Raw genomic sequence first — 141,938 nt, 5'->3', positions numbered from 1 at the left:
TTGATTTTTCTGGAAACAACATGGAAGAAGTTCCTTCCTAGCCTCAGGCCCCCTCTCAGTCAGCCCCCTGCTGTTTTTCCACAGGGCTTGTGGCCCAGCCCTCCCTCAGAGCCACCAACACAGAACCACACTCTGTGGCCATGACCTGCCTCTCAGGTGGCCCTGGACTCTCCATCACGTGGATCCTCAACAGCCAGACTCTGCAGCTCACAGACAGGATGCAGCTGTCCCCGGACCACAGGACCCTCCGCATAGACCCCGTCAGACAGGGGGATGCTGGGGAGTATCAGTGTGAGGCCTCCAACCCCGCCAGTTCCACCAGGAGTGACCGCTACAGACTGGCTGTGATCTCTGAGTGGCCCCGTCCCACCCAGTGCTTCCCTCACATATTCCACTGTCAAGGGCCATCATATGGCACCAGCCATGAGCTTGGGGTAGATGCCAGAGCTTGGAGAGAATGTGGTTGAGTACCCAGAAATTAGGTGCCTTGATGTCATCTTGGTTCTGATCTGACCCGAGGCTAGGCCTGGGCTACACAGTCTGTGAGGGCTGCCCGCTGACACTGTCCTGAGATGGAAGGAAGAAAAGAGGAAGAGGGGGTGGGGTGGGGCTCAGTGGTAGAGCACTTGCCCGGCCTGTGTGAGAACCTGGGTTCAATTCTCAGCTTCAAACAAACAAATGAATAAAATAAAGTTCCATCAACATCTAAAAAATATATTAACATAAAAGAGAAGAGGAAGAGGCCTTAACAGGAGCAGGAGCAGGATGTGGCCCAGCTCCATGTGGAGAGGGTCAGGCTAGAGCACATGCAGGTTTCACAACCAAACGTGAAGAAATCGCCAGAAGCAGAGTCGGGAGGACATGGTGACAACGTGACAAAGTGCACTGGGACATGATGCCATTACCTTCCACCCTCTGTGGCCCCCTGCAGGGCCCAGCTGGTTCCCCTGAAGACCTGACCTTCAGCCCCTTTGTCTTCTCTTTCAGCAGCAGAGAGGACCCCAGGCCTCCCTGTGGGGGCCGTCGCTGGCATCGTGACTGGGGTCCTGGTCGCGGTGGCTCTGGTGGCTGCTCTGGGGTGTTTCCTGCTCCACACAAGAACTGGAAGGTACCCAGGCTTCCCCCCCTGATCCCACCCAGGAGACCCCAGGCCTGAGGGAAGGAGGCCCATCCTCAGACTCTGCCCTGACTCCCACCTCCCCACTTCCCGAGGACCCTCCCCTCTCACCCAGCAGCCCCCGTCCCTCACCAGCTGCTGGCCCTGGGCTGATTGCTCACCAGCTGCCTCCTCTGCACATTGGTCACCAGGACCTGTCCCCACAGCACTGGTGTCCCTCCCTAGACGAGTGTTCAACACGGCACCTCCTGCAGTATTTGCCCCACACCAAGAGAGAGCTGCAGCTGTGTGTATGAGGGGTCCTGTCCCAGGTCACTCAGAGCAAGGGCTGGAGCCTGGAGAGGAAGGAAGGTCCACTCTGCACACCTCCTGTGTGACCCAAGGCCCCTGATGTGTGAGGAGGGATCCCAGGGCCCAGCCAGATAGTGTGTCCTGGAAAGTTCTTTGCCTCCTGGTCACATGGGTGGAGAGCACAAAAGGCCACTGTCACATTACCTCATCTCCTGGCCTGAGCAGAGGGTCCTCCACAGCAGGATCACCAATGGGGGTCGGGGATTGTCAAGATGCACGTGGTTCCCAAATGTCTTGCCTACGTGGTGACCCTGCTTCCCTGTCCCCAGGGCCTGGACCTTTTTACTCAGTCAAACTCTCCTGCTCTAATTCTTCCTCAATCCTCAGTCCCTTTTCTGGGTCCCTCAGCCAACGTTCTCCTGGGTCTGCACCTGGGAGGGTCCTTCACCTTGGCCCAGTGCAGCAGTGTCTTCTTAAGGCCTTTCCAGCCCTCCCCTCCCCTGGGCCCCCTGGTACACAGACCTGATGGGGAGAGGAGGGTTTCACACCCTCCTTGGAAAAGGGGTACCCTCCTCTTCCCCTATCTGACCCCAGTCCATGACCCTCATGAATAAGCCTGATTTTTCCTAGGGCCAGTGACCAGCATGGCCTCAGAGACCATCGCACCCCAGCATCAAGACCCGGTAAGTGCCCCTTCAGCCTGAGCGTGGCTGGAAGCCCTTAGGCCTGCCACACAGTGTCCACTCTTGCCCACAACCACACGTCCAGGGTTGAATGTTTACACTGGGGATTCAAGGATCCCTGTCATCAAACACAACAGGGGACCCACCTGGCCAAGCCAGCCCAGACTTGTAGCATCTGATCTCCTTCTCTTGTTCTATGGCTCCTTGGGCCACTACAAGGGCTACAGGGTCTCTTCCTGGACGTGCTGTCTCCCTGACACTCTGAGAGTTGAGGACCCCTAACCCCTCCTGCAGAAGGGGTCCAGCCCTCCTCATGTCTGCTAACTCTTGTCTCTGTCCCCAGGCCAAGGTCCCTCTGACAGCTCCACCTCCCTGGTAAGTCCCCCAGCTATCTCTACACAGGGGACTAGCTCTGCAGGCTCAGGGGCACTGTCAACCCCCACACAGCACAGACACCCCCACTCATGTTGGACCAGGACAAGGTTAGCCTGGCCCTGGCCAGAGACTTGGCCACTCTCAGGGACAGGTCCACCATCACTCTGTCCTCAGCCCACCCTACTTCCTGCCATCTCAAGGGAGTCCTGGTGCAGAATGGGTGCTGGGAGCTTCTATCAGTGGCCCTGGGTTAATGATGGGGACCATAGTCTGGACAGAAACTGGGGTGTCTGTCCTGAAGTGGAGGCTGGTGCTCAGGACCCAGAGCTGGTAACTCCTGAGAAGAAAGGGCTAAAGCAGACACAGGGAGTAAGCTCTGGCCTGTCAGAGACCAGAACCTTCCAGGCACCACCCAGCACCTGCTCACTGGAGTCTCAGCCTTGATGACACTCCCTTGCTGACCCTGATTTCCAATATCCCTCCCTGCCAGGCCCCATCCCCTGTCCACGGAGCTGATGTCCCCATCTACCAGGTGAGTGTGGTGATGACCCTTGCCCACAGTCCAGGGCGAACCAAGAGATGCCTCTCCCCACACCTTCCTGATCTTGCCAGGAAACAGCAGCCAAAATGGGATCAGGGGGTGGTGAGCAGGCGATGGGGGGGGCCTGGGAAAAGGAGCCTCTGAGCCCAGACAGACACAGGGACAGACAGTCCCAGGTGGGCCCGGGCCTAGGAGTTCATGGTCCCCTGGTTCAGAAGGGTCAGAGCCTCTTGGTTCTTTTTCAGGAATTACTAGACCCTGACCTGGACATCTACTGCTGGGCCGACGACAAGGCTGATGTGGATTTTTAGTTTCCACCACACGATGTTCCATGTGGGCTGAGGGAGGGTCCTGCTAGACCCCAGATGCTGGGTGATGGGACAGAGGTGGAACCTGACCCTATTGGACTCTGGAACCTAGAGGGGGAGGGGTCCCTGGGGATTCTAGAGACACAGGCTGCCCTGGGCTCTCAATGGCCAGAACCAGGCTGCCTGTGCCCAGGAGCAGGGGCTTCCAGGGAGAGGGAAGGGCCCCTGTGGGTCACCTGGAAAGGCGCTGAATAAAGACCCCCTTCCCTCCTTCGCTCTTGGTTCCTGTGGGAATGTCTCTTGGCAGACACTCCCCTCAGGTTCCAGGTCAGCTCTCTCCTGTGTCACGCAGGGGAATCATGGTCTCTAAGTGGTTCCCACAGGTTTCTCTTCCTGGGAGACAGGAGCTGGAGGTGGAGCCAGGGCAAAGGTTGGTCTGTCCACAGGGAAGGGTGAGGGTCCCAAGGCCCTGCAGCCAGCAGAGCACTCAGTGGCTCTCGTCCTCCAGGGACCCAGGGTGGCTGGCTCTGGCCAAGATTTCTTCTCCACCCAAAGCCCAGTACTCAGCACATCTTCACCTCTGCTAGGGCATGGGACTGTCAGAGTAATCAGGGGACAGGGCCAGATCCATACTCATGCCCTGAACAAGGGCCTCAGGCCCTGCCCGAGGATCCAGCCCTGCCCTCCCATCACCTTCCACTCTGCCCTGCCTGGTCTCTCTGGGACCAGCCTCCTCTGCACACTCCAGCACCCAGGGCAGAGGCTCAGGGCTCCCCACATGGGGCTCTGCAGGCTCCATGGTGATGGCACAGAGGGTCTCCTCCCTGAGCTGGGGCCCAGGATGTGCTCTACAGCCTCCTCCATCCACCTGGCCACTGCCCTGCCTCCTTCCCTGAAGGCTGGGCGGGGACATTCTCATGTAGGTTCATGTGGATCAGGCCTCTACTCTCCTGGAAATTAGAGGTGAATTTAGTAAAGATGAGGGACACTCTGCTGATGCCTGAGAGTTGTGTGTCCTGACATGAGAGGTAGGAGGCCATCCTCAGAGATTCCCTGTGACTCAGCTCTAGTGAGGCTCCTCCTGCGTGAACATAGCATCAGGTCACACACGGTGACTTCTCTTTTCTTGGTTTCCTGGTGCAGCTGCCACAGACTGGCTCCCACACAGTGGCTCCGAACAGCAGATACCAAGGTGTCCTGAGCTGCATTCTTCTGGAGGCTCTAGCAGGTGTGCACAGCAACATAAGTGCCCTGAGACTCAGGCCACTGCTGCATCCTAAAAGCTCGTGGAACCTTTTCCCCCAGGTCCTGTCCTGGGAACCACAGCAGCTGGAGCTCCCCCTGAGCACCTCATCCTGCTCCCTGAGCCACACACAAGCCCCTGGGAACTGTGTCAAGCCAAGCCCTCCAGGCAGTGTCATGCTCAGGCAGTGTCATGTCAGGTCCCACCCACCCCCAGGTTGCCCACTGGAAGGGTCACCTGTGCACTCAGGGGAGCCTCCCTGACGTGGATGGGGTGGATTCCGCTTCACCTTCTGCATCTGGGCAGTCCCCAGGGTGCTCTGTACCCTGTCCCTGTGCCCAGTGTTTCTCCCTGGACACAGCCTCAGACCCTGACAGGGGCAGATGAGGGGCTGACTCTCCAGCAGTCCTTCCCATTTTCCCCAGGTCAACCTGCTCAGCCCTGAGACCCTCCCTCTACAGGAGCCCTGTGCTCTGAGCTCCTGAACACCTGCCCCCACACATGCCAGCTTCAGGTCAGTGACAACCACCAGCTCTGACATCTGCCTGCAAGGCAGGTGTCTGAGCAGACTCACCAGGTGGGACACCTGAGGCTTCAGCATGCAGGGGCACCCTAGTCCCTCTCCTCCCTCCCTGAGGACAGCAGGCCCCACAGGGTGTCTGTGAAACCAGCCCTGGGTCCAAAACACAGCTTCAGGTCCCTCCTGACCCTCTACAGGGAGAGGCACTGGGGCAGTGGCAGCCACTAGGAAATTTGACTGTCAAGGAAACACTCGGCCCCATCCCTCCTCATACCTGTGAAAGGAACAGACACATACACTACAGATGGCCTCACCATATGCCCCAGAGGTCATTCCCAGGCAGCTGCAGCCAGAATAGCAATCTACTTGCTGCTCTCTCCCTGTGACAGCAGGTGCTGCTTTTGCATTGTGGCCGGGGGTGCCCTCCACTGCCACCCCCAGGGAACCCAAACCTGCCTGTGCCCCGCCTCAGCCACACTCCTCAGCCTCCTGCTCCCCTCCACCTCCCTGACCTGCACAGAGAGGGGACAGCCCTCCTAGCCCCTCCCTGCTCACTGCCAGCCTTAGGTGCTCATCACGGAGTCTGCAGGGGTCATTTGTGCTCAGGTTGGTCACTTGTGGGACCATGCAGACAGGAAAAGCCTCCCACATGCCTTCGACTCTCAGGGAAAATAAACAGAGAACAACTCCAACCAAACGTCAGAAGGCAACAGCTTGGGTTCCTAACAGTGCACCATCCTGGCTGTGATCTTCTTCAAGGGACACCTCCATGTCCTTCTTTTGAAACCTTAGGACAGTTGGCTCCTCCTGAGGCTGCCCATCCTTGTTTGCAAAGTTCTCCCGACTCTGAGCAGGAGTCCTCAGGACAACCCCGTCCTGTCCCTAGACTCACCCTGCACTGGGTGTCAGGCACCCTGGGGACCCAAGGTGAACGGGACCTCTGCTATAGCCTGTAGGTCAGAGCCACCTGAGCCCAGTGTCAGGGCCAACTGTCACCATTTGGACCCTAGGCAGCATCCCTGCTACAGTCCCTGACAATGGCCATGGGTCTCCTCATGACCTTCAGGGGCAACAATGGGCCTCACAGTCAAATTCAGCCTTGGGATTCTTTGAGACAGGAGTGTGGCTTTGGCTGGAGATGGAGGTGGAGATGTCGCCTGAGTTCCACCTGGGCACCAATGGCCCTGTGGGCTCCACCTCCATGCCTGCTGTCCCTGATGGAGACCAGCTCTAGTGCACATCCTGTTCAGGAAGGAGACCCTCTGTCCCATCACCATGGAGCCTGGAGAGTCCCCTGTGGGGAGCCCTGAGCCTCTGTGCCTGGGAGAACCCTGCTTGGCCATGAGTCCCTTGTAGTCACCTGCTACCTCCATCACTCATGGGGAAAAGCAGGGTGACCACAAGAGAACCATCCAGGCAGAGGACAGAGGCCACCCACAGAGGACATGTGCAGGCCTGATCCACAGCTGCACCAACAAATGGAGAGAAAAGCTCTCCCCGATCTCTTTCCCCAAGAGCAGCAGAGCCCAAGGTCACTGTCTCCCATTGCCAAACCTGTTCCTAGGATACAGGTCACCTGCCCTTGCACAGCCAGGCCTGAAGTTCCCTCTGAGACACTTGGATATGGGATCTGAGCTAGGCTGGAGACACGTAAGATAGAGGGCAGGTCCAGTCATACCAGTCATACCTCAGTGGGACCAATTCTAGCCTCCAGAGCCAAGGTGTCCCTTTACTGCTGGGAGGAAAGCCACCTTCCCAGAGCTTTGAGAACAGGGGCGAGATGCAGGGCCAACCTGGGATTCTCCATCATAAAGGAAATATGCCCAGTTTTGTGGCACCTCAGGGGTTCCCTGTGTGGAGCTGAAAGCCCTGAGGCCAGGACACAGCTGAGGCCAGTGGTGGGGTGAGACCGTTCTCTCAGGGGACGGTGACAAAGCTCTTGTTTACCATGAACAATGCCCTGAGTTCAGTCCTCAGCTCTGGTGGAAACTGAAGGGAATAAATAAAAGCAAGTAGTGGCAGGACAAGGGACCCTTAGGACAGAGGCATCCCAGTGTTCCCACCCAGGTGGGTGACTGGTGAATGAGCAGGCAGCCCCTCCAGCTGAGCTCTCACTGTGTCCCTCAGCCTCCCCCCACCCCAGCACCCAGGACTGACCACATCACCAGAGAAGGCCTGAGACAGAGAGCTTGGAGAGAAGTGGACACACGGAAGCCCTGGGCCCTGCTGCTTGCCTTCCAAGGACAAGTCCCTAGGTCATTGTCCAAGAGGGGGGGCCTCTGCCCAGCCTGGCTCTGTGGACAGTGCCTGTGTCCTCCTGCTCTGCCCTTCCCTGCCCAGCCCACTCCCTGGGTCCTTCTCCAGGTGCCTCTAGACAAACCTGGTGTGGCTGTGCCCCTGTGAGGTGTGTGGAGAGGCTGAGTCTCTGGGGCATGTGTCTCAGAGCCACATCACAAACATCTCTGGTGTCCAGGACTGAAGAGGAAGGACGGGGCTCCAGCTCCTCCAGGTGAGACAGGAAGTGCCAATCCTGGGTTTCTATAAGTGCTACATGGGTCCTTCTGGAGGGAGTCAGGCCTGGTCACCCTGCAGCAAGACCTGGGCCAGGCCTCCTGTGTCAGCGCATCCTGGAGTCTGTGTCTGGGTAGGCCGATGCTCTGTTTCTGGGACACCAGGCCCCGATGGGACATTTCCTGCCTGACCTTCAGGAGGCAGGCCCCTCAGGCCTCAGTTCTGCATGCACAGAAAGGGTCTTTCTGCCCATAAGTAAAGTGTGTCTTTGCCCTGCTCAGACCCCTCCTCCTCCTAGTCTCAATCACTGGATGAATGTCACACATCACAGTCACCACAGAAGCAAGGAGGCCCCATCTCCCCCTCCTCCTGTCTCACAGAGCTCTTCCAGATCCTTCTCTGAAAAGAATCACAGGGCCCTTGGGGGAGATTTTGGCCTGGCCACAGGCAGGGTCATGTCTGCTGGACCATCCAGGGATTTCCGACGGTGGCTACTGCCAGGATATAGAGAACTGGGGGTGCTGGGGGGAACCACATGTGACCAGGCATCTAGCTTCCCTGCTGGGAGGACAGCAGAGCTCCAGACACTGTGGTGACTTGGGGGGATGGACAGATTCCACTAATGAGACAACACCACTAGAGGACTCCTCCAAGCTGACCATGGGGGTCTGCCCCATCCTGCTTTCAGACCTGCCCTAGAGGGGGTTTGGCCCAGTCCAGTCAGGTGGAGTCACACTGAGGGCCACATGCAGCCCACGGTTCTGACCTTGCCAGCCAGCAGGACTGCAGCCTCAGATTGTCCTCAGTGTAAATCTCTAGGTCTAATTCCCAAAATCCCAGCACATTTGCCCTCCTCGGGGCATTTGCTGTCTCCCAGGGGATGCCAGGGCACCGGGATACCACATGTTCCTCACAGATCCATCCTTTTCCCCCCTGATCCACGTCAGGAGCCATAAACACACAGGGGAGAGCAAACCCTCAGCACCTGGTGTCTGGCACCGGAACTTTCCAAGGCTGAGCGCCCACACCTCTTCCTGAAGACCTCACTTTCCTTCCCACAAAGGCACCCTCCCCTTGTATTTGAGGGAGACTCTAAGTGCACTCTCTAGCTTCACTTTATTTTAGTTGACTTTAAACAGCACTAGTTTTGGAGTCACACCCTGGAGCAAGACACTGTTAGCCTCCCACTAGCTCAGCTCTAGAGGACAACGATGACCAATGCACCCTGGGGTTAAAACAGTTCTCCAGCAAAAGTTGCGGTTCTTTTTAAAATTGTTTTTGGCTTTTGCTCTTCTCCCTTGTTCTGATATTTTTTTTGAGGGGTGCTTTCAGGATCCAACCTAGAGGTGCATAACCACTGAACCACATCCTCAGCCCTTTTTATTTTGAGAAAGGATCTCACTATATTTTTGGAGCCTTGCTAAATTGCTGAGGCTGGCCTCCAACCTAGGCTCCTCCTGTCTCAGCCTCCAGAGTTGCTGGGATTACAGGTATGCACCACTCTGTGTAGCTCTTGTTCTGTTATCTTAAACAATGAGATCAGCTATTCCTGAAAAAAGACAATGGCTAATTAGTAGCTTTTCTCTAGAGTTACAGACCCCAGAACATTTGTGACTCTCAGATAACAGTAGCACATGCATCAGAGAAGCAGACCCCCACTGGGCCCAGTGGCAGGTTCCTGGAATCCCAGTGACTCAGGAGGCTGAGGCAGGAGGTCACAAGTTCAAGGTCAGCATCAGCAACTTAGGAAGACCCTGTTTCTAAAGAAAAAAGAAAAAAAGCTGGGGATGTAGTTTGGTGGTAAAGCACCCAGGGCTTCAGTCCCTAATTTAACATAAAAAGGAAGAAGAAACAGAGAGAGAGGAAGAAAACAGACCACACAGGATGTATGAGCCCCTAGCACCCAGACTGTCTGAGTCTAAGGAGATTGTTCACTAAAGTCCCCACCCAGGCCCTGTGCCTGTGTCCCCCTGGCAATGGAACTCCCCATCTCCTAATGGCAAGTTTGTCGTCAGAAATGCTCTCCCCATCACTCCGATGAGATTGGGTGCGCCATCTATATGAACAATGTTCCAAACAGAAAATGAACTGTGAAGAAGAGAGGCCAATCCACAACAGGAAACACCATTGATTATCAGTGTGGGTCCAGATTCTTGCATTTAAATAAATATTTGTTAAATGACTCTCAAAATCCCTTAGCCTGAGGTTGCACGACTATTCTGGTCTCTGTCTCTCTCTCCCTTCTCAGGGTACCTGCAGGATTTGGACAGCACCAGGAGACCTCAGGAGCACACACAGCCAGTGACCAGCACGATGCCCCTGGGCAGTCAGCTGTCTGACTCTAGGGGAAGGTTCCAGATCCTCCTCTGCCCTGCAAGGGGTGGTGGGAAGCCCCATTCCCTACAGAAAACCAACACACACGCCCAACCTCCTGGTCCCCACTCAGGGGTGACAGTGAAGCCCAGAGACCCCCCTGCTCCCTAGGACCCTGATGGGCATCTGTGCCTGGTGACTGTCACATCCCTCCTGATTCTTCCAAGTGAGGATACCTGGGAGGACCCATCTCCCACTGTAGAAGGTCCAGTCTGGAATGTTCCACAGCAGCCCTGCTGATACCTATTTACACAAATCCTAGGTGACACAGCCTTGAGGGACACAGGCTCAAAGCCATTTTCCCCAGTGGCCATAAGGCAGGGACATCAGGGCCCTGAGTGTCCATTCTCTGAGTCTGGGACCTTCTTCATCCCCACTGACGAGTGCCCTGGAGTTGGTTTCAGGTCACCAGTCCACGTGCCCCCGCCTCCTACGAGAGGTTCTTCCCTGGGGTCCCTGGTGCCTTCCCAGGGGCTTCCTCCTGGGCAAATCTGCAGCTCAGCCCAGGACTTGGGGATGGGACAGGAAAAGCAGCTGCACTGGTCTCAGAGGACAGCAAGGCTCCCCTGAACTTGGGGGAGAGCCTGCTTGCCCTCTGGTGGACATGCCAAGGGGCCCATAGAGGGCAGGTGAGGGCTGACCTGGGGCAAAGGGCACCTTTGGAGGATGGAACTGAAGATGCAAAGGGAGGAGGTGGAGATTGGGGAAGGGTGAGGAGGGGTGGGAAGGAGCAGGTGAGGGGAGGCTCTGGGGAGGTCAGAGAAGGGCGCAGAGCAGGGCTCCCCTCTCCTCTCCACTGACACTGGGGCTGGCCATCCTTGGGGGGCTGTGTGCTGTGGGGTGTTGAGCACCATATGGGATTCCACCTACTAAGTCCAGTAGGACCCCTCCCCCAGCTGTGTCAATCAGAAATGTCTCCAGACGCTGCCAGATGTCCCCTGGATGGCAACATGGCCCCCGGCTGAGACTCACTGGTGTACACCAACCTGCACTAAACAACTCCAAGATGAAATTCACCCCTCTTGTTAGGAGACCTGAGTGTAAGAGGGCAGAGACTGACTGGTGCTGGTCACTATCAATCACTTGAAGTCTCTGGAGAAGACATGTTTCTAGGTGATGGCCGCACAGCTGCCTGAACCTCCACAGCACTGTGGGCTTCCCAAGGGTCAGTAGCCACACATCAGTGACACCTGCTGGGTTTCATGACACCATGGATACGGGGAGCACTGGGAAGAGGAATCCCGTGATCTGAGCCCACACCCAGCACCTGGACAGTCCCTGGGCCACTCTCACCACCTCAGGAGGCCTCTGAGCAAAGACGGCAAAGTCGGCTCTAAGTTAGGAAGAAAGGTCTTAGTAAGAGGAGAGGACAGCACAGGAATTTCTCTTCATGTTCCACGTTGTAGACTGTGGATCATTCATTAAGTTGACTCAACCCCACACAGACCAAGTGGCTGGATGGAGCTGGGGTCTCACCAGCCCCTGGGCCTGCAGCACTCTGCTGCCCCAACCCTGGGCCCACTCGGAGCCACAGGGGCCTTGCTGCTTCTCTTCAGGGGGCAGGTGACAGGGAAACTGTTAAAGTCCTCACCATTCACCTGTCACCTCTCAGTCTCTGGGCTATTCTGTTGTCCACTCTTGGATTCAATGTCCTTGTCCCTGACCTCTGCTCCTCTCACTCATCTTGACATCATCACAGGCCCAAGTGCCCTCTGCATGTGATCTGCAGGGACACATTCTCAGGGACTGTTCCCTTCACACGACCCTGAACAGACCTCCACCTGGGGTCCCAACACTGTGACCAGCAGAATTTGGACCATTCTGGGTGGTGGGATGAAGGGGAACCAAGACACTTTCCAGCTCTTGGGGGAGTGTGAGCCTCCTCTCGCTGTGTGCAGGGGTGACCAGTGGACACGGACACAGAGCACCTCGTTGCTGTGCAGAGAGGGTGAGCCATACAAATGTATGACAGCACAGTCCACATTGTGTGGACAGCTCTCCATCTTCTTAAGAGACAATTGCCAAATGTGCATTCACAGGCTTCTAGAAGAGCAGAACATGCATCACAGTTACTGGCACTATTTTCCTTTCAAGTGCTTTCTGCTCATTTTTAAGGTGATGGAGGGAGGCCTTTCTGCTCACACATTATCTACAGCATTGTGTTCTGGTGGAAATGACTAGGCTCTTCCTCTTTGAATTTGTTACGGTACTAAAGGTGGCTCCTAACCCCCTCCAGGGCCATCAGCTGCTTCCTGCTGCAGTTGGTCATCTCCGAGGATGTCCATGAGTCTGGGATATTTCCGTCTCCCCAGGGGCCCTGACTGGTGGCTGAGGGGCTGGATGTGGAGAGTCTCACACTCTTTTTTTTTTTTTTTTTTAATTGCAATTCTCCCTGGGGTCCTGCCTTCTCTGCCACTGACTGTGCTCACAGGTACTGGAAACTTCTGGAAGCTGAACCTATGAAAGCAGGCACCTATGCTCAGGTCTGTTGGGCACTGCCTGGTCCCACCCAAGCACCGGGAGCTCTGTGGGACCAGAACCAGCTGTGGGAACAGCTGCCCCACTGCATCATGGGGGAGATGCAGCTGGTACCCCCACATGTGTGCCAGCAGAGAGACACTGGGAACGACTTTACAGAGCAAAACTGATGGCACAGGAAAACTAACTCTGACATTGTCCCCATTCCTAGAATGCCATGAGTGGATCAGAATGTCCTCTTTCATGTTTGGACAGGGCGATCCGCATCATGATTTTGTAGCAAAATGAGGTCAGAATCTGTCTTTGAAGGTAAAGAGAGTGGCTGGAGCTCATCTCAGGCTTAGTGCAGAACTCTAAAGGTTTTGCACAAACTCTACCAACACAACTACTTTGTGACCATGACCAGCTTGTCCATGTGCTTGAGGGACAGAGTGGCAGCAACTCCAAGAAGAGCAGGTTTAGTGGAAACTCTGCACAGAGAAGAACAACTGCAGGAAGATAAGCTGCCCCAGTCCTCTGAGCTGTTGGGAGAGAAAGAAAAATGCCCAGGACACAAAATCCTCTGCTTCTGGAAAGAGAGAGAGGGAGAGGCCGAGCAGGGGGAGAAGAATCCCGAACAGACCCACCTCAACAGCACCTCCCAGGAAGCAGGAGGCAGAGGGTCAATGGATCCTCACTTGTAAAGACTTTCAAATGTGACAATGAATTTATTTTTTAAAACCGTAAAGTATTTACCATAAAAGACTGAATTTGTTTTTGTAAATGAATATTGATCTAGGCTTTTAACAAAATTACTAATTAAATAATGAGTGAAGGAATTACAAAAAAAGAAAAAGAAATGGAAGTGACAGAATGGAAGAAAATATTTGCAAATCATATATGTGATATGGGTGTCATGCTAGAATATATAAAAAACAGGTACAAATGTGCAGCCAATGAATATCCTATGTTTAAAAGAGGCCAAGGAGCCGGGCACAGTCCTGGGTGTCTGTAACCCCAGGCATCTAAGACATGAGATTGGCAAGTTTGAAGCCAGTTTGGGCAACTGTCTCAAAGTGAAAATAAATAAATATATAAAGTGCTGGGGTGTAGTTCAGAGCTGCAGAACTCCTCAGATCAATCCCTTATTGAAAAGGATGGGGTGGTCAAAGGGCTTGGATAGCACATCTCCAGAGATGTTCCAGTGGCCAATAAACACATGACAAGATGCTCAGTGTCATGAGTCACTATAGAAACAAATCAATGACTCCACACCTTCCTACATTAGCTCAGGGACTCTGAAGTGCTGTGGAGAGCACTTGGGCACTTCCTGCCAGAGCCAGGCAGAAGCTCATCTACCCAGCACCCCCATGGCTGGGCACGTGCCAAGAGTGGAAACCACCCAAGTGTCCATCAACAGAGGAATACATAAATAAACATGACTTACAAATATATATGTTGGATTATTAATCATCCACAAAAAATACCACAACCTGATTAGACTGAAAACATGATTCAACAAGAAGCAAAATGGTATGTAGTTGTATAATTTCATTTATATGAACTATCTGGAATAGGCAAATTCATAGAGACAGGAAATAGATTTACGTTTACCTGGGGCTTGGGGGTCCTGTGACGTGATTGTATAATGGTTAGAGTTTTAGTGCAGCTGATGAGAAGATTCTGGAAATAGTAGCGGTCATTGTATACTTGACTGGAATCATGGCATGATTTGTACAGTTAAAAATGTTAATAGAGCACATTTTTGTTATAAATATTACACAATGAAAAGTCTTTAGGGAAGATGTGTAAAATATACCCACTCTGCTTACATTGTGTGTGTGTGTGTGTGTTTGTGAGAAAGAGAGAGAGAGAAAGAGAGAGAGAGAGAGAGAGAGAGAGAGAGAGAGAGAGAGATATGAGGGACTAGTGATTGGCCCCAGGGCACTCTATCACTGGACTACATTTCATTTTTTATTTTGAGACAAGGTCTCACTAAGTTGCCCTGGACTGGACTCAACTTGTGATCCTCCTGCCTTGGCCTCTTGAACAGCTGGGATGAGAGGCTGTGTCATGCATCTGGCCAGATAATCTCCATAATACTCATCCAACAACCCACAGGCCCTTTGGACTAAGATCCAAGGATTTAAAGACAAGAAACAAGCAGCCAACTTCAGACCCTGCTCACAAAGCCAGTGCTTACACCTAAAGCCTCAAGAGACACTTCCGGAGGCCCTTCCTTTGAAGCCTCAGGAACAAATGGCCCCTCCTGAGGCTGCCCTTCCCCTGGGTGCACAGTTCTCCCTACTCTGGAGCAGGAGTCCCCAGGACAGCTCCCGTCCTCTCACTAGACTCACCATGCCCTGGACAGAGTCAGGCAGCCTGGGGACCCTCAGTGAACAGAACCCACCCTGCAGCCTGTAGGTCAAGGCCACCTGGACCCAGGGTCAGGGCCAGCTCTCACCATTTGGACCCTGGACAGTATCCCTGCTAGAGTTCCTGATACTGGCCACAGGTCTCCTCATGACCTGCAGGGGGCGGCATGGGACTCACAGTCAACACTTGGCAAATTGATCCTGACACTTGGACTAGGTTTTCCAGGAGGTGGAAATGTGGCCTGATTTCCATCCCCAACACACAGTGAAGTGTCTCCCATGAACCTACTCGGCTCCCACCCCGACTCCTTCCTGGGCCTCGAGGACCCTGTGCTTCCAGGGGGTTCTGAGTTAGCCCTGTCTCCTGGCATCACCCCTGGAAAAAGGCACAGTGACCACAGGAGAATCACTAGGTAGAGGACAGAAGCCACCCAAGGAAGGCATGGGCAGGCCTGAGTCACAGCTCTGTCAAAAAAAAATGGAGAGGGAGGGTCTCCCTAAAATCTCTCCCTGAGGACCAAGGAGCCCACGGTCACCTACCTCCACTACCACAGTCCTCCCCTCCCAGGACACAAAAGGTCTGAAGTCCTGAGATAGCCACTCAGAGGCCACGCTGGAGACACCAGGACAGAGAGCAGGGCCCCTCACCTGCCATCTCTGTGGGCCCCTTTCTAGTACCCAGGGCTCTCTGTCCCCTTCCTGCTGGGAGGAAATCCTCCTTCCTAGAGCTTTGGAGAAAATACAGGGCTAAACTGGGACTCTCATCATAAAGGAAATATGCCCAGGGTGAGGGGACCCCAGGGGCTCCCTGGGTGGTGCTGAGAGCCCTGAGGCCAGGACACAGCTGAGGCCAGTGCTGGGTGAGCCACTTCTCTCAGGGGACAGCATCCCCACCTGCCTTGCTCCTCAGGGTGTGGCATGCAGTAGTGAAACCCAACAGGGAAAGCAGAAGGGACAGGAGGCAGGACTGAGAGGGAGGGGACAGAGAGGCTTCCTGGACAGAGACCCCGCCCCCAGCCCTGTGCCCCAGGAAAGTGCTCCTGCCCTGGGAGGAGGCTGAGCTCAGAGAGGAGCAGGGCAGCAGGGCTGACTGGCCTGGACCTCGGCTTCCCAGCGGGTCTGCAGTGAAGCTCCTTCCACAGAGGGGACAGAGCAGCAGGGACCATGCAGCCCCCCTCAGCCTGTCCCTGCAGAGGGGGCATCCCCTGGCAGGGGGTCCTGCTGGCAGGTAAGAGGGGACAGTTCCCTGCGGAGGGAGGGAAGTGGGAACATAGAGTCTTTCTGATGCCCCCTGGGGAGGACAGGACCCTCACAGGGGACACAGGGCTTCACTGGGAACCTGATGGGAACAGAACACAGAAGACAGAAGCTCACCAACAGGAAACTCTCAGTGACCTGGAGCTGATGAGGGGGATGGAAAGCTCAGGGGTTCTCTTTCCCAACTTACTCACCAGGGGCCTTTATATTTTGAAAATCGGTGTTATCAGCTCTGTCAGGGCCACCCTCCAAACAGAAAGAACAGTGGACACTGTCTGTAGCCACCAGCCTCAGACATTGGCACACAGTCATCTGGATGCTAAGGGCGGGGACCCTGCTCCACTCATCCACAGGAGGCTGAGCCTGGTCCAGGCCCTGGGCTACAACAGGGTCAGACTAGTCTCTGCCTCCTGGAGCTTCCTCTCTAGAGGGCAGGAGGCCAGGCCAGAGGGAGATCTGCAGGTGAGGCCAGGTGCTGTGTAGATCTAGGAGGGCAGAGAGCAGGGAAATGTCCACAGGGAAGACCTGGGTCTGTAAGGAGGTGGTCAGGGGAGGCGGGTGCCCAGGTGCCCTGGGTGTGAGCAGGGATCTGAGGGCACTGAGGGGCCAGCCTTGCAGACACCTGAGGAAAGGTGTTCCCAAGAGAGGATGACAGGTACAGGGGTCCTGAAGGAATGTAGATCAATCTGCTGGTCTTGACCCACAGACACACATGCACATACACCCCAAGGCTGAGGATGATGACTCCTGCTGAGGACCTGGTTCATCTTTCCACCCCATATGAAGGGCCCAGTATTGATGGATTCTCTCTCTTCCCTCCTAGTCTCACTGTTAACCTTCTGGAACCCGCACCCCACTGCCCAGCTCACTGTTGAACCAGTGCCTTTCAATGCTGCTGAAGGGACAGACGTTCTTCTACTTGTCCACAATGTGTCGGAGAATGCAATAGGCTACAACTGGTTCAAAGGAAAAACAGCAGATGGCAGACATGAAATTGTATCATACATAGTATCCATACAAGTAACTATCCTAGGGTCTGCATCCAGTGGAGGAGAGAAAATATACCCCAATGGGTCCCTGCTGTTACAGAAAGTGACACAGAACGACACAGGATTCTACACCATGCAAACTGTAACTGCCAATGCTAGGGTTGAATCAGCAACTGGAGAGTTCCATGTACACAGTGAGTGATGCCCCAGCCCTCTGGGTTTTGGGAGGGGTTAATTCCAGTGCACACAAGGACCCTGAGACCTACCTCTACCTACATCCTCCTGTGCATTACGTCCCCACAGTGGAGTTGGAGCATTTAGTGCAGGACACACGCAGGGCAGACAGACTTCAGAAGATCCGAGTCCTCTGCCTGAATCCAGGGGCAGAGAGCAGGTGGTCTGGTGGGAGACTCAACCCAGGCAGAGCAGTCTCAGCCCAGCCCCTGTGTCCTTCCCAGGAGCATGGCCCTGAGAAAGACCCTGCAGGACTGAGTCAGGCCTTGCCTGAGGGCCCTGGAGTCCTCACAGAGAAGGTCAGCCCAGGAAGCTCATGCCCCAGACCTCGGCCCAGGCTCCTGGCTCCAGGTGACCCTGAGGACATGTGGCCAGGGTTGGAGTTTGGCTTCCTGTTGAGGGCCGCTGGGGAGCAATGATTTACTGGCCACCTGATCTGGTAGCTCCTGGAGGTGGTTAGCAGCCAGGGCACAGTCCCAGGAGCCACATCTGGGCAAGGGCACCTGGGCATCTCCTTCTCCTGGGACTAGGTGTGGTGAGCACAGAGGGACAGGGACCCTGAGAACAGGCAGACGACTCTGAGGACAGACAGGGCCCCAGGCCTCAGGCCCACTCTCAGTCAGCCCCCTGCTGTTTTTCCACAGGGCTTGTGGCCCAGCCCTCCCTCAGAGCCACCAACACAGAACCACACTCTGTGGCCCTGACCTGCCTCTCAGGTGGCCCTGGAATCTCCATCACGTGGATCCTCAACAGCCAGACTCTGCAGCTCACAGACAGGATGCAGCTGTCCCCGGACCACAGGACCCTCCGCATAGACCCCGTCAGACAGGAGGATGCCGGGGAGTATCAGTGTGAGGCCTCCAACCCCGCCAGTTCCACCAGGAGTGACCGCTACAGACTGGCTGTGATCTGTGAGTGGCCCCATCCCACCCAGAGCTTCCGTCACATATTCCACTGTCAAGGGCCATCATACGGCACCAGCCATGAGCATGGGGTAGGTGCCAGAGCTTGGAGAGAATGTGGTTGACTACCCAGAAGTTAGGTGCCTTGATGGCACCTTGGTTCTGATCTGACCCGAGGCTAGGCCTGGGCTAGACAGTCTGTGAGGGCTGCCCGCTGACACTGTCCTGAGATGGGAAGGAAGAAAAGAGGAAGAGGACTTAAAAGGAACAAGAGCAGGGTGTGGCCCAGCTCCGTGTGGAGAGGGACAGGCTAGAGCACATGCAGGGTTTCAGCCCAAACCTGAGGAAATGGCCAGAAGCAGAGAGTCAGGAGGACATGGTGACGACATCACAAACTGCATTGGGACCTTGGTGCCATTTCCTTCCACCCTGTGTGGCCCCCTGCAGGGCCCAGCTGGTTCCCCTGAAGACCTGACCTTCAGCCCTTTCTCTTCTCTTTCAGCAGCAGAGAGGACCCCAGGCCTCCCTGTGGGGGCCGTCGCTGGCATCGTGACTGGGGTCCTGGTCGGGGTGGCTCTGGTGGCTGCTCTGGGGTGTTTCCTGCTCCACACAAGAACTGGAAGGTACCCAGGCTTCCCCCACCTGATCCCACCCAGGAGACCCCAGGCCTGAGGGAAGGAGGCCCGTCCTCAGACTCTGGCCTGACCCCGACCTCCCAATCTCACGAGGACTCTTCCCACTCATTCTGCCTCACCAGCTGCTGGCCCTGGGCTGCTGCCACAACAGCTTCCTCCTGTGCACATTGGTCACTAGGGATCTGTCCCCAGAGCACTGTCCTCCTTCCCTCACACAGAACACATCCTGAGACAGTTTAGTGTTCAAAAACAGCACCCTGCAGTTTATTTCACCCACACCAATTGTGGGGCGAAGCTCTGTAACTGAGCGGTGGTCCTGTCCCAGGTCACTCTGCATAAGCTGGTGGGGTCAGCTCCCTACATCTTCTTGGTTACCTGTGTCCCCTGATATGGAGGTGGGAGTTCTGGGGCCCAGCCAGGATAGTGTGTCCTAGAATATCCTTTGCTTCCTGGCCAGGTGAGTGGAGAGAGGTCAAGGCCACTGTCATATTTCAAAACCTCCTGGCCTGAGCAAATGGCCTGGCTGCAGCAGGATCACCAAGGTCAGAGAGGGTCAAGATACAAACTGCTCCCACAGTGTCCTACCCATTTGGTGACCCTGATTCTTGCCCAGGGCATGGACCCTTTCACTCAATCAAACCCTCCTGCTTTAATTGGTCCTGATTCTTTAGACCCTTTTCTGGGTCCCTTAGGCAATGTTCCCCTGGGTCTGCAACTCAGAGGGGCCTTCACCTCTGGCCCAGGGCAGAAGTGGCTTCTTAAGGCCTTTCCTCAGTTCCCCCTGTCCTGGGCCCCCTGGTACGTAAACCTGATGGAGAGAGGAAGTTTCACACCCTCCTTGGAAATGGGGTACCCTCCTCATCCCCTATCTGACCCCAGTCCATGACCTCTCTCTGCATCCTCATGAATAAGCCTGACCTTTCCTAGGGCTGGTGTCCAGCATGGCCTCAGAGACCCCGGCACCCCAGCAACATCACATGGTGAGTGCCCTCTCAGCCGGCGGGTGGCTGGGCCCCCTAGGCCTGTCCCACAGTGTCACTCTTGCAGTCAAACACCTCTCCAGGATAGGGATCTTTCCCTGGTGCTTCAAGGAGCCCTGTCAACAAACACTCAAGACAGCGGACCCATCTGGCCAGTTCAGCCCAGACCTGTGGCATCTGGTCACCTTCTCAGGTTCCTTGGCTCCCTGGGACTCTAAAAGGGCTACAGGGTCTCTCTCAGGACAGGTTGACTGCCTTGTCACTCTGTCAGCTGAGGACTCCCAGCTGAGAGGCTCCAGTTCCCAGGCCCCTCCCTCCCCTGTCACCACCCACTGATCCTGTTTTGGCTGCTGCTTTGAGCAGAGGAGGGAGGGGCCTGGGAACAGGAGCCTCTCAGCTCTAAAGGCAGGGGCCCAGTCCTCCTCACACCCTCCTGCTAACTCTTGTCTCTGTCCCCAGGCCAAGGTCCCTCTTACAGCTCCACCTCCCTGGTAAGTCCCCCCACCTTCCTCCACACAGGGGACCCAGCAAAGCAGGCTCAGGGCAGGGGCACTGTCAACCCCCACACAGCACAGACACCCCCTTTCATGTGGGACCAGGACAAGGTTAGCCTGGCTCTTGCCAGAGGCTTGGCCACTCTCAGGGACAAGATCACTGTCCCTCTGTCCTCAGTCCATCCTGCTTCCCTCCATTTGTCTCAGTGAGCCCTGGAGGCCAGAAAGTGCACAGAGGGTGCAGGGAGCTTCTATCAGTGGCCCTGTGTTAATGATGGGGGTCGAGAATCTGGGTGGAAACTGGGGTGTCTGTCCAGAAGTGGAGGCTGATGCCCAGGGCCCAGAGCTGGTACCTCCTGAGAGGAAAGGAATAAGGCAGACTCAGGGAAGTAAAAACTGGCCTGTCAGTGAGCACCGCCCAGCACCTGCTCACTGGATTCTCAGCCTTGTTGACCCTCCCTTGCTGACCCTGATGTCCACTCTCCTTCTCTTGTCCAGTCCCCTGTCCCTGGCCACAGGTCTGCGGTTCCCATCTACCAGGTGAGTGTGGGTGATGAACATCCTGGCCCACAGTCCAGGGGGGACCCAGGAGCTGCCCCTCCCCACAACTTCCTGAGCTTTCCAAAAGCAGCAGCCAAAACAGGATCCCGGTGGTGAGCAGGGGAGGGAGGGGCCTGGGAACAGGAGCCTCTCAGCTCAGGCAGGAGCAGGCACAGAGCAGTCCCAGGGGGGCCAGAGTCAAGGTGTCCCTGGTCCTTGTTCTAAGAAGGCCACAGAGTCAGAGTCCTCTTTGTGTTGTTTTTTTTTTTTCAGGAATTACGAAACCCTAACGTGGACATCTATTGTCGTATTGACCACAAAGCTCACGTGGCTTCATAGTTGCCACCAGACAATGCTCCATATGGGCTGAGGGAGGGTTCCACCTGGACCCTGGGAGATGGAGCAGAGGTGGAACCTGAACCCTGGGAGACTCTTACACATGGTATGTGTGTGTGTGTGGGGGGGTCCCTGAGTTCCTAGAGACCCAGACAGGCTGCCGTGGGCTCTGAATGGCCAGAACCAGGCTGCCTGTGCCCAGGAGCAGGGGCTTCAGGGAGAGGGAAGGGCCCTGTGGGTCACCTGGAAAGGCGCTGAATAAAGACCCCTTCCCTCCTTCGCTCTTGGTTCCTGTGGGAACGTCTCTTGGCAGACACTCCCCTCAGGGTCCAGGTCAGCTCTCTCCTGTGTCACGCAGGGGAATCGTGGTCTCTAAGTGGTTCCCACAGGTTTCTCTTCCTGGGAGACAGGAGCTGGGAGGTGGGACCAGGGCAAAGGTCGGGTCTGTCCACAGGGAAGGGTGAGGGTCCCAAGGCCCTGCAGCCAGCAGAGCACTCAGTGGCCCTCGTCCTCCAGGGACCCATGGTATCTAAATCTTGTCACTGATTATTTCTCTGCCCAAAGGCCAGTACTCAGGACGTCTTCACCTCTGCTGGGACACAGACTGAGGCTGTCAGAGTAATGAGGGGACAGGGCCAGACCCAGACTCAGGTCCTGAACAAGGGCCTCAGGCCCTGCCCGAGGCTCCAGCCCTGCCCTCCCATCACCTTCCACTCTGCCCTGCCTGGTCTCTCTGGGACCAGCCTCCTCTGCACACTCCAGCACCCAGGGCAGAGGCTCAGGGCTCCCCACATGGGGCTCTCCAGGCTCCATGGTGACGGGACAGAGGGTCTTCTCCTTGAACTTGGGCCCAGGATGTCCACTGCAGCCTCCTCCACACACCTGGCCACTGCTCTGACTCCTTCTCTGAGGGCTGGAAGGGTGATGTTCTCAGGTAGGCTCCCTTGGATCAGGCCACTATGCCGGGAAATAAGAGGTCCATGTTCTAAACTCAGGGGACACTCTGCTGATGCCTAGAGTGGTGGGCCCTCAGATGAGGAGTAGGAAGAAACCATTGGAATTTCCAATGTGACTCAGCTTTAGTGAGGCTCATCCTGCATGAACACAGCATCAGGTCCCATCAGCATGGTGACTCCTCTTGCCTTGGTTTCCTGGTGCAGCTGCAACACACTGGCTCCAACACAGTGGCTCCAACATAGGGCTCCAACACAGTGGCTCCAACATAGGGCTCCAACACAATGGCAGGGAACAGCAGACACCAAGGTGTCCTTGCAGCTGCTTTCTGGAGGCTCCAGGAAGTGTGTGCACATAAGCACAAGTCCCCTGACTCTCAGGTCGCTGTTGCAGCCTAAAACCCAATGGGTCCTGTCCTGGGAACCACTCCAGCCTGGGCACCTCCAGAGCATAGCACCCTGCTCCCGGAGCCACAGATTCACACTTGGGAATCTGTGTCAAGCTGAGCCCCTCCAAGCCAGGCATGTCATCTTATTGTCCTCATTCCCATCTCATCCCATCCACTGAGGCAACTCTGCTCATATAGAGCCAGCCCTGGCCCTATGAATGGACCAGACACAATCAACACACCTGACCTCACAATCTGTCCTGGAGGTCACTCCCAGTCTACTTTATACCCCAGGAGAGCTACTGTCAGAATAGCGACCTCCCTGCTTCTCTCCCTGTGACAGCAGGTGCTACTTTTGCATTGTGGCCTGGTAGCCACCCCTCCAGGGAATCCAAACCTGCGTGTTCCCCTGCCTCAAACAAAATCCTCAGCCTTCTTCTTCCATCCACCTTCCCTGACCCAGCACAGAGAGGGGACAGCCCTTCTAGCCCACTCCCTGCTCACTGCCAGCCTTGGGTGCTAGTCATGGGGTCTGCAGGGGTCACCTGTGCTCAGGTTGGCCATTTGTGGGGCCAGGTAGAAAGAAAAGCCTCCCACATGCCTGCAAATCTCACAGGGGAAAATAAAATGAAAACAACTCTAACCAAAAGTCAGAAGGCAAGAGAGTTCATGGATTCCTAAAGGTGCACCATCTTGGTTATGATCTTCTTCAAGAGACACCACCCATGTCCTTCCTTTGAATCCTTGGGACAGATGGCTCCTCCTGCGGCTGCCCATCCCCGGGTGCAAAGCTCTCCCAACTCTGAGCAGGAGGCCTCCAGACAATTCCCATCCCTTCCCAAACTCTCCCTGAACTCGGTTTGAGGCATCCTGGGGACGCTCTGAACAGAACACACTGTGCAGCCTGTAGGTTAGAGCCACCTGTGCCCAGCGGTCATAGGCCAGCTCTTGCCTTTGGACCCTGGGCAGCTTCCCTGCTAGAGACCCTGACAGTGGCCACAGGTCTCCTCATGACCACCAGGGGGCGATATTTGGCTTATAGTCAGCACCCAGCATATGATTCTTAGACAGGAGCTTGGCTTTGGCTGGATGTGGAGGTAGAGATGTTTGATGACCACCTCAGCACCAAGGGCCTGGTGGGTACCCTCCCACATGTCAGCTTTCCCCTGATTCCCTTCATATGCCAAGGAGAAGTCTGCTCGGCCATGGGCCCCTGTGTCATCCCCTCCTTCCTGGCATTACCCATGGGGAAACAAAGGATGACCACAAGAGAACCACCCACACAGAGGACAGAGGACACCCACAGAGGACATGGGCAGGCCTGAGCCACAGCTCCACCAACAAATGGAGAGCAAAGCTCTCCCTGAAATCTTTCTTCAAGGGCAGCAGAGCCCAGGGTCTCCTGCCTCCCACTGCCACATCCTCCCTTCCCAGGACCCAGGTCGCCCACCCCTCCACGCCCAGGCCCCAAAGTTTTCTTGAGTCACTTGGATGTGGGTTTCTGAGTCTAGGCTGGTGACACCAGAGACAGAGGACAGGTCCCTTCCAGCCTCCAGAGTCAAGTCTGTCTGCTCCCTGCTGGGAGGAAATCCACCTTCCCAGAGCATTTGAGAACTTGGGGAAGAAGCGGAGCCAATCTGGGGTTCTCTATCATAAAGGAAATATGCCCAGGGTGAGGGGACCCCAGGGGTTCCCTGGTGGTGCTGAGAGCCCTGAGGCCAGGAAACAGCTGAGGCCAGTGCTGGGTGAGCCACTTCTCTCAGGGGACAGCGTCCCCACCTGCCTTGCTCTCCAGGTGTGGCACAGGGGACTGAAAGGGAACAGGGGGAAAGTGGAAGAGGAACTAAAGGCAGGACTGAGAGGGAGGGGACAGAGAGGCTTCCTGGACAGAGACCACCTGACCTAGGAAAGTGCTCCTGCCCTGGGAGGAGGCTGAGCTCAGAGAGGAGCAGGGCAGCAGGGCTGACTGGCCTGGACCTCGGCCTCCCAGCGGGTCTGCAGTGAAGCTCCTTCTACAGGGGGACAGAGCAGGACCAGGGAACCCTCCATTGTAGTCACCAACACAAAACTGCCTCCCAGATGACACAGGATCTTCATCATGTCAATCTGTCAGAGTCTGCAGGTCACAGAGAGCACGCAGCTGTCCAGGACCACCGCACCCTCAGCATAGACCCCAGCACACAGGAGGATGCTGGGGTATATCAGTCTGAGGTCTCCAACCCCGTCTTTCTAGCAAGAGTGACACCCTAAGTTGGCAGTGAATTATGACCCACCTTTGGCCATAGCTATCAGTTATTCAACTCAGAGTTAAATATTTTTTTTTGCTGCAGAGTGGTAGTTATCAGGCACTTATGTTTATACAGCTGTGGAGAATCATTAATCAAGTGAAGGTGGACAGTCCTCAGAACTTGAACTGAGTCAGTAAATGCTCGGGACCCTAAATTGACAGGCCCATTATTCTTGCCCTAAGGTCCTGGGCAACACCAGGTCCCACCCTTTGCAGGTCTCACAGGCACCCTCTCCAAGGCAAGGTGGTGTTCTGTAGGGACAGGGGCACCTGAGCTGAGACCCAGTGAGAGATGACGCTGAGAGGACAAGAAACACACCATGTGGTCTCACCATCACCCTGAAAGATGCTCCCAGGCACACCTGCCCCAGGGGACTCAAGCCTAGACTGAATCTTGCTAAGGCTGAGCCCCAAAGTCCCGAGCACCCACCACCATGCCTGACTAACCCCTGCAGGCCTCACCCTCTCGGGCCAGCATACGCCAGCCCCTACCCTGGGAGTGACCTTCATCCACCATGTCGCAGAGGATTCCTGGACACATGTAATGGTGGAGTGAGGACAGCAGCTTCTCCATAACAGGCCTGGCCTCTGTCCTCCCCAAGGCCCAGGGCTCTCTCTCTCTGGGTTCTCCCCTCCCTAAGGGCTCTGGGTTCTCTGTACCTCTGAGTCCCAGGTTAAAGGAGGCTTCCCCAATGTACCCTTGACCCTGTGAGGGACAGCAGGGCACAGGTGGGCACCACCATAGACATCTCCCAAGGTCCCCCATGCCCTGGGGCTATAGAGGGTCCCTGGTGGAGCTGCTGGTAGGTGAGCCTTTCACACTCTAGGCTTCATATCCTCAACCACACCTGTCCCTAGGGAGCACATGGCCCTCAGGTCCCTTCCCTGAGTTTAGTGGTGGGTTCTGCCCTATAGAGCCTGCTTAGGGGGAGTTGGGGATCTAGCTCAGTGGCAGAGTACTTGCTGAGCATGAGCAACGCCCTGGGTTCAGCACTCAGCCCTGGGGGGGGAGGGGGAAGGAAAGAAAAGAAAAAAGCAGGAAGTGACAGGACAAGGGACACTCAGGACAGAGGCATCCCAGTGTTCCCACCCAGGTGGGTGAGTAATGAATGAGCTCTCACTCTGTTCCCCCACCCCAGCACCCAGGACTGACCACATCACCAGAGAAGGCCCTGAGACAGAGAGCTCAGAGAGAAGTGGACACACAGACGCCCTGGGCCCTGCTGCTTGCCTTCCAAGGGCATGTCCTTAGGTCACTGTCCAAGAGCAGGTGCCTCTGCCCAGCCTGGCTCTGTGGACAGTGCCTGTGCCCTCCTGCCCTGCCCAGCCCACTCCCTGGGTCCTTCTCCAGGTGCCTCTAGACAAACCTGGTGTGGCTGTGCCCCTGTGAGGTGTGTGGAGAGGCTGAGTCTCTGGGGCATGTGTCTCAGAGCCACGTCATGAACATCTCTGGTGTCCAGGACTGGAGAGGAGGGACGGGGCTCCAGCTCCTCCAGGTGAGACAGGAAGTGCCAATCCTGGGTTCCCATAAGTGCTGCATGGGTCCTTCTGCAGAGAGTCAGGCCTGGTCACCCTGCAGCAAGACCTGGGCCAGGCCTCCTGTGTCAGCGCATCCTGGAGTCTGTGTCTGGGGAGGCCGATGCTCTGTTCCTGGGACACCAGCCCCAATGGGACACTTCCTGCCTGACCTTCAGGACGAAGGCCACTCCTCCTCCTCCTAGTCTCAATCACTGGATGGATGTCACAAACCAGTCATCCCAGAAGTAAGGAGGCCCCATCTCCCCCTCCTCCTGTCTCACAGAGCCCTTCCAGATCCTTCTCTGACAGACTCAGAGGGCCCTTGGGGAGATCTGGGCCTGGCCACAGGCAGGGTCACGTCTGCTGGATCATTCAGGGAATGCAGACGGTGGCTACTCTCGGGATATGGAGAACTGGGGGTGCTGGGGGGAACCACTTGTGGCCAGGTATTGAGCTTCCTGCTGGGAGGACAGCAGAGCTCCCGAAACTGGGGGGATGGGCAGATTCCACTCACCAAGTCCCCACACAGAGGACACTTCCAAGCTGACTATGGGAATCTGCCCCACCCTGCCCTAAAGGGGATTTGGCACCAACAGTTGGAGTCACATTGAAGGCCACATGGGGCCCAAGGAACTGACTTCAACAGACAGCAGGACAGATACTTCAAATTGTCCCTTCAGTGCAAATCACAATGGCACAAATTCTAATTCCCAAAATTCCAGCACATTTGGCCTCTTCAGGGCCTGTGCCATCTCCCAGAGGATTCCAGGACACCGGGATGCCACTATGTACCTCACAGATCAACCCTTTTCCCACTGACCCACGTCATCAGCCAAAAACCATCAGCACCTGCTGCTCTGACACGGAAACTTTCTGAGGCTGTGCACCCACACCCCCTCTTGAAGACCTCACTCTCCTCCCCCAAAGGCACACTCTAGCTTCTCCTCCTTCTAGTTGACTTTGAGGTCACAGCATGGAGCAATATACTATTGGCCTCCCACTAGCTTTGCTATAGATGATAATGATGACCAGAGCGGCCCCCTGGGTAAAACTGTTCTCCAGCAAGAGTTGGGGTTCTTTTTTAGACTGTTTCCGGTTTTGCTGGAAGTTTTTTTTTTAAGCTCTTCCCCATTGTTCTGCCTTTTTTTTTGAAGAGGGCTTTTGGGATTCAGCCCAGGCATGCTTAACCACTGAACCTCATCTCCAGCCCTTATTTTTTGTGTAAGGATCTCACTAAGTTTTGGAGCCTTGCTACATTGCTGCAGCTGCCCTCAAACCTAGGTTCCTACTGTCTTGGCCGGCAGAGTTTCAGGGTTACAGGTGTCACCACTGTGCCCAGCTCTAGTTCTGCTATCTTAAACAATGAGGTCAGCTATTCCTGAGAAAAGACAGTATCTAATCAGTAACTTTTCTCTGGAGTTACAGACCCCAGAACACTTGGTGACTCTCAGATAACAGTAGCACATGCATCAGAGAAGCAGACCCCCACTGGGCCCAGTGGCAGGTTCCTGGAATCCCAGTGACTGAGGAGGCTGAGGCAGGAGGTCACAAGTTCTAGGTCAGCCTCAGCAACTTAGCATGAGGATAACTGCTTTAATCCCCAACATAAAAAAAAGAAGAAGAAAGAAAGGTGGGGGGGGGGAGAGAGAGAGAGAGAGAGAGAGAGAGAGAAACAGACAATGGAAAAATTTATGAGGTGCCTATCACGCACACCCGCTGACTACAGCTAAAGAGATTTTTCACTAAAGTCCCAACACAGGCTCTGTACATGGGACCCCTTGGCCTGGTGGCTTTCTCAGGATGGAAATCCCCATCTCCTAACTTGCCTCCTCATTATCAATAATGCTGTCTTCCCACATCACTCCCAAGAGCATGGGTGTGTCATCTAATGTATGGACAATGTTCCCTACAGGAAATAAAATGCAACAAGAGTGGCCTAGTCCACAACAGGGGACACTGTCTATTACAAGTCCTGCTCCTTGGATCCTTGCATTTCAATAAACATATGTTAAATGACCCAGGGTCTAAGCTGGGAGAGTGGCCGTGGCTAGGAGCTCAGGAAGGGAACTGAGGAGCACAGAGGTGGGGAGTTCATGAACACTTGCAGGGACAAGGCTGGATTCCCAGAGGACCACTCTGACCACTGTCAGCCACTGCACTCAAGCTGGGCACCTCCTGCTGCCCACCAACCAAGAGCTCCCACCTCCATGTCCTAACTCACCTGCTTCCTCCACTGTCTGACTCTAGGGGAAGGTTCCAGATCCTCCTCTGCCCTGTAAGGGGGTGGTGGGAAGCCCAGTCCCCTACAGACAACCAGCAATGGCCCCTGCTGAGGTGAGTGGGCAGGATGACACGCCCTGATCCCCACTCAGGGGTGACAATGAGGCCCAGATACCTCCTGCCCTCTCAGGCCCTGATGGACATCTGTGCCTGGTGACTGTCACATCCCTCCTGATTCTTCCAGTGAGGATACCTGGGAGGACCCGTCTCCCATTGTAGTAGGTCCAGTCTGGAATATTCCACAGCAGCCCTGCTGACACCTATTTACAAAAAGCCCAGGTGACACAGCCTTGAGGGACACAGGCTCACAGACTTTCCCCCAGTGGCCACACGGGCAGAGGCATCAGGTTCCTGAGTGTCCAGCCACTGAGTCTGACATTCCCCCTCCAAATGACCTAGGCTCTGGCATTGGTTCTGGGTCACCAGTCCAGGTGCACAAACCTCCTAAGTGAGGTTCTTCCCTGGGGTCCCTGTCCCAAGGGCCTGTCCCAGGAGCTCCCTCTAGAGCAAATCCTCAGCTCCACCCAGGACTGGGGCTGGGGCAGGAAGAGCAGCTGCACTGGTCCCAGAGGACATCAAGGCTCCCCTGAGCTCAGGGAAGGGTGCGCAGCCCTCTAGTGGACACTCCTGCCAGGCACGAACAGAGGCCCCCAGAGAGGGCAGGTGAGGGCTGACCTTGGGCAAAGGGCACCTTCAGAGAATGGAAGTGAATATGCAATGGGAGGGGGTTGGAGGGGAGTGAGGGGTGGAAAGAAGCAGGGGGAGGGGAGGCTCTGGGAAGGTCGGGGAAGGTCACAGAGCAGGGTTCCCTTCTCTCCACTGACACTGGGGCTGCTCATCCTGTGGGGCTGTGTGCTATGGGGTGTTGAGCACCATCTGGAATAGTACCTACTAAGTCCAGTGGGACCCCCTCCCCCAGCTGTGACAATCAGCACTGTCCACACCAACCTCCAGTAACAACTCGGCATTTAAAATCCTCCCCCTCTTGGCAGAAGAACTGAGTGTAAGAGGACAGAGACTGACTGGGGCTTGTCACTTCTAATCACTTGAAGTCCCTGGAGAAGACGTGTTTCAAGCTACGGCCACACGGCTGCCTGAACCCCCACAGCACTGTGGGCTTCCCAAGGGTCTGTAGCCACACATCAGTGACACCTGCTGGGTCCGTGACATTGTGAACACAGGGAGCTCTGTGCACACTGGGAAGAGGAAGCCTGTGTTCTGATCCTCAGCAGTACTTCCAACAAGCAGGATGCAGGAGAATGAATCCTTCCTTGTAAAGACGTTCAAATGTGAAAATGATTTGATTTTTTAAAACACTAGAAGTATTTACCATTAAAGATTGAACTTGTTTTTGTAAATGCGTATGGACCCATATGATCTTGTTAAAATTAATTATAAATAAAAAACTGGCATGAGTTTAAGAAAAAGTAAAATGACAGAATAGAAGAAAATATTTGCAGATATACTTTGTGATATGGATTTCATTTCTAGATTCTATAACCAATGGGTATAAATCTGCAACCAAAGAATAACCTAAATTTAGAATATGCCAAGGACCCTTGCACAGTCCTGGGCATCTAGGACAGGCGTCTAGGACACAAGATTCCCAAGTTTGATGCCAGCCTGGACACCGGTCCCAAAACAAAAATAAATACCTGTAAAGGCTGGGGGTGTAGCTCAGAGGTACAGCGCCCCTCAGATCAATCCCCAGGGGTGAAAGAGAAGTGGGAGGGCAAAGGCTTGCAAGACCTGTCTCCAGAGATGTTCCAGTGGCCAATAAGCACATGACAAGACGCCCAGTGTCATCAGTCACTAAGGAACCAAATCAAAATCACAATGACACCTCACCCCACACCTTCCTGCATTCCCCAGGGACTCTGAAGAGCTGCAGTCACAGTGGAGAACACCTGGGCACTTCCTGCCAGAGCCAGGCAGAAGCCCATCCACCCAGCACTCCCACAGCTGGGCACGTGCCCACGGGATGGGAAACAGGGACTCCAATAGCTCCCCACAGGCTAAGGCTTGCCACACCATTCTTCACAACAGGCAGGTGTGGAAACAACCCGGGTCCATCAACAGAGGAATACATAAATAAACATGGCTCACAAATATGTTGGATTATTAATTATCCATGAAAAATAAAGTCCTGATGCACACTACAACTTGGGTCAACCTGAAAACATGATTAAACAAGAAGCAAAATGGTATGTGGTTGTATAATTTCATTTATATGAAATATCTGGAATAGGGAAATTGATAGAGACAGGAAATAGATTCAAGATTACCCGAGGCTAGAGGGTCCTTCGAGGTGATAGCTTAATGGTCAGAGTTTTAGTGCAGGTGATGAAAAAATTCTGGAAATAGTAATGGTTGTTGTATATTTGAATGGACCCATGGCATGTTACAGTTAAAAGGGTTAACAGAGCACATTTTTGTAATAAATATTACACTATGAAAAGTTTTTAGGAAAGATGTGTAAAATACACCCACTCTGTTGAGTGTGTGTATGTGTGCATGTGCGTGTGCGTGTGTGTGTGTGTGTGTGTGTGTGTGTGAGAGAGAGAGAGAGAGAGAGAGAGAGAGAGAGAGAGGCAGAGAGTGACAGAGAGAGAGGTGTGAGGGACTAGGAATTGTCCCTAGGAGCACTCTAACACGGAACTACATTACATTTTTTATTTTGAGACAAAGTCAAACTAAGTTGCATGGGCTGGCCTCAAACTAGCCATCCTCCTGCCTCAGCCTCCTGAACATCTGGGATGAGAGGCTATGTTATGTATCTGGCCAGATAATCTCCATAATACTCACACGACACCCGCCAACCGCAGACACACCTCATAAAGTCAGTGCTTGCCCCCTAAAGCCTCAGGAGACACCTCCCCATGTCCTTCCTTTGAACCCTCAGGCACAGATGGCCCCTCCTGAGGCTGCCCATCCCCTGGGGGCACAGTCCTCCCTACTCTGGAGCAGGAGTCCCCAGGACAACTCCCCTCCTCTCCCTAGACTCACCCTGTACTGGACAGAGTCATGTATCCTGGGGACACTCAGTAAACACGACCCACTCTTCAACCAGTAGGTCTGGGCCACCTGTGCCCAGGGACAGGGACAGCTCTCACCATTTGGACCCTGAACAGCATCCCTGCTACAGTCCCTGACACTGGCCATAGTTCTCCTTATGACCACCAGGGGGCGACATGGGACTCACACTCAACACTTGGCAAATGGATTCTGAAACTTGGACTAGACTTTGGTTCAGGAGGTGGAAATGTGGCCTGATTTCCATCCTCAATAGACTGCAGGGTGCCTCCCACGAACCTGCTCGGCTCCCACCCCCACTCCTTCCTAGGCCTGTGAGGATCTTGCACTGCCAGGGGTCTCTGAGCAGGCCTTTGCCTCTGGGTATCACCCATGGAAAAAGTCAGGGTGACCACAGGAGAGTCACTAGGTAGAGGACAAGCCACCCAAGGAAGGCATGGGCAGGCCTCAGCCACAGCTGCACCAAAAAATGAAGAGGGAGGGTCTCCCTAAAATCTCTCCCTGAGGACCAAGGAGCCCATGGTCACCCACCTCCACTACCACAGTCCTCCCCTCCCAGGACACAAAGGGTGTGAATATCCTGAGATAGCCACTCAGGGGCCAAGCTGGAGACACCAGGACAGAGAGCAGGTCCCCTCACCAACCATCACTCACTGGGCCTCTTTCTAGATCCCAGAACTGTTTCTGTCCCCTTCCTGTAGGGAGGAAATCCACCTTCCTAGAGCATTTGAGAACGTGGGGAAGACACAGGACAAAACCGTAAAGGGGAAAATGCCCAGGGTGAGGGGACCCCAGGGGTTCCCTGGGTGGTGCTGAGAGCCCTGAGGCCAGGACACAGCTGAGGCCAGTGCTGGGTGAGCCACTTCTCTCAGGGGACAGCGTCCCTACCTGCCTTGCTCCTCAGGGTGTGGCATGCAGTAGTGAAACCCAACAGGGAAAGCAGAAGGGACAGGAGGCAGGACAGAGAGGGAGGGGACAGAGAGGTTCCTCCACAGAGACCCCGCCCCCAGCCCTGTGACCCAGGAAAGTGCTCCTGCCCTGGGAGGAGGCTGAGCTCAGAGAGGAGCAGGGCAGCAGGGCTGACTGGCCTGGACCTCGGCTTCCCAGCGGGTCTGCAGTGAAGCTCCTTCCACAGAGGGGACAGAGCAGCAGGGACCATGCAGCCCCCCTCAGCCTGTCCCTGCAGAGGGGGCATCCCCTGGCAGGGGGTCCTGCTGGCAGGTAAGAGGGGACAGTTCCCTGGAAGAGGGTGGGAGGTGGGAGCACAGTCTTGCTGGTGTCCCCGGGGAGGACACGACCCTCACAGGGGACAGAGGGCTTCACTCTGTCCATTGGGAACAGAACACAGAAGACAGAAGCTCACCAACAGGAACAGATGAAGGGGGATGGAAAGCTCAGGGGTTCTCTTTTCCAAGTTACTCACCAGAGGCCTTTATATTTTCAAAAATTGACATTAACAGCTCTGTCAGGGCCACTATCCAAATAGAAAGGCAACTTGAGCAGTAGACACTGTCTGCAGCCACCAGCCTCAGACATTGGCACACAGACACCTGGATGCTCAGCGCGGGGACCCTGCTTCACTCATCCACAGGAGGCTGAGCCTGGTCCAGGCCCTGGGCCACAACAAGGGTCAGACTAGTCTCTGCCTCCTGGAGCTTCCTCTCTAGAGGGCAGGAGGCCAGGCCAGCAGGGAGATCTGCAGGTGAGGCCAGGTGCTGTGTAGATCTAGGAGGGCAGAGAGCAGGGGAATGTCCACAGGGAAGACCTGGGGTCTGTAAGGAGGTGGTCAGGGGAGGCGGGTGCCCAGGTGCACTGGGTGTGAGCAGGGATCAGAGGGCACTGAGGGGCCTGCCTTGCAGACACCTGGGGAAAGGTGATCCTAGGAGAGAATGACAGGTACAGGGGTCTGAAGGAAATAAGGTCAGGCTGCTGGCCTTGACCCAGGGACAACCATGTATACACCCAACACACCCCCGAGGCTGAAATGAAGCCTCCTGCTGAGGTCCTGGGCCCCATCTTTCCACCTATATTAAGGACCCATATTGATGGATTTCTCTCTCTTCCCTCCTAGTCTCACTGTTAACCTTCTGGAACCCACACCCCACTGCCCAGGTCACTATTGTACCAGTGCCTTCCGACGTTGCTGAAGGGAGAGACGTTCTTCTACTTGTCCACAATGTGTCGGGGAACACTGTAGGCTACCACTGGTACAGAGGGCAAATAACAGAACGCAGCCATCTAATTGTATCCTACTCGAATATCACACACTCAGTCACCCAAGGCCCTGCATTCAGTGGTCGAGAGACAATATACCCCAATGGGTCCCTGCTGTTTGTGAATGTGACAAAGGGGGACACAGGATTCTACACACTGCAAACCACAGCTGACAATTTTGATACTGAAGCAGCAACTGGAGAGATCCGCGTACATGGTGAGTGATGCCCCAGCCTCTGGGTGTTGGAGGGTTAACTCCACTGCACACACAGGACCCTGAGACCTGGATCTGCCTCCCTCCTCCTGTACATTACGTCCCCACAGTGGAGTTGGAGCACTTACTGCAGGACACACGCAGTACAGACAGACTTCAGAAGATCTGAGTCCTCTGCCTGAATCCACTGGCAGAGAGCAGGGTGGTCTGGTGGGAGACTCGGCCCAGGAAGAGCAGTCTCAGCCCAGCCCCTGTGTCCTTCCCAGGAGCATGGCTCTGAGAAAGACCCTGCAGGACTGAGTCAGGCCTGGCCTGAGGGCCCTGGAGTCCTCACAGAGAAGGTCAGCCCAGGAAGCTTCTGTCCCAGACCTCTGTCCAGGCTCCTGGCTCCAGGTGACCCTGAGGACGTGTGGCCAGGGTTGGAGTTTGGCTTCCTGTTGAGGGCTGCTGGGGAGCAAGGATTTACTGGCTACCTGATCTGGTAGCTCCTGCAGGTGGTCAGCAGCCAGGGCACAGTCCCAGGAGCCACATCTGGGCAAGGGCACCTGGGCATCTCCTTCTCCCGGGACTAGGTGTGGTGAGCACAGAGGGACAGGTGCCTCAGGCCAATCAGGTGCCCTGATGGACTTCTATGAGGCTCCACAGGAAGGTCCATGTCCCCAAGGGGAGGAACAGAGGAAAGAGATGCCCCTGGAGCTCCTGGTCCTCCCGGGACCAGCCCAGGGCGCTCTCACTGGGAGGCAGAGCAGAGTAGGGGCTTTTTCTTTGGGGGCAGCTCCTCTAAACCAAGGTCAGTTACTGTGAGTATTTCAAGGTTAACTTAGAGACAACATGGTAAACCAGACACCACTTCCCAGGTATCCAATAAAGGGAAACTGGGGCACAGGGAACACAGACCATGGGTGGGAGGTCAGTGGTGCATGTCACTGTGCAGCCAGAGCCCTGTCTTGGCATGCTGGAGGCCTATTAGGCATCTGTGGACCAGAGACCAGTCATTGGCTCAGGTAGTTTAGTCCTAGGCACTGGCAGCCTGGAGGGGACAGTGTGGTCTGGGAGTGAGAGCAAATGGAGAATAATCAATTTTACTCTGGAACCAAATCACCTGCCTCAACAAAATATCTAGGCCTCCATTCACATAGCCGGTCCACACACTCCCTTGCTGGACTTGAGGTCATGTGTTTCCTGGTGTGTTGGGTGCCACTCACTGTGGAGCATAAGGGACAGGACTTTCTCACTCCCCACAAGACCCTCCAACCAGCACAAGGCCCAAGGTATAGCCAAGTCTCAATGGTTTTATGGGGAAGGAGGGAGGAAAGATCATGAATGAATGACCCTGAACCTCTTCAGAGCCTGGAACCTGCATGTGCAATCCCAGGGGGTTCTGCCACCTGCTCCCTGTCCCTCCTGGAGGCTGAGGCTCTTGCTCCATCCCACCAACCACCTCTCCTGAGGCCACCCAGGAGCCACATCACAGGATGCCCTTGGGGTGGCCGGGCTGTGGAGGGTCTTCAGGGTGGCCCTGGGTCAGTTCTGAGGCAGCCATGAGGCTCTTGGACCTGGGGCTTTAAGTCACTGTAGCCCCACTGCTCCCTGCCATGGCTATTCTGGCTGTCTTGCTCCTGCCTGTCCGTCCTCTCCCTCCTTCTCATGCAGGCAGGACTGGCCCTGCCCTGCACAATGAGCCATGCCCTTCCCTCCTGCACTAATGGCCATCTGTCCTGTCCACTTCCTGCTAACACCTGGGGCCAGGCCCCCTCCTGGCTGTAGTAAAGGGCACAGAAACAGTCGAGGCAGGTGTCCCTGTCAGGCTGCATCAGGGACAATGTCACCGACTGTGAAGGAGGCACCACTGTGTCCCTTCCAGGGCTCTTTCCTTCCATGACAATGACATGTGAAATAGGCCAGGACACAGGCCTGAGCATCTCCCCCATCTGCTCTCTGCACTGACTCAGCGAGGGGGGCAGAGGCAGGAAGGGCGGCAAGCCCCTAGGTCCCAGGCTCCTTACACCCAGATGACTGGTGGCTCCATCCTGGTCCCTAAGTGGGGCTCACGCTCCTCAGTGACTCCCAGGACCTTCCCCAAGGGGGAGCTGGACTGAAGGGTGCTGTCTCAGGGGCTGTCTATTCCATATGTGCCTGTGTCCCCATGAGGACACCATCACCACAAGGGAGGTCTGTCCCCACATGGTGTGATGCTCCAGCCACGGTCACTTACATTAGGCTCTAGGCTCTGATTTGGATCAATTGATGATCTCACTGCACTTCCTGGGTGAAAAGAACAGGAAGAAGGCATTCCACAGGCCTGTGTCAGGTGCCTCCCCACTTTGCTGAGTCTCCACAGCAATTGGGAACATAGACTTCTAGATTGATTAACATGATCAATAATACTTCTCTGAGTTTGGTGTTGTGCCTCATTTTACATAACAGAGACCCTCAGATGTCCCCTCTGACCATTCAGTCCTCCACCAGGACCCACAGGTCTCTCCTTACTCAGGAGGTTGCTGGTTTCAAACTGACCTTAGCATCTGCCTTGGGTCATAATGTGACCCCTCAGGACTTCAGAGCTCAGTCTAAGACACTGTGCTCCTTAGAGAAATATTTCTTTCAGAAAGGAGTCTTAGATCCTGGGTATTAAACACTATTTTCCCATATGGGAAAACTTTACCATCCCCCATTTCTACCCCAGGTCTGCCACACACAAGCCCTCAAGAGCCGTATTTTCAGCAAGGTCCTGGTCCCCTCTTCCACCTCTTAGTGCTAATGTGTTAGGAACCATCCACTGGTCTCTCAGGACAATTCCACATGCCTCACCTGCTCTCTGCAGGGGGAGAGGGATGTAAAGACCAAGGACAGGAACATGATTCTGCTCTAAACCTTGTCTGTCCCCCTCACAGTAGAGCATTCTTTGGACTCATGCTTTACCTTTCAGGTGTCACTGGCTCCTGTCAGTCACCAGGAAACACCTGAGCAGAACTGCCCCCCTTGTGGCCCTAGCCTGACCACCAAACTGAATGCCCCCTGGTCTCCTTGTGTGGGATTTCTGTTCACACACCCCATTCTCACATCAGGCTGTGGGGTCTTCTTGGGGTTTAGGCACAATGGGGTGTCCCACCATGACCCACTTCTAGGATGGCCTTGAGAACCAAAGGCTCAGAGGACACACACGTGGGCCGAGCCCTGGAGTCCATGCAGCTGGAGGAGGGACTCTGCATCTCAAGGCCAGCCAGGGCCAGCGAGGACCAGAGGAGACACAGGGTTGCTAACTCCCAGTCCTGGGTCTGTTCAGGACCAAACTCTGCAATTAAGTGCACCTGTGAGAAACTCTGTGCTTCTCCCACACACAGCCCAGGGGGCCCCACATCCTCTGATCCCTCAGATCCTCCTGCATCTGCCCAGGATACCCACTCTGCCTGGTTCTTCAGGACTCAGGTTGGTGGGAGGTGACAGGCCAGCTCAGGTGGAAAGATGCCTTTGCAGGGATCACAGGGCAATCCTCTCTTTGTTGTCTGCACAGAGAAATTACCCAAACCCAACATCACAATCAACAACTCCCAACCCATGGAGGGTGAGGACTCTCTAGCATTAACGTGTGAACCTGAGATTAATTATGCAACCTACCTGTGGAAGATAAATAGTCAGACAATCCCAGATGGTGACAGGCTGAAGCTCTCCAACAACAACAGGACTCTCACTTTATTCAATGTCACAAGGAATGACCCAGGACCCTATGTGTGTGAAACCCAGAACCCAGTGAGTGCCAGCCACAGTGACCCACTCACCCTGAATATTTCCTGTGAGTAACTTCTATTCCTCCATTACCCTGGCTGTGAACTCAAACACACAGGGCCAGAGGCTGGGCCACTTAGTCCCTCTCAGGTCCCAGTACACAGACCCTCTCTCCTGGGCACCTGGACTGGCTGTGACAATAGCCCCAGGCACATCCAGGCAGGCCCAGCCTTGGGCCATGAATAGCAGGAGAGGGCTTGTGGTTCCCTGGGGAGGCCTGGGGTCAGCCACCTGGGACAGAGAAGCAGGGGAATGTCACAGACTAATTTCAGTGAACAAAGGGGTTTGGTTGAGACTTTCTGTGAGTGTGTATGGTGCTGGGATTTGAACCCAGGGCCTCATGCATGCTGGGCAGGTGCTGTACCACTGTACTTCCCAGCCTAGTTTCGACTTTTAAAATAAACAAGGTTGTGACATGGATCAGTAGTTATATTGTGGTCTTCTACAGTCTAGGAACTTCCCCTTCCCTCTGATGACATTACATGTGGCTTTATTCTGTTTGCTCCAGATGGCCTGGATACCCGCATCATAAGCCCCCCAGACTCACATTTCCATCCAGGGACGAATCTCCACCTCTCCTGCCACGCAGACTCTAACCCGCCTGCTCAGTTCTCTTGGTCTTTCAATGGGAGGCCCCTGGAGTCCACACAAGAGCTCTCAGTCCCCAGCCTCTCTACAAATAATAGCGGATCCTATGTGTGTGTAGCCCATAACTCTGTCACTAACCTCAATAGGACCACAACCAAGAACATTACCATCTCAAGTTAGTGGACCCTGGAGCACAGTATCAAGTGCTGGGTGGAGTCTTGATTTTTCTGGAAACAATGTGGATGAAGTTCCTTCCTAGCCTCAGGCCCACTGTCGGTCAGCCCCCTGCTGTTTTTCCACAGGGCTTGTGGCCCAGCCCTCCCTCAGAGCCACCAACACAGAACCACACTCTGTGGCCATGACCTGCTTCTCAGGTGGCCCTGGACTCTCCATCACGTGGATCCTCAACAGCCAGACTCTGCAGCTCACAGACAGGATGCAGCTGTCCCCGGACCACAGGACCCTCCACATAGACCCCGTCAGACAGGAGGATGCCGGGGAGTATCAGTGTGAGGCCTCCAACCCCGCCAGTTCCACCAGGAGTGACCGCTACAGGCTGGCTGTGATCTGTGAGTGGCCCTGTCCCACCCAGTGCTTCCGTCACATATTCCACTGTCAAGGGCCATCATATGGCACCAGCCATGAGCATGGGGTAGATGCCAGAGCCTGGAAAGAATGGGGTTGACTACCCAGAAATTAGGTGCCTTGATGTCACCTTGGTTCTGATCTGACCCGAGGCTAGGCCTGGGCTAGACAGTCTGTGAGGGCTGCCCGCTGACACTGTCCTGAGATGGGAAGGAAGAAAAGAGGAAGAGGGGGTGGGGTGGGGCTCAGTGGTAGAGCACTGGCCCGGCCTCTGTGAGAACCTGGGTTCAATTCTCAGCATCAAACAAACAAATTAATAAAATCAAGGTCCTTCAACATCTAAAAAATATATTAACATAAAAGAGAAGAGGAAGAGACCTTAACAGGAGCATGAGCAGGATGTGGCCCAGCTCCGTGTGGAGAGGGTCAGGCTAGAGCACATGCAGGTTTCACAACCAAACGTGAGGAAATCGCCAGAAGCAGAGTCAGGAGGACATGGTGACGACATGACAAACTGCACTGGGACCTTGGTGCCATTTCCTTCCACCCTCTGTGGGCCCCTGCAGGGCCCAGCTGGTTCCCCTGAAGACCTGACCTTCAGCCCTTTCTCTTCTCTTTCAGCAGCAGAGAGGACCCCAGGCCTCCCTGTGGGGGCCGTCGCTGGCATCGTGACTGGGGTCCTGGTCGGGGTGGCTCTGGTGGCTGCTCTGGGGTGTCTCCTGCTCCACACAAGAACTGGAAGGTACCCAGGCTTCCCCCCCTGATCCCACCCAGGTGACCCCAGGCCTGAGGGAAGGAGACCCATCCTCAGACTCTGCCCTGACTCCCACCTCCCCGCTTCCCCAGGACCCTCCCTCTCACCCAGCCGCCCCCGTCCCTCACCAGCTGCTGGCCCTGGGCTGATTGCTCCACAGCTGCCTCCTCTGCACCTTGGTCACCAGGACCTGTCCCCACAGCACTGATGTCCCTCCCTAGATGAGTGTTCAACACGGCACCTCCTGCAGTATTTGCCCCACACCAAGAGAGGGCTGCAGCTGTGTGTATGAGGGGTCCTGTCCCAGGTCACTCAGGGCAAGGGCAGGGGCCTGAGAGGAAGGAGGGTCCACTCTGCACACCTCCTGTGTGACCCAAGGCCCCTGTGTGTGAGGTGGGATCCCAGGGCCCAGCCAGATAGTGTGTTCTGGAAAGTTCTTTGCCTCCTGGTCACATGGTGGAGAGCACAAAAGGCCACTGTCACATTACCTCATCTCCTGGCCTGAGCAGAGGGTCCTCCACAGCAGGATCACCAATGGGGGTCGGGGATTGTCAAGATGCACGTGGTTCCCAGACGTCTTGCCTACGTGGTGACCCTGCTTCCCTGTCCCCAGGGCCTGGACCCCTGCACTCAGTCAAACTCTCCTGCTCTAATTCTTCCTCAATCCTCAGTCCCTTTTCTGGGTCCCTCAGCCAACGTTCTCCTGGGTCTGCACCTGGGAGGGCCCTTCACCTTGGCCCAGGGCAGCAGTGTCTTCTTAAGGCCTTTCCTCCCCTCCCCTCCCCTGGGCCCCCTGGTACACAGACCTGATGGGTGAGGAAGCTTTCACACCCTCCTTGGAAATGGGGTACCCTCCTCATCCCCTATCTGACCCCAGTCCATGACACTCATGAATAAGCCTGACCTTTCCTAGGGCCAGTGTCCAGCATGGCCTCAGAGACCACTGCACCCCAGCATCAAGACCCGGTAAGTGCCCCTTCAGCCTGAGGGTGGCTGGGAGCCCCTAGGCCTGTCCCACAGTGTCCACTCTTGCCCACAACCACACGTCCAGGGTTGAATGTTTACACTGGGGGTTTAAGGATCCCTGTCATCAAACACCACAGGGGACCCACCTGGCCAAGCCAGCCCAGACTTGTGACATCTGGTCTCCTCATGATCCTTGGCTCCTTGGGCCACTACAAGGGCTAAAGGGTCTCTCCCAGGACATGCTGCCTCCCTGTCACTCTGAAAGTTGAGGACCCCTAACCACTCCTGCAGGAGGAGCCCAGCCCTCCTCATGTCTGCTAAGTCTTGTCTCTGTCCCCAGGCCAAGGTCCCTCTGACAGCTCCACCTCCCTGGTAAGTCCCCCCCCCCCAGCTATCTCTACACAGGGGACTAGCTCTGCAGGCTCAGGGGCACTGTCAACCCCCACACAGCACAGACACCCCCACTCATGTTGGACCAGGACAAGGTTAGCCTGGCCCTGGCCAGAGACTTGGCCACTCTCAGGGACAGGACCACCATCACTCTGTCCTCAGCCCACCCTACTTCCTGCCATCTCAGGGGAGTCCTGGTGCAGAGTGGGTGCTGGGAGCTTCTATCAGTGGCCCTGGGTTAATGATGGGGACCATAGTCTTGACAGAAACTGGGGTGTGTGTCCTGAAGTGGAGGCTGGTGCTCAGGACCCAGAGCTGGTAACTCCTGGGAAGACAGGGCTAAAGCAGACACAGGGAGTAAGCTCTGGCCTGTCAGAGACCAGAACCTTCCAGGCACCACCCAGCACCTGCTCCCTGGAGTCTCAGCCTTGATGACCCTCCCGTGACCCTGATTTCCAATCTCCCTCCCTGCCAGGCCCCACCTCCTGGCCACGGAGCTGCTGTCCCCATCTACCAGGTGAGTGTGGGTGATGACCCTTGCCCACAGTCCAGGGCGAACCAAGAGATGCCCCTCCCCACACCTTCCTGATCTTGCCAGGAAACAGCAGCCAAAATGGGATCAGGGGGTGGTGAGCAGGGGAGGGGGGGCCTGGGAATAGGAGCCTCTGAGCCCAGACAGACACAGGGACAGAGCAGACCCAGGTGGGCCAGGGCCTAGGAGTTCATGGTCCTGGTTCAGAAGGGTCAGAGCCTCTTGGTTCTTTTTCAGGAATTACTAAACCCTGACCTGGACATCTACTGCCGGGCCGACCACAAGGCTGATGTGGATTCTTAGTTTCCACCACACGATGCTCCATGTGGGCTGAGGGAGGGTCCTGCTAGACCCCAGATGCTGGGTGATGGGACAGAGGTGGAGCCTGACCCTATTGGACTCTGGAACCTAGAGGGGGAGGGGTCCCTGGGGATTCTAGAGACACAGGCTGCCCTGGGCTCTGAATGGCCAGAACCAGGCTGCCTGTGCCCAGGAGCAGGGGCTTCAGGGAGAGGGAAGGGCCCTGTGGGTCACCTGGAAAGGCGCTGAATAAAGACCCCTTCCCTCCTTCGCTCTTGGTTCCTGTGGGAACGTCTCTTGGCAGACACTCCCCTCAGGGTCCAGGTCAGCTCTCTCCTGTGTCTCGCAGGGGAATCGTGGTCTCTAAGTGGTTCCCACAGGTTTCTCTTCCTGGGAGACAGGAGCTGGGAGGTGGGAGCCAGGGCAAAGGTCGGGTCTGTCCACAGGGAAGGGTGAGGGTCCCAAGGCCCTGCAGCCAGCACAGCACTCATGGCCCTCACGCTCCAGGGACCCAGGGTGGCTAGCTGTGGCCACTGATTTCTTCTCTTCCCAAAGGCCAGTACTCAGGACATCTTCACCTCTGCTGGGACAGGGTCAGAGACTGTCAGAGTAATGAGGGGACAGGGCCAGACCCAGACTCAGGCCCTGAACAAGGGCCTCAGGCCCTGCCCGAGGATCCAGCCCTGCCCTCCCATCACCTTCCACTCTGCCCTGCCTGGTCTCTCTGGGACCAGCCTCCTCTGCACACTCCAGCACCCAGGGCAGAGGCTCAGGGCTCCCCACATGGGGCTCTCCAGGCTCCATGGTGATGGGACAGAGGGTCTCCTCCCTGAGCTGGGGCCCAGGATGTGCTCTACAGCCTCCTCCACACACCTGGCCATTGCTCTGCCTCCTTCCCTGAAGGCTGGGCAGGGGACATTCTCATGTGGGGTCATGTGTATCAGGCCTCTACACTCCTGCAAATTAGAGGCAAATTTAGTAAAGATTAGGGGACACTCTGCTGATGCCTGAGAGTTGTCTGTCCTGACATGAGAAGTAGGAGGCCATCCTCAGAGATTCCGCTGTGACTCAGCTCTAGTGAGGCTCGTCCTGCGTGAACATAGCATCAGGTCACACACGGTGACTTCTCTTTTCTTGGTTTCCTGGTGCAGCTGCCACAGACTGGCTCCCACACAGTGGCTGCGAACAGCAGATACCAAGGTGTCCTGAGCTGCATTCTTCTGGAGGCTCTAGCGGGTGTGCACAGCAACACAAGTCCCCTGAGACTCAGGCCACTGCTGCATCCTAAAAGCTCTTGGAACCTTTTCCCCCAGGTCCTGCCCTGGGAACCACAGCAGCTGGAGCTCCCCCTGAGCACCTCATCCTGCTCCCTGAGCCACACACAAGCCCCTGGGAACTGTGTCAAGCCAAGCCCTCCAGGCAGTGTCATGCTCAGGCAGTGTCATGTCAGGTCCCACCCACCCCCAGGTTGCCCACTGGAAGAGTCACCTGTGCACTCAGGGGAGCCTCCCTGACGTGGATGGGGTGGATTCCGCTTCACCTTCTGCATCTGGGCAGTCCCCAGAGTGCTCTGTACCCTGTCCCTGTGCCCAGTGTTTCTCCCTGGACACAGCCTCAGACCCTGACAGGGGCAGATGAGGGGCTGACTCTCCAGCAGTCCTTCCCATTTTCCCCAGGTCAACCTGGTCAGCCCTGAGACCCTCCCTCTACAGGAGCCCTGTGCTCTGAGCTCCTGAACACCTGCCCCCACACATGCCAGCTTCAGGTCAGTGACAACCACCAGCTCTGACATGCACCCAAAGCAGGTGTCTGAGCAGACTCACCAGGTGGGACACCGGAGGCTTCAACATGCAAGAGCTCCCTAGTCCCTCTCCTCCCTCCCTGAGGGCATTGGGCCCCACAGGGTGTCTGTGAAACCAGCCCTTGGTCCAAAACACAGCTTCAGGTCCCTCCTGACCCTCTACAGGGGAGGCGCTGGGGCAGTGGCAGCCACTAGGAAATTTGTCTGTCAAGGAAACACTCGGCCCCATCCCTCCTCATACCTGTGAAAGGACAGACACATACACTACAGATGGCCTCACCATATGTCCCAGAGGTCATTCCCAGGCCAGCTGCAGCCAGAATAGCAATCTACTTGCTGCTCTCTCCCTGTGACAGCAGGTGCTGCTTTTGCATTGTGGCCGGGGTCCCCTCCACTGCCACCCCCAGGGAACCCAAACCTGCCTGTGCCCTGCCTCAGCCACACTCCTCAGCCTCCTGCTCCCCTCCACCTCCCTGACCTGCACAGAGAGGGGACAGCCCTCTTAGCCCCTCCCTGCTCACTCTCACCCTTGGGTGCTCATCACGGGGTCTGTAGGAGTCACCTCTGCTTAGGTTGGTCACTTGTGGGACCAGGCAAACAGGAAAAGCCTCCCACATGCCTTCGACTCTCAGGGAAAATAAACAGAAAACAACTCCAACCAAAAGTCAGAAGCCAAGAGCGTCCCATGGGTTCCTAACAGTGCACCATCCTGGCTGTGATCTTCTTCAAGAGACACCTCCATGTCCTTCTTTTGAAACCTTAGGACAGTTGGCTCCTCCTGAGGCTGCCCATCCTTGTTTGCAAAGTTCTCCCGACTCTGAGCAGGAGTCCTCAGGACAACCCCGTCCTGTCCCTAGACTCACCCTGCACTGGGTGTCAGGCACCCTGGGGACCCAAGGTGAACAGGACCTCTGCTATAGCCTGTAGGTCAGAGCCACCTGAGCCCAGTGTCAGGGCCAACTGTCACCATTTGGACCCTAGGCAGCATCCCTGCTACAGTCCCTGACAATGGCCATGGGTCTCCTCATGACCTTCAGGGGCAACAATGGGCCTCACAGTCACATTCAGCCTTGGGATTCTTTGAGACAGGAGTGTGGCTTTGGCTGGAGATGGAGGTGGAGATGTCGCCTGAGTTCCACCTGGGCACCAATGGCCCTGTGGGCTCCACCTCCATGCCTGCTGTCCCTGATGGAGACAGGCTCTAGTGCACATCCTGATCAGGGAGGAGACCCTCTGCCACCACCATGGAGCCTGGAGAGACCCTGTGGGGAGCCCTGAGCCTCTGTGCCTGGGAGAACCCTGCTTGGCCATGGGTCCCTTGTAGTCCCTTCCCACCTCCATCACTCATGGGGAAATGCAGGGTGACCACAAGAGGACAGAGGACAGAGGCCACCCTCAGAGGACATGGGCAGGCCTGTGCCACAGCTGCACCAATAAATGGAGAGAGAAGCTCTCCCCAAACTCTTTCCCCAAGAGCAGCAGAGCCCAGGGTCACTGCCTCCCATTGCCAAACCTCTTCCTAGGACACAGGTCACCTGCCCTTGTACATCCAGGCCTGAAGTTCCCTCTGGGGGATGATTGCTGGGTCTGTCGGGAGGCTGGGCCATCAGGGAGATGGGATCAGGAGGCCCAGGGAGGAAGGAGCACTATTCCTAGCAGAGAGCACAGCTGTCTGCAGCAGCTGCACATGCAGAGGGTCCCCTGGGCCAGGCTGATGGTGCTCCCAGTACCAACCTGCATCAGAGTGTGGAACCTGAAGTCTGTGCCATGGATGCATAGCACTGAGGTTGACAGGGACATTCAGGAGATCCTACAGCTCCAAACTCCAAAATCTAAAAAACAAGAAAACACCTCACATTTCCCATTAAATTCCCTGTTCCCACAGCACAAGCCACCTGCCATCTACACTAGCAAGTTCAGTCATTCCTGGGTCCCACCCACCCCAGTCCCTCTCTCCAGCTCTGCTCAGCTGCTGCCACCTCCTGGGGACTCACTGATAATCAGGACTCAGGGGCCCCCATTGCTGGTCCCTCAGCCCACCAGGAAGGACTCTGCCTTCAGCTGGCCTTTTACCCTCATGGGGACAATGGTGTAAGGCAGCCACTCAGAAGACCTGGGGGTAGGAGAGAGGTGGGCAGCCACACAGAGCTGCACAGTGAGATGGGGACAAAGTGCTGGTGTAGGACCCAGGGCCTCAGCTGTGAGGGTGGCTGTGGCTAGGAGCTCAGGAAGGGAACTGAGGAGCACAGAGGTGGGAAGTTCCTGAACATTTGCAGGGACAAGGCTGGATTCCCAGAGGACCACTCTGACCACTGTCAGCTGCAGCACTCAGAGCCTGGGCACCGCCTGGCTGCCCATCAACCAAGAGCTCCCACCTCCATCTCCTAACTCACCTGCTTCCTCCACTGTCTGACTCTAGGGGAAGGTTCCAGATCCTCCTCTGCCCTGCAAGGGGGTGGTGGGAAGCCCAGTCCCCTACAGACAACCAGCAATGGCCCCTGCTGAGGTGAGTGGGCATGATGACACCCTGATACCTACTCAGGGGTTACAATGAGGCCCAGATACCTCATGCCCTCTCAGGCCCTGAAGGGCATCTGTGCCTGGTGACTGTCACATCCCTCCTGAATCTTCCAGTAAGGATACCTGGGAGGACTCATTTCCCATTGTAGTAGGTCCAGTCTGGAATATTCCACAGCAGCCCTGCTGACACCTATTTACAAAAAGCCCAGGTGACACAGCCTTGAGGGACACAGGCTCACAGACATTTCCCCCAGTGGCCACACGGGCAAAGGCATCAGGTTCCTGAGTGTCCAGCCACTGAGTCTGACATTCCCCCTCCAAATGACCTAGGCTCTGGCCCTGATTCTGGGTCACCAGTCCAGGTGCACAAACCTCCTACTTGAGGTTCTTCCCTGGGGTCCCTGTCCCAAGTGCCTGCCCCAGGAGCTTCCTCTAGAGCAAATCTTCAGCTCCACCCAGGACTGGGGCTGGGGCAGGAAGAGCAGCTGCACTGGTCTCAGAGGACACCAAGGCTCAGGAGCTCAGGAAAGAGCGCGCTCGCCCTCTAGTGGACACTTCCTGCCAGGCAGGAACAGAGGCCCCCAGAGAGGGCAGGTGAGGGCTGACCTTGGGCAAAGAGCACCTTCAGAGAATGGAAGTGAATATGCAATGGGAGGGGGTTGGAGGGGAGTGAGGGGTGGGAAGAAGCAGGGTGAGGGGAGGCTCTGGGAAGGTTGGGCAAGGGCACAGAGCAGGGTTCCCTTCTCTCCACTGACACTGGGGCTGGTCATCCTTGTGGGGCTGTGTGCTGTGGGGTGTTGAGCACCATCTGGAATAGTACCTACTAAGTCCAGTAGGACCCCTCCCCCAGCTGTGACAATCAGCACTGTCCACACCAACCTCCAGTAACAACTCGGCATTTAAAATCCTCCCCCTCTCAACAGAAGAACTGAGTGTAAGAGGGCAGAGGCTGACTGGGGCTTGTCACTACTAATCACTTGAAGTCCCTGGAGAAGACGTGTTTCAAGCTACGGCCACACGGGTGCCTGAACCCCCACAGCACTGTGGGCTTCCCAGGGGTCTGTAGCCACACATCAGTGACACCTGCTGGGTCCATGACATCATGGTCGTGGGGAGCTCTGTGCACACTGGGAAGAGGAAGCCTGTGATCTGATCCTCAACAGTACTTCCAACAAGCAGGATGCAGGAGAATGAATCCTTACCTGTAAAGACGTTCAAATGTGAAAATGAATTAATTTTTTAAAACACTAGAAGTATTTACCAAAAAGACTGAACTTGTTTTGGTAAACGAGTATGGACCCATATGATTTTGTTAAAATTACTTATAAACAAAATGTGGCATGAGTTTAAGTAAATGTAAAGAATAGAAGAAACTATTTGCAGATATATTTTGTGATATGGATTTCATGTCTAGATTATATAACAAATGGGTATAAATCTGCAACCAAAGAATAACCTAAATTTAGAATATGCCAAGGACCCTTGCACAGTCCTGGGCATCTGTAACCCCAGGCGTCTAAGACAGGAGATTCACAAGTTTGAAGCCAGCCTGGACACCTGTCCCAAAACAAAAGTAAATAAATAAATGTAAAGTCTGGGGGTGTAGCTCAGAGGTACAGCACCCCTCAGATCAATCCCCAGCAGTGAAAGAGAAGAGGGAGGGCAAAGGGCTTGGAAGGCCTGTCTCCAGAGATGTTCCAGTGGCCAATAAGCACATGACACGCTCAGTGTCATCAGTCACTAAGGAACCAAATCAAAATCACAATGACACCTCACCCCGCACCTTCCTACATTCCCCAGGGACTCTGAAGAGGTGCAGTCACAGTGGAGAACACCTGGGCACTTCCTGCCAGAGCTAGGCAGAAGCCCATCCACCCAGCACTCCCATGGCTGGGCACGTGCCCACGGGATGGGAAACAGGGACTCCAATAGCTCCCCCAGGCTAAGGCTCGCCACACCATTCTTCACAACAGGCAGGTGGGGAAACAACCCGAGTCCATCAACAGAGGAATACATAAAAAAACATGGCTTAAAAATATGTTGGATTATTGTTTGGCCATAAAAAATAAGGTTTTGATGAACAATACAACCTGGGTCTACCTGAAAACATGATTTAACAAGAAGCAAATGGTATGTGGTTGGATAATTTCATTTATTTTATTTTTTTAATATTTAGTTTCTAGTTTTTAGGTGGACACAATATCTTTATTTGGTTTTTATGTGGTGCTGAGAATCGAACCCAGTGCCTCACGCATGCAGGGTGAGTGTGCTACCACTTGAGCCCCAGCCCCAGCCCTGTATAATTTCATTTATATGAAATATCTAGAATAGGAAAATTCATAGAGACAGGAAAGAGATTCAAGGTTACCTGAGGCTAGTGGGTCCTGAAACGTGATAGCTTAATGGTCAGAGTTTTAGTGCAAGATGAAAAAATCCTGGAAATAGTAGTGATTGTTGTATATTTGAATGGACTCATGGCATGCATTTCTACAGTTTAAAGGGTTAATAGAGCACATTTTTGTAATAAGTATTACACTATGAAAAGTTTTTAAGAAAGATGTGCATAAGATACACCCACTCTGCTTAGTGTCTGTGTGCATTGCATGTGTGTGTGTGTGTGTGTGTGTGTGAGAGAGAGAGAGAGAGAGAGAGAGAGAGAGACAGAGAGACAGAGAGACAGAGAGACAAAGAGACAGAGGGAGAGAGGTGAGGGACTAGGGATAGTCCCCAGGAACACTCTACACTGAACTACATTGCATTTTTTTATTTTGAGACAAAGTCAAACTAAGTTGCATGGGCTGGCCTCAAACTAGCGATCCTCCTGCTTCAGCTTCCTGAACAGCTGGGATGAGAGGCTGTGTCATGTATCTGGCCAAATAATCTCCATAATACTCACACGACACCAGCCAACCGCAGATATAGCTCACAAGGCCAGTGCTTGCCCCCTAAAGCCTCAGGAGACACCTCCCCATGTCCTTCCTTTGAACCCTCAGGCACAGAGGGCCCCTATTGAGGCTGCCCATTCCCTGGGGACACAGTCCTCCCTACTCTGGAGCAGGAATCCCCAGGACAGCTCCTGTCCTCTCCCTAGACTCACCCTGCACTGGACAGAGTCAGGTATCCTGGGGACACTCAGTAAACAGGACCCACTCTGCAGCCAATAGGTCAGGGTCACCTTTGCCCAGGGTCAGGGCCAGCTCTCACCATTTGGACCCTGGACAGCATCCCTGCTACAGTCCCTGACACTGGCCACAGGACTCCTCATGACCTCCAGGGGGCGACATGGGACTCACAGTCAACACTTGGCAAATTGGTTCTGAGGCTTCCACTGGGCTTTGGCTCAGGAGGTGGAAATGTGGCGAGATTTGCATCCACAATAGACCAATAGACAACAGGGTGTCTCCCAAGAACCTACTCGGCTCCCACCCCCCTCTTTCCTTGGCCTGTGATGACCCTCTGAGCAGGCCTTTGCCTCTGGGTATCACCCATGGAAAAGTCAGGGTGACCACAGGAGAATCACTAGGTAGAGGACAGAGGCCACCCAAGGAAGGCATGGGCAGGCCTGAGACACAGCTGCACCAAAAGATGGAGAGAGAGAGGGTCTCCCTAAAATCTCTCCCTGAGGACCAAGGAGCCCATGGTCACCCACCTCCACTACCACAGTCCTCCCCTCCCAGGACACAAAGGGTGTGAAGTCCTGAGATAGCCACTCAGAGGCCAAGCTGGAGACACCAGGACAGAGAGCAGGTCCCCTCACCAGCCATCACTCAGAGGGCCCCTTTCCTGACCCCAGAGCTTTCTCTGTCCCCTTCCTGCAGAGAGGAAATCCTCCTTCTTAGAGCATTTGAGAACATGGGGAAGACACGGGGCTAAATTGGGACTCTCATCATAAAGGAAACATGCCCAGGGTGAGGGGACCCCAGGGGTTCCCTGGGTGGTGCTGAGAGCCCTGAGGCCAGGACACAGCTGAGGCCAGTGCTGGGTGAGCCACTTCTCTCAGGGGACAGCATCCCCACCTGCCTTGCTGCTCAGGGTGTGGCATGCAGTAGTGAAACCCAACAGGGAAAGCAGAAGGGACAGGAGCAGGACTGAGAGGGAGGGGACAGAGAGGCTTTCTGAACACAGACCCCGCCCCCAGCCCTGTGACCCAGGAAAGTGCTCCTGCCCTGGGAGGAGGCTGAGCTCAGAGAGGAGCAGGGCAGCAGGGCTGACTGGCCTGGACCTTGGCTTCCCAGCGGGTCTGCAGTGAAGCTCCTTCCACAGAGGGGACAGAGCAGCAGGGACCATGCAGCCCCCCTCAGCCTGTCCCTGCAGAGGGGGCATCCCCTGGCAGGGGGTCCTGCTGGCAGGTAAGAGGGGACAGTTCCCTGAGGAGGGAGGGAGGTGGGAGCACTTGTTGGTGCCCCCCGGGAGGACACGACCCTCACAAGGAACACTGGGCTTCACTCTGTCCCATTGGGAACCCACTGGGAGCAGAACAGAGAAGACAGACAGAAGCTCACCAAGAGGAACAGATGAAGGGAGATGGAAAGCTCAGGGGTTCTCTTCCCCAAGTTACTCACCAGGGACCTTTATATTTTGAACATCAGTGTTAACAGCTCTGTCAGGGCCACTCTCCAAATAGAAGGGCAACTTGAGCAGTGGACACTGTCTGCAGCCACCAGCCTCAGACATTGGCACACAGACACCTGGACGCTCAGGGCGGGGACCCTGCTTCACTCATCCACAGGAGGCTGAGCCTGGTCCAGGCCCTGGGCCACAACAAGGGTCAGACTAGTCTCTGCCTCCTGGAGCTTCCTCTCTAGAGGGCAGGAGGCCAGGCCAGAGGGAGATCTGCAGGTGAGGCCAGGTGCTGTGTAGATCTAGGAGGGCAGAGAGCAGGGGAATGTCCACAGGGAAGACCTGGGGTCTGTAAGGAGGTGGTCAGGGGAGGCAGGTGTCCAGGTGCCCTGGGCGTGAGCAGGGATCTGAGGGCACTGAGGGGCCAGCTTTGCAGACTCCGGGAGACGAGTGTTCCAGAGGAATGACAAGCTTAGGAGTCCTGAAGGAATGCATATCAATCTGCTGGCTTTGACCCAGGGACTCACCCACTCACCACACACCCTAAGGTTGAGGAATGAGGACTCCTGCTGGGGATCTGGGCCCCATCTTTCCACCCAATACAAAGGGCCCAGTATTGATGGATTTCTCTCTCTTCCCTCCTAGTCTCACTGTTCACCTTCTGGAACCCGCACGCCACTGCCCAGCTCACTATTGAACCAGTGCCTTTCTATGCTGCTGAAGGGAGAGATGTTCTTCTACTTGTCCACAATGTGTCGGGGAACACTGTAGGCTACTCCTGGTACAGAGGGCAAATAACAGATCAAAACCTTCTCATTCTATCCTACTCGAATCTCACACACTCAGCTACCCAAGGCCCTGCATTCAGTGGTCGAGAGATAGTATACCCCAATGGGTCCCTGCTGTTCGTGAATGTGACAAAGGAGGACACAGGATTCTACACCCTACAAACTATAACTGTCAATTTACATGTTGAAACAGCAACTGGAGAGATCCGTGTACATGGTGAGTGATGCCCCAGGTCTTCTGGGTGTTGGAGGGATCAACTCCACTGCACACACAGGACCCTGAGACCTGGGTCTTCCTCCCTCCTCCTGTGCATTCTGTCCCCACAGTTGAGTTGGAGCATTTAGTGCAGGACACACGCAGGGCAGAAAGACTTCAGAAGATCCGAGTCCTCTGCCTGAATCCACTGGCAGAGAGCAGGGTGGTCTGGTGGGAGACTCGGCCCAGGAAGAGCAGTCTCAGCCCAGCCTCTGTGTCCTTCCCAGGAGCATGGCCCTGAGAAAGACCCTGCAGGACTGAGTCAGGCCTGGCCTGAGGGCCCTGGAGTCCTCACAGAGAAGGTCAGCCCCAGGATGCCCCTGCTTGAGACCTATGTCCCAGGCTCCTGGCTCCAGGTGACCCTGAGGACGTGTGGCCAGGGTTGGAGTTTGGCTTCCTGTTGAGGCCCGCTGGGGAGCAATGATTTACTGGCCACCTGATCTGGTAGCTCCTGGAGGTGGTCAGCAGCCAGGGCACAGTCCCAGGAGCCACATCTGGGCAAGGGCACCTGGGCATCTCCTTCTCCTGGGACTAGGTGTGGCGAGCACAGAGGGACAGGGGCCTCAGGCCAAGTCAGGTGCCCTGATGGACTTCTATGAGGCTCCACAGGAAGGTCCATGTCCCCAAGGGGAGGAACAGAGGAAAGAGATGCCCCTGGAGCTGCTGGTCCTCCCGGGACCAGCCCAGGGCGCTCTCACTGGGGGGCAGAGCAGAGTAGGGGCGTTTTCTTTGGGGGCAGCTCCTCTAAACCAAGGTCAGGTTACTGTGAGGATTTCAAGGTTAACTTAGAGACAACATGGTGAACCAGACACCACTTCCCATGTATCCAGTAAAGGGAAACTGAGGCACAGGGAACACAGCTGCTGAATCAGGTCACACAGATCATGGGTGGCAGGTCAGTGGTGCATGTCAGTCTGCAGCCAGAGCCCCATGCTCTGCATGCTGAGGGCCTATTAGGCATCTATGGACCAGAGACCAGTCATTGGCTCAGGGCACTGGCAGCTGGAGGGGACAGTCTGGTCTGGGAGCAAATGGAGGATAATCAACTTTTACTCTGGAACCAAATTACCTGCCTCAACAGAATGTCCAGGCCTCCCCCTGCCACAGCTGGTCCACGCCCTCCCTCCCTGAACTTGAAGTCTCCTGTTTCCTGGTGTGTTGGGTGTCACTCCCTCTGTGGCATAAGGTGTTTCATTTTTTCTTTTCTGGGGGGAGCAAGGAGAATGGGGGTACCAGGGATTGAACTCAGGGACACTCGACCACTGATCCACATCCCAGGCCTGTTTTGTATTTTATTTGGAGACAGGGTCTCACTGAGCTGCTTTAGCCTGACTATTGCTGAGGCTGGCTTTGAACTCACGATCCTCCTGTCTCAGCCTCCTGAGCCACTGGGGTTACAGGTGTGCGCCACCAGCCCAGCCCTCTGGAGCATAAGGAAGAGGACTTTTCTTTCTCACTCCCCACCAGAGCCTCCAACTAGCACAAGGCCCAGGGTGTAGACAAGTCTCAGTGGTTTTATGGGGAAGGAGGGAGGAAAGATCATGAATGAATGACCCTGAACCCCTTCAGAGCCTGGAACCTGCATGTGCAATCCCAGGGGGTTCTGCCACCTGCTCCCTGTCTCTCCTGGAGGCTGAGGCTCTTGCTCCATCCCAACAACCACCTCTTCTGAGGCCACCTAGGAGCCACATCACACGATGCCCTTGGGGTGGCCGGGCTGTGGAGGGTCTTCAGGGTGGCCCTGGGTCAGTTCTGAGGTGGCCACGAGGCTTGTGGACCTGGGGCTTTAAGTCACTGTACCCCCACTGCTCCCTGCCATGGCGATTCTGGCTGTCTTACTCCTGCCTGTCCGTCCTCTCCCTCCTCCTATTTCAGGCTGGACTGGCCCTGCCCTCCATGGTGAGCCATGCCCTTCCCTCCCTGCACTAATGGCCATCTGTCCTGTCCACCTCCTGCTAACACCTGGGGCCATACCCCTCTTGCCATAGTAAAGGGCACAGAAACAGTCGAGGCAGGTGTCCCTGTCAGGCTGCATCAGGGACAATGTCACCGACTGTGAAGGAGGCACCACTGTGTCCCTTCCAGGGCTCTTTCCTTCCATGACAATGACATGTGAAATAGGCCAGGACACAGGCCTGAGCATCTCCCCCATCTGCTCTCTGCACTGACTCAGCGAGGGGGGCAGAGGCAGGAAGGGCGGCAAGCCCCTAGGTCCCAGGCTCCTTACACCCAGATGACTGGTGGCTCCATCCTGGTCCCTAAGTGGGGCTCACGCTCCTCAGTGACTCCCAGGACCTTCCCCAAGGGGGAGCTGGACTGAAGGGTGCTGTCTCAGGGGCTGTCTATTCCATATGTGCCTGTGTCCCCATGAGGACACCATCACCACAAGGGAGGTCTGTCCCCACATCGTGTGATGCTCCAGCCACGGTCACTTACATTAGGCTCTAGGCTCCGATATGGATCAATTTGATGATCTCACTGCACTTCCTGGGTGAAAAGAACAGGAAGAAGCCATTCCACAGGCCTGTGTCAGGTGCTTCCCCACTTTGCTGAGTCTCCACAGCAATTGGGAACATAGACTTCTAGATTGATTAACATGATCAATAATACTTCTCTGAGTTTGGTGTTGTGCCCCATTTCACATAACAGAGACCCTCAGATGTCCCCTCCGACCATTCAGTCCTCCACCAGGACCCACAGGTCTCTCCTTACTCAGGAGGCTGCTGGTTTCAAACTGACTTTAGCATCTGCCTTGGGTCATAATGTGACCCCCACAGGACTTCAGAGCTCAGTCTAAGACACTGTGCTCCTTAGAGAAATATTTCTTTCAGAAAGGAGTCTTAGATCCTGGGTATTAAAACTATTTTCCCATATGGGAAAACTTTACCATCCCCCATTTCTACCCCAGGTCTGCCACACACAAGCCCACGAGGCCGTATTTTCAGCAAGGTCCTGGTCCTCTATTCCACCTCTTAGTGCTAATGTGTTAGGAACCATCCACTGGTCTCTCAGGACCATTCCACATGCCTCACCTGCTCTCTGCAGGGGGTGAGGGATGTAAAGACCAAGGACAGGAACATGATTCTGCTCTAAACCTTGTCTGTCCCCTCACCCTAGAGCATTCTTTGGACTCATGCTTTGCCTTTCAGGTGTCACTGGCTCCTGTCAGTCACCAGGAAACACCTGAGCAGAACTGTCCCCCATGTGGCCCCAGCCTGATCACCAAACTGAATACCCCCCGGCTCCTAGTGTGGGATTTCTGTTCACACACCCCATTCTCATATCAGGCTGTGGGGTTTTCTTGGGGTTTAGGCACAGTGGGGTGTCCCATCATGACCCACCTCTAGGATGACCTTGAGAACCAAAGGCTCAGAGGACACACACGTGGGCGGAGCCCTGGAGTCCATGCAGCTGGAGGGACTCTCAGTCTCAAGGCCAGCCAGGGCCAGCGAGAACCAGGAGAGACACGGGGTTTCTAACTCCCAGTCCTGGGTCTGTCCAGGACCAAACTCTGCAATTAAGTGCACCTGTGAGAAACTCTGTGCTTCTCCCAGACACAGCCCAGGGAGCCCCACCTCCTCTGATCCCTCAGATCCTCTTGCATCTGCCCAGGATACCCACTCTGCCTGGTTCTTCAGGACTCAGGTTGGTGGGAGGTGACAGGCCAGCTCAGGTGGAAAGACGCCTTTGCGGGGATCACAGGGCAATCCTCACTTTGTTGTCTGCACAGAGAAATTACCCAAACCCAACATCACAATCAACAACTCCCACCCCATGGAGGGTGAGGACTCTCTAGCATTAATGTGTGAACCTGAGATTAATTATGCAACCTACCTGTGGAAGATAAATAGTCAGAGGATCCCAGATGGTGACAGGCTGAAGCTCTCCAACAACACAGGACTCTCACTTTATTCAATGTCACAAGGAATGACCCAGGACCCTATGAGTGTGAAACCCAGAACCCAGTGAGTGCCAGCCAAAGTGACCCACTCACCCTGAGTATTTCCTGTGAGTAACTTCTATTCCTCCATTACCCTGGCTGTGAACTCAAACACACAGGGCCAGAGGCTGGGCCACTTAGTCCCTCTCAGGTCCAAGTACACAGACCCTCTCTCCTGGGCACCTGGACTGGCTGTGACAATAGCCCCAGGCACATCCAGGCAGGCCCAGCCTTTGGTCATGAATAGGAGGGAGGGCTTGTGGTTCCCTGGGGAGGCCTGGGGTCAGCCACCTGGGACAGAGAAGCAGGGGAATGTCACAGACTAATTTCAGTGAACAAAGGGGTTTGGTTGACACTTTCTGTGAGTGTGTATGTTGCTGGGATTTGAACCCAAGGCCTCATGCATGCTGGGCAGGTGCTGTACCACTGTACTTCCCAGCCTAGTTGCGACTTTAAAAAAAAAAAAAACAAGGTTGTGACATGGATCAGTAGTTCTATTGTGGTCTTCTACAGTCCCCTTCCCTCTGATGATATTACATGTGGCTTTATTCTGTTTGCTCCAGATGGCCCAGATGCCCCCATCATAAACCCCCCAGACTCACATTTCCGTCCAGGGACAAATCTCAACCTCTCCTGCCACGCAGACTCTAACCCGCCTGCTCAGTACTCTTGGTTTTTCAATGGGAGGCCCCTGGAGTCCACACAAGAGCTCTCAGTCCCCAACCTCTCTACAAATAATAGCGGATCCTATGTGTGTGTCGCCCATAACTCTGTCACTAACCTCAATTGGACAACAACCAAGAATATTACTGTCTCTGATTAGTGGACCCTGGAGCACAGTATCAAGTGCTGGGTGGAGTCTTGATTTTCTGGAAACAACATGGAAGAAGTTCCTTCCTAGCCTGGCACAAGCAAATCCTGCTTTCTGTTACCTCCTCCGTGAGCGTCAAGGAACCTGCATGGCTTTGCAATACATTCATCCTCTTTTTCCCCAAATGACAGGAGGAAAGCCCCCTCAGATGGGGGACAAGCAGCTCTGCTCCTGTCCTGCTCCGACTCCATCTGGGGTGGGAGGGGTGGGTAGGAAAGAGGCCTGGGAGGCCCATCTGGAATCTGGATCAATCCTGTGGTCAGTTGATGCCTCCCACGTCAGGAGCACGGGAGGCAAAGAGTCAGCCTGAGGGCAGATGCTTCTGAGTGGTGTCCTGGCTCTGAAGTCCCCAGGTGCATAGGGTTGGGAACACAAGCCCATGTCATGCACCATGGAGAATAGCAGAGATGCACACCTGGAGGGACGGGAGCCTCACCTGCAGAGTCCCTGCAGGGCCAGGCAGGGCGGTGCCCAGAGCATGTGTTTGCACAGAGGACAAGGTGCCAGGGTTTGTCAACACTGTAACCTTCATCCCCACAGGTTTCTTTCACTGGGATATTTAATCCACAGGCCAGGAAATAAAAGTCCTCTTCAAACTGACAAATCCTGTAGATTTGAATTCTCCAGACACTAAGGTCAAGAAGACGGGCTGGACCATCTTAATTCCCTGACAGATTATTTAATGAAAACTATACACTTTGCCTCGGAATGTAAAGCTACTTCCTGCCTGAGATCCTGACCTTCTAGAGGCACAGAAAGTACTAGAAAGAGGTTGCACAAGAGTGGATGGAAAAATTGTTCCACCTGAGGATGAGCTTGCTGGACAGATCCTATAGAGATGTCCAGGGACCCTCAGGGGTCACTCTGGGTGATCTGAGGTCAGAAGGAGGGGCTGCACTTTCTTTAAATTGTCACCTGAATGATGACACCCAAACTCTGCCGAGGATCAGGGCCACCTTGTGGGGCACCTTACACAACTCACTGGGGCCCTGAGCACTGGCTAAGGTCTCTGAGGAAGGACCACCTCAGGTCTGCAGCTGAAGCTCCTTCCACAGAGGGGGACAGGGCAGCAGCAGGGACCATGCAACCCACCTCAGCCTGTCCCTGCAGAGGGGGCATCTCCTGGCAGGGGATCCTGCTGGCAGGTAAGAGGGGAAAATTCCCTGAAAAAAGGTGGGAGGTAGGTGGTGGAGCACAGTCTTGCTGGTGCCCCCTGGGGAGGACACAACCCTCACAGGGGACACAGGCTTCACATGGAACCTGATGGGAACAGAACCCAGAAGAGAAGCTCACCAACAGGAAACTCTTAGTGACCTGGAGCTGATGAAGGGGGACAGAAAGCTCAGGGGTATCTTTTCCAGGGCATCTCCTTCCCCAGGACTAGGTGTGGTGAGCAGAGGGACAGGGGTCTCAGGCCAAGTCAGGTGCCCTGATGGACTTCTATGAGGCTCCACAGGAAGGTCCGTGTCCCCAAGGGGAGGAACAGAGGAAAGAGATGCTCCTGGAGCTCCTGGTCCTCCCGGGACCAGCCCAGGGCTCTCTCACTGGGAGGCAGATCAGAGTAGGGGCTTTTTCTTTGGGGTCAGCTCCTCTAAACCAAGGTCAGTTACTGTGAGTATTTCAAGGTTAACTTAGAGACAACATGGTGAACCAGACACCACTTCCCATGTATCCAATAAAGGGAAACTGAGGCACAGGGAACACTGTTGCTGAATCAGGTCACACAGACCATGGGTGGCAGGTCAGTGGTGCATGTCACTGTGTATCCAGAGCCCCGTGCTCTGCATGCTGAGGGCCTATTAGGCATCTGTGCACCAGACACCAGTCATTGGCTCAGGGCACTGGCAGCCTGGAGGGGACAGTGTGGTCTGGGAGTGAGAGCAAATGGAGATAATCAATTTTTACTTTACAACCAAATACCCTCCCTCAACAGAGTGCCCAGGCCTCCCCCTCACAGCCGCCCAGGACCAGAGTGTCAATCCTGCGTTAACTGAGAAATCCTTTACATCTGAATCCAACCATCTAAGCCATCAGGACTGGGCTGGGTGTCCCCACTCCCTAGTGGTCACTGAACTGCTCTACTCCATGCAAATCCTGCCTGGATCCAAGGTGGACAGGCTGATAGTCCCTCCTTCCCCAACATACATGGCAGAGGTTCCAGAAATCACCAACCAAACTTTTATAGAGTCACTGCTGTGGTGTGAATGTGACCCCAAAAGCATGTAGTGGTAACTGAACTCCCAGGGATTTGAGGTGTGGCCTCAGGGAAGGACATAGGTCCCTGTGAAAGGAACAAGAGAACCAGGTCCTGAAGAGGTGGCTTTCTGAAAAGGGGTGAGTGTGGCCCCTTCTGATCTCTCCTCATGGGGAGCCCCCACTGTTAAGATGCAGCAAGCAGCCCTCTTCACATGGGGCCCCTAGATCTTGAACTTCCCTGGCTCCAGAACAGTGAGCAGCAGATCTCTCTTCTTTACACACTACCCAGTCTCAGGTGCTCTGTTAGAGCAGCACAAGATGCACCAAGACCAGCACAGAAGTTCTGGAAGATAAGACACAGAGTCCACGGGAAAACCCACTTGATAATGAGGTGGCTGGACCTGGGGCCTGAGAGGAGTTTCCCATCTGGATCCCAGAGAGATATCAAGGGACCAGTCTGGGGTCTCCCTGAGGTCATCTAGGGTCAGAGGGAGGTTGAGCAAGTTCCTATTTTAAGATGAGGAACCTGAGGAGGTTGCTGTGTAGTCCAAGGTCAACGTATTGCAGTATATTTTGTAGTTTCCCAGAAGAGACTTGAACCATTTCAGACCCAAGATCATAACAAGGGCATCTTATTTCTGGGTCCTCACCCACTGCCCATGGCCTCAACCATCCAGCTCATCCTCTGGACCCCTCACCCACATCACGATGGCCCAGAGAACAGACAGACGTCTCTGAGGACAGACAGGGCCCCAGGCCTCAGGCCCACTGTCAGTCAGCCCCTTGCTGTTTTTCCACAGGGCTTGTGGCCCAGCCCTCCCTCAGAGCCACCAACACAGAACCACACTCTGTGGCCATGACCTGCTTCTCAGGTGGCCCTGGACTCTCCATCACGTGGATCCTCAACAGCCAGACTCTGCAGCTCACAGACAGGATGCAGCTGTCCCCGGACCACAGGACCCTCCGCATAGACCCCGTCAGACAGGAGGATGCCGGGGAGTATCAGTGTGAGGCCTCCAACCCCGCCAGTTCCACCAGGAGTGACCGCTACAGGCTGGCTGTGATCTGTGAGTGGCCCTGTCCCACCCAGTGCTTCCGTCACATATTCCACTGTCAAGGGCCATCATATGGCACCAGCCATGAGCATGGGGTAGATGCCAGAGCCTGGAAAGAATGGGGTTGACTACCCAGAAATTAGGTGCCTTGATGTCACCTTGGTTCTGATCTGACCCGAGGCTAGGCCTGGGCTAGACAGTCTGTGAGGGCTGCCCGCTGACACTGTCCTGAGATGGGAAGGAAGAAAAGAGGAAGAGGGGGTGGGGTGGGGCTCAGTGGTAGAGCACTGGCCCGGCCTCTGTGAGAACCTGGGTTCAATTCTCAGCATCAAACAAACAAATGAATAAAATCAAGGTCCTTCAACATCTAAAAAATATACTAAAATAGAAGAGAAGAGGAAGAGACCTTCACAGGAGCATGAGCAGGATGTGGCCCAGCTCCATGTGGAGAGGGTCAGGCTAGAGCACATGCAGGTTTCACAACCAAACGTGAGGAAATCGCCAGAAGCAGAGAGTCGGGAGGACATGGTGACGACATGACAAACTGCACTGGGACCTTGGTGCCATTCCCTTCCACCCTCTGTGGCCCCCTGCAGGGCCCAGCTGGTTCCCCTGAAGACCTGACCTTCAGCCCCTTTCTCTTCTCTTTCAGCAGCAGAGAGGACCCCAGGCCTCCCTGTGGGGGCCGTCGCTGGCATCGTGACTGGGGTCCTGGTCGGGGTGGCTCTGGTGGCCGCTCTGGGGTGTTTCCTGCTCCACACAAGAACTGGAAGGTACCCAGGCTTCCCCCCCTGATCCCACCCAGGTGACCCCAGGCCTGAGGGAAGGAGACCCGTCCTCAGACTCTGGCCTGACCCCCACCTCCCCACTTCCCCAGAACCCTCCCCCTCGTTCCCCAGGCTCCACACTCAGCAGCTGCTGGCCCTGGGCTGCTGCCTCCACAGCTGCCTCCTCTGTGCACTGGTCACTAGGGACCTGTCCCCAGAGCACTGTCCTCCTTCCCTCACACAGAACTTCCTGAAGTGCTTCCTGTGACAGAGTTAGTCTCAAATCTGTCACCTCCTATAGTTTATTTCCTTCAATCCCAAGTGAGGTGTGAGGCTGTTTATCTCAGAAGTGGCCTGTCCAGGTCACTCAGTCACTTGGAGGGGTCTTGAGAGGCTGGAGGGGTCAGCTCCCATAGCTTTATGGTCACCCACACCCCTGATATGTGAGGTGGCAGTCCTGGGGCCCAGCCAGGATAGTGTGTCTTGGGATGTCCTTTGCCTCCTGGACACATGGGTGGAGAGCACAAAAGGCCACTGTCACATTACCTCATCTCCTGGCCTGAGCAAGGGTCCTCCACAGCAGAGTTACCAAGGTCAGGGATTATCAAGATGCAAGTGGTGCTGTAGTGCCCTGCCTACGTGGTGACCCTGCTTCCCTGTCCTCCCATGGCATGGACCCTTCCACTCAGTCAAAGTCTCCTGCTTTAGTTCTTCCTCAATCCTCAGTCCCTTTTCTGGGTCCCTCAGCCAACGTTCTCCTGGGTCTGCACCTGGGAGGGTCCTTCACCTTGGCCCAGGGCAGCAGTGTCTTCTTAAGGCCTTTCCAGCCCTCCCCTCCCCTGGGCCCCCTGGTACACAGACCAGATGGAGAGGGGAAGGTTTCACACCCTCCTTGGAAATGGGGTACCCTCCTCATCCTCTATCTGATCCCAGTCATGACCTCTCTCTGCACCCTCATGAATAAGCCTGACCTTCCCTAGGGCTGGTGTCCAGCAAGGCCTCAGAGACCACCGCACCCCAGCATCAACAGCCAGTGAGTGCCCCTTCAGCCTGTGGGTGGCTGGGAGCCTCTAGGCCTGTCCCACAGTGTCACTCTTGCATTCAATCACCCCTTGGGTCAGGTCCTTCCTCTGGGGCCTCCAGGAGCCCGGTCATCAAACACTCAAGACAGGGGACCCACTTGTTCACACCTTTGGCATCTAGTCACCTTTTGCTGCAAGGTCTCTCCTAGGACATGTTGTCTTCTCTGACCCCCTGAAAGCTCAGGACTCCCAACTCCTCCTTCTGCAAGTGCCCAGGCCTCACCACACCCTCCTTTAACTCTGTCTCTGTTCCAGGCCAAGTTCCCTCTGACAGCTCCACTTCTCTGGTAAGTCCCCCCAGCTCCCTACACACAGGGACCCAGCTGTGCAGGCTCAGGGAAGGGACACTGTCAACCCCAGTACAGCACAGATGGCCCCTCTAATGTTGTCCAGGACAAGGTTTGCCTGACCCTGGCCAGAGGCTTGGCCACTCTCAGGGACAGGCCCACTATCACTATGTCCTCAGCCCACCCTGCTTCCTTCCATCTTGTCTCAGGGGAGCCCTGGAGGCCAGCAGGTGCAGAGTGGGTGCTGGGAGCTTCTATTAGTGGTCCTGGGTTAATGATGGGGGCCACAGTCTGGACAGAAACTGGGGTGACTGTGCAGAAGTAGAGGCTGGTGGCTCAGGACCCAGAGCTGTAACTCCTGGGAAGAAAGGGCTAAACAGACACAGGGAGTAAGCTCTGGCCTGTCAGAGACCAGAACCTTCCAGGCACCACCCAGCACCTGCTCACTGGAGTCTCAGCCTTGATGACCCTCCCTTGCTGACCTTGATGTGCACTCTCCTTCCCCTGCCCAGGCCCCTGTCCCTGGTCACATTGTTGCTGTTCCCATCTACCAGGTGAGTGTGGGTGTTGAATATTCTGGTCCACTGTCTAAGGACCAGACCCTGTACCTGTGACTAGCCAAACCTTCTTGAGTTTTCGGGAAAGGGTAGTCAAAACAGAATCAGGGTTGGTGAGCACAGGAGGAAGGGACCTGGAAACAGGAGCCACTGAGCCCAGCCGGGCACAGGCACAGAGCAGACCCCCGTGGGCCAGGGCCTAGGAGTCCCTGAATCCTGTTCTCAGAAGGACACAGGGTCAGAGCCTCTTGGTTCTTTTTCAGGAATTACTAAACCCTGACCTGGACATCTACTGCCGGGCCGACCACACAGCCTTTGGGGGTTCCTAGTTCCCACCAGACAAGGCTCCATATTGATGGAGGGAGGGTCCCACTAGGACCCCACACCATGGGCAATGGAGCAAAGATGGAGCCTGAGCTCTGGGAGACTCTGGAGGGGGAGAGGTCCTCATGGGATCTGGAAGTGACACAGGCTGCCCTGGGCTCTGAATGGCCAGCACTAGGCTGTCTGTGCCCAGGAGCAGGGGCTTCAGGGAGAGGGAAGGGCCCTGTGGGTCACCTGGAAAGGCGCTGAATAAAGACCCCTTCCCTCCTTCGCTCTTGGTTCCTGTGGGAACGTCTCTTGGCAGACACTCCCCTCAGGGTCCAGGTCAGCTCTCTCCTGTGTCTCGCAGGGGAATCGTGGTCTCTAAGTGGTTCCCACAGGTTTCTCTTCCGGGGAGACAGGAGCTGGGAGGTGGGACCAGGGCAAAGGTCGGGTCTGTCCACAGGGAAGGGTGAGGGTCCCAAGGCCCTGCAGCCAGCACGGCACTCAGTGGCCCTCACGCTCCAGGGACCCAGGGTGGCTATAAGCTATGGCCACTGATTGCTTCTCTACCCAAAGGCCAGTACTCAGGACATCTTCACCTCTGCTGGGACAGGAATAGTGACTGTCAGAGTAATCAGGGGATAGGGCCAGACCCAGACTCAGGCCCTGAACAAGGGCCTCAGGCCCTGCCCGAGGATCCAGCCCTGCCCTCCCATCACCTTCCACTCTGCCCTGCCTGGTCTCTCTGGAACCAGCCTCCTCTCCACACTCCCGCACCCAGGGCAGAGGCTCAGGGCTCCCCACATGGGGCTCTCCAGGCTTCATGTGATGGGACAGAGGGTCTCCTCCCTGACCTGGGGCCCAGGATGTCCACTGCAGCCTCCTCCACACAACTGAGCCACTGCTCTGACTCCGGTGAGGGCTGGGAAGGGTGATATTCTCAGACAGGTCACGTGAATCAGGCCACTACATTCCTGGATATCAGAGGTCCATGTACTAAAGCTCAGGGAAGCTCTGCTGATGGCTGAGAGTTTTCTGTCCTGAGATGAAAAGTCGGAAGAGACCCTCAGAGATTCCCCCGTGACTCAGCTCTAGTGAGTCTCATCCTGCATGAACATAGCATCAGGTTACACGCAGTGACTTGCCTTGGTTTCCTGGGGCAGCTGCCAGACTGTCTCCAGCACAGTGGCTCCAACAGCGATCTCAGGTGTCCTTGCAGCTGCATTCTTTATGGAGGCTTCAGGGGCTGTGCCCACAGTCAAAGGAACCTTAAGACTCAGGTCTCTGTTGAATCTTCAAACCTGGTGGGAACTTTCACTAACTCTTGGCCCCAGGTCCTGTCCTGGGAACCACACCTGCTGGAGCACCTTCGTGCACAGCATCCCGCTCCCTGAGCCACACATGAGCCCCTGGGAACCTGGGTCAAGCTGAGCCCCTCCAAGCCAAGCATGGCATCCCTCTTCCTCCTTCCCATCTCATCCCATCCAAGAAGGTACCCTGCTCCTATAGAGCCACCCTGGCCCTCCAGGGACTCAGGTCCAGACCCTGCAGTGTCCCTGCAGGTCACACATCACCCAGGGTGCCCAGGGGAAGGGTCTCCTGTGTGCTCAGGGTAGCCTCCCTGTACCCTGAGGTCCTCTGTATACTGTCCCTGAAGCCACTGCTTCTCCCTGGAGACAGCCTCAGGTCACAACAGGCAGAGCTGAGGTGCTGGCTCTCCAGGGGTCCTTCCCATTCCTACCACATGAACCTGCTGAGCCCTGAGACCCTCCCCTCAACAGGTGCCTTGTGCTCTGGGCTCCTGAACACCTGCCCCCACACATGCCAGCTTCAGGTCAATGACAACCACCAGCTCTGACATCCTCACCCACGGCAGATGTCTGAGCAGACTCACCAGGTGAGTGAACATAGTGAGACCCTGAGGCTTCAGCGTGCAGCAACAGGCTATTTCCTCTCCTCCATCCCTGAGGGGAGTGCGCTCCACAGGCTGCCTCTGACCTGTCTATCCCTGTGACAGCAGGTGCTGCTTTTGCATTGTGGCCTGGGTGCTCTCCACACCCCCAGGAACCCAAACCTGTCTGTGCCCCGCCTCAGCCACACTCCTCAGCCTCCTTCTCCCCTCCATCTGCTCTGACCCTGCAGAGAAGTGGACAGCCCTCCTAGCCCCTCCCTGCTCACTGCCAGCCTTGGGTGATCACCAAAAGGTCTGCAGGGGTCACCTGTGCTCAGGTGGGTCATTTGTGGGACCAAACAGAAAATAAAAGCCTCCCACATGCCTGCAACTCTCACAAGGGAAAATAAACAGAGAACAACTCTAACCAAAAGAAGAAGCCAAGAGTGTCCCATGGGTTCCTAACAGTGCACCATCCTGGTTGTGATCTTCTTCAAGAGACACCTCCATGTCCTTCCCTTGAAAATGTGGGACACAAGGCTCCTCCTGAGGCTCCACATTCCTGGGTGCCAAGTTCTCCCCACTCTGAACAGGAGTCCTCAGATGAACTCCCATCCTCTCCCTAGACTCACCCCAGGCAGCCTGGGGACCTGCATTGAACAGGACCCACCCTGCAGGCTGTAGATCAGGGCCAACTGGGCCCAGATTTCAGGGCCAGCTCTCACCATTTGGACCCTGGTCAGCTTCCCGACTACAGTTTCTGACACTGGCCACGGGTCTACTCATGACTTCCCGAAGTGACACTGGGACTCACAGCCACCACTCAACATAGTGTGATTCTGTATGACAGGAGCGTGGCTTTGGCTGGAGATGGAGGTGGAGATGTCACCTGTGTTCCACCTCAGCCCCTGGGCTCCCTCCCACATGCCCACTGTCCCCACACTCCTTCCTGGTCCTGGAGAACCCTGCTTGGCCATGGGTCACTGTGTAGTCCCCTCCTTCCTGGCATCACCTGCAGGAAAATGCAGGGTGACCACAAGAGAACCATCCAGGCAGAGGACAGAGGCCACCCACAGAGGACATGGGCAGGCCTGAGCCTCAGCTGCACCAACAAATGGAGAGAAAAGCTTTCCCTGAAATCTTTCCCCAAGGGCAGCAGAGCCCAGGGTCACCTGCCTCCCACTGCCACAACCTCCCTTCCCAGGACACAGGTCACCTGCCCCTGCACACCCAGGCCCTGAAGCTTCCTCTGGGACACTAGAGTCTGGGTCTCTGAGGCTGGGCTGGTGACACCAGAGATGGAGGGAAGTCCCTGGACCTGTCATACGTCAGTGGGGCCCATTCTAGCTCCAGAGCCAAGCTGTCCTCGTCCTCCTGGGAGGAAATCCACCTTCCCAGAGCTTTGGAGAACATGGGGAAGACGTGGGCCAAACTGGGACTCTCATCATAAAGGAAATATGCCCAGGGTGAGGGGACCCCAGGGGCTCCCTGTGAGGTGCTGAGAGCCCTGAGGCCAGGACACAGCTGAGGCCAGTGCTGGGTGAGCCACTTCTCTCAGGGGACAGCGTCCCCACCTGCCTTGCTCCTCAAGGTGTGGCATGGGGTCCAAAAAGGGAACAGAGGGAAAGAGGAAGAGGAACTAGAGGCAGGACTGAGAGGGAGGGGACAGAGAGGTTCCTCCACAGAGACCCCGCCCCCAGCCCTGTGACCCAGGAAAGTGCTCCTGCCCTGGGAGGAGGCTGAGCTCAGAGAGGAGCAGGGCAGCAGGGCTGACTGGCCTGGACCTCGGCTCCCCAGCGGGTCTGCAGTGAGCTCCTTCCACAGAGGGGATAGAGCAGCAGTGGGGGCCAGGGAACCCTCCACTCATGCCACCAACACAAAACTGCAGCCTGGTCAGGACCTGCCTCTCAGATGACACTGGGACCTTCACCGGGTGGATCTTCGTAGCCAGAGTCTGCAGGTCACAGAGAGCAGGCAGCTGCGGGACCACAGCACCCTCAGCACTGACACCGTCAGACAGGAGGATGCCGGGGTGAATCACTCTAAACCCTTTTATTTCTACCAAGAGTGACACCCTCAGCTGACAATGAATTATGACCCTCCTTTGGCCCCTCCTATCAGTTACTCAACTCTGTTGAATATTTTTTGCTGTAAAGTGGAAGTTATCAGGCACTTAGGTTTATACAGCTGTTGAGAATCCTTAATCTAGTGAAGGTGGACAGTCCTCAGGACTGGAACTGAGTCAGTAAATGCTCTGTGAACTGACAGGCCCATTATTCTTGACCTAAGGTCCTGTGCGACACCAGGTCCCACCCTTTGCAGGTCTCACAGGCGTCCTATCCACTGTGGAGCGAGATGGTGTTCTGCAGGGACAGGGGCACCTGGGCTGAGACCCAGAGAGAGACAGTGCTGAGAGGACAAGGCCTCTCCCGCCCTGTGGCTCCACCATCCCCCTGGAAGATGCTCCCAGGCACACCTGCCCTAAGGGACCCAAGCCCAGGCTGAGTCCTTCTAAGGATAAACCCAAAGCCCCGAGCACCCGCCCCCAGGCCTGCACCAGTCCTTTCAGGCCTCACCCTCCTGGACCAGCAAACACCAGCCCCTACCCAGGGAGTGGCCTTCATCCACCACGACACAGAGGATTCCTAGACACATGTAATGTCATTGGAGTGAAGACAGCAGCTTCTCCATAAGAGGCTGGCCTCTGACCTCCCCAAGGCACAGGGCTCTCTCCCTGTCCTTAAAGGTTCTGGGAACTTTGCGCTTCTGAGCCCCAGTTTGAAGGATGGTGCCTCAATGCACCCCTCATCCTATGAGGGACAGCTGGGCACAGGTGGGCACCATCATGGACAACTGCAGAGGTGCCCCATGCCCTGGAGCTATAGAGGGTCCCTGGTGGAAGTGCTGGTGGGTGACCCTCTGCACACTGTAGGCTTTAGATCCTCAACCACAGAGCTGATGTGGTGACCTCCATCCAGACCTGCCCATCCAGCACATGACCCCTCAGGTCTCTGCCCTGAGCATGGTGGTGGGTCCTTCCCCATAGAGGCCACTAAGTGGGAGTTTTTCCAGTGAAGTGACAAGAAGGGGATTTACCTCAGTGGCAGAGCACTTGCCTAGCCTGCGCAACACCCTGAGTTTGGTCCTCAGTCCTGAAAAGCAAGCAGTGATAAGGCAAAGGACCCATTAGGACAGAAGCATCTCCTAGCTCCCACCAAGGGGGTGACTCATGAATGAGCAGGCATGAATGAGCTCTAGCTGAGCTCTCACTGTGTCCCTCAGGGTTCCCCACCTCCAGCACCCAGGACTGACCACATCACCAGAGAAGGCCCTGTGACAGGGAGCTCAGAGAGAAATGGACACACGGAAGCCCTGGGCCCCTGCTGCTTGCCTTCCAAGGGCATGTCCTGAAGTCACTGTCCAAGCCGGGTGCCTCTGCCCAGACAGCTCTGTGGACAGTACCTGTGCCCTCCTGCCCTGCCCTGCCATGCCCACTCCATGGATCCTTTGCCAGGTGCCTCTAGACAAACCTGGTATGGTGTGTCCCTGTGAGGTGTGTGGAAGGCCTGAGTATCTGGGGCATGTGTCTCAGAGTCACGTCATGAACATCTCCGGTGTCCAGGACTGGAGAGGAGGGACGGGGCTCCAGCTCCTCCAGGTGAGACAGGAAGTGCCAATCCTGGGTTCCCATAGTGCTTCATAGTTCCTTCTGCAGAGAGTCAGGCCTGGTCACCCTGCAGCAAGACCTGGGCCAGGCCCTCCTGTGTCAGCGCATCCTGGAGTCTGTGTCTGGGGAGGCCGATGCTCTGTTCCTGGGACACCAGGCCCCGATGGGACACTTCCTGCCTGACCACTCAGGCCTCAGTTATGAGTGCACAGAAAGATCTTTCTGCCCATAACTAAAGTGTTTCTTCGCCCTGCTCTGACCCCTCCTCCTCCTCCTAGACTCAACCACTGGATGGATGTCACAAATCAGTCATCTCAGAAGCAAGGAGACCCCATCTCCCGCTCTTGCTGTCTCACAGAGCCCTTCCAGATCCTTCACGGGGCTCTTGGGGGAGATCTGGGCTTTTCCACAGGCAGGGTCATGTCTGCTGGACCATCCAGGGAATTCAGATGGTGGCTACTGTCAGGATATGGAGAACTGGGGGTGCTGAGGGGAACAACTTGTGGCCAGGCATCTAGCTTCCTGCTGGGAAGACAGCAGAGCTCCAGATGCTGTGGTGACTTGGGGGGAATGGGCAGATTCCACTCAAGGAGATGCCCACACAGAGGACCCCTCCAAGTTGACTATGGGGTCTGCCCCACTCTGCTTTAGGACTTGCCCTAAAGGGGATTTGGCCCCAACAGGTGGGGAGTTACATTGAGGGCCACATGCAGACCAAGGGACTGACCTTGCCAGCCAGGAGGACAGAAGCCTCAGATTGTCCCTGCAGTGCAAATCACAACTGCACAAGGTCTAATTCCCAAAATCCTAGCACATTTGACCTCCTCAGGGCCTGTGCCATCTCCCAGAGGATACAAGGGCACCGGGATGCCACATATGCCTCACAATGTTTTTCCCACTCACCCACATCAGGAGCTGTAAACACACAAGAGAGAGAAGACCTTCAGCATCTGCTCCTCTGGCACCAGAACTTTCCAAGGCTGTGCGCCCACACCTCTTCCTGCAGACCTCACTTTCCTTCCCACAAAGGCACACCCTCCTCTTGTATTTGAAGGAAACCCAAATGCCCTCTCCAGCTTCACTTCCTTTTAGTTGACTTTAAACAGCACTAATTTTGGAGTTCACACCCTGGAGCAAGACACTATTAGCCTCCCACTAGCTCCACTATAGAGGTCAAAGCCAGACCATGGGCTAAATAGTTATCCAGCAAATCGAGGTGTCTTAAAAGTTGTTTTATTGGTTTTTTGCTCTTCTCCCTTGTTCTGCAATTTGTTTTGTTTTGTTTTATCTTTTGTAGTGTTTTTTTCCGGATCCAACCTTGGCATGCTTAACCACTGAACCACATCCCCAGCCCTTTTTATTTTGAGACAGGATCTCACTAAGTTTTGGGGGCCTTGCTAAGTTCCTGAGGCTGGCTTCAAACCTAGGCTCCTCCTGGCTCAGACTCCAGAGTTGCAGGGATTATAGGGGTGCACCACTGTGGCCAGCTCTTTTTCTGTTATCTTAAACAGTAAGGTCAGCAATCCCGGAAAAAAGACAGTGTCCAATCAGTAACTTTTCTCTAGAGTTACACATCCTAGAACATTTGGTGACTTTCAGATAACAATAGCACATGCACCAGAAAAGCAGACCCCCTCTGGGCCCAGTGACTGGAATCCCAGTGATTCCAGAGGCTGAGGCTGGAGGTTACAAGTTCTAGGCCAGCTCAGCAACTTAGCAAGGCCCTGTTTCAAAATAAAAAAGTATAGGGATGGGGATGTGGTTCAGTGGTAAAGCACCCATGGCTTCAATCCCCAGTCTAAAAAAAGAAAAAGAAGGAGAAGAAGAGGAAGAGGAAGAAAGAGAGAGAGAAAAGAAAAGAAAGAAAGAAAACCAGACCAACACAGGATTTATGACTGTCTAGCCCTCATGCTGAGACTAAAGAGATATTTCACTAAAGTCCCCACCCAGGCCCTGTGCCTGTGACCCCCTGGCACAGTGGCTTTCTCAGGATGGGAATCCCCACCTGCTAAGTTGCCCACCCATTGTCAATAATGCTTTCTCCCCCTCACTCCATCTCCCAAGTTACTGGTGTCAACAGGTGGCAGTGGAACTGGACCTTCAGGGTCCACCTCACTGTGTGGGAGGATCCCTGCAGAGTGGAGGTGAATGAGAGACAGGGGTCCACACAGAAGCAGGGCCATGAAGCACGTGGGTGGGGATCAGCAGGAGGAGGCAGGTCACAGAGGAGGAAAATTAACACTCAGGTCACTACAGAACTGAGGGTTGACTCACTGAAGGTGATTTGCTTATTTTTGAAGTTCTGGGGACAGAACCTTGGTGCATGATAGGCAAGCGCTCTGCCAAGGAGCTGCGACCCCAGGCCTTGAAGGAATTTTGGAAAAATTTTCTGAACTTGAACCATGTAAATAAATTTCTGTTCCTAGTTGTCTCGCTCCATGAGTCTAGATTCTGGTCAGCAATACGAATTCTTCTCTTTTTCTCTTCATTGAAAGAACCAGAACTCCCAGAAGAACATATGATTTCACACCTTGGAGCAGAAGAAATCTGTAATGGCCTTTGATTCTCACGCCCTTGTGATCTAGATAACACAGAAACCAATGACAAACAATGTAAAGCAGGGGACTCCTTCACCTAGTAAGACATCTAAGACCTTCAATAGCCAGAAGTCATGGTGCATGCCTGCAATCCCTGCAGCTCATGAGGCTCAGGCAGGAGGATCACAAGTATGAGGCCAGCCTCAGCAACTGAACAAGGCTGTAAGCAACCTGGTGAGACCCTGTGTCAAATTACAAAGATCTGGAGATGTGGCTCAGTGGATAAGGGCCCATAGATTCAATCCCTGGTACCCAAAACCAACAAACCTCTTAAATAAAAACCTTTGGGAAGCTGCACATGCAGAGGGTCCCCTGGGCCAGGCTGATGGTGCTGCCAGTACCAACCTGCATCAGAGTGCGGAACCTGAAGTCTGTGCCTTGCATGCATAGCACTGAGGTTGACAGGGACATTCAGGGGAACCTGCAGGTCCAAACCCCCAAAACTAAGAAATAAGAAAACACCTCACATTAAATTCCTAGTTCCCACAGCACAAGCCACCTGCCATCTACACTAGCAAGTTCAGTCATTCTTAGGTGTCACCCACTCCAGTCCCAGGCTCCCCAGCCCTGTTCAGCTGCTGTCACCTCCTAGGGATTCACTGATAATCAGGACTCAGGGGCCCCAGAGCTGGTCCCTCAGCCCACCAGGAAGGACTCTGCCTTCAGCTGGCCTTTTACCCTGGTGTGGAAAGGGGTGTAAGGCAGCCACTCAGAAGACCTGAGGGGGTAGGAGAGAGGTGGGCAGCCACACAGAGCTGCACAGTGAGATGGGGACAAAGTGCTGGTGTAGGACTCAGGGCCTCAGCTGTGAGGGTGGCTGTGGCGAGGAGCTCAGGAAGGGAACTGAGGAGCACAGAGGTGGGAAGTTCATGAACATTTGCAGGGACAAGGCTGGATTCCCAGAGGACCACTCTGACCACTGTCAGCTGCAGCACTCAGAGCCTGGGCGCCTCCTGGCTGCCCATCAACCAAGAGCTCCCACCTCCATCTCCTAACTCACCTGCTTCCTCCACTGTCTGACTCTAGGGGAAGGTTCCAGATCCTCCTCTGCCCTGCAAGGGGGTGGTGGGAAGCCCAGTCCCCTACAGACAACCAGTAATGGCCCCTACTGAGGTGAGTGGGCAGGGCCACACATACCCAACTTCCTGGTCCCCACTCAGAGGTGACAGTGAAGCCAGAGCCTTCCTGCTCCCTCAGGCCCTGTTGGGCATCTGTGCCTGGTGACTGTCACATCCCTCCTGATTTTTCCAAGTGAGCATACCTGGGAGGACCTATCTCCCATTGTAGTAGGTCCAGTCTGGAATATTCCACAGCAGCCCTGCTGACACCTATTTACACAAATCCTAGGTGATACAGCCTTTAGGGACATAGGCCCACAGCCATTTTCCCCAGTGGCCACATGGACAGGAGCAACAAGGCCCTGAGTGTTCATCCACTGAGTCTGGGACCTCCACCAGAATTCTGGGGTGAATTCCACTGCACACATGGGACTCTGACACCTGGACTCTGCCTACCTCTACCTATAAATTGACAGCCAAGCGGAGTCGAAGCACTTACTGCAGGACACACGCAGTGCAGACAGAATTCAGAAGATCCAAATCCTTTGCCTGAATCCACTGGCAGAGAGCAGGGTGGTCTGGTGGGAGACTCGGCCCAGGCAGAGCAGTCTCAGCCAGCCCCTGTGTCCTTCCCAGGGGCAAGGCCCTGAGAAAGACCCTGCAGGACTGAGTCAGGCCTGGCCTGAGGGCCCTGGAGTCCTCACAGAGAAGGTCAGCCGAGGAAGCTCCTGCTCCAGACCTCTGTCCCAGGCTCCTGGCTCCAGGTGACCCTGAGGACATGTGGCCAGGGTTGGAGTTTGGCTTCCTGTTGAGGGCTGCTGGGGAGCAATGATTTACTGGCTACCTGATCTGGTAGCTCCTGGAGGTGGTCACCAGCCAGGAACAGTCCAGGAGCCACATCTGGGCAAGGGCACCTGGGCATCTCCTTCTCCCAGGACTAGGTGTGGTGAGCACAGAGGGACAGGTACCTCAGGCCAATCAGGTGCCCTGATGGACTTCTATGAGGCTCCACAGGAAGGTCCATGTCCCCAAGGGGAGGAACAGAGGAAAGAGATGCTCCTGGAGCTCCTGGTCCTCCCGGGACCACCCCAGGGTGCTCTCACTGGGAGGCAGAGAAGAGTAGGGGATTTTTCTTTGGGGGCAGCTCCTCTGAACCAAGGTCACGTTACTGTGAGTATTTCAAGGTTAATTTATAGACAACATGGTGAACCAGTCACCACTTCCCATGTATCCAATAAAGGGAAACTGAGGCACGGGGAACACAGCTGCTGAATCAGGTCACACAGACCATGGGTGGCAGGTCAGAGGTACATGTCATTCTCAGCCACAGCCCCGTCCTCTCCATGCTAGAGGCTGTAATCTATGGACCAGAGACTAGTCAATGGTTCAGGTGGTTTAGTCTTAGGCCCTGGCAGCCTAGAGGGCGACAGTCTGGTCTGGAAGTGATAGCAAATGAACAATTACTCCAATTTACTTTAGAACCAAACCCCCTCCCTCAACAATGTCCAGGCCTCCCCCTCTCACGGCTGTTCCAGGTCCAGAGTGTCACTCCAGCGTTAATTGGGAAACCCTTTACATCTGAATCCAACCATCTGAGCCATGAGGACTGGGCTGGGCGTCCTCACTCCCTAGTGATCCCTGAACAAGAAGCCATGCCTGCTCCACTCCATGCACATCCTGCCTGGATCCAAGGTGGACAGGCTGATAATCCCCCCTGCCCAACATACATGGTAGCACCTTCCAGAAAAGGGACCAAAATGTTTACAGAATCTCTGCTGTGGGGTGAAGGTGCCCCCAAAGGAGGTGCTGGGAAGTTAACTCTCAGTGGAAGTGGGATCTCAGCTGTGGCCTCAAAGAAGGAGGTAGGTGTGTGAAAGGAGCAATGTCACAGAAGGGGACCAGGTCCTGCACATGCCTCCTAGTAAAGGGTGAGTGCGACCCCTTCCCCGTCCCTCTCCCAGGTGCTCCGTCACCATGGGATGGCTCCCCTCCTGTCCCACAGTCTAGGCCTCGGGTGAGACAGTCTGTGAGGCTGCCCTCTAACACTGTCCTGGGAAGGAAGGGAAGAGGAAGAGGTCTTAAAAGGAACACAAACAGGATGTGGCACCTCCACAAGTGGAGAGTGTCAGGCTTAGAGCACATCCAGGGTTTCCCAAGAAAAACTGAAAAGCTCACCGGACACAGAGTCATAAGGACATGGTGACGACATGACAAACTGTACTGGGACCTTGGTGCCATTTCCTTCCACCCTCTGTGGGCCCCTGCAGGGCCCAGCTGGTTCCCCTGAAGACCTGACCTTCAGCCCTTTCTCTTCTCTTTCAGCAGCAGAGAGGACCCAGGGCCTCCCTGTGGGGGCCGTCGCTGGCATCGTGACTGGGGTCCTGGTCGGGGTGGCTCTGGTGGCTGCTCTGGGGTGTTTCCTGCTCCACACAAGAACTGGAAGGTACCCAGGCTTCCCCCCTGATCCCACCCAGGTGACCCCAGGCCTGAGGGAAGGAGGCCCATCCTCAGACTCTGGCCTGACTCCCACCTCCCCACTTCCCGAGGACCCTCCCCTCACCCAGCCGCCCCCGTCCCTCACCAGCTACTGGCCCTGGGCTGCTGCCTCAACAGCTCCCTCCTCTGCACACTAGTCACTAGGGACCTTCCCCACAGCACTGTCCTCCTTCCCTCACAGCTGCTGAATCAGGTCACACAGAACACATCCTGTAATACTTTCTGTGACAGGTCGTGCTCAGAAGAGGCACCTTCTGCAGTTTATTTCCACCCACCCCAAGTGAGGGGTGAAGCTCTGTATCTCAGGGGTGGTCCTGTCCCAGGCCACTCAGGGCAAGTGGAGGGGCCTGGAGAGGTTGTGGGGTCATCTCCCCACAGCTGCTGGGTTACCCCCAGCCCCTGAAATATGAGGTGGGAGTCCCCAGGCCAGGACAGGATAGTGTGTCCTGGGAAATCCTTTGCCACGTGACCAGGTGGGTGGAGATAGGACAAGGCCACTGTCACATTACAGCACCTCCTGGCCCAAGCAGAGTGTCTGGCTGCTGCCCCTATCCTGCGCAGGAAGCTGAACTTAAGGTCATTCGTGTGAATTTCCTGGGACACCAAATAAAACACACACATTTTACCTTTAAATCAACCTTCAGGACGGCTCCTCCGCTCTTGGCCTCAAGCTCCCCAAATGGGAGAGCAAGGAAAAGTCACTAGAGGCTGGTGAGAGAGAGCGTGCATGTTAGGAAGTGAGCTTTTATCAGGGGGACCCACATTCTTAGAAAGTTCCATCCAAAAATGGTCAGGAGGGGCAGGGTTACAAGGACAGGTGAGTGTAATTCAACCCAAGGGGATGCAGGATGGCTCACCTATGCCTGAAGACGCGTCCTCCACCTCCAGGACCCAGGCAATGTCTAGGTCACTATGAGAGTGACAGTCAGAGCCTCTCTGCTCATGGAAAGGAGAATGCAAATCATTCAGCAAGGCCACTTCCCACATATTCCCCCTTTTTTCTTTGAAAAAATAGGTGATGGGACACTTTTTCTAGTTCCAAATCCTTGTTTTGAAGGCTCACCATCCTATAATTTCAATACAAGAGAGAATTAGTAGCAAGGAGAACAACACAAGAATATACCATTCAGAATGTTTAAGAATGTTTCCAGGGTTAAAGCCATTCAATTATTTTAATATCTGATCAGCTAAAGAAGTAGGATCCGAAAAATCAATCTTACACTTTTGTATATCTTGAATGTGATGATGGATCCCCAAATGATCCAAGCTGTTATTATTATTTTGCCAAATACCTAACAAATGGTTTTTAACCTTCTCCCAATCCTATTGGGAAGCATTGTATTTGGCAGCAGTAACACACACACATACTTATAGCTAGCATGACAGTTAAGTCTTTCCTTGAATTTCAAAGCCAAAACTTCATTACTAACATTTATGACGGTAGCCTCTAAGGCATTTAGCTTAGTCTCAATCCTTACATCAATATTTATTTGATTATGAAGAGCCTTGGAAGTATTCTGAGCCAAATTATTAATAAAATTTGCATGTTGAATATTTTGAGATATGGCCACCAAAGTTGTAATCATTGAAACTTAAAAGAAACCAAGGCAACAACTCCCACTATTATGAGTCCAAGAGCATGTTTAAGTCTCGCTAGCTGGGCGTGTGTATGTTGTAAGACTTGAAAACCAGCATCAGTGTACCACAGCTCTGAAATATTAGCTGTCAATAGGACAAAAGAGGGCTGATGATGTATCAGCACTCCTTTCCCTCTATTATATTTGGTGATACAGTTAGTTAAGTTACATTTATTACATGTCACAAGATATCTATCATCTTTCCTTTTAACTATTACTTTTCCAGTAATTAAAATGTAAAGAGTTTGAACATAGGCCTGTAAGCCCTAACAAGAACCTTCTTACAGTTTTTGCCTACAAAGCCTGGAAAAGGTTTGTCAGTAAAATGTAAAAATTCTGAGGCAGCAATTAAGTAAGCACCAAACTTCTTTCTGAATGCCACCTTCCCTGAAAGTCAAGACGTTGCTAACAAATCCTCCAGAAGTCATGGCAGTATCCTTGTGCAACCACCTTTTGTCAATTCTAGGAGACCAGTCCAAAATATACCCACTGTTTCCAAACACCTTATGTTGTACTGTAAAAGTATTTATACAATCCATCCTCTTAGGAAACATGTCAATTTCTATTGCAGAACAGTTCTGCTGAGATGACTGGTTTGTTATGAGAAAGTCCCATTTTTTAAATTTGTTTTAACTAGTTATACATGACATAGAATGCACTTATATACTTTGATATATCATACATAGATGGGATATAATTTCTCATTTTTCTGAGTATACATATTGTAGAATCACATAGGTCATACAGTCACATGCATACATAAAGTAATAGTGTCTGTATTATTCTACTATCTTTCTTATCCCCACATCCTCTGCCTTCCCCTATTTTCACTTCCCTCTACCTAATCTAAGGTAACAGGATTCTTTTTTTTAAATACAATTCTTAATACACATATATATCATAATTTTTGTATCTGTATATAAAGTATATTGACACCCAATTCAAGTCTTCATACAGGTACTTTGTATAATGATGGCCATCACATTCCACCACCCTTGCTAATCCCCTGACCCCTCTATTTTCCTCCCACCCCTCTTCCCTATCTAGAATTTATCTATTCCTCCCATGCTCTCCCTCCCAATCCCACTATGAATCAACCTCCTTATATCAGAGAAAACATTCGGTATTGGTTTTTTGGGGATTGGCTGACTTCACTTAGCATTATCTTCTCCAACGCTATCCATTTACCTGCAAATGTCATGGTTTTGTTCTTTTTTTAATGCTGAGTAAAATTCCATTGTGTATATATGCCACATTTTTTATCCATTCATCTATGCTCTGCCTGCACTAAGAAAGTCCCATTTTAATAACTGATCTGATATAAGGTTTTGAGTCTCCAGGAACTGTACGATTAGTTGGTCTAGGTCTCCCAATTGCTGTCTTTTCCTCAAGTGACACTTTTAGACAGCCAGCATGTTTATCATGGGACCAACACAAAGGTAATTGAGCACTATAGCCAAAATAACTAAATCTAGTCACATGGTTGGGAGCAATATGAGTGTCTTCAAGTTCTCCCATCATATATGAGTCATTAGTAAACACTGGGATGGATTCTCCAGTCCACACTGCTGGGTGTACTAGAGGTGGATCTGGAAACTATGTCCAATAAGTTTCTCCCTGATTCCCTTTTACCTAACAGCTCAATAGAGCTATTATTGCAGCAAGCATCATCATTGGAAATTTAAATTTCCTTCCTGTTGAATCATTCTTCATGTAGCCTGTAGCATCAATTTCCTCAGGTCCATCCATAAGATTAGCTTCCTTGTTCGGTTTCTCATGGCCATCACTCTTCTTCTCTTCCTGTGAGATTTCTTCTTTTTGAGGGAAGGCTTTTCTGGGTCAATCTTCCGTTATTTGAATGTTAGTTTTATATCCTCCATGCCTGATGGTGCATTCAGGTACACAAATAGAATGAAAAGCACCTTCTGGGAAAATACAAGCATGACCTCTGCCCCACATAATCACTGGATCTGATCCTTTTCATTGACCAGTCTGTAAGCCCTTCCACCAAACATGGCCTAAAGGGCCTGTTGTTGTGGAAGACATGTGTCTCTCAGCTGCAGTGTGACCTTCTGAGTCACAATTTAGAAAATTTAAAACAAACAGAGCATGATTGAGGTTATTTTGGGGAGTCATAGTCCTATCTCCCCCTTTTAGTTTTTGTACTTGTAGCTTAATAGATAAATGAACTTGTTCTACAATGGCTTGACCTTGAGGGTTATAAGGAATACCTGTTTTATGGTCAATCCGAAACTCTTGGCAAAATTGTTGAAAAGAAGAGCTTACATAAGCCAGTGCATTATCAGTTTTAATCCATAAAGGGCATCCTAATATATAAAGATATATAAAGAACTTAAAAAACTTAACACCAGAAAAACAAATAACCCAATAAATAAATGGGCTGAAGAATTGAATAGGCACTGCACAGAAGAAGAAATATGAGTGGTCACAAGATATATGAAAAAACAAACTGCAAAAGCAGGTAAACAATGAAAAATAAAATGTTGAGTATTTTCTTTTACATGGGCTGTATCAAAGATAAATCTAGAATAAGTATCTACAATTACATGTACATAACATTGTTTATCAAATTGAGGAATGTGAGTTACATCTATTTGCCATAATTGATTTGATTTTCATCCACGGGGATTTACCCCAGATGATAAAGATGGATGCATAACACACTGGGGGCAGTGACATACAGTAGGACAAGCTTGTTCTCTGGTAATATTAATTTTTTATGTAAGCTAAAAGCATTTTGATGATGTAAAGAATGCGAAGCTTGTGCACAGTCATACAAAGCCATTTGTTGACAAACAGCAACCAATTTATCAATCTTATTTCCTGATGTTAGAGGCCCAGGAAGATTAGTGTAGGCCCATATGTGGCCTATAAAACATGGGTGCTTTCACATTTGCACCATCATCTGCAGGGTATAAAACAAATTGAATAACTTTGGGGATGGTGTATATCCAATAATTGAAGTTTCAATATTTTTTGTAACTCCAACTGCATATAAGCTGTCAGATTAAATATTGATGGACTCATTTGCATAATGACTTAAAGAAGAAATGAGAGCTTGTAGTTCTGCTCGTTGGGCAGAAACATATAAGGTTTGTATTACTTCTGTATGAGCATTACTATAAAAACCTGCTTTACCTGAGCTTGAGTCATCAGTGAATACTGTTAGTGTGCCATCTATTGGTTGTGCACATACAATTCTTGAAAAAATGAATGGAGTTACTAATGCAAATTGAATAAGTTTATCATGAGAATAGTGACTCTCTATCTGACCAAGAAAATTAGCAAAAGCTACTTGCCACAAATTAGAAGTTTGAAAAAGCCGATCAATCTGCTGAGCAGAAAGTGGAATGATTATAATATTAGGTTCCGATCCAACTAGCGGTAAAACTATCCTTCTGCTCTTTATCACTAATTGAGCAACAAAATCATGAAAAGGAGTTAATGACTTTTGAGGAACGTGGCCTAAATGAATTCACTCATTAACTCCCAATGTTTGCCATATTGCTCTTGTAGGAGCGTGAGCAATTGGAAATATCGATAAATATATAGGCTCTTGAGGATTAATTCTAGTAAGTTGAGCATTTTTAATAGCAATTTCAACTTTCCTCAAAGCCGTTCTTGCCTCTGCTGTGAGCTGACAAGGAGTTGGAGAAGAATCTCCCTGTAATATCTGGAATAAAGGACTCAAATCTGATGTAGTTAGCTTTAAAGAAGGCCTCAGCCAATTAATATTTCCTCACAGTTTTCAAAAATCATTAAGGGTGTGCAGCTCCCTGACTCTTATCTGTAAGTTTTGAGGATGGAATGTCTGTCCTTCAATCACATGACCTAGATATTAAAGGAGCTGTCCTTTGCACCTTCTGAGGTGCTATGCACAAACTCATTATTGTGAGTGAAGCTTCTAATTGGGCAAAAAAATTTTTAAAGTACATCAGAATTAGCATGAGCTAAAAGTATGTCATCCATAAAATGAATAATATATGCATCAGGGAAATTTTCCCTCACAGGCGTGATGGCCTGTGCCACAAATTCTGACACAGGGTAGGACTGTTATGCATTCCCTGAGGCAGCACTTTCCAGCAATGTCTTTTAACTAGTTCTTTAAAATTAATGGCTGGGACACTAAAGGCAAACTTTAGTTTGCACTCTGGGTGCAAAGGTATAGAGAAAAAAACAATCTTTTAGATCTACTAGTATCAAATAATAATCTAAAGGGATAGCTGTAGGAGAAGGAAGCCCAGATTGTAATGCTCCCATGGGCTTTATAATACGATTAGTAGCTCTAAGGTCTTGTAATAATCTCCAATTGCCAGATTTTTTTCTTAATTACAAATATGGGTGTGTTTCAAGGTCTGAGTGTAGGCTCTAAATGACCAGCTTGAAGCTGTTCCTCAAGTAACATATGGGATATTTTAAGTTTTCCCCTTGTTAGGGGCCACTGACTAATCCAGATTGGCTCTTCTGTGAGCCAATTAATTTTCTCTGCTGATTTTTTGGGTCAGGGAAAAGGTCAGGTCCCCTTCCAAAAATTTTGGCTGAGTGCATTAATTAATCTCTGTCAAGGAGATTGGGTCTTAAGTAGGTACTCGTCCTATAAGTTTCTCTAATTTCCCTAGGTGTAGATCCTTGATTAAGTCCCTCAAATGACCTGATAGAATTTGGAGTTAATAATAATTGTAAACTGCTTAGAATATCTCTACCCCATAAGTTTACTGGTAATGTGTCCAAAATATAAGGTTTAAAAATTCCAGTATTAGCATCTCAGTCTTCCCAGCGAAGATACCGGGCACTCTGAGCAGGTTGAGAGATCTGCCCTATGCCTTCTAAATTGGCTGGTGCAGTACGTAAAGCCCAGTTTGGGGGCCAAAATCAGCAAGATAAAATAGATTTATCTGCTCCAGTATCTACAATACCTTGAAATTGTTTATGATTGGTTTTGGCGCCCCTGCCAGATAGTTGAGCCCAGTGCATTTGGTCCAGAGACCTGGAAGTTGAGGTTTTTAAGTGGGCTGTCATCAGAGTGACAGAGTGAAAGTACTAATTGTGCCAGCCCATCTTTAGTAGGGAGCCGAATGGCATGTTCTGATTTTACAGTGACTGTTACCTACCACAATTAAAACACCACCCAGGGGAATGTCGTCTTTGGGACTGGGGCTGAAGTACCTGCTTTAAAGCAGCAGCGAGTATAAAACCTTATAATTGTGTGGGACCAACATCCACACAAAGGCGAATAAATCCAGGCTGTTCCTTTCTTCTGATGAGGTCAGAGTATGTCCTGACAAATTTTATTGGTGTTTTCAAATGTTAGTATTTAACTATGAATTCAGAAGCATTTGAATCCACGATTGATCTATTAGCTCCCTCGTACAGGTGTGCTACGAAACAGGAGAATTGTTCCTCCAGTCCCTGTTTAATTTGGTTAAAAGCTAACTTTGTTTGATCCCAGGAAGATATTTGGAGCCAGGCTTTTTTGGCACATGCAGTGATCTAATCACAAACGACTAAATCATAATTTAATTGTCTTTCTAGGTCTGCAAATTCTCCAGTGAAAGGCGAGTGACTCACCTGAGACGGAGATTCAACCAAGCGATTTTATTGGGGAGCTGTCCAAAGGGGAAGAAAAGGAGAGGCAGAGAGAAAGAAAGAGCAGAGGAAGAGAGAAAGGGTAGAGAGAGGAGAGAAAGAAGAGGAAGATGGCAGAGAGAGAGCATGTGCTTACAAGCTTCAGCTTAAGAAGGGTTGCATAGGGGACCTGGCAGGTGCTGATTGGCAGGGTGACTCAGGAACTTTGAGCGGAGGCTGCTTCTGCGGGGGATTGGTTGAGAAAACCTTTGAATTTGGCGCTCTTCTTTGGCTTGGTGCCCTTTGGAGAGGAGGGGGAGGGGTAAGGGATTCCCTAATGTTCTCTGAGAAGGGGGAGTCTCCCACACACCCAGCACCCAGTTCCCGTTAACATTTCTAAGGGAGCTTGAAAACCTTGTCTCCTGTTTCTCTCAGCCTGTTCGGTACAGTCCAGTGAGATCGCCAAAGGAGACAATCACCCCCAGAAAGGCATGCTTTTGCCATTGAATTCCAATCATTTGGCGGGTAAAGTCACCAGGCATAAAGACTGGAGCAGGATTTGCACAAAAGGTGAGTCAGGGCCATAGGTACCACAAGCGCATTTGAGCTCCTTTAGAGTCTTAAAGGGACCTGCAGTGTGCACGCGGACACACTGGTTTTGTTCGTTAATCTCTTCAAAGACTGGAAAAAGCTGAAAACTCGTAATGTCTTCCCCCAATTCCCACGCTCTTCTAAGACCACATTGTCGCAGTGTAAGCATGGCGACTGCCAGTTCAGAGTAATTACTGAACCCCATTCTCCCAGAGGGGAGCATCCAAATTCAGATGGTGGGTGCCAGTCCAGCTAAATGTAATTTAGCAAAGCCCTCCTCTAGGTCTTCCTCACCTTCAGACTGAGTCCCCTCAGATTGTGACTCTTTTTTGTCTGTGTCTTCCTGTCTAGCTCCTCTCCATTTTAAATTTGCCTCACAGAAATCCCATTGGGGCTAGTCTACTCTCTGGAACACGCCCCTTGGCATTCTTCTAAGCTGCAGAGTTTGCCCAGCTCCGCAGAGTCGGAACTTTTGATTTTAGGTCTTGCCCTGAGGTAATTTGTCTGCCGACCTGCTAGCTTCAGAGTAAGTGAAATTTGACTCCACCCTCAGTCCCACAAAGAAAGAACCACTTCAAAGCAGCCAGGGCCATTTCTTCTGCTCCAGACTCCTAAATCCGGTGAGTCTTGCTGACAAACCAGGGGCACACCTCGCTAACCGTTTTCAGGAACTGGGCTAGCTGGGTTCTTTTGACTTGCTTTCCTCTCCAGTTGATTATCGCCTCCAGAATTGTTAAATACATTTCTTTATTGAAGACATGGAACTGCCCATGATAATTCTTTAGCGTCCTTGACTCTAAAAATGACTGTTTCCTGCATGACCCCTCAAAAAATCACAGTCCACTCAATTTCTATAGAGTGCTCTCTCAGTCAACGTGGAAATTCACCACTGAGGGGTCCCTCATTCCAGGTGCCACCTGCTGCCTCGGACCTACAAGGGCAGCTGAACTTCAGGTTGCTCCTGTGAATTTCCAGGGACACCAAATAAAACACAGACACACACTTTACCTTTAAATCAAGCTTCAGGAGGGCTCCTCCACGCTCGGCCTCAAGATCCTCCAATGAGAGAATGAGGAAAGTCACTAGAGGCTGGCGAGAGAGAGCTAGCACTTTTGGAAGTGAGCTTTTATTGAGGGGACTCTCATTCTTAGAAAGTTCCATCCAAAAAAGGTCAGGAGGGGCAGGGTTACAAGGACACTTGAGGGTAATTCGACCCAAGGACATGAGTACACCTGAAGACGCGTCCTCTACCTCTGGGACTGGAGCAGTGTCCAGGTCACTACAAGAGTGACCATCAGAGCCTCTCTGCTCACAGGAAGGAGAATATGTGTCATTCAGTGAGGCCCATTCCACATCTGGCCACAGGAGGGACATTGATGTCTGGGAAAATCAAGATTTCTGCTCCCAAACGTCCTGCCCTCCTGCTTCCTTACCCCCAGGACGTGGATCCACTCAGCCAAACGTTCTTGCTTTAATTCTTCTTAAGTCCTCAGTCCTTATTCTGGGTCCCTCCACCAATGTTCTCCAGAGGCTGCATCTGGCAGGGATGTTCACCTGTGGCCCAGGACAAAACTGGCCTGGACCTGCTTGTACACAGACCTGATGGAGAGAGAAAGGTTTTACACCATTCTTGGAATAGGGAACCCTTCTCATTCCCTATCTGACCCCAGTCCATGACCTCTCCCTGCCCTGGCGTGAATAAGCCTGACCATTACTAGGGCCAGTGTCCAGCATGGCCTCAGAGACCACTGCACCCCAGCATCAACACTCATTGAGTGCCCCTTCAGCTAGTGGCTGGGAGGCCCTAAGCCTGTCCTGGAGTGTCCACTCTTGCAGTCACCCACCCCTTCACAGTGGAGTTCTTCTCAGGGAGCTTCATGGAGCCCTGACATCAAACACTCAGAAGAGGGAGCCACCACAGCTCAGGCCAGCCCAGACCTGTGGCATCTGATCTCCTCCTTAAGTTCCTTGGCTCCCTGGACCACTAAAAGGTCTACAGGGTCTTTCCCAGGACATGCTGCCTGCCCAGATACTCTGAAAATTAAGGACCTCCAGCCCCTCCTGCAGCAAGGACAAGCCCTTCTCACACCCTACTTCTAAGTCTTGTCTCTGTCCCGAGGCCCATGTTCCTCTGCCAGTCTCACCTCCCTGGTAAGTCCACCCACCTCCCAAAGCACAGGGGACCCAGCTGTGCAGGCTCAGGGAAGAGGTAGGGTCAATCTCCACATAGCAAATATACCCCCTCTCATGTTGGTCCAGGACAAGGTTAGCCTGGCCCAGGAAAGAAGCTTGGGCACTCTCAGAGACAGGACGATCATGACTCTATCCTGAGCCCACCCCGCTTCCCTCCATCTATCTCAGGGGATCCTTGGAGGGCAGCAGGTGCAGAGTGGGTGCTGGGAGCTTCTGTCAGTGGTCCTGGGTTATTGACGGGAGACCACACTCTGGACAGAATCTGGGGTGTTTGTCAAGAAGTGCAGGCAGTGCTCAAAGCTTATGGTAATTCCTGAGCAGAAAGGGCTAAAGCAGACACAGGAAATAAGCTCTGGCCTGTCAGAGACCAGAACCTTCCAGGCACCGCCCAGCACTTGCTCACTGGAGTCTCAATCTTGATGATCTTCCCTTGTTGACCCTAAAGTCTACTTTCCCTCTCCTGCCCAGGCCACTTTCCCTGGCCACAGGTCTGCTGTTCCCATCTACCAGGTGAGTGTGGGTGATGAACATTCTGGCCTACAGTCCAGGGGGTACTCAGGAGCCGCCCCTCCCCACACCTTCCTGAGATTTCCAGGAAACAGCAGCCAAAACAGGATCAGGGTGGTGAGCAGGGGAGGGAGGGGCCTGGAAACAGGAGCCACTGAGCCCAGCCAGGAGCAGGCACAGAGCAGTCCCAGGTGGGCCAGGGCCTAGGAGTCCCGGTCACTGTTCTCAGAAGGACATAGTGTCAGAGGCCTCTTTGTTCTTTTTCAGGAATTACTAAAAACTGATGAGGACATCTATCAACCACACAGCTGCTGTGACTTCTTAGTTTCCACCAGAAAATGATGCAAATGAACTGAGGGAGGGTCCCACTAGGTCCCCAGATCTAGGTGATGAGGCTGAGGTGGAGACTGAGCCCTGGGAGACTGGCAACTGGATGGGCAGGATTCCATGACGTTTCCAGAGACCCAGGAAGGCTGCCCTGGGCTCTGAATGGCCAGGACTAGGCTGCCTGTGCCCAGGAGCAGGGGCTTCAGGGAGAGGGAAGGGCCACTCCTGGTCACCAGGAAAGGCGCTGAATAAAGACCCCTTCCCTCCTTCGCTCTTGGTTCCTGTGGGAACGTCTCTTGGCAGACACTCCCCTCAGGGTCCAGGTCAGCTCTCTCCTGTGTCACGCAGGGGAATCGTGGTCTCTAAGTGGTTCCCACAGGTTTCTCTTCCTGGGAGACAGGAGCTGGGAGGTGGGACCAGGGCAAAGGTCGGGTCTGTCCACAGGGAAGGGTGAGGGTCCCAAGGCCCTGCAGCCAGCAGAGCACTCAGTGGCCCTCACGCTCCAGGGACCCAGGGTGGCTAGCTCTGGCCAAGATTTCTTCTCCACCCAAAGCCCAGTACTCAGGACATCTTCACCTCTGCTGGGACAGGGTCAGAGACTGTCAGAGTAATGAGGGGACAGGGCCAGACCCAGACTCAGGTCCTGAACAAGGGCCTCAGGCCCTGCCCGAGGCTCCAGCCCTGCCCTCCCATCACCTTCCACTCTGCCCTGCCTGGTCTCTCTGGGACCAGCCTCCTCTCCACCCTCCAGCACCCAGGGCAGAGGCTCAGGGCTCCCCACATGGGGCTCTGCAGGCTCCATGGTAATGGGACAGAGGGTCTCCTCCTGACTGGGGCCCAGGATGTGCTCTACAGCCTCCTCGATCCACCTGGCCACTGCTCTGCCTCCTTCCCTGAAGGCTGGGCGGGGACATTCTCATGTAGGTTCATGTGGATCAGGCCTCTACTCTCCTGGAAATTAGAGGTGAATTTAGTAAAGATGAGGGACTGAGATGCCTGAGAGTTGTCTGTCCTGAGATGAGAAGTAGGAGGCCATCCTCAGAGATTCCGCTGTGACTCAGCTCTAGTGAGGCTCGTCCTGCGTGAACATAGCATCAGGTCACACACGGTGACTTCTCTTTTCTTGGTTCCCTGGTGCAGCTGCCACAGACTGGCTCCCACACAGTGGCTCCGAACAGCAGATACCAAGGTGTCCTGAGCTGCGTTCTTCTGGAGGCTCTAGCGGGTGTGCACAGCAACATAAGTCCCCTGAGACTCAGGCAACTGCTGCATCCTAAAAGCTCGTGGAACCTTTTCCCCCAGGTCCTGTCCTGGGAACCACAGCAGCTGGAGCTCCCCCTGAACACCGCATCCTGCTCCCTGAGCCACACACATGCCCCTGGGAACTGTGTCAAGCCAAGCCCTCCAGGCAGTGTCATGCTCAGGCAGTGTCATGTCAGGTCCCACTCACCCCCAGGTTGCCCAGTGGAAGAGTCACCTGTGCACTCAGGGGAGTCTCCCTGACGTGGATGGGGTGGATTCCGCTTCACCTTCTGCATCCGAGCAGTCCCCAGGGTGCTCTGTACCCTGTCCCTGTGCCCAGTGTTTCTCCCTGGACACAGCCTCAGTCCCTGGCAGGGGCAGATGAGGGGCTGACTCTCCAGCAGTCCTTCCCATTTTCCCCAGGTCAACCTGCTCAGCCCTGAGACCCTCCCTCTACAGGAGCCCTGTGCTCTGAGTTCCTGAACACCTGCCCCCACACATGCCAGCTTCAGATCAGTGACAACCACCAGCTCTGACATGCGCCCCCAAGGCAGGTGTCTGAGCAGACTCACCAGGGGGACACCTGAGGCTTCAGCATGCAGGAGCACCCTAGTCCCTCTCCTCCCTCCCTGAGGGCAGCAGGCCCCACAGGGTGTCTGTGAAACCAGCCCTGGGTCCTAAACACAGCTTCAGGTCCCTCCTGACACTCTACAGGGAGAGGCGCTGGGGCAGTAGCAGCCACTAGGAAATCTGACTGTCAAGGAAACACTCAGCCCCATCCCTCCTCATACCTGTGAAAGGACAGACACATACAATACAGCTGGCCTCACCATATGCCCCAGAGGTCATTCCCAGGCCAGCTGCAGCCAGAATAGCAATCCACTTGCTGCTCTCTCCCTGTGACAGCAGGTGCTGCTTTTGCATTGTGGCCGGGGTCCCCTCCACTGCCACCCCCAGGGAACCCAAACCTGCCTGTGCCCTGCCTCAGCCACACTCCTCAGCCTCCTGCTCCCCTCCACCTCCCTGACCTGCACAGAGAGGGGACAGCCCTCCTAGCCCCTCCCTGCTCACTGCCACCCTTGGGTGCTCATCACGGGGTCTGTAGGAGTCACCTCTGCTCAGGTTGGACATTTGAGGGACCAGACAGACAGGAAAAGCTTCCCACATGCCTTTGACTCTCAGGGAAAATAAACAGAGAACATCTCCAACCAAAAGTCAGAAGCCAAGAGCGTCCCATGGGTTCCTAACAGTGCACCATCCTGGCTGTGATCTTCTTCAAGAGACACCTCCATGTCCTTCTTTGGAAACCTTAGGACAGTTGGCTCCTCCTGAGGATGCCCATCCTTGTTTGCAAAGTTCTACTGACTCTGAGCAGGAATCCTCAGGACAACCCTGTCCTGTCCCTAGACTCACCCTGCACTGGGTGTCAGGCACCCTGGGGACCAAGGTGAACAGGACCTCTGCTGTAGCCTGTAGGTCAGAGCCACCTGAGCCCAGTGTCAGGGCCAACTGTCACCATTTGGACCCTAGGCAGCATCCCTGCTACAGTCCCTCACAATGACCATGGGTCTCCTCATGACCTTCAGGGGCAACAATGGGCCTCACAGTCAAATTCAGCCTTGGGATTCTTTGAGACAGGAGTGTGGCTTTGGCTGGAGATGGAGGTGGAGATGTCGCCTGATTTTCAGCTGGGCACCAATGGCCCTGTGGGCTCCACCTCCATGCCTGCTGTCCCTGATGGAGACAGGCTCTAGTGCACATCCTGATCAGGGAGGAGACCCTCTGTCCCATCACCATGGAGCCTGGAGAGTCCCCTGTGGGGAGCCCTGAGCCTCTGTGCCTGGGAGAACCCTGCTTGGCCATGGGTCCCTTGTAGTCCCCTCCTACATCCATCACTCATGGGGAAAAGCAGGGTGACCACATGAGGACAGAGGTCAGAGGCCACCCACAGAGGACATGGGCAGGCCTGAGCCACAGATGCACCAACAAATAGAGAGAAAATCTCTCCCCGATCTCTTTCCCCAAGAGCAGCAGAGCCCAGGGTCAGCTGTCTCTCATTGTCAAACCTCTTCCTAGGATACAGGTCACCTGCCCTTGCACAACCAGGCCTGAAGTTCCCTCTGGGGCATGATTGCTGGGTCTGCCAGGAGGCTGGGCCATCAGGGAGCTGGGATCAGGAGGCCCTCAGAGGAAGGACCACTATTCCCAGCTGAGAGCACATCTGTCTGCACAGCTGCACATGCATAGGGACCCCTGGGCCAGGCTGATGGTGCTCCCAGTACCAACCTGCATCAGAGTGTGGAACCTGAAGTCTGTGCCATTCATGCATAGCACTGAGGTTGACAGGGACATTCAGGGGAACCTGCAGCTCCAAACTCCAAAATCTAAAAAACAAGAAAACACCTAACATTTCCCATTAAATTCCCTGTTCCCACAGCACAAGCCACCTGCCATCTGCACTAGCAAGTTCAGTCATTCCTGGGTCCCACCCACCCCAGTCCCTCTCTCCAGCTCTGCTCAGCTGCTGCCACCTCCTGGGGACTCACTGATAATCAGGACTCAGGGGCCCCCTTTGCTGGTCCCTCAGCCCACTAGGAAAAACTCTGCCTTCAGCTGGCCTTTTACCCTGGTGTGGAAAGGGGTGTTGGGACAGCCACTCTGAAGACCTGGGTTAGGAGAGAGGTGGGCAGCCACACAGAGCTGCACAGTGAGATGGGGACAAAGTGCTGGTGTAGGACCCAGGGCCTCAGCTGTGAGGGTGGCTGTGGCTAGGAGCTCAGGAAGGGAACTGAGGAGCACAGAGGTGGGAAGTTCATCAACATTTGCAGGGACAAGGCTGGATTCCCAGAGGACCACTCTGACCACTGTCAGCTGCAGCACTCAGAGCCTGGGCGCCTCCTGGCTGCCCATCAACCAAGAGCTCCCACCTCCATCTCCTAACTCACCTGCTTCCTCCACTGTCTGACTCTAGGGGAAGGTTCCAGATCCTCCTCTGTCCTGCAAGGGGGTGGTGGGAAGCCCAATTCCCTATAGACAACCAGCAATGGCTCTTGCTGAGGTGACTGGGTAGGGTGACACACCCTGATCCCCACTCAGGGGTGACAGTGAGGCCCAGATACCTCCTGCCCCCTCAGGCCCTGATGGGCTTCTTTGCCTGGTGACTGTCACATCCCTCCTGATTCTTCCAAGTGAGGATACCTGGGAGGCCCCATATCCCATTGTAGAAGGTCCAGTCTGGAATATTCCACAGCAGCCCTGCTGACACCTATTTACAAAAAGCCCAGGTGACACAGCCTTGAGGGACACAGGCTCACAGACTTTCCCCCAGTGGCCACACGGGCAGAGGCATCAGGTTCCTGAGTGTCCAGCCACTGAGTCTGACATTCCCTCTCCAAATGACCTAGGCTCTGGCCCTGGTTCTGGGTCACCAGTCCAGGTGCACAAACCTTCTACTTGAGGTTCTTCCCTGGGGTCCCTGTCCCAAGGGCCTGTCCCAGGAGCTCCCTCTAGAGCAAATCTTCAGCTCCACCCAGGACTGGGGCTGGGGCAGGAAGAGCAGCTGCACTGGTCTCAGAGGACATCAAGGCTCAGGAGCTCAGGGAAGAGCGCGCTCGCCCTCTAGTGGACACTTCCTGCCAGGCAGGAACAGAGGCCCCCAGACAGGGCAGGTGAGGGCTGACCTTGGGCAAAGGGCACCTTCAGAGAATGGAAGTGAATATGCAATGGGAGGGGGTTGGAGGGGAGTGAGGGGTGGGAAGAAGCAGGGGGAGGGGAGGCTCTGGGAAGGTCGGGCAAGGGCACAGAGCAGGGTTCCCTTCTCTCCACTGACACTGGGGCTGGTCATCCTTGTGGGGCTGTGTGCTGTGGGGTGTTGAGCACCATCTGGAATAGTACCTACTAAGTCCAGTAGGACCCCTCCCCCAGCTGTGACAATCAGCAGTGTCCACAGCAACCTCCAGTAACAACTCGGCATTTAAAATCCTCTCCCTCTTGGCAGAAGAACTGAGTGTAAGAGGGCAGAGACTGACTGGGGCTTGTCACTACTAATCACTTGAAGTCCCTGGAGAAGACGTGTTTCAAGCTACGGCCACACGGCTGCCTGAACCCCCACAGCACTGTGGGCTTCCCAAGGGTCTGTAGCCACACATCAGTGACACCTGCTGGGTCCGTGACATTGTGAACACAGGGAGCTCTGTGCACTCTGGGAAGAGGAAGCCTGTGATCTGATCCTCAACAGTACCTTCCAACAAGCAGGATGCAGGAGAATGAATCCTTACCTGTAAAGACGTTCAAATGTGAAAATGAATTAATTTTTTAAAACACTAGAAGTATTTACCAAAAAGACTGAACTTGTTTTGGTAAACGAGTATGGACCCATATGACTTTGTTAAAATTACTTATAAACAAAATGTGGCATGAGTTTAAGAAAAAGTAAAGAATAGAAGAAAATATTTGCAGATATATATTGTGATATGGATTTCATTTCTAGATTATATAACAAATGGGTATAAATCTGCAACCAAAGAATAACCTAAATTTAGAATATGCCAAGGACCCTTGCACAGTCCTGGGCATCTGTAATCCCAGGCGTCTAGGACACGAGATTCACAAGTTTGCAGCCAGCCTGGGCACCTGTCCCAAAACAAAAATAAATAAATACATGTAAAGGCTGGGGGTGTAGCTCAGAGGTACAGCACCCCTCAGATCAATCCCCAGGGGTGAAAGAGAAGGGGGAGGGCAAAGGCTTGGAAGGCCTGTCTCCAGAGATGTTCCAGTGGCCAATAAGCACATGACAAGACGCTCAGTGTCATTAGTCACTAAGGAACCAAATCAAAATCACAATGACACCTCACCCCACACCTTCCTACATTCCCCAGGGACTCTGAAGAGCTGCAGTCACAGTGGAGAACACCTGGGCACTTCCTGCCAGAGCCAGGCAGAAGCCCATCCACCCAGCACTCCCACGGCTGGGCACTTGCCCACGGGATGGGAAACAGGGACTCCAATAGCTCCCCACAGGCTAAGGCTCACCACACCATTCTTCACAACAGGCAGGTGTGGAAACAACCCGTGTCCATCAACAGAGGAATTCATGAATAAACATGGCTTACAAATATGTTGGATTATTGTTTGGCCATAAAAAATAAAGTTCTGATGAACAATACAACCTGGGTCTACCTGAAAACATGATTAAACAAGAAGCAAATGGTATGTGGTTGGATAATTTCATTTATTTTATTTTTTTTAATATTTAGTTTTTAGTTTTTAGGTGGACACAATATCTTTATTTGGTTTTTATGTGGTGCTGAGAATCGAACCCAGTGCCTCACGCATGCAAGGTGAGCGCGCTACCACTTGAGCCCCAGCCCCAGCCCTGTATAATTTCATTTATATGAAATATCTAGAATAGGAAAATTCATAGAGACAGGAAAGAGATTCAAGGTTACCTGAGGCTAGAGTGTCCTGAAACATGATAGCTTAATGGTCAGAGTTTTAGTGCAAGATGAAAAAATCCTGGAAATAGTAGTGGTTGTTGTATATTTGAATGGACTCATGGCATGTATTTCTACAGTTTAAAGGGTTAACAGAGCACATTTTTGTAATATGTATTACACTATGAAAAGTTTTTAAGAAAGATGTGCATAAGATACACCCACTCTGCTTAGTGTGTGTGTGTGTGTGCATTGCATGTGTGTGTGTGTGCGTGTGTGTGTGTGTGTGTGAGAGAGAGAGAGAGAGAGAGAGAGAGAGAGAGAGAGAGAGAGAGAGAGAGAGGTGAGGGACTAGGGATTGTCCACAGGAGCACTATAACACTGAACTACATTGCATTTTTTTATTTTGAGACAAAGTCAAACTAAGTTGCATGGGCTGGCCTCAAACTAGCCATCCTCCTGCCTCAGCCTCCTGAACATCTGGGATGAGAGGCTGTGTCATGTATCTAACCAGATAATCTCCATAATACACACACGACACCAGCCAACTGCAGATATAGCTCACAAGGCCATTGCTTGCCCCCTAAAGCCTCAGGAGACACCTCCCCATGTCCTTCCTTTGAACCCTCAGGCACAGATGGCCCCTCCTGAGGCTGCCCATCCCCTGGGGACACAGTCCTCCCTACTCTGGAGCAGGAGTCCCCAAGACAGCTCCCGTCCTCTCCCTAGACTCACCCTGTACTGGACAGAGGTACCCTGGGGACACTCAGTAAACGGGACCCACTCTGCAGCCAGTAGGTCAGGGTCACCTTTGCCCAGGGTCAGAGTCAGCTCTCTCCAGTTGGACCCTGGACAGCATCCCTGCTACAGTCCCTGACACTGGCCATAGTTCTCCTCATGACCTCCAGGGGGCGACATGGGACTCACACTCAACACTTGGCAAATGGATTCTGAGGCTTCCACTGGGCTTTGGCTCAGAAGGTGGAAATGTGGCGAGATTTCCATCCACAATACACCAACAGACAACAGGGTGCCTCCCAAGAACCTACTCGGCTCCCACCCCCCTCTTTCCTGGTCCTGTGAGGACCCTCTGAGCAGGCCTTTGCCTCTGGGTATCACCCATGGAAAAGTCAGGGTGACCACAGGAGAGTCACTAGGTAGAGGACAGAGGCCACCCAAGGAAGGCATGGGCAGGCCTGAGCCACAGCTGCACCAAAGATGGAGAGAGAGGGTCTCCCTAAAATCTCTCCCTGAGGACCAAGGAGCCCATGGTCACCTACCTCCACTACCACAGTCCTCCCCTCCCAGGACACAAAGGGTGTGAAGTCCTGAGATAGCCACTCAGAGGCCACGCTGGAGACACCAGGACAGAGAGCAGGGCCCCTCACCAGCCATCACTCAGGGGTCCCCTTCTAGACCCCAGAACTGTTTCTGTCCCCTGCCTGTAGGGAGGAAAGCCACCTTCCCTGAGCAATTGAGAACATGGGGAAGACACAGGGCTCAACTGAGATTCTCTGTCATAAAGGAAATATGCCCAGGGGTGAGGGGACCCCAGGGGTTCCCTGGGTGGTGCTGAGAGCCCTGAGGCCAGGACACAGCTGAGGCCAGTGCTGGGTGAGCCACTTCTCTCAGGGGACAGCATCCCCACCTGCCTTGCTCCTCAGGGTGTGGCATGCAGTAGTGAAACCCAACAGGGAAAGCAGAAGGGACAGGAGCAGGACTGAGAGGGAGGGGACAGAGAGGCTTCCTGGACAGAGACCCCGCCCCCAGCCCTGTGACCCAGGAAAGTGCTCCTGCCCTGGGAGGAGGCTGAGCTCAGAGAGGAGCAGGGCAGCAGGGCTGACTGGCCTGGACCTCGGCTTCCCAGTGGGTCTCAGTGAAGCTCCTTCCACAGAGGGGACAGAGCAGCAGGGACCATGCAGCCCCCCTCAGCCTGTCCCTGCATAGGGGGCATCCCCTGGCAGGGGGTCCTGCTGGCAGGTAAGAGGGGACAGTTCCCTGAGGAGGGTGGGAGGTGGGAGCAAAGTCTTGCTGGTGTCCCCAGGGAGGACCCGACCCTCACAGGGGACACAGGGCTTCACACTGTCCCGTTGAGAACCCATTGGGAACAGAACACAGAAGACAGAGAGAAGCTCACCAACAGGAACAGATGAAGGCGATGGAAAGCTCAGGGGTTCTCTTTTCCAAATGAATCACCAGGGGCCACTATATTTTGAAAATCAGTGTTAACAGCTAGGTCAGGGCCACCCTCCAAATACAAAGACAACTTGAGCAGTGGACACTGTCTGCAGCCACCAGCCTCAGACATTGGCACACAGACACCTGGACCCTCAGGGCGGGGACCCTGCTTCACTCATCCACAGGAGGCTGAACCTGGTCCAGGCCCTGGGCTACAACAAGGGTCAGACTAGTCTCTGCCTCCTGAAGCTTCCTCTCTAGAGGGCAGGAGGCCAGGCCAGAGGGAGATCTGCAGGTGAGGCCAGGTGCTGTGTAGATCTAGGAGGGTAGAGAGCAGGGGAATGTCCACAGGGAAGACCTGGGGTCTGTAAGGAGGTGGTCAGGGGAGGCGGGTGCCCAGGTGCCCTGGGTGTGAGCAGGGATCTGAGGGCTCTGAGGGACCAGCCTTGCAGACACCTGGGGAAAGGTGTTCCTAGGAGAGGATGACAGGTACAGGGGTCCTGAATGAATGGGGGTCATGCTGCTGGCCTTGACCTGCAGACACATACACACACACCCCCCAAGGCTAAGGATGAGAACTCCTGCTGAGGACCTGGGCCCCATCTTTCCACCTATATTAAGGACCCATATTGATGGATTTCTCTCTCTTCCCTCCTAGTCTCACTGTTAACCTTCTGGAACCCGCACACCACTGCTCAGCTCACTGTTGAACCAGTGCCTCCCAACGCTGCTGAAGGGACAGACATTCTTCTCCTTGTCCACAGTGTGCGGAGAACACTGTAGGCTACGCCTGGTACAGAGGGCAAGTAACACACCGCAGCCGTCTAATTGTATCCTACTCGATTATCACACACTCAGATTTCCAAGGCCCTGAATTCAGTGGTTGAGAGACAATACACCCCAATGGGTCCCTGCTGTTCGTGAATGTGACAAAGGGAGACACAGGATTCTACACCCTGCAAACCATAGATGCCTATTTGTGGACTGAAGCAGCAACTGGAGAGATCCGTGTACATGGTGAGTGATGCCCCAGGTCTTCTGGGTGTTGGAGGGTCAACTCCACTGCACACACAGGACCTGAGACCTGGGTCTGCCTCCCTCCACCTGTGCATTACGTCCCCACAGTGGAGTTGGAGCACTTACTGCAGGACACACGCAGTGCAGACAGACTTCAGAAGACCCGAGTCCTCTGCCTGAATCCACGGGCAGAGAGCAGGGTGGTCTGGTGGGAGACTTGGCCCAGGCAGAGCAGTCTCAGCCCAGCCCCTGTGTCCTTCCCAGGGGCATGGCCCTGAGAAAGACCCTGTAGGACTGAGTCAGGCCTGGCCTGAGGGCCCTGGAGTCCTCACAGAGAAGGTCAGCCGAGGAAGCTCCTGTCCCAGACCTCTGTCCCAGGCTCCTGGATCCAGGTGACCCTGAGGACATGTGGCCAGGGCTGGACTTTGGCTTCCTGTTGAGGGCCGCTGGGGAGCAAGGATTTACTGGCCACCTGATCTGGTAGCTCCTGGAGGTGGTCACCAGCCAGGGCACAGTCCCAGGAGCCATATCTGGGCAAGGGCACCTGGGCATCTCCTTCTCCTGGGACTAGGTGTGGTGAGCACAGAGGGACAGGTGCCTCAGGCCAAGTCAGGTGACCTGATGGACTTCTATGAGGCTCCACAGGAAGGTCCATGTCCCCAAGGGGAGGAACAGAGGAAAGAGATGCTCCTGGAGCTCCTGGTCCTCCCGGGACCAGCCCAGGGAGCTCTCACTGGGAGGCAGATAAGAGTAGGGGCTTTTTCTTTGGGGGCAGCTCCTCTAAACCAAGGTCAGGTTACTGTGAGGATTTCAAGGTTAACTTAGAGACAGCATGGTGAACCAGACACCACTTCCCATGTATCCAATAAAGGGAAACTGAGGCATGGGGAAGACAGACCATGGGTGGCAGGTCAGTGGTGGATGTCACTCTGTAGCCAGAGCCCTGTGCTCTGCATGTTGAGGGCCTATTAGGCATCTGTGGACCAGAGACCAGTCATTGGCTCAGGGCACTGGCAGCTGGAGGGGACAGTCTGCTCTGGGAGTGGAAGCGAATGGAGGATAATCAATTTTTACTCTGGAACCAAATTACCTGCCTCAATAGACTGTCCAGGCCTCCCCCTCCCACAGCTGCTCCACACTCTCCCTCACTGAACTTGAAGTCTCCTGTTTCCTGGTGTGTTGGGTGTCACTCCCTCTGTGGCATAAGGTGTTTCTTTTTTAAAAAAAATTTTTTAGAGAGAGAGAGAATTTTTAATATTTATTTTTTAGTTTTCGGCAGACACAACATCTTTGTTTGTATGTGGTGCTGAGGGTCAAACCCGGGGCCACACACATGCCAGGAGAGCGCGCTAAGGCTTGAGCCACATCCCCAGCCCTGGGTGTTTCTTTTTTTCTTTTCTGGGGGGAGTAAGGGAAATGGGGGTACCATGGATTGAACTCAGGAACAGTCAATCACTTAGCCACATCCCAGCCCTGTTTTGTATTTTATTTAGAGACAGGGTCTCACTGAGCTGCTTTAGCCTGACCATTGCTGAGGCTGGCTTTGAACTCATGATCCTCCTGTCTCAGCCTCCTGAGCCACTGGGGTTACAGGTGTGCACCACCAGCCCAGCCCTTGGAGCATAAGGAACAGGACTTTTCTTTCTCACTCCCCTCCAGAGCCTGCAGCCAGCACAGGGCCCAGTGTGTGCCCAACTCTCAATGGTTTTGTGACAAGGGAGGGAAGATCATGAATGAATGACCCTGAACCTCTTCAGAGCCTGGAACCTGCATGTGCTATCCCAGGGGGTTCTGCCACCTGCTCCCTGTCCCTCATGGAGGCTGAGGCTCTTGCTCCATCCCAACAACCACCTCTCCTGAGGCCACCCAGGAGCCACATCACACGATGCCCTTGGGGTGGCCAGGCTGTGGAGGGTCTTCAGGGTGGCCCTGGGTCAGTTCTGAGGCAGCCATGAGGCTCTTGGACCTGGGGCTTTAAGTCACTGTACCCCCACTGCTCCCTGCCATGGCGATTCTGGCTGCCTTGCTCCTGCCTGTCCGTCCTCTCCCTCCTTCTCATTCAGGCAGGACTGGCCCTGCCCTGCACAATGAGCCATGCCCTTCCCCCCTGCACTAATGGCCATATGTCCTGTCCACTTCCTGCTAACACCTGGGGCCAGACCCCTCCTGGCCATAGTAAAAGGCACAGAAACAGTCGAGGCAGGTGCCCCTGTCAGGCTGCATCAGGGACAATGTCCCCCACTGTGAAGCAGGCCCCACTGTGTCCCTTCCAGGGCTCTTTCCTTCCATGACAATGACATGGGAAATAGGCCAGGACACAGGCCTGAGCATCTCCCCCATCTACACTCTGCACTGACTCAGCGAGGGGGGCAGAGGCAGGACAGGGCGGCAAGCCCCTAGGTCCCAGGCGCCTTACACCCAGATGACTGGTGGCTCCATCCTGGTCCCTAAGTGGGGCTCAGGCTCCTCCAATGACCCCCAGGACCTTCCCCAAGGGGCAGCTGGACTGAAGGGTGCTGTCTCAGGGGCTGTCTATTCCATATGTGCCTGTGTCCCCATGAGGACACCATCACCACAAGGGAGGTCTGTCCCCACATGGTGTGATGCTCCAGCCACGGTCACTTACATTAGGCTCTAGGCTCTGATTTGGATCAATTTGATGATCTCACTGCACTTTGTGGGGTGAGAAGAACAGGAAGAAGGCATTCCACAGGCCTGTGTCAGGTGCTTCCCCACTTTGCTGAGTCTCCATAGCAATTGGGAACATAGACTTCTAGATTGACTAACATGATCAATAACACTTCTCTGAGTTGGTGTTGTGCCTCATTTTACATAACAGAGACCCTCAGATGTCCCCTCTGACCATTCAGTCCTCCACCAGGACCCACAGGTCTCTCCTTACTCAGGAGGCTGCTGGTTTCAAAGTGACCTTAGCATCTGCCACGGGTCATAATGTGACCCCTCAGGACTTCAGAGCTCAGTCTAAGACACTGTGCTCCTTAGAGAAATATTTCTTTCAGAAAGGAGTCTTAGATCCTGGGTATTAAACACTATTTTCCCATATGGGAAAACTGTAACATCCCCCATTTCTATCCCAGGTCTGCCACGCACAAGCCCACGAGGGCCATATTTTCAGCAAGGTCCTGGTCCCCTCTTCCACCTCTTAGTGCTAATGTGTTAGGAACCCTCCACTGGTCTCTCAGGACAATTCCACATGCCTCACCTGCTCTCTGCAGGGGGAGAGGGATGTAAAGACCAAGGACAGGAACATGATTCTGCTCTAAACCTTGTCTGTCCCCCTCACCCTAGAGCATTCTTTGGACTCATGCTTTGCCTTTCAGGTGTCACTGGCTCCTGTCAGTCACCAGGAAACACCTGAGCAGAACTGCCCCCCTTCTGGCCCCACCCTGACCCCCAAACTGAATGCCCCCTGGTCTCCTAGTGTGGGATTTCTGTTCACACACCCCATTCTCACATCACGCTGTGGAGTTTTCTTGGGGTGTAGGCACAATGGGGTGTCCCATCATGGCCCACTTCTAGGATGGCCTTGAGAACCAAAGGCTCAGAGGACACACACGTGGGCCGAGCCCTGGAGTCCATGCAGCTGGAGGGACTCTGCATCTCAAGGCCAGCCAGGGCCAGCGAGGACCAGAGGAGACACAGGGTTGCTAACTCCCAGTCCTGGGTCTGTCCAGGACCAAACTCTGCAATTAAGTGCACCTGTGAGAAACTCTGTGCTTCTCCCAGACACAGCCCAGGGGGCCCCCCTTCCTCTGATCCCTCAGATCCTCCTGCATCTGCCCAGGATACCCACTCTGCCTGGTTCTTCAGGACTCGGGTTGGTGGGAGGTGAGAGGCCAGCCCAGGTGGAAAGACACCTTTGCGGGGATCACAGGTACCACAAGGCAATCCTCTCTTTGTTGTCTGCACAGAGAAATTACCCAAACCCAACATCACAATCAACAACTCCAACCCATGGAGGGTGAGGACTCTCTAGCATTAATGTGTGAACCTGAACTTAATTATGCGACCTACCTGTGGAAGATAAACAGTCAGACGATCCCAGATGGTGACAGGCTGAAGCTGTCCAACAACAACAGGACTCTCACTTTATTCAATGTCACAAGGAATGACACAGGACCCTATGAATGTGAAACCCAGAACCCAGTGAGTGCCAGCCACAGTGACCCACTCACCCTGAATATTTCCTTTGAGTAACTTCTATTCCTCCATTACCCTGGCTCTGAACTCAAACACACAGGGCCAGAGCTGGGCCACTTAGTCCCTCTCAGGTCCCAGTACACAGACCCTCTCTTGGGCACCTGGACTGGCTGTGACAATAGCCCCAGGCACATCCAGGCAGGCCCAGCCTTGGGCCATGAATAGGAGGGGAGGGCTTGTGGTTCCCTGCGGAGGCCTGGGGTCAGCCACCTGGGACAGAGAAGCAGGGGAAATCTCAGACTAATTTCAGTGAACAAAGGGGTTTGGTTGAGACTTTCTGTGAGTGTGTATGGTGCTGGGATTTGAACCCAGGGCCTCATGCAGCTGTGCAGGTGCTGTACCACTGCACTCCCCAGCCTAGTTGCAACTTTTTAAAAAAACAAGGTTGTGACGTGGATCAGTAATTATATTGTGGTCTTCTACAGTCTAGGAACTTCCCCTTCCCTCTCATGACATTACATGGGCTTTATTCTGTTTGTCCAGATGGCCCGGATGCCCCCATCATAAACCCCCAGACTCACATTTCCGTCCAGGGACAAATCTCAACCTCTCCTGCCATGCAGACTCTAACCCGCCTGCTCAGTTCTCTTGGTCTTTCAATGGGAGGCCCCTGGAATCCACACAAGAGCTCTCAATCCTCAACCTCTCTACAAATAATAGCGGATCCTATGTGTGTGTCGCCCATAACTCTGTCACTAACCTCAATAGGACCACAACCAGGAATATTATTGTCCTTGGTAAGTGGACCCTGGAGCACAGTATCAAGTGCTGGGTGGAGTCTTGATTTTTTTGGAAACAACGTGGAAGAAGTTCCTTCCTACCCTGGCACAAGCAAATCCTGTCCTTGCCTGAGCCTCCGGCTCCATCCCAGAGACTCTCCTCTTGCTTCTGATTCCTTATGACCAATCTAGGGTCCAGCCTGGAATGTGGGGAGGGGCTTCTCCCAGACCCAAAGTCTTAGGTAGTGGAAGGAGCTTCCCAGAGAGGGGGAGGGGCCTTGAAGTCAAGTCTCTTCTTTCTTTCACTAACTTGTCCCTTTCTGTCACCTCTCTGCTTTCTGTTACCTCCTCCATGAGCATCAAGGAACCTGCATGGCTTTGCAACACGTTCATCCTCTTTTTCCCCAAAAGACAGGAGCAAAGCCCCCTCAGATGGGGGACGAGCAGCTCTGCTCCTGTCCTGCTCCGACTCCATCTGGGGAGGGAGGGGTGGGTGGGAAAGAGGCCTGGGAGGCCCATCTGGAATCTGGATCAATCCTGTGGTCAGTTGGTGCCTCCCAAGTCAGGAGCAGGGGAGGGAAAGAGCCAGCCTGGGGGCAGATGCTTCTGAGTTGTGTCCTGGCTCTGAAGTCCCCAGGTGCATAGGGTTGGGAACACAAGCCCATGTCATGCACCATGGAGAATAGCAGAGATGCACACCTGGAGGGACGGGAGCCTCACCTGCAGAGTCCCTGCGAGGCCGGGCAGGGCGGTGCCGAGAGCATGTGTTTGCAGAGAGGACAAGGTGCCGGGGTTGGTCCACACTGTGACCCTCATCCCCACAGGTTCCTTTCACTGGGATATTTAATCCACAGGCCAGGAAATAAAGTCCTCTCCAAACTGACAAATCCTGCAGATTGGAATTTCTCCAGACACTAAGGTCATGAAGACAGGCTGGACCATCTTAATCCCTGACAAATTATTTAATGAAAACTATACACTTTGCCTCTGAATGTAAAGCTACTTCCTGCCTGAGAGCCTGACCTTCTAGAGGCACAGAAAGTACTAGAAAGAGGTTGCTCGAGAGTGGATGGAAAAATTGTTCCACCTGAGGATGAGCTTGCTGGACAGATCCTATAGAGATGGCCAGGGACCCTCAGGGTGATCTGAGGTCAGAAGGAGGGGTAGCACTTTCCTTACATTGTCACCTCAACGATGACATCCAAACTCTGCAGAGGGTCAGCGCCATCATCTGGGCCACCTTACACAACTCACTGTGGGCCCTGAGCACTGACTAAGGTCTCTGAGGAAGGACCACCTCAGTTGTCCCCTCCTTTTTGTCCACAGAACCAGTGACACAGCCCCACCTCACAGCTAGCAACACCACGGTGGCAGAAGGGCACTCTGTGCAGCTGACCTGCATCCCAAATGACACTGAAATCTCCATCTGGTGGTTCTTCAATAACAAGACCCTGCAACTCACAGACAGGATGCAGCTGTCCCCAAACAACAGCATCCTGACCATACGCCTGGTCCTAAAGATGGATGAAGGAGAGTATCAGTGTCAAGTCTCCAACCCAATCTCTTCCCTAAAGAGCAACCCCATCACGCTGACTGTGATCCGTGAGTCACCCTCTGCCCCCCTCCATCTTACTGGGGGGATTTCTTTATCAGTGGTATACAAAATGGAGAAAAGTCACAGGGAAAAGAATATTATTTAATGAAAACTATACGCTTTGCCTCTGAATGTAAAGCTACTTCCTGCCTGAGAGCCTGACCTTCTAGAGGCACAGAAAGTACTAGAAAGAGGTTGCACAAGAGTGAATGGAAAAATTGTTCCACCTGAGGATGAGCTTGCTGGACAGATCCTATAGAGATGTCCAGGGACCCTCAGGGTGATCTGAGGTCGAAGGAGGGTCAACCCTTTCCTTACATTGTCACCTGAACAATGACACCCAAACTCTGCAGAGGGTCAGGGCCACCTTCTGGGCCACCTTACACAACTCACTGTGGGCCCTGAGCACTGGCTAAGGTCTCAGAGGAAGGACCACCTCAGTTGTCTCCTCCTTTTTGTCCACAGGACCATTGACACAGCCCCACCTCACAGCTAGCAACACCACGGTGGCAGAAGGGGAATCTGTGCAGCTGACCTGCTTCCCAAATGACACTGAAATCTCCATCCAGTGGTTCTTCAATAACAAGACCCTGCAACTCACAGACAGGATGCAGCTGTCCCCAAACAACAGCATCCTGTCCATATGCCTGGTCCTAAAGATGGATGAAGGAGAGTATCAGTGTCAAGTCTCCAACCCAATCTCTTTCCAAAAGAGCAACCCCATCACACTGACAGTGACTGGTGAGTGACCCTCTGCCTCTCCTATATATTACTAGGGGGATTTCTTTATCAATGGTGTACAAAATGGATAAAAGTCACAGGGGAAAGAATATCAATTAAGACACTAAAGCAGTAAGCAGAATTGCAAAGTGGTTCAGAGTTTAGGCTGTCAGTGAAATGTGTAGTCAACTTCTGCATTCATGAGGAACTGCTTCCAGAAGCCCTGCATATACCAAAGGATGCTCTAGAGCCTTATGAAGAATGGCATACTTCACAGCAGCTTGGGAAGCTGCCACAGGAGGATCACAAGTTCAAGGCCAGTCTCGGCAACTTAGGGAGGTTCTAAGCAACTTAATGAGACCTTGTCTCAAACAAAAAATTAAAATGAAAAGGTCTGGGGACTTAGCTCAGTGGTAAAGTGGCCCTGAGTTCAATCCCCAGTACAAAAAATAAACAAGAATGGCATAGTATTTGTGTATAACCAACATTCTACCTATTCCCTACACTTTATTTTGTAGCACTGGGAATGGAACCCAGGGCCTCATGCTTGCTAGGCAAGAGCTCTACCACTGAACTCTATCCAAGCCCTTTTTATTTTTATATTACTTTTCAGTGCTGGGAATAGAACCCAGGGCTTCACACATACTAGGCAAGTGCACTACCACTGAGCTGTTATTTTTATCCACAGCCCTTTTATATTTGAGTCAATTTAGTCTCACTGAATTGCCTAGGATGGCCTCAAACTTTTGATCCTCCTGCTTCAGCCTCCCAAGTAGCTGGGATTCCAGGCATGTACCACCATGCCCAGTAACTTCCATACACCTTAAATCAGCTCTAGATTTTTTAAAATAAATCGTACAATGTAAATGCGATATAAACAATTGTAATACTGTATCATTTAAGGAATAATAACAAAAAAGAACCTCTGTACATTTTCAGTGAGAACACAGTTTTGTCGGACTGTTTTCCTTCTGCAGTTGGTTGAATCCACTTTGTTCCTTTTTATTTATTTATTTATTTATTGACAGTACGGAGGGTTGGACTCAGGCTAGGCAAGTGGCAAGTGCTCTACTGTGGGAAGCCGTTCTCACCCGTGATTGGGCTACCTCCCTGACTGGGTGTGAGGCGCTCAGGCCAGCTGTGTCAGAGCTTTATCCCCACCCTTTCCAGGTGCGAGGGCCTGTCCGTGTGGGGGTGTGACTGACCATTGACCTGGAAACCAATCACTGACCCTGACCTTGGAATGCTGTCCCCCTCGACCTTCATTGGATGGGATTTTCTCTTGAATTTTTTGTTTTCCAATAAAAGCCCACTCTCTGTCGTGCTTCTTCCTCTCTCCTGCTGGTCTCTTATGTAAACCTCGCTACCACCGGGTGGCTCGAGGCAGGAGCCAGGAGAAGCCGTCTCTGAGTTGGGCAAGAAAAAGGTAAACTGAGTTTTATGTGTCTTTATTTTGATCTCACTAGTTAACTATTATGTTTGGAACCTCTAGTATGAAACTAGCGTGCTGGTCTCGCGGCAGACTCTACCACCAAGTTAAATCCCCATCCCTTTTTATTTTATTTTGAGACAGGGTCTGGCTACGTTGCCCAGGCTGGCCTCAACTTGCAGTCCTACTGTCTCAGCCTCTCAAGTATCAAAACTACGGGTGTGCACCACGTACCTGGTTCAAGATTCTTTTCTGTTCACTTTTTTTTTTTTTTCTGGTGTGTGGTAAAATACACACAACCTAAGATTTGCCATCTTGGCCCCCTTGAGCATACGATTCAGCAGCATTAACCAGGTTCATATTCTTGTGCAGACATCACCACTGTCCATTTCCAGAACTTTCCCATCCTCCTGTGCAGTAGATCTCAAAACATATTCCTCTTGTCTGTCTGAAACTTCTAACCCTCTGACCTCCTTGACCACCCAGTCTCTGGTAACCCCCATTCTGCCTTCTACTTCTAGAAATTCAACATTTGTAGATTCCACATACAGGTGAGATCCTGCAGGGTCCCGCTTCCTGTTCCCAGTTTATTTCACTTCCTGTGCTGTCACAGTGATAGAATGCCCATTTTTGAAAGGCTGGCCAGCATTCCACTGTGAACAAAAGCCACCTTTTCTTTATCTGTTCATCCATTGACGGACACTGGCTATTGGCAATGCTGCATGAACATGGGGGTTTGGCTCTCTCTGACAGACTATTTCAACTCCTTCTGTGCCTGTATTGGGAAATGGAATTCCTGGATTATATGGTTGATAATGTCCTTGGATGCACAGAAGGCCCCACCTATCAGTTATTTAACTCTGCACTGAATATTTTTTATGGTAAAGTGGTAGTTATCAGGCACTTGTGTTTATACAGCTGGTGGAAATTGTTAATCATGTGAAGGTGGAAAGTCCTCAGAACTTGGACTGAGTCTGTGTCACGTCCCATGACTAAACACTCAGGGTCACTCCAGGTGAACAGGGCTGGCGGGAAATAATCACAGAGAAATACTTTTCTTTGGGTCTTGTGGTGGCTCCTCTGACCTTAGGGGTCTGTGGAAAGAGAGAGAGCGAGGAGCATGTGCTGAACCCTTTTATTGGGGAGAAGCCATTCAAATGAGGCAAGGGGTCAGGTTTCAGGGGGTTGAGTCTAGCTTCCTGATGCCTGGTGTCAGCAGGTTGACTGACATCTGGGGAGGCCATGCCCATCTCATGAGCAGTATGGGCATCATAGGCAGAGCAAGAGAAGGAGACACACAAAGGGAGGTTCCATGGAACATTCTATCCCAAACAGGGAAAGGGGTAGGATTAAAAAGAAATAAGTGAGTCTAACTCAACCCCAGTAGGTACTACTCCTGAAGCCACACCTTGATATCTGAGCTGGGACAATGCTCAAGTCACTATGAAATGTAGTGATTGGTCAGAGCCTCATGTATCAGGAGGCGTGTTCATCCAGGGCAGCTCCTGACAAGTCTGTAAATGCTCAGAACCATCAACTGACAGGCCCATTATTCTTGACCTAAGGTCTGTGCAACATCAGGGCTCACCCTTTGCAGGTCTCACTTGTGCCCTCTTCAAAGTGAGATGGTGTTATGGAGGGACAGGGGCACCTGGGCTGAGACCCAGTGAGACATGGCACTGAGAGGACAAGGCCTCTCCCCCCATGTGGTTTCACCATCCCCCTGGAAGATGCTCCCAGGCACTCCTGCCCCAGGGGGCCCAAGCCTAGGCTGAGTCCTGCAAAGGATGAACCCCAAAGCCCTGAGCACCCACCCTCCCCAGGCCTGCACCAGCCCCTGCAGGCCTCACCCTCCTGGACCAGCAAACACCAGCCCCTACCCAGGGAATGGCCTTCATCCACCACGACACAGAGGGTTCCTGGACACACATAATGTCACTGGAGTAGGGACCATAGCTTCTCCATAACAGGCCTCCTCTGTCCTCCCCAAGGCCCAGGGCTCTCTCCCTGTCCTTAAGTGTTCCCATAACTGTGTACTTCTGAGCCCCAGAAAGAAGCCACCCTAATGCGCCCCTGACCCTATGAGGGACAGCTGGTCACAGGTGGGCCCCATCATAGATATCTCCAAGGCCCCCAGGCCCTGTAGCTATAGAGAGTCCCTGCTGGTGGGTTGACCGTCTCCATACTCCAGGCTTCAGATTTTCAACCACAGAGCTGATGTGGTGACATCCATCCACACCTGTCCCCAGGGAGCATATGGCAGCTCAGGTCCTTGTCCTGAGCATAGTGGTGGGTCCTGCCCCATAGAACCTGCTAAGAGGTGTTTTTCCAGAGAAGTCACAAAACAGGGGTGGGGATTTAGCACAGTGACAGAAGTCTTGCCTACCATGCACAACACCCTGAGTTCAGTCCTCAGCTCTGGGTGAGAAAGGGGGAATAAATGAAAGCAAGGACAAGGGACCCTTAGGACAAAGGCATCCAGAGTTCCCACCCAGGAGGGGGACTGGTGAATGAGCAGGCAGGTCCTTCTAGCTGAGCGCTCACTGTGTCCCTCAGGCTGAACACATCACCAGAGAAGGCCATGAGACAGAAGCTCAGAGACAAATGGACACATGGAAGCCCTGGACCCCTGCTGCTTGCCTTCCCAAGGGCATGTCCTGAAGCTGCTGTCCAAGAGGGGGTCCGTCTGCCCAGCCTGGCTCTGTGGACAGTGTCTGCACCCTCCTGTCCTGCCCTACCCTGCCCTGCCTTTCCCATTCCCTGGGTCCTTCTCCAGGTGCCTCTAGACAAACCTGGTGTGGCTGTGCCCCTGTGAGGTGTGTGGAGGGGCTGAGTCTCAGGGACATGTGTCTCGGAGCCACGTCACGAACATCTCTGGTGTCCAGGACTGGAGAGGAGGGACAGGGCTCCAGCTCCTCCAGGTGAGACAGGAAGTGCCAATCCTGGGTTCTCATAAGTGCTACATGGGTCCTTCTGCAGAGAGTCAGGCCTGGTCACCCTGCAGCAAGAACTGGGCCAGGCCCTCCTGTGTCAGCGCATCCTGGAGTCTGTGTCTGGGGAGGCCGATGCTCTGTTCCTGGGACACCAGCCCCGATGGGACACTTCCTGCCTGACCTTCAGGACGCAGGCCCCTCAGGCCTCAGTTCTGCATTGACAGAAAGGGTCTTTCTGCCCATAAAGAAAGTGTGTCTTCTCCCTGCTCTGACCCCTCCTCCTCCTAGTCTCAATCACTGGATGGATGTCACAAACCACAGTCACCACAGAAGCAAGGAGGCCGCATCTCCCCCTCCTCCTGTCTCACAGCCCTTCTAGATCCTTCTGTGACAGACTCACAGGGCCCTTGGGGGAGGTCTAGGCCTGGCCACAGGAAGGGTCATGTCTGCTGGGCCATCCAGGGATTGCAGATGGTGGCTACTGTTGGGATATGGAGAACTGGGGGTGCTGAGGGGAAACACCTGTGGCCAGGCATTGAGCTTCCTGCTGGGAGGACAGCAGAGCTCCAGACACTGTGGTGACTTGGGGGGATGGGCAGATTCCAGTCAGCAAAACACCCCACAGAGAACCTCTCCAAGCTGACTATGGGGTCTGCCCCACCCCGCTTTAGGACCTGCCCTAAAGGGGGTTTGGCTCCAACAGGTGGAGTCTCATGGAGGGCCACATGCAGCCCAAGGGACTGACATTGTCAGCCAGCAGGACAGAATCCGCAGATTGTTGCTTCAGTGCAAATCACTAGGTCTAATTCCCCAAATGCCAGCAGGTTTGGCCTCCTCGGGGCCTCTGCTGTCTCCCAGGGGATGCCAGGGCACCAGGACACCACATGTTCCTCACAGATCAATGCTTTCCCACTGACCCACATCAGGAGCCATAAACACACAAGGGAGAGCAAACCCTCAGCACCTGCTGCTCTGGCTCTGGAACTTTCCAAGGCTGAGCGCCCACACCCCCTCCTGAACACCTCTCTCTCCTCCTCACAGAGGCACACCCTCCCCTTATAACTGGGGGAGACCCTAAATACACTCTCTAGCTTGAATTCCTTTTAGTTGACTTTAAATAGCACTGGTTTGGGAGGTTACAACCTGGAGCAATCCACTATTAGCCTCTCACTATTTGGCCAACATGGGTTAAACTGTTCTCCAGCAAAAGTTGGGGTGTTTTTAAAATTGTTTGTTTTTTGCTCTTCTCATTTGTTCTGCCATTGTTTTGGTTTTTTTTTTGTTTTGTTTTGTTTTGTTTTTTGGTCTTTTTGTTTTGTTTTGTTTTTGTGGGCTTTGGAGATCCAACCCAGGGGTGCTTGATTATTGAATCACATCCCCAGCGCTTTTTATTTTTTATTTTTTGACACCGGGGATTGAATTCAGGTACACTCAACCACTGAGCTACATCCTCAGCCCTATTTTGTATTTTATTTAGAGACAGGGTCTCACAGAGTTGCTTAGCACCTCAGTTTAGCTGAGGCTGGCTTTGAACTAGCAATCTTCCTGCCTCAGCCTCCTGAGCCGCTGGGATTACAGGCATGTGCCAACATGCCCTGCTAACCCCTTTTATTTTGAGACAGGATCTCACTATGTTTTGGGGGCCTTGCTAAGTTGCTGAGACTGGCCTCAAACCCAGACTCCTCCTGCCTCACCCTCCAGAGTTACAGAGATTACAGGTGTGCACCACTGTGCCCAGCTCTTCTTCTGTTATCTTAAACAATGAGGTCAGCTATTCCTAAAGAAAGACAGTGTCCAATCAGTAACTTATCTCTAGAGTTACAGATCCCAGAACACTTGATGACTTTCAGATAACAACAGCACATACACCAGAAACTCAGACCCCCGCTGGGCCCAGTGGCAAACTCCTGGCCCCCCAGCGACTCCAGAGGCTGAGGCAGGAGGTCACAAGTTCAAGGCCAGCCTCAGCAACTTAGCAAGATCCTGTTTCAAGAGAAAAAAGAAAAAGGGCTGGGGCTGTAGCTTAGTAGTAAATACCAAGGCTTCAATCTCAGTATAAAAGAAGAAGAAGAAAGAAAAGAAAAGCAGAGCATCACAGGATTTATGAGCCTCCAGCACCCATGCTGCCTGAAACTAAAGAGAAATTTCACTAAAGTCCCCACCCAGGCCCTGTGCCTGTGACCCCCTGGCACAGTGGCTTTCTCAGGATGGGAATCCCCATCTGATAAGTTGCCCACCCATTGTCAATAATGCTTTCTCCCCCTCATTCCATCTCTCAAGTTACTGGTGTCAACAGGTGTGGGAGGACCCCTGCAGAGTGGAGGTGAATGAGAGACAGTGGGGGGCATGAAGCACGTGGGTGGGGATCAGCAGGAGGAGGCAGGTCACAGAGGAGGAAAATTAACACTCAGGTCACTACAGAACTGAGGGTTGACTCACTGGATTAGCTTGTTTTTTGAGGTTCTAGGGACAGAAACCTGGCACATGCTAGGCAAGCACTCTGCAGGGAGCTGTATTCCCTGGCCCTTGAAGGCAATTTTGGAAATTTCTTATGAACTAGGAGATTAAATAAATATTTGTTCTAGTTGTCTCAGGGATATGACCTCCCACATGATCATCCACCCTGACACCTGCCTTCATGGGCAACAGCTACAAATTCTCTAAAGTCCAGACTGTAGTCTGTGAGATTTCTTTTCTCTTCTCTTCATTAAAAGAACCAGAAATTCCAGGACAGATGATTCCACACCTTGAAGCAGGAGAGATCTGTAATGGTCTTTGATTGCCATCCCCTTGTGATTTAGACAACACAGAAACCAATGACAAACTATGGAAAGAGGGAACTCCTTCATCTAGTAAATTGCTGACGTCATGGCACATGACTGTGATCCCAGTGGTTCATGAAGTTGAGGCAGGAGGAGCACCAGTTTCAGGCCAGTCTCAGCAACCTAGCAAGACCCCAAAACTTAGTGAGATTCTGTCTCAATGGAAAAAAATAAAAAGGACTGAAGATGAGGCTTAGTGGTCAAGTGCCCTTGAGCACAATCCCTGGTACCAAAAAATAAACAAGCAAGCAAACAAACCAAACCTTGAATAAATATCTTAGGAAGCCATGGGATTTGACTGGCCCCTACACTGAGCCCAGAGAGCAATCAAACTTGGAGTCATTCTACTAAATGAAACTGATCAACAGAGCAGTCTTTCTTGTAACAATGGCCGAGTGACTGTTGGTTACAGTTACGGAGCTTCAGTGGGACACAGGTGTCAATCAATCTGTCCTGGGCAGCCAACTGATTCAAAGAAGCAAATGAGCCAGGCTCTGAACCTCACTGCAGTCTCCACACCTCACTTCCATTTTCCACCATAAACATTGCTGCACAACATGGCAGCCCCGGGGTTCTTTGAAGCCGCTCTGGTTCTGATCCCTGCCTGATTCTAGAAACAGGTACAGAAGCCAGTTATTCCCTCTAACCAAATTTGTTGTAATTGTGTCTGTTTTTTTTTTTTTTAATTTTGTTGTAGTTGTAGATGGACAGCGTGCTGAGAAACTGATGTGACTCCATTTTTAAAAATAAATAAATAACAGCAGCTTCTACTCAAGGCCTGTCCTAAGGAAGGGGGCGTGACCCTTGTCCTTGGAAAAATCCACAGAGCACTCCTAGGCACAGACCCACCCTGCTGAGATGTTTGTCTGCAAATAACAGGAGAGGTCTGTGGAGCCAGGTGTCCCTGACTCAGTTAGGCTAGGTGAGGACCCCTAGCAACCCCCTAGCAACCTCCAATCAGCATGAGACAGGGAAAATACCTGGGATGCCAGGTGACCCCCAGTAGTTAATGGTGTTGATAACATGTTGAGAAACCATGTAGTTTAGCAGGTACACCCCTTGTGGCCCAAACCAATCAGTTCAAAGGAATCCCCCTCTTGTACTAACCAATCACCCCTACCCAACTTGTTCCCGCCAGTGAATGTGCTAATCAATGTTAAGAGTTGTTGTTTGACTTTCCCACGGTATGGAATGATTTGCTGTGTGATATTGTGACGCATAGAGTATCCCCCCAAAACCAATAAAATCTCACTGAACAAAAAGGACTCACTCTCTGGGACCGCGGCATCAGGAACGGTTGTGAGTCCAGGCTCGAACTTGCAATAAAGACTCTTGTGTGATTGCATCAGATTCGGTTCCTGGAAGTCTGTTGGGGTCCCACGAATCTGGCATTACAGTGCCTTTATTTTGTTTGTTTTTATGTGGTGCTGAGGGTTGAACTCAGTGCCTCTCATGTGCTAGGCAAGCACTCTGCCACTGAGCCACAAACCCAGCCCAGTAATTGTGTCTATTGACAAATCTTACAGCAACCATCAGACTCACTGATCACCACTAAAAGACTGGGCCCCCTGAGCTGAGCTGGTGTGAGATCTGTCACCTGCACAGTCATTCTTCCTCCCCCAGGCAGCTGGCGCCTCAGGCTGAGTAGGCACACTGCTATCTCTTTCACCAAGGCTAACAGGCATCTAAAGCCAACACTACTGAACTCACAGATTCCTAGTCAGGCATGGATTCAGCCCCATTAACAGTGGGTGCCTGCAAATGGGCGTGTCTTTCTACACCTTCACTTGGGAAGATTCCCAGATGGGCAGTCAAGCCGTCCAGGGCTATAGAGTTTAGAGCCATAACTGATTTGCCACTCCTGACAGGAGGGTGGGTGAGTGGCACCCTGGTGGGGGAAGAGCTTCCTGAGGAGACCTGGGCCTCAGAGAGGGCAGCTCCAGGGACCTAGAGAACCAGGCTCACCTCCCGGACCGCAGACCACCCATAGGAAGCCAGCCTGGACCTTTCCCAGGGGGCAACTCTGAGGTGACCAAGAGTGTGGCACCCAGCAGGTTCCCCACATACACTGTAGATCAAGGGGCCTCCAGAAAGCATACTTCTTGTGGCAGATCTGGACAGAGTGAGGGCAAGGTGCTGAGCCTTCTCTGGTGAGGAAGAGCTGACTCAGGTCACTCCCCTGCAGTCCATCCATAGGCTTCTGTCTCGTAGGTAGAATTCTAAGGTCAGCAGCCAAGAGTGTCAATGCGTTGTCAAAATGAACAGCGAACAAGAGTGGACAGTCCACAGCATCAAACACCATTTATTATAGATACAAGTCCTGCTCCTTTGACTCTTGCATTTGAATAAATATCTGTTAAACGACTCAAAATCCAGTAGACTGAGGTCGCACATGTATGACGTTGCCCCCCCCCCACTGTCCCCTCAGGATACCTGCAGGACCTTGGACTGTGGGAGGCCAAACTAGCATGTGACTGTGTCTGACTCCCCTGCTAACCAGTGCAGCCTTTGTCAGTCTGGTTGCCTAGGTAACCGAGACAATTGCCCTGATCTTCTAGGGTGCAAGCGACTGTGTCTTCCTGCATGGGTGTGCCTTCCCACATCCCCAGGGATCCAATTACCTCACCTGTCCTTGTAACCCTACCCCCTTGACCTTCATTGGATGGGAATTCCTAAGAATTTAGAGTCCCCCTCGTAAAAGTCCACTCCAAAGCCTTCTCGCTCACTCTCACCAGCCACTCGTGTAGTTCCTCACTCTCCCATTTGGAGAGCTTGAGGTCAAGGGCAGAGGAGCCATCCTGGAGCTTGGTTTAAAGGTATGAGTCTGTATTTTATTTTAATACCTTGGGAATTTCCCCCCAGTGACCTTAAGTTAGCCATCTGTACTGGACGCAGGTGGCATTGGACAGCACCAGGCAGACATCAGGAGCACATGCAGCCAATGACAGGCACGATGTCCCTGGGCAGTCAGCTCACGGACCTCTCTGAGGACTGAGATGGAGGATGATTGTTGGGTCTGCCAGGAGGCTGGGGCTTCAGGGAGCTGGGATCAGGAGGCCCAGGGAGGAAGGAGCACTATGCCCAGCTGAGAGCACATCTGTCTGCAGCAGCTGCACATGCAGAGGGTCCCCTGGACCAGGCTGATGGTGCTCCCAGTACCAACCTGCATCAGAGTGTGGAACCTGAAGTCTGTGCCATTCATGCATAGCACTGAGGTTGACGGTGACATTTAAGGGAACCTGCAGTTCCAAACTCCAAAAACTAAGAAATAAGAAAAACCTCACATTTCCCATTAAATTCCCTGTTCCCACAGCACAAGCCACCTGCCATCTGCACTAGCAAGATCAGTCATTCCTGGGTCCCACCTACCCCAATCCCTGGCTCCCCAGTTATGCTCAGCTGCTGCCACCTCCTGGGGACTCACTGATAATCAGGACCCAGGGGTCCCAGTGCTGGTCCTACAGCCCACCAGGAAGGAGGACTCTGCCTTCAGCTGGACATTTACCCTCATGGGGACAGGGGCATAATGACAGCCACCAACCTGGGGATAGGAGAGAGATTACACAGAGCTGCACAGGGAGATGGGGACAAAGTGCTGGTGTAGGACCCAGGGCCTCAGCTGTGAGGGTGGCTGTGGCGAGGAGCTCAGGAAGGGAACTGAGGAGCACAGAGGTGGGAAGTTCCTGAACATTTGCAGGGACAAGGCTGGATTCCCAGAGGACCACTCTGACCACTGTCAGCTGCAGCACTCAGAGCCTGGGCACCTCCTGGCTGCCCATCAACCAAGAGCTCCCACCTCCATCTCCTAACTCACCTGCTTCCTCCACTGTCTGACTCTAGGGGAAGGTTCCAGATCCTCCTCTGCCCTGCAAGGGGGTGGTGGGAAGCCCAATCCCCTACAGACAACCAGCAACGGCCCCTGCTGAGGTGAGTGGACAGGACCACACACGCCCAACCTCCTGGTCCCCACTCAGGGGTGTCAGTGAGGCCTGTAGACCTCCTGTTCCCTCAGGCCCTGATGGGCATCTGTGCCTGGTGATTGTCACATACCTCCTGATTCTTCCAAGTGAGCATACCTGGGAGGACCCGTCTCCCATTGTAGAAGGTCCAGTACGGAATATTCCACAGCAGCCCTGCTGACACCTATTGACACAAATCCCAGGTGACACAGCCTTTAGGGACACAGGTTCACAGCCATTTCCCCAGAGACCACATGGGCAGGGGCATCAGGGCACTTAGTGCCCAGTCACTGAGTCTGAGATCTACCTCTTCCCCACTGACCTGGGCGCTGGCATTATTTCCGGGTTGCCAGGCTGTGTTGCCCACCTCCCACGTGAGGTTCTTCCCTGGGGTTCCTGGTGCCTGTATCAGGAGCTTCCTACTGGGAAAATCTGCAGCTCAGCCAGGACTCCAGCTGGAGTGAGAAAAGCAGCTGCACTGGTCTCAGAGGACAGCAAGGCTCCCCTGAGCTCAGGGAAGAGCACGCTCGCCCTCTGGTGGATGCTTCCTACCAGAGGTGCAAAGGGGCCCTCAGAGGGCCAGTGAGGGCTGACCTTGGGCAAAGGGCACCTTCAGAGGATGGAACTGAAGATGCAAGGGGAGGGGACTGGGGAGGGATAGAGATGGGGAGGGGTGGGAAGGAGCAGAGTGAGGGGAAGCTTAGGGAGGTCGGTGCAGAACATAGGGCTCCCCTCTCCTCTCCACTGACACTGGGGCTGGCCATCCTTGGGGGGCTGTGTGCTGTGGGGTGTTGAGCACCATCTGGGATTCCACCTACTAAGTCCAGTAGGACTCCCTCCCCCAGCTGTGACAACAAAAAGTGTCTCCAGATGCTGCGTGTCCCTTGGATGGCGACATGGCCCCTGGCTGAGACTCACTGGTCTACACCAACCTGCAGTAAATAACTCCACAGATAAAATCCTCCCCTCTTGGAAGGAGACCTCAGATCCTCCTCTATCCTGCAAGGGGGTGGTGGTAATCCAGGTTCTCTACAGATAAGCAGCAATGGCCCCTGCTGAGGTGAGTGAGCAGGACCACACACAGCCAACTTCCTGTCGTGACTCAAGGGTGACAGTAAAGCCCAGAGACCTCCTGCTCCCTCAGGCCCTGATGGGAGGGGCAGAGACTGACTGGTGCTGGTCACTGTCAATCACTTGAAATCCCTGGAAAAGACATGCTTCTAGGTGATGGCCGCACACCTGCCTGAACCTCCACAGCACTGTGGGCTTCCCAAGGGTCAGTAGCCACACATCAGTGACACCTGCTGGGTCCATGACATCGTGGATGCGGGGAGCTCTGTCACACTGGGAAGAGAAAACCTGTGATCTGAGCTCACATCCAGCACCCGGACAGTCCCTGGGCCACTCTCACCACCTCAGGAGGCCTCTGAGCAAAGACGGCAAAGTCAGTTCTGAGTTAGGAAGAAAGGTCTTAGTAAGAGGAGAGGACAGCACAGGAATTTCTCTTCATGTTCCACGTTGTAGACTGCGGATCATTCATTAAGTTGACTCCACCCCACACAGATCAGGTGGCTGGACAGAGCTGGGGTCTCACCACCCCCTGGGCCTGCAGCATTCTGCTGCCCCAACTCTGGGCCCACTCAGAGCCACAGGAGCCTTGGCTGATTTTTCTTTAGGGGGCAGGTGAGAGGGGAGCCTTTAGGGTCCTCACTGTTTACCTATAACCTCTCAGTCTCTGGGCGATTCTGTTGTCCACTCTTGGATTCAGTGTCCTTATCCCTGACCTCTGCTCCTCTCACTCATCTTGACATCATCACAGGTCCAAAATGCCCTCTGCAGGTGATCTGGAGGGACATGTTCTCAGAGACGGTTTCCTTCCCATCACCCTGAACAGACCTCCACCTGGGGTCCCAACACTGTGACCAGCAGAATTTGGACCAATCTGAATGGAGGGATGAAGAGGAATCAAGACACTTTCCAGCACTTAGGGGGAGCATGAGCCTCCTCCCGCTGTGTGCAGGGGTGACAGTGGACAGAGACACAGAGCACCTCATTGCTGTGCAGAGAGGGTGAGCCACATGAATGTATGGCAGCTACATGGACAGCACAGTCCACTTAAGTCCACATTGTGTGGACAGCTCTCCCAGCTCCTTAAGAGAGAAATTGCAAAATGTGGCTTCACAGGCTTCTAGAAGAACAGAACATGCATCACAATTTCTGGTACTATTTTCTATACAAGTGTGTTCTGCTCATTTTTTAAGGTGTGGAAAAGGAGGCCCTTCTGCTCATGCACCATCTACAGCTTATGTGTTCTGGTGGAAATTACAATGTTTCTCCTCCTTGAATTTGTTACATTACTAAAAGCAGCTCCTAACATCCTCCAGGGCCAACAGTGCCACTCACTACAGCTGGGCACTCCCCAGTGCTGTCCTTGAGCCTGGGATATCCCATGTCCACAGGGGCCCTGGCTGGTGGCTGAGGAGTTGGACATGAAAAGTCTCAGACTCTTTTTTTTTTTTTTTCTACAATTCCAGTTCTCCCGGAGTCCTACCTTCTTTGCCTCTGACTCTGCTCACAGGTACTGGGAACTTCTGGAAGCTGAACCCCCATTGGAAAGCAGCCACCTATGCTCAGGTCTGTTGGGCACTGCCTGGTCCCAGTGAGCTCCTTGGGGCCACATCCAGCTGTGGGAGCAGCTGCCTCACTGTATTATAGGGGAGATGTAGCTGGGTATCCTCAGATGGGTGCCAGCAAAAAGACATGGGGAAGGATGTGGAGAGCCATTCTCACACGTGACTGGGCGACTCCCAGTTTGGGTCTGAGGAGTTCTGGCTGTGTCGGAGCTTTCCCAGCCCTCTCCTGATGAGAGAACCTGTCCGTGTGGGGGTGTGACTGACCACTGACCCCAGGGGCCCAATCACTGACCCTGACCTTGGATTGCAGTCCCCCCTCAACCTCCATTGGATGGAATTCTCCCCTGAATCTCTTGTTCCCCAATAAAAGGCTACTCCCTGGTGTGCTCGCTCGCTCTCTCTCTCTCTCTCTCTCTCTCTCTCTCTCTCTCTCTCCTGCTAGCCCTGAGTAATCCTTGCTGCCCTGCTGGGCGGTTAGAGGTGGGAACCAGAGAGGGGAGCCGTCTCGGACCTGGTCATAGAAATAAGGTAACTGAGTCTGTGTGTTTTATTTCGATCTCTCCTAGCTAACTTTTATGCCAAGAACCTCATTAATGAAACCAGTGCGCTGGCCGCATGGTGGACAAGGACTTCCATGGAGCAAAACTGATGGCACAGGAAAACTAACTCTGACATTGTCCCCATTCCTAGAATGCCATGAATGGATCAGAATGTCCTCTTTCATGTTTGGACAGGGCGATCCTCATCATGATTTTGTAGCAAAATGGGATCAGAATCTGTCTTTGAAGGTAAAGAAGTGGCTGGAGCTCCTCTCAGGCTTAGTATTCAGAACTCTAAAGGTTTTACACAAACTCTACAAACACAACTGCTTTATGACCGTGACCAGCTTGTCCATGTGCTCGAGGGACAGAGTAGCAGCAACTCCAAGAAGAGCAGGTTTAGTGGAAACTCTGCACAGAGAAGAACAACTGCAGGAAGATAAGCTGCCCCAGTCCTCTGAGCTGTTGGGAGAGAAAGAAAAATGCCCAGGACACAAAATCCTCTGCTTCTGGAAAGAGAGAGGGAGAGGCCGAGCAGGGGGAGAAGAATCCCGAACAGACCCACCTCAACAGCACCTCCCAGGAAGCAGGAGGCAGAGGGACAATGGATCCTCACTTGTAAAGACTTTCAGATGTGACAATGAATTTATTTTTTTAAACCTAAAAGTATTTACCATAAAAGACTGAACAGGTTTTTGTAAATGAATATTGATCCATAGGCTTTTTTTTTTAAAGATAGAGAGAGAGAATTTAATATTTATTTTTTAGTTTTCGGCGGACACAACATCTTTGTTTGTATGTGGTGCTGTAAGGGTCCGGCGAAACGTCGGAGTAAGAGACCACAAGAGACTCTCTTATGCAACAGCAGAAGGGTGGGTTTATTTGGAGACCAGCATGCTGGGGCCCGAGCTCTCTATAGCAAAGAGAGATAGAGCCCTGAGAACTGCTTGAGCAGAGCTTATATACTTTTCTTGGAGAGGGCAGGGAGGGAAGTTCATTGATGGGTCAGGGCGAGTGAGCAGTTTGCCTGCAACCGAGTGAGGGAGTGCATCCTGCAGTTTGGCAGTTGGGGACAGCACATCCTGGGAACAAGATTAGCAAACAGTTCACAGTTGGGGACAACACATCCTGGGAACAAGATTTCAACAGTGTTCTGTTAAGCATATAGAAAAACAGAGTGACAAGTACCTATTTTATTAACCTTTCATTCCCCACTTCTTTTTCTGGCTACTTTTAATCATAAAAGTGATCATTGGGGGGTGTCATATTCTGTGTCTGCTAGTGGGGTATATTGTTGTCTGATTACCATAAGTTTGACTTGTTTAATTTTGGGATTGGAGAAAGGAAACTACACGGTTGATCAAACAGGGTCCTAATGTTAGCAACAATATAAGAATTATTAGAGGACCGGCCAAGGCTGATAAAAGCGTAGTTAATTAGGGGGACTGTGTGAACCAAGACTCATATCACCCTTTTTGGATTTTTTTCTCTCTCTGACGTTCTTCAAGGCGTCTTCTTAGTTTATTCATAGATTCTTTTATAATTCCAGTATGGTCGACATAAAAACAACATTTTTTCATTAATGCAGCATTAAGGCCCTCTTCTCTCATGAAGAGGAGGTTCAACCCTCGCCTGTTCTGTAAAACAGCTTCAGAGAGAGAGGTTAAAGATTCCTGTAAAGCTGTGATGGAGGTTTCTAATATCTTTAAGTTTTGGTCCATTGCTGTTTCTAATTGGGTCATTTGTTGTGTCCCACGGACCAGGGCAGTAGTCCTTGTGCCCACCCCTACAGCAATTCCCATTCCTAATAAGATGGCTAGAGTGAGGGCTACAGGTTCCCAGCGGAACTAGGTTGTATGTCCCCTTATTTGATCTTTAAATGAACCTGCGTCATGATAGAGCACTCTGGGAAACATCTGCACCATTACATAATTAATTATATCTGTTGATCATTTTATGAAAACATAAATAATGTTTAAGTATATAGAATTATACTGTTGCAGGGACGGGCAAGGCAAGGCACCTAAGATAGCACTGAAGATAGGGAAACAGTCTTATTTGGTTGCAACCGGATTCAGAGGGCATTGCTTCTGTTGTAATCAATTAATCTCTTGAAACCCAAGTTTAGGTAGTTTTAGAATTTTGTACTCAACATGTAAGGGAAGGGGCTCAGAAGTTTCCAGTCTGCAGAAGTTTACAAAAAGCAGTTTTTGTTTCTGTTTTTTTTTTTTTTCTCTGTTCTGGGCAAGTTAACTTTTCAAGGACACCTGGGAGGGGGAGAACTTTTTCTTTTTCCTTGCCAGCTGTTATCATGGAGCCCAATTGATAACTTTTTTATCTTAGAAATGTAGCCATCTCTGTGAAGTTTCAGCTCAAGGCCAGAGGCCTTGTTCACATATTTTGTGAAAAACTAGTAAGGGGGTGTCTAGCTTAGGAGTGCTGATTTTTCCAGTCAGTGGCCAAGTAGAACAGGGCAATATGAAAAGAGGAAGTTTATCTATACTGAACTCTTTTATAGGGACTCTTTTGCTGAAAGTCCTAAAGTCAGCCATAGTGAAGACTTCTGGAGAAGGTCAGTTTTGTGGGTCTGGTACAGAGGGGGAGGACGGGGAAGGCGGTGCTGAGAGCAGCTCCATGGATCTGAGAATGAGGAAGGAGAGATGTAAAAGAATAATGGGAAAGGGGTTTGGGATTTTCCTAGCAACAAAAACTCGAGTAGTAGAACAGGTGGAGCAGAGGGGAAGACGGGAGTGAGTATCCCAAAAAGCCTGTGAGGGACTTTAAATTCTTAGTAACCTGTTTTCAGTGATGACAAAGCAACGTTAAAGGCCATTTTCATCACATCTCGGATAGGGGTCTGAGGGCTCTCCTCAGCTGGTTGGAGCTTTGGGTTAGCTGGTAGGAGGACCTGGTGGGACCCGGTGTGGACATTGACAGGAGAAGAGAGGAGTGAATGGGTGGAGAGATACCTCAGTACCTGTTACTTCAGCAAGGGGCCATGGTCTGAGAACCGGCGGAGGTTTGGGTTCCATCAGGTAGCCCCTGTATGTTTACATCCTTATGACTTACAGAAGAAGTCGGTTTTTCCCCAACATAGCTGTGACTGTTTGTGGCTTTGATAGTCCGCCGAGCAAACATAGTAATCTAGGTTAACCAACCTACATCTGGCTCGAGTGTCTCTACATCCATAATGTTTGTTTCTATTATCTGGTATGGAAGGGATTTAATGGAATTTTAGTGGGATCTTTTTCATCAGGGATATCTCAATAGGAAAGACCTATAGCCAGCTGACATGATTTGAGATTAGCCATTACTGTTGTACGGGCTGATGAGGGTTAGGACCACTGGTGGTCAAGGGGAGAGTCTATAGCCTTATCCACACGGCGAATACGCAATTTGAGAGGGTTACCAGTTTTTTTCAATTTCTAATTAGAATCTGGACAGGGCGCAGGCTTGAGATGAGAGGCATGGATCCAGGAAGTGATTCCATTTACCTTTACCTCTTTAGGTGTTATAAGTAGCACCTGGTATGGTCTTTTCCAGCGGGGTTCTAGGGATGACACCTGATGTCGTCTTACATAGATGAAGTTTCCCACTTGATATCGGTGTGGAGTTTTTTCATTCCCAAGTTGGTAGGCAGTGGCCAGCTGTTTCCACAGGCATCACTGAGTTTTTTCAAAAGTTTTAAGTCTGTCAAGCAAGGGGGTGTGAAAAGAATCGTTAGGTTTTAGAGTTGGGGTCAGGTCCCTTATTGGAGGAGGGGCACCATAGAGAATTTCATAGGGGGTGAGGTTACACAAAGAAACAGAGGGCATTTTTCTTGCATGAAACAGTGCATAAGGCAGGAGCATAGTCCAATCTTTTATGCCGGTCTCCAAGCTTAATTTTGTCAAGGTCTCTTTAATGGTTCTATTCATTTTTTTTTATTTGTCCTGAGCTCTGGGGTCTATAAGTGCAATGTAATCTCCAATTAATCCCCAGGGTCCTGGTTAACCCCTGACTTACCTGGGCCATGAATGCCGGTCCATTATCAGACCCTATTACCTTAGGCAGGCTGTATCTTGGAAAAATATCTTCTAGGATCTTTTTGACCACCATTTGTGCCGTTTCTTTTTTGCGGGGAAGGCTTCAATCCATCCTGAAAATGTATCTACAAAGATTAGGAGATATTTAAGTCCATATCTTGCTGGCTTAATTTCAGTAAAGTCCATTTCCCAGAATTGTCCTGGTCTGGTTCCTCGAAGATGCCTTCCTATAGGAAGCTTGGAGGGGTAAGCATTAACCAATTGATAGACCCGACAGACTTTTATTACCCATTCAGTTTTTTCCTTTTGCTGTGAGCCAGTTAGTGGAAAACTCTGTTCTTGATCTTTTAGGAATGTCTGCAGTTTCTTTGAACCAAGGTGAGTGAATTGATGTACATTTTTAACGTAGTGTAGGGCTTTCTGAAATTGCAAGTTGGGTTCAGTGTTGTCAAGGAGTTCAGTGTCAGTGTCCTCAGGTGTTAAGTTTTCGGGGTGCTCTGATGTAGTTAAATTTTCTGACTCATATTTCCTCCATATGGAAAGTGTTAACATGGTTACTCTGTTTAGGGCTGCCAATTTAGTTTCTTCATTTGCCCTCTTGTTAGATGGGGGTGGTATCTGCACAACGGTTTGTTTTCTGGGCTTAGTGAGTCATCATTTATTGCCCCTAAGGGAATAGTCCAGAAAGATTACTTCTTGCTGGCAAATTTGGGCCTTTTTGGCAGAAGCTCTATACCTGAGTTGAGCAAGCTCGGATAATAGTGCTTGGGTCCCAGACTCACAGTTTTCTTTGGTATCAGCTGCCAGTAGTAGGTCATCCATATATTGAAGCAGGGTGACTTCGGGGTGCATAGTTCTGAAGTTGTTGAGATCTCTGTGGAGGGCTTCATCAAAGAGAGTGGGGGAGTTTTTGAACCCCTGTGGGAGTCTGGTCCAAGTTAGTTGATCAGTCGTTCCAGTTTCTGGGTTTACCTATTTGAAAGCAAACAGCAATTGACTATCTTTATGCAGAGGCAAGCAAAAGAAAGCATCTTTTAAGCCCAGGACAGTATACCATTTTCGTTCAGGGTTCAGGGTGCTAAGCAGATTGTACGGATTAGGTACTGTGGGGTGAATGTCCTGCACTCTGTTGTTGATCTCTCTTAGGTCTTGAACAGGGCGATAGTCCCCAGTTCCTGGCTTTTTACTGGTAGCAGGGGAGTGTTCCAGGCCGATTGACAGGGCCTTAGGACCCCTAAGGCCAGATATTTCTGAATATGGGACCTTATCCCATTTTTAGCTTCTTTGCTCAGAGGATATTGTTTAATATTAATTGGGGAGGCTGAGGTTTTTAACTCCACCATTATTGGAGGTTGTTTTACGGCGAGGTTTAACCCAGCAGTTTTTGCCCCGGCATCTGGGTAATCTGTTATCCATTTCTGGGATAGCTTGCCTGTTTGATCAGTCTTGGGGGGGTGTGAAGAGTTGATGTTCATTTTTTATTGACATAGTTAAAGCCATGACTATAGGCGTTTTTACTGAAGGATTTAGAAATTCCATTTGGGGGCCTTCAGGGTTAAAAGTTATTCTGGCCCGGAATTTGGTGAGCAGATTTTTGCCCATCAATGGGGCTGGGCATTCTGGGATCACTAGGAAGGAGTGATGGATTTTTCCTTTTCCCAGGTCCATGGTCCTCTTAGTTGTCCAAGCCTGATATTTACTGCTGTTAGCCCCTTGAATTAGAGACCTTTTAGTTGATAGAGGGCCCAATGGGGCCTTAAGGGCTGAGTATATTGCCCCTGTATCCACTTCAAAGTTTATTGGGGTCCCCTCCACTTCAAAAGTTACCCTGAGCTCGGGGAGGGGATCCGAGCCTTGACTTTCCTAGTCATCCTCCAAAGTTAGAATGGCTGGTTGGCGTGGCTGTTTCTCTCTAGGTCACTCTTTGATTTAGTGTCCTTTTTCTCTACAGTAGGCACATTGATCTGAGGCCAGATGTGGCTTTTGGCATGGGCCCAGGTATCCCTTTCTGTCTCCCTGTCTTTTAACTTCTGGCCTATTTGTTGTTGTAACCAGGACCTTATTCAATGCCTCAGTCTGTCTTTTGTTTTTTTCATCCTCCCTTTGCTCACTTCTCTTCCTCAGTTTCTCTCTTATAGTATACCTTCTCAGCTTCTCTGACTAAATCTCTTAAAGTCATATCTTGTAATCCATCTAAGCGTTATAACCTTTTTTTAATATCCAGGGCAGCTTGCCCATTAAAGGCCATCGTGACAGATGCCTTTTGATCCTCTGCCTGAGGATCAAAAGGAGTATATCTCCTATATGCCTCCATAATTCTCTCTAGAAACATAGAGGGTGATTCATTAGGCCCTTGAATAATCTCTCTTACCTTGGTCAAATTAGTTGGCTGTCTAGCGGCTGCTTGGAGACCCACTATTAGAGCCCGGCAATAAGTGGACAGATGCTCCCTACCTTCAAAGGTGTTGGGGTCATAATCGAAGTCAGCTTCGATTATGTTGGGAAGTTGTGTCGGTCGCCCATCTGGTCCGAGGATATTTTTTCTTGCTTCCAGGAGGATTCTCTCTCACTCCTCTGTCATGAAGAGAGTGCCTAAGAGTTGTTGGCAGTCATCCCAAGTAGGCTGGTGTGAAAACATCAATGACTCGATCAGACCTGTGAGCCGGGTGGGGTCCTCGGAAAAAGGGGGATTGTTATTTTTCCAGTTATATAGATCTGAAGAGGAGAAAGGCCAATACTGGTAGACTTGCATTTCTCCACCATGGTTATCCTCTATCATTGGCCCATGAGGACGGAGGGGAAGTATCACGGGGGCTTCAGGGTTTTTAATCATTTGCTGCCGGCAAGTTCCTTTAGCCGGGTTAGCTTCCTCCAGGGGAGGAGGGGCTATGTGTGCCTCAGGGAAGTCATCTGGAGGGTGCTGGGCTTGTTTAACCTCCTTCAATGGTGGAGAATCTGAGTCAGCATCAGGGGAATCACTTAGAGGGTGTTGGGGGTTGGGGAACGAAGGCAGGGGATAAGGAAAGGGAGGAGAGTCCAGCAGAGTCAAATCTTGAGACTCAGGGAGAACAAAGGGTGGAGGAGGAGATTCACAAAGGTCCTGCCAAGTTAAGATATACGGCTGTTGATCTGGATAGCTATGTGGCCCCGGCTGAAAGACAAAGACAATATTTCTGACTTTTCAAATTAGTGGGTAGTAGAAAGATCCTTCTGGAGGCTATTCAACTCCAAAAGCGGGTCATTCTGTGGCACAGAGAGTTTGCCAGGTCCGGTGTTTTACTGAAAAAGAAAGATTCTGAGCCCTTATGCGGATTTCAGTCCAGTGAATGACTCTGTCCCATAATGAAAGTTACTTGAACAAAGACAGGGACAATACAAACGTGACACTAACATGGACACACACTAAACAATAAACGTGTAACACAAGTTTAGAGGCAAAGATTAAAACAGACAGTGAATTCAACCTGAGAGAAAGAATAGATGCCGGCAAGACCAGACGGGTTGGCAGCAGAATACAGATGAGGGCACCTTGTCCCTCCCAGATGGGGGTACTTTCGTCCCCCCTAGAGTCTCCCAAAGCGTCCCTTGAGGAGACGTGGTCTGTGGCTTCAGGGACACGTTTATCCACCACCGCCAGGGGAGCTCACGCTCTCCGCTGACAACCACATTCTGCCAACCCAAAACCAGAAAACCAGAAAAACCAGAAGGCTCTGAGAGCTCACGTTCTCCAGCCCAAAACCAGAAGGCCCTGAGAGCTCACGCTCTCTAGCCCAAAACCAGAAGGCCCTGAGAGCTCACGCTCTCCAGCCCAAAACCAGAAGGCCCTGAGAGCTCATATTCTCTAGCCCAAAACCAGAAGGCCCTGAGAGCTCACGCTCTCTAGCCCAAAACCAGAAGGCCCTGAGAGCTCACGCTCTCCAGCCCAAAACCAGACTCCGAGCGATCGCAAAGGAAAAACAAAAAGGAGAAGAAGGAGGAGGAGGAGAAGAAGAAGAAGAAGATAAGGCGCCTTACTTACCCCCCTAAAGGAGTCTTGTTGAGGTCTCCCTGTCCGGCGATGTGCAATTCCCGGCCAATGCACCAAATGTAAGGGTCCGGCGAAACGTCGGAGTAAGAGATCATAAGAGACTCTCTTATGTAACAGAAGGGTGGGTTTATTTGGAGACCAGCATGCTGGGGCCCGAGCTCTCTATAGCAAAGAGAGATAGAGCCCTGAGAACTGCTTGAGCAGAGCTTATATACTTTTCTTGGAGAGGGCAGGGAGGGAAGTTCATTGATGGGTCAGGGCGAGTGAGCAGTTTGCCTGCAACCGAGTGAGGGAGTGCATCCTGCAGTTTGGCAGTTGGGGACAGCACATCCTGGGAACAAGATTAGCAAACAGTTCACAGTTGGGGACAACACATCCTGGGAACAAGATTTCAACAGTGTTCTGTTAAGCATATAGAAAAACAGAGTGACAAGTACCTATTTTATTAACCTTTCAGTGCTGAGGATCGAACCCGGGCCGCACGCATGCCAGGCAAGCATGCTACCGCTTGAGCCACATCCCCAGCCCAATCCATAGGCTTTTAACAAAATCACTAATAAAATAATGAGTGGATGAGTTAAAAAAACACACTTGAAGTGACAGAATGGAAGAAAATATTTGCAAATCATACATGGGATATGGGTTTCATGCTTAGGATAAATAAAGAACAGGTACAAATATGCAACCACAGAATAACCTATGTTTAAAAGAGGCCAAGGAGCTGGGCACAGTCCTGGGCATCTGTAACCTCAGGCATCTAAGACTTGAGATTGGCAAGTTTGAAGACAGCCTGGGCAACTGTCCCAAAACAAAAATATATAAATATATGTAAAGGCTGGGGGTGTAGCTCAGAGGTACAGCACCCCTCAGATCAATCCCCAGCAGTGAAAGAGAAGAGGGAGGGCATAGGGTTTGGATAGCCACATCCCTGGAGATGTTGCAGTGGCCAACAAGTACATGACAAGATGCTCAGTGTCATCAGTCACTATGGAAACAACCAAAATCACAATGACACCTCACTTCACACTATCCTACATTCCTGAGGGATATGAGCCCTGAGGACTTCAGCACTTCCTGACAGAGCCAGGCAGAAGCTCATCTACCCAGCACTCCCACAGCTAGGGATGGGCCCAGAGGATGGAAACAGGGACTCCAATAGTTTCCCACAGGCTAAGGCTCGCCACACCACTTTTAACCATAGGCAGAGTGTGGAAACCACCCAAGTGTCCATCAACAGAGGAATACATAAATAAACATGGCTTACAAATAAATATGTTGGAGTATTAATCAGCCACAAAAAAATAAACTTCTGATGCACACCACAACCTGAGTAAACCTGAAAACATGATTAAACAAGGCAAAATGGTTAGTGGTTGTTTAATTTCATTCATATGAAATATCTGGAATAGGAAATTCATAGAGACAGGAAATGATTCCTGAGATGTAATTGCATAATGCTTAGAGTTTTAGTGCAGGCGATAAAAAGATTCTGGAAATAGTAGTGGTCACTGTGTATTTGACTGGAATCATGGCATGTATTTGAATAGTTAAAAGGGTTCATATAGCACATTTTTTGTTATAAACATTACACAATGAAAAGTCTCTAGGAAAGATGTGTAAAATACACCCACCCTGCTCAGATAGTGTGTGTGTGAGTGTGTGTGTGTGTCTGTAAGGTAGGGGACAGGGTGAGGAACTGGGGATTGGCCCCAGAGGCACTCTGCCACTGGACTACACTTCATTTTTTTATCTTGCGACAAGGTCTCACTAAGTTGCATGGGCTGTCCTCAAACTAGTTCTCCTCCTGCCTCAGCCTCCTGAACAGCTGGGATGAGAGGCTGTGTCATGCATCTGGCCGGTTAGTCTTCAAAATACTCACATGACAACCCTGCAGGACCTTTGAGACTAACATCCAAGTATTTAAACACAAGAACAAACCAGCCAACTGCAGACCCTGCTCACAAAGCCAGTGCTTCCACCCTAAAGCTTCGAGAGCTCTTCCCAAGGCCCTTCCTTTGAAGGCTCAAGAACAGATGGCCCCTCCTGAAGCTGCCCATCCCCTGGGTGCACAGTTCTCCCTACTCTGGAGCAGGAACCCCAGGACAGCTCCCGTCATTCCCTATATTCAACCTGCATTGGACAGAGTCTGTCAGCCTTGGGACCCAAGGTGAACAGGAACCTCCATACAGCCTGTCAGAGCCCCTGTGCCCAGGGTCAGGGCTAGTTCTCACCATTTGGACCCTGGACAGCATCCCTGCTTGAGTCCTTGACGCTGGCCACAGGTCTCCTCATGACCACCAGGGGGCGACATGGGACTCACAGTCAACACTTGGCAGATTGATTCTGACACTTGGACTAGGCTTTGAGTCAGGAGGTGGAAATGTGGCCTGATTTCCTTCCCCAGTAGACTGCAGGGTGCATCCCATGAACCTGCTCGGCTCCCACTCCTACTCCTTCCTGGGCAAGTGAGGACCCTGCACTGCCAGGGGTCTCTGAGCAGGCCCTGCACCCAGGCATCACCCATGGGGAAAGTCAGGGTGACCACAGGAGAATCACTAGGTAGAGGACAAGGCCACCCAAGGAAGTCATGGGCAGGCCTGAGCCACAGCTCTGCCAAAAATTGGAGAGAGAGGGTCTCCCAAAAATCTCTCCCTGAGAAACAAGGAGCCGATGGTCACCTACCTCCACTACCACAGTCCTCCCCTCCCAGGACACAAAGGGTTTAGGTCCTGAGATAGCCACTCAGAGGCCACGCTGGAGACACCAGGACAGAGAGCAGGGCCCCTCACCAGCCATCACTTAGAGGGCCCCTTTCCTGACCCCAGAGCTCTCTCTGTCCCCTTCCTGCAGAGAGGAAATCCTCCTTCTTAGAGCTTTGGGAAAGACACAGGGCTACCTGGGACTCTCATCATAAAGGAAATATGCCCAGGGGTGAGGGGACCCCAGGGGCCCCCTGGGTGGTGCTGAAAGCCCTGAGGCCAGGACACAGCTGAGGCCAGTGCTGGGTGAGCCACTTCTCTCAGGGGACAGCATCCCCACCTGCCTTGCTCCTCAGGGTGTGGCATGCAGTAGTGAAACCCAACAGGGAAAGCAGAAGGGACAGGAGGCAGGACTGAGAGGGAGGGGACAGAGAGGTTCCTCCACAGAGACCCCGCCCCCAGCCCACGTGACCCAGGAAAGTGCTCCTGCCCTGGGAGGAGGCTGAGCTCAGAGAGGAGCAGGGCAGCAGGGCTGACTGGCCTGGACCTCAGCTTCCCAGGGGGTCTGCAGTGAAGCTCCTTCCACAGAGGGGACAGAGCAGCAGGGACCATGCAGCCCCCCTCAGCCTGTCCCTGCAGAGGGGGCATCCCCTGGCAGGGGTTCCTGCTGGCAGGTAAGAGGGGACAGTTCCCTGGAAGATGGTGGGAGGTGGAGCACAGTCCTGCTGGTGCCCCCAGGGAGGACACGACCCTCACAGGGGATGCAGGGCTTCACTGGGAACCCGATGGGAACAGAACACAGAAGACAAACAGAAGCTCACCAACAGGAAACTCTCAGTGACCTGGAGCTGATGAAGGGGGATGGAAAGCTCAGGGGTTCTCTTCCCCAAGTTACTCACCAGGGGCCTTTATATTTTGAAAATCGGTGTTAACAGCTCTGTCAGGGCCACTCTCCAAATAGAAAGACAAGTGGACACTGTCTGCAGCTACCAGACTCAGACATTGGCACAGACACCTGGACCCTCAGGGCGGGGACCCTGCTTCACTCATCCACAGGAGGCTGAGCCTGGTCCAGGCCCTGGGCCACAACAAGGGTCAGACTAGTCTCTGCCTCCTGGAGCTTCCTCTCTAGAGGGCAGGAGGCCAGGCCAGAGGGAGATCTGCAGGTGAGGCCAAGTGCTGTGTCGATCTAGGAGGGCAGAGAGCAGGGAAATGTCCACAGGGAAGACCTGGGGTCTGTAAGGAGGTGGTCAGGGGAGGCGGGTGCCCAGGTGCCCTGGGTGTGAGCAGGGATCTGAGGACTCTGAGGGGCCAGCCTTGCAGACACCTGGGGAAAGGTGTTCCTAGGAGAGGATGACAGGTACAGGGGTCCTGAAGGAATGTAGATCAATCTGCTGGCCTTGACCCGCAGACACCCATGCACATACACCCCAAGGCTGAGGATGAAGACTCCTGCTGAGTACCTGGTTCATCTTTCCACCCCATTTGAAGGGCCCAGTATTGATGGATTTCTCTCTCTTCCCTCCTAGTCTCACTGTTAACCTTCTGGAACCCACACCCCACTGCCCAGCTCACTATTGAACCAGTGCCTTTCGATGCTGCTGAAGGGAGAGACGTTCTTCTCCTCGTCCACAATGCATCACAGAATATCATAGGCTACATCTGGTTCAAAGGAAACACAGCAGACATCAGCCACGAAATTATATCATATGTGGTACTGACACAGATGACTACCCCAGGGCCTGCATTCAGTGGCGGAGAGAAAATATACTCCAATGGATCCCTGCTGTTACAGAAAGTGACACGGAACAACACAGGATTCTACACCCTGCAAACTGTAACTGCCAATGCTAGGGTTGAATTAGCAACTGGAGAGATCCGTGTACATGGTGAGTGACACTCCAGGCCCTCTGGGTGTTGGAGGGGTTAAGTTCACTGCACACACAGGACCCTGAAACATGGACTCTGCATACCTCCTCCTGTGCATTATGTCCCCACAGTGGAGTTGCAGCATTTAGTGCAGGACACACGCAGTGCAGACAGACTTCAGAAGATCTGAGTCCTCTGCCTGAATCCACTGGCAGAGAGCAGGGTGGCCTGGTGGGAGACTCGGCCCAGGCAGAGCAGTCTCAGCCCAGCCCCTGTGTCCTTCCCAGGAGCATGGCCCTTAAGAAGACCCTGCAGGACTGAGTCAGGCCTGGCCTGAGGGCCCTGGAGTCCTCACAGAGAAGGTCAGCCCAGGAAGCTCCTGCCCCAGACCTCTGTCCCAGGCTCCTGACTCCAGGTGACCCTGAGGACATGTGGCCAGGGTTGGAGTTTGGCTTCCTGTTGAGGGCTGCTGGGGAGCAATGATTTACTGGCTACCTGATCTGGTAGCTCCTGGAGGTGGTCAGCAGCCAGGGCAGAGTCCCAGGAGCCATATCCGGGCAAGGGCACCTGGGCATCTCCTTCTCCCAGGACTAGGTGTGGCGAGCACAGAGGGACAGGTGCCTCAGGCCGATCAGGTGCCCTGATGGACTTCTATGAGGCTCCACAGGAAGGTCCATGTCCCCAAGGAGAGGAACAGAGGAAAGAGATGCTCCTGGAGCTCCTGGTCCTCCCGGGACCAGCCCAGGGTGCTCTCACTGGGAGGCAGATCAGAGTAGGGGCTTTTTCTTTGGGCGCAGCTCCTCTAAACCCAGGTCAGGTTACTGTGAGGATTTCAAGGTTAACTTAGAGACAACATGGTGAACCAGACACCACTTCCCATGTACCCAATAAAGGGAAACTGAGGCACATGGAACATGGTTGCTGAATCAAATCACACAGATCATGGGTGGCAGATCAGTGGTGCATGTCACTCTGCAGCCAGAGCCCTGTGCTCTGCATGCTGAGGGCCTATTAGGCATCTGTGAAACAGAGACCAGTCATTGGCTCAGGGCACTGGCAGCTGGAGGGGACAGTGTAGTCTGGGAGTGAGAGCAAATCGAGAATAATCAATTTTTATTCTAGAACCAAATCCCCTTCCTCAACAAAATGTCCAGGACTCCCCTTCATAAGCCAGTCCACAAGTTCCCTTGGTGGACTTGAGGTCATGTGTTTCCTGGTGTGTTGGGTGCCACTCACTCTGGAGCATAAGGGACAGGGCTTTCTCACTCCCCACAAGACCCTCCAACCAGCACAGGGCCCAGTGTGTCGCCAACTCTCAATGGTTTTGTGATGGGGGAGGGAAAGATTGTGACTAAATGACCCTGAACCTCTTCAGAGCCTGGACCCTGCATGTGCAATCCCAGGGGGTTCTGCCACCTGCTCCCTGTCCCTCCTGGAGGCTGAGGCTCTTGCTCCATCCCACCAACCAACACTCCTGAGGCCACCCAGGAGCCACATCACAGGATGCCCTTGGGGTGGCCGGGCTGTGGAGGGTCTTCTGGGTGGCCCTGGGTCAGTTCTGAGGCAGCCGTGAGGCTCTTGGACCTGGGGCTTTAAGTCACTGTAGCCCCACTGCTCACTGCCATGGCGATTCTGGCTGTCTTGCTCCTGCCTGTCCGTCCTCTCCCTCCTTCTCATGCAGGCAGGACTGGCCCTGCCCTGCACAATGAGCCATGCCCTTCCCTCCTGCACTAATGGCCATCTGTCCTGTCCACTTCCTGCTAACACCTGGGCCAGGCCCTCTGCTGGGCAGTAGTAAAGGGCACAGAAACAATGGAGGCAGGTGCCCCTGTCAGGATGCATCAGGGACAATGTCCCCGGCTGTGAAGGAGGCCCCACTGTGTCCCTTCCAGGGCTCTTTCCTTCCATGACAATGACATGTGAAATAGGCCAGGACACAGGCCTGAGCATCTTCCCCATCTACTCTCTGCACTGACTCAGCGAGGGGGGCAGAGGCAGGAAGGGCAGCAAGCCCCTAGGTCCCAGGCTCCTTACACCCAGATGACTGGTGGCTCCATCCTGGTCCCTAAGTGGGGCTCAGGCTCCTGCAGTGACTCCCAGGACCTTCCCCAAGGGGGAGCTGGACTGAACGGTGCTGTCTCAGGGGCTCACTGTCTATTCCATATGTGCCTGTGTCCCCATGAGGACACCATCACCACAAGGGAGGTCTGTCCCCACATGGTGTGATGCTCCAGCCACGGTCACTTACATTAGGCTCTAGGCTCTGATTTGGATCAATTTGATGGTCTCACTGCACTTCCTGGGGTGAGAAGAACAGGAAGAAGGCATTCCACAGGCCTGTGTCAGGTGCTTCCCCACTTTGCTGAGTCTCCATAGCAATTGGGAACATAGACTTCTAGATTGATTAACATGATCAATAACACTTCTCTGAGTTTGGTGTTGTGCCTCATTTTACATAACAGAGACCCTCAGATGTCCCCTCTGACCATTCAGTCCTCCACCAGGACCCACAGGTCTCTCCTTACTCAGGAGGTTGCTGGTTTCAAACTGACCTTAGCATCTGCCTTGGGTCATAATGTGACCCCTCAGGACTTCAGAGCTCAGTCTAAGACACTGTGCTCCTTAGAGAAATATTTCTTTCAGAAAGGAGTCTTAGATCCTGGGTATTAAAACTATTTTCCCATATGGGAAAACTTTACCATCCCCCATTTCTACCCCAGGTCTGCCACACACAAGCCCACGAGGGCCGTATTTGCAGCAAGGTCCTGGTCCCCTCTTCCACCTCTTAGTGCTAATGTGTTAGGAACCATCCACTGGTCTCTCAGGACCATTCCACATGCCTCACCTGCTCTCTGCAGGGGGAGAAGGGATGTAAAGACCAAGGACAGGAACATGATTCTGCTCTAAACCTTGTCTGTCCCCCTCACCCTAGAGCATTCCTTGGACTCATCCTTTGCCTTTCAGGTGTCACTGGCTCCTGTCCATCACCAGGAAACACCTGAGCAGAAATGTCCCCATTGTGGCCCCAGCCTGACCACCAAACTGAATGCCAAGCTTGCCCCTGGTATCCTGGTTTCTGTTCAGACACCCCATTCTCACATCAGGCTGTGGGGTTTTCTTGAGGTTTAGGTACAATGGGGTGTCCCATCATGACCCACCTCTAGGATGGCCTTGAGAACCAAAGGCTCAGAGGACACACACGTGGGCCGAGCCCTGGAGTCTTTGCAGCTGGAGGGGCTCTACATCTCAAGGCCAGCTAGGGCCAGCGAGGACCAGGAGAGACACAGGGTTGCTAACTCCCAGTCCTGGGTCTGTCCAGGACCAAATTAAGTGCAATTAAGTGCACCTGTGAGAAACTCTGTTCTTCTCCCAGACACAGCCCAGGGGGCCCCATGACCTCTGATCCCTCAGATTCTCCTGCATCTGCCCAGGATACCCACTCTGCCTGGTTCTTCAGGACTGAGGTTGGTGGGAGGTGAGAGGCCAGCTCAGGTGGAAAGACACCTTTGCAGGGATCACAGGGCAATCCTCTCTTTGTTGTCTGCACAGAGAAATTACCCAAACCCAACATCACAATCAACAACTCCCAAGCCATGGAGGGTGAGGACTCTCTAGCATTAATGTGTGAACCTGAGGTTAATTATGCGACCTACCTGTGGAAGATAAACAGTCAGACGATCCCAGATGGTGACAGGCTGAAGCTGTCCAACAACAACAGGACTCTCACTTTATTCAATGTCACAAGGAATGACCCAGGACCCTATGAGTGTGAAATCCAAAACCCAGTGAGTGCCAGCTGCAGTGACCCACTCACCCTGAATATTTCCTGTGAGTTTCTTCTATTCCTCCATTACCCTGGCTGTGAACTCAAACACACAGGGCCAGAGGCTGGGCCACTTAGTCCCTCTCGGGTCCAAGTACACAGACCCTCTCTCCTGGGCACCTGGACTGGCTGTGACAATAGCCCCAGCCTTGGGCGATGAATAGGAGGTGAGGTTTTGTGGTTCCCTGGGGACGCCTGGAGTCAGCCACCTGGGACAGAGAAGCAGGGATTGTCACAGACAAATTTCAGTGAACAAGGGATGTTTGGTTGAGACTTTCTGTGAGTGTGTATGGTGCTGGGATTTGAACCCAGGGCCTCATGCATGCTGTGCAGGTGCTGTACCACTGTACTCCCCAGCCTAGTTGTGACTTTTCAAAAAAACAAGGTTGTGACATGGATCAGTAGTTCTATTGTGGCCTTCTACAGTCTAGGAACTTCCCCTTCCCTCAGATGACATTACATGTGGCTTTATTCTGTTTGCTCCAGATGGCCCGGATGCCCCCATCATAAACCCCCCAGACTCACATTTCCGTCCAGGGACAAATCTCAACCTCTCCTGCCACGCAGACTCTAACCCGCCTGCTCAGTTCTCTTGGTCTTTCAATGGGAGGCCCCTGGAATCCACACAAGAGCTCTCAATCCTCAACCTCTCTACAACTAATAGCGGATCCTATGTGTGTGTCGCCCATAACTCTGTCAGTAACCTTAATAGGACCACAACCAAGAACATTGCTGTTTCTGGTAAGTGGACCCTGGAGCACAGTATCAAGTGCTGGGTGGAGTCTTGATTTTTTTGGAAACAACGTGGAAGAAGTTCCTTCCTAGCCTGGCACAAGCAAATCCCTGTCCTTGCCTGAGCCTCCCGCTCCATCCCAGAGACTCTCCTCTTGCTTCTGACTTCTCATGACCAATCTAGGGTCCAGCCTGGAATGTGGGGAGGGGCTTCTCGCAGACCCAGAAAGTCCTAGGTAGTGGAAGGAGCTTCCCAGAGAAGGGGAGGGACCTTGAAGTCAAGTCACTTCTTTCCATCACTAACTTGTCCCTTTCTGTCACCTCTCTGCTTTCTGTTACCTCCTCCATGAGCACCAAGGAACCCGCATGGCTTTGCAATACGTTCATCCTCTTTTTCCCCAAATGACAGGAGCAAAGCTCCTTCAGATGGGGAAGGAGCAGCTCTGCTCCTGTCCTGCTCCCAATCCATCTAGGGTGGGAGGGGTGGGTGGGAAAGAGGCCTGGGAGGCCCATCTGGAATCTGGATCAATCATGTGGTCAGTTGGTGCCTCCCAAGTCAGGAGCAGGGGAGGGAAAGAGCCAGCCTGGGGGCAGATGCTTCTGAGTTGTGTCCTGGCTCTGAAGTCCCCAGGTGCATAGGGTTGGGAACACAAGCCCATGTCATGCACCACGGAGAATAGCAGAGATGCACACCTGGAGGGACGGGAGCCTCACCTGCAGAGTCCCTGCGAGGCCGGGCAGGGCGGTGCCGAGAGCATGTGTTTGCACAGAGGACAAGGTGCCGGGGTTGGTCAACACTGTGACCTTCATCCCCACAGGTTTCTTTCACAGGGATATTTAATCCACAGGCCAGGAAATAAAGTCCTCTTCAAACTGACAAATCCTGTAGATTGGAATTTCTCCAGTCACTAAGGTCATGAAGACAGGCTGGACCATCTTATTTCCCTGACAAATTATTTAATGAAAACTATCTAATGAAAATTATTTAATGCCTCTGAATGTAAAACTACTTCCTGCCTGAGAGCCTGATCTTCTACAGGCACAGATAGTACCAGAAAAATATTTCACAAGAGTGGATGGAAAAATTGTTCCACCTGAGGATGAGCTTGCTGGACAGATCCTATAGAGATATCCAGGGACCCTCAAGGGTCACCCTAGGTAATTTGAGGTCGGAAGGAGGGGCAGCACTTTCTTTACATTGTCACTTGAATGTTGACACCCAAACTCTGCAGAGGATCAGGGCCATCCTGTGGGGCACCTTACACAACTCACTGGGGCCCTGAGCACTGGCTAAGGTCTCTGAGGAAGGACCACCTCAGGTCTGCAGCTGAAGCTCCTTCCACCGAGGGGGACAGGGCAGCAGCAGGGACCCCCATCAGCCTGTCCCTGCAGAGGGGGCATCTCCGGGCAGGGGATCCTGCTGGCAGGTAAGAGGGGACAATTCCCTGAAAGAAGGTGGGAGGTAGGAGGTGGGAGCACAGTCTTGCTGGTGCCCCCTGGGGAGGACACAACCTTCACAGGGGACACAGGCTTCAATGGAACCTGATGGGAACAGAACCCAGAAGAGAAGCTCACCAACAGGAAACTCTCAGTGACCTGGAGCTGATGAAGGGGGACAGAAAACTCAGGGGTATCTTTTCTTGGGCATCTCCTTCTCCTGGGACTAGCTGTGACGAGCACAGATGGACAGGTGCCTCAGGCCAAGTCAGATGCCTTTATGGACCTCTATGAGGCTCCACAAGAAGGTCCATGTCCCCAAGGGGAGGAACAGAGGAAAGAGATGCCCCTGGAGCTCCTGGTCCTCCCGGGACCAGCCCAGGGCCTCTCACTGGGAGGCAGATCAGAGAAGGGGCTTTTTCTTTGGGGTCAGCTCCTCTAAACCAAGGTCAGTTACTGTGAGTATTTCAAGGTTAACTTAGAGACAACATGGTGAACCAGACACCACTTCCCATGTATCCAATAAAGGGAAACTGAGGCACAGGGAACATAGTTGCTGATTCAAGTCACACAGACCATGGGTGGGAGGTCAGTGGTGCATGTCACTCTGTAGCCAGAGCCCTGTGCTCTGCATGCTGAGGGCCTATTAGGCATCTGTGCACCAGAGACCAGTCATTGGCTCAGGACACTGGCAGCCTGCAGGGGACAGTCTGGTCTGGGAGTGAGAGCAAATGGAGAAAAATCAACTTTTACTTTACAACTAAATACCCTCCCTCAACAGAGTGCCCAGGCCTCCCCCTCACCCAGCTGTCCAGGACCAGAGTGTCAATCCTGTGTTAACTGAGAAACCCTTTACATCTGAATCCAATCAGAGCGGCCTGGGCTGGTCCCAGTAGGACTAGGAGCTCCAGGGGCATCTCTTTCCTTTGTTCCTCCCCTTGGGGACATGGACCTTCTTGTGGATCCTCATAGAAGTCCATCAGGGCACCTGACTTGGTTTGAGGCTCCTGTCCATCTAAGCCATCAGGACTGGGCTGGGCGTCCCCACTCCCTAATGATCACTGAACTACTATACTCCATGCAAATCCCGCCTGGGTCCAAGGTGGACAGGCTGATAATCCCTCCTTCCCCAACATACATGGCAGAGTTTCCAGAAATCTCAAACCAAACTTATATAGAATAACTGGTGTAGAATTGTGACCCCAAAAGCATGTAGTGGTGACTGAACTCCCAGGGATCTGAGGTGTGGCCCCAGGGAAGGACGTAGGTCCCTGTGAAAGGAACAAGGCTGCTGTCACAGAAGGGGACCAGGTCCTCCAGAGGTGGCTTTCTGATAAGTGGTGTGTGTGGCCCCTTCCCCTTCTTCTCTCCCACATGCTCTCTCACCATGGGGAGCCTCCTGCTGTTAAGATGCAGCAAGCAGCCCTCTTCACATGGGGCCCCTACATCTTGAACTTCCCTGGCTCCAGAACAGTGAGCAGGAGTCTCTCTTCTTTACACACCACCCAGTCTCAGGTGCACTGTTAGAGCAGCACAAGATGCACCAAGACCAGCACAGAAGTTCTGGAAGATAAGACACAGAGTCCACGGGAAAACCCACTTGATAATGAGGTGGCTGGACCTGGGGCCTGAGAGGAGTTTCCCATCTGGATCCCAGTGAGATATCAAGGGGACCAGTCTGGGGTCTCCCTGAGGTCATCTAGGGTCAGAGGGAGGTTCAGCAAGTTCCTATTTTAAGATGAGGAACCTAGGGCTGGGGATGTGGCTCAAGTGGTATCGCGCTCAACTGGCATGCATGCGGCCCGGGTTCGATTCTCAACACCACATACAAAGATGTTGTGTCCACCAAAAACTAAAAAAAATAAATAAATATTAAAAAAAAAAAGATGAGGAACCTGAGGAGGTTGCTGGGTCGTCCAAGGTCAAAGTATTGCACTATATTTTGTAGTTTCCCAGAACAGACTTGAACCATTTCAGAACCAAGTGCATAACAAGGGCATCTTATTTCTGGGTCCTCAACCACTGTCCATGGCCTCAACCATCCAGCTCATCCTCTGGACCCCTCACGCACATCATGATGGCCCAGAGAACAGACAGACGTCTCTGAGGACAGACAGGGCCCCAGGCCTCAGGCCACTGTCAGTCAGCCCCTTGCTGTTTTTCCACAGGGCTTGTGGCCCAGCCCTCCCTCAGAGCCACCAACACAGAACCACACTCTGTGGCCCTGACCTGCCTCTCAGGTGACCCTGGAATCTCCATCACGTGGATCCTCAACAGCCAGACTCTGCAGCTCACAGACAGGATGCAGCTGTCCCCGGACCACAGGACCCTCAGCATAGACCCCGTCAGACAGGAGGATGCCGGGGAGTATCAGTGTGAGGCCTCCAAACCCGCCAGTTCCATCAGGAGTGACCGCTACAGACTGGCTGTGATCTGTGAGTGGCCCCGTCCCACCCAGGGCTTCCCTCACATATTTCACTGTCAAGGGCCATCATATGGCACCAGCCATGAGCATGGGGTAGATGCCAGAGCTTGGAGAGAATGTGGTTGACTACCCAGAAATTAGGTGCCTTGATGTCACCTTGGTTCTGATCTGACCCGAGGCTAGGCCTGGGCTAGACAGTCTGTGAGGGCTGCCCGCTGACACTGTCCTGAGATGGGAAGGAAGAAAAGAGGAAGAGGGGGTAGGGTGGGGCTCAGTGGTAGAGCACTTGCCCGGCCTGTGTGAGAACCTGGGTTCAATTCTCAGCATCAAACAAACAAATGAATAAAATCAAGGTCCTTCAACATCTAAAAAATATACTAAAATAAAAGAGAAGAGGAAGAGACCTTAACAGGAGCATGAGCAGGATGTGGCCCAGCTCCATGTGGAGAGGGTCAGGCTAGAGCACATGCAGGTTTCACAACCAAACGTGAGGAAATCGCCAGAAGCAGAGAGTCAGGAGGACATGGTGACGACATGACAAACTGCACTGGGACCTTGGTGCCATTTCCTTCCACCCTCTGTGGCCCCCTGCAGGGCCCAGCTGGTTCCCCTGAAGACCTGACCTTCAGCCCTTTCTCTTCTCTTTCAGCAGCAGAGAGGACCCCAGGCCTCCCTGTGGGGGCCGTCGCTGGCATCGTGACTGGGGTCCTGGTCGGGGTGGCTCTGGTGGCTGCTCTGGGGTGTTTCCTGCTCCACACAAGAACTGGAAGGTACCCAGGCTTCCCCCCCTGATCCCACCCAGGTGACCCCAGGCCTGAGGGAAGGAGGCCCCTCCTCAGACTCTGCCCTGACCCCCAACTCCCCACTTCCCAGGACCCTCCCCTCACCCAGCCGCCCCCGTCCCTCACCAGCTGCTGGCCCTGGGCTGATTGCTCAACAGCTGCCTCCTCTGCACATTGGTCACCAGGACCTGTCCCCACAGCACTGGTGTCCCTCCCTAGACGAGTGTTCCACACGGCACCTCCTGCAGTATTTGCCCCACACCCAGAGAGGGCTGCAGCTGTGTGTATGAGGGGTCCTGTCCCAGGTCACTCAGGGCAAGGGCGGGGGCCTGAGAGGAAGGAAGGTCCACTCTGCACACCTCCTGTGTGACCCAAGGCCCCTGATGTGTGAGGTGGGATCCCAGGGCCCAGCCAGAGAGTGTGTCCTGGAAAGTTCTTTGCCTCCTGGTCACATGGTGGAGAGCACAAAAGGCCACTGTCACATTACCTCATCTCCTGGCCTGAGCAGAGGGTCCTCCACAGCAGGATCACCAATGGGGGTCGGGGATTGTCAAGATGCACGTGGTTCCCAAATGTCTTGCCTACGTGGTGACCCTGCTTCCCTGTCCCCAGGGTCTGGACCCTTTTACTCAGTCAAACTCTCCTGCTCTAATTCTTCCTCAATCCTCAGTCCCTTTTCTGGGTCCCTCAGCCAACGTTCTCCTGGGTCTGCACCTGGGAGGGCCCTTCACCTTGGCCCAGGGCAGCAGTGTCTTCTTAAGGCCTTTCCTCCCCTCCCCTCCCCTGGGCCCCCTGGTACACAGACCTGATGGAGAGGGGAAGCTTTCACACCCTCCTTGGAAATGGGGTACCCTCCTCATCCCCTATCTGACCCCAGTCCATGACCCTCATGAATAAGCCTGACCTTTCCTAGGGCCAGTGTCCAGCATGGCCTCAGAGACCACAGCACCCCAGCATCAAGACCCGGTAAGTGCCCCCTCAGCCTGAGGGTGGCTGGGAGCCCCCTAGGCCTGCCCCGCAGTGTCCACTCTTGCCCACAACCACACGTCCAGGGTTGAATGTTTACACTGGGGATTCAAGGATCCCTGTCATCAAACACAACAGGGGACCCACCTGGCCAAGCCAGCTCAGACTTGTGGCATCTGGTCTCCTCATGATCCTTGGCTCCTTGGGCCAGTACAAGGGCTACAGGGTCTCTCCCTGGACATGCTGTCCCCCTGACACTCTGAAAGTTGAGGACCCCTAACCCCTCCTGCAGAAGGGGTCCAGCCCTCCTCATGTCTGCTAACTCTTGTCTCTGTCCCCAGGCCAAGGTCCCTCTGACAGCTCCACCTCCCTGGTAAGTCCCCCAGCTATCTCTACACAGGGGACTAGCTCTGCAGGCTCAGGGGCACTGTCAACCCCCACACAGCACAGACACCCCCACTCATGTTGGACCAGGTCAAGGTTAGCCTGGCCCTGGCCAGAGACTTGGCCACTCTCAGGGACAGGACCACCATCACTCTGTCCTCAGCCCACCCTACTTCCTACCATCTCAGGGGAGTCCTGGTGCAGAGTGGGTGCTGGGAGCTTCTATCAATGGTCCTGGGTTAATGATGGGGACCATAGTCTGGACAGAAACCGGGGTGTCTGTCCTGAAGTGGAAGCTGGTGCTCAGGACCCAGAGCTGGTAACTCCTGAGAAGAAAGGGCTAAAGCAGACACAGGGAGTAAGCTCTGGCCTGTCAGAGACCAGAACCTTCCAGGCACCACCCAGCACCTGCTCCCTGGAGTCTCAGCCTTGATGACCCTCCGGTGACCCTGATTTCCAATCTCCCTCCCTGCCAGGCCCCAGCCCCTGGCCACGGAGCTGCTGTTCCCATCTACCAGGTGAGTGTGGTGATGACCCTTGCCCACAGTCCAGGGCGACCCAAGAGATGCCCCTCCCCACACCTTCCTGATCTTGCCAGGAAACAGCAGCCAAAATGGGATCAGGGGGCAGTGAGCCGGGGGGGGGGGGCTGTGAACAGGAGCCTCTGAGCCCAGACAGACACAGGGACAGAACAGTCCCAGGTGGGCTGGTGCCTAGGAGTTCATGGTCCCCTGGTTCAGAAGGGTCAGAGCCTCTTGGTTCTTTTTCAGGAATTACTAAACCCTGACCTGGACATCTACTGCCGGGCCGACCTCAAGGCTGATGTGGATTCTTAGTTTCCAACACACGATGCTCCATGTGGGCTGAGGGAGGGTCCTGCTAGACCCCAGATGCTGGGTGATGGGACAGAGGTGGAGCCTGACCCTATTGGACTCTGGATCCTAGAGGGGGAGGTGTCCCTGGGGATTCTAGAGACACAGGCTGCCCTGGGCTCTCAATGGCCAGAACCAGGCTGCCTGTGCCCAGGAGCAGGGGCTTCCAGGGAGAGGGAAGGGCCCTGTGGGTCACCTGGAAAGGCGCTGAATAAAGACCCCCTTCCCTCCTTCACTCTTGGTTCCTGTGGGAACGTCTCTTGGCAGACACTCCCCTCAGGGTCCAGGTCAGCTCTCTCCTGTGTCACGCAGGGGAATCGTGGTCTCTAAGTTGTTCCCACAGGTTTCTCTCCTGGGAGACAGGAGCTGGGACGTGGAGCCAGGGCAAAGGTCGGGTCTGTCCACAGGGAAGGGTGAGGGTCCCAAGGCCCTGCAGCCAGCAGAGCACTCAGTGGCCCTCACACTCCAGGACCATTGATTTCTTCTCTGTCCAGAACTCAGGACATCTTCTTGGCAGGGACAGTGACTGTCAGAGTAATGAGGGGACAGGGCCAGATTCAGACTCAAGCCCTGAACAAGGGTCTCAGGCCTTGCCCGAGGCTCCAGCCCTGCCCTCCCATCAGCTTCCACTCTGCCCTGCCTGGTCTCTCTGGGACCAGCCTCCTCTCCACACTCTTGCACCCAGGGCAGAGGCTCAGGGCTCCCCACATGGGGCTCTCCAGGTTCCATGGTGATGGGACAGAGGGTCTCCTCCCTTTCCTGGGGCCTAGGATGTCCACTGCAGCCTCCTCAGTACACCTGGGCACTGATATGACTTCTTCCCTAAGGCTGGAAGGGTGACATTTTCAGATACGTTCACGTGGATCAGGCCACTACATTCCTGGAAATCAGATGTCCAAGGACTAAAGCTCAGGGACACTCCTCGGATGCCTGAGAATTTTCTGTCCTGAGATGAGAAGTAGAAAGGGACCCT

The 141,938-nt window shown here is 53.1% G+C and overlaps 3 protein-coding genes, 1 long non-coding RNA gene and 1 pseudogene across 5 annotated transcripts in view; all 5 read left to right on the top strand.

The window, feature by feature from the left end:
- Positions 1–42,158, top strand: part of LOC144250287 (cell adhesion molecule CEACAM5-like) — a 48,551-nt gene extending 6,393 nt beyond the window's left edge. The window contains 16 exon segments of the mRNA XM_077792800.1: positions 85–344; positions 932–1,034; positions 2,039–2,091; positions 2,435–2,466; positions 2,957–2,998; positions 15,937–16,022; positions 16,875–17,234; positions 37,564–37,842; positions 38,344–38,598; positions 38,726–39,014; positions 39,237–39,241; positions 39,648–39,750; positions 40,676–40,728; positions 41,069–41,100; positions 41,594–41,635; positions 41,888–42,158. Of these exon segments, the coding sequence (XP_077648926.1) occupies positions 85–344; positions 932–1,034; positions 2,039–2,091; positions 2,435–2,466; positions 2,957–2,998; positions 15,937–16,022; positions 16,875–17,234; positions 37,564–37,842; positions 38,344–38,598; positions 38,726–39,014; positions 39,237–39,241; positions 39,648–39,750; positions 40,676–40,728; positions 41,069–41,100; positions 41,594–41,635; positions 41,888–41,953 (2,060 nt within the window). The 3' untranslated portion in view covers positions 41,954–42,158.
- On the top strand, positions 20,216–26,015 carry LOC144250324 (uncharacterized). The gene is made up of 4 exons (XR_013342450.1): positions 20,216–20,282; positions 20,784–20,825; positions 21,099–21,267; positions 25,930–26,015. It is a non-coding gene; the product is annotated as an uncharacterized LOC144250324 (long non-coding RNA).
- An 8,398-nt stretch (positions 42,159–50,556) lies between the features above and the next one.
- Positions 50,557–56,638, top strand: LOC144250321 (cell adhesion molecule CEACAM6-like). The gene is given in 5 exon segments (XM_077792885.1): positions 50,557–50,620; positions 51,477–51,836; positions 55,606–55,764; positions 55,767–55,883; positions 56,379–56,638. Coding segments are annotated over 5 exon segments (960 nt in total).
- A 1,129-nt stretch (positions 56,639–57,767) lies between these two features.
- On the top strand, positions 57,768–102,638 carry LOC144250285 (cell adhesion molecule CEACAM1-like). The gene is given in 14 exon segments (XM_077792799.1): positions 57,768–57,831; positions 59,683–59,949; positions 60,590–60,710; positions 61,685–61,737; positions 62,042–62,073; positions 85,121–85,166; positions 94,108–94,140; positions 94,997–95,116; positions 95,119–95,355; positions 99,288–99,329; positions 99,332–99,569; positions 100,060–100,313; positions 101,622–101,897; positions 102,355–102,638. Coding segments are annotated over 14 exon segments (2,067 nt in total).
- Positions 102,639–128,220: 25,582 nt separating this feature from the next.
- Positions 128,221–138,673, top strand: LOC144250323 (cell adhesion molecule CEACAM6-like; annotated as a pseudogene). Its single transcript, XR_013342449.1, has 6 exons — positions 128,221–128,349; positions 129,205–129,564; positions 133,094–133,372; positions 133,854–134,108; positions 137,777–137,971; positions 138,611–138,673. The product of XR_013342449.1 is annotated as a cell adhesion molecule CEACAM6-like (transcript).
- The last annotated feature ends 3,265 nt before the right edge of the window (positions 138,674–141,938 follow it).

Source organism: Urocitellus parryii, chromosome 15, assembly GCF_045843805.1.
Source record: "Urocitellus parryii isolate mUroPar1 chromosome 15, mUroPar1.hap1, whole genome shotgun sequence".
NCBI lineage: Eukaryota > Metazoa > Chordata > Mammalia > Rodentia > Sciuridae > Urocitellus > Urocitellus parryii.
This window is presented reverse-complemented; position numbering and strand designations above follow the sequence as displayed.